Source organism: Cynocephalus volans, unplaced genomic scaffold (assembly GCF_027409185.1).
Source record: "Cynocephalus volans isolate mCynVol1 unplaced genomic scaffold, mCynVol1.pri scaffold_35, whole genome shotgun sequence".
NCBI lineage: Eukaryota > Metazoa > Chordata > Mammalia > Dermoptera > Cynocephalidae > Cynocephalus > Cynocephalus volans.
In genome coordinates, this window is record NW_026902463.1 from 1,864,409 (window position 1) to 2,008,587 (window position 144,179).

Consider the following 144,179-nt stretch of genomic DNA (forward strand, 5'->3'; position numbering starts at 1 on the left):
CTGACTGGCACTGCCAAGTCATGCACCCTGCTCTATCTGCAAGAGAGGATGCAAAAGCAAGTATCTAGCCTCTCTGCTTCTAGAATGAGAGGTGGAGCTGTGCCTCATCAGGTTGGAGAGAATGCTCAAGGAGAGATTAAGAAGGTACAGCAACAACTATCAGAGACCCCTGGGCAACCCAGATACCAAGGTCACAGGGTGCTCTAAGTGCATCTGCAGCTTTGTGACTCCAAAAGTCCAAATCCAGATGCTTTCTGGAACAGCTCTTCTAGAATAAAAGGGAGACTTAATCTTGATGTGAAGCGAAATGTCACATGGCTGAGCTGTCCACAGGGTCCTGAGAAAATTGTGTCTGGCATTTCTATTTAATACCTGGGTGTCTTGTGACCTCAATGCATGCTGCAACAATTTTTGCAAAAAGGAAAAAATACACAAACGCACAAGTACATTCATGCTCTGCATAACATCATTTCGGTCAACAATGAGCAGCATATACGACAGCGGTCCCATCAGATTATATTGACTATACCCTATAGCCTAAGTGTGTACTAGGCTATAACATCTAGGTTCATGTAGGTACTCTCTACGATGTTCACACAGTGATGACACCACCTAATGACACATTTCTTGGAACAGATCCTCAACGTTAAGTGACACATAACTGTATGGAGATATGAATAAGGATCTGAGCAAAGTCAGTTTCCAAGGATTCCTTTGACTATGTCATCGGTCAGCCCAGCACGGGAACACAGGCTAAATTAGTGAAAAAATCATGCCCCTCATCCACCCACTAGCGGGTGTATTGAGGACATGCTGTGCAGCTGCTCTGTGACACCCCCATTTCCTGTTCATCCAGCTGGATCACTACCTTGACTCTGGCCCTATCCATACCCTTCTCAACAGCATTTGCTAGAATGAATTAGAAAAACTTAGAAACTATTCAAATGCGTGGAATTTAAACAACACGCTCCAAACAACCAATGGGTTAATGAAGAAATTAAAAGGGAAATTAAAAAGCTTTATGACACACATGAGAATGGAAACACATCATAAAAAAACCTATGGGACACAGCAAAAGCAGTTCGGAGAGGAAAGTTTACAGCACTAAATTCCATTATAGAAAAAGAAAGTTATGTAATAAACAACCTAAAGGCACTAGAGAAAGAACAACAAATTAAACCCAAAATTGGCAGAAGGAAAGAAGTTATTAAGCTCAGAGTAGAAATAAATGAAATAGAAATTTAAACATTTGAAAGGTCAAGAAACGAAGAGTTGGTTTTTCCAAAAGATAAACAAACTTGGCCCAACTTTAGCCAGATTAACCAAGAAAAAAAGAGAAGATTCAAATAAATAAAATGAGAAATAAAAAATGACACATTATAGGTGATGCCACAAAAATTCAAAAGATCATAAGGGTCTATTATGAATAACTATACACCAACAAATATGATAACAGAGGAAATGGATAAATTCCTGAAGAAATACAATTATGAAGAAATAGAAAATCTGAACAGACCAAAAGCAAGTGAGGAAATGGAATCAGTTATATAAAATCGTCCATTAAAAGGAATTCCAGGACCTGATGGTTTCACTGCTGAATTCTACCAAGCTTTTGAAGAAGAGTTGATACCACTTATCTTCAGATTATTCTAGACATTGAGGAGGAATACTTCCGAACGCATTTTATGAGGCCAGCATTACTCTGATCGAAAACCAGACAAGGACACACACACAAAAGAAAATTGTGGATCCTCACTGATCCACCTGGTTGGCTGCCTTTGGTTTTGACCATCTTCTCTGGAGGATTTTCACAGCCAGGCATATCTGTGTTCTATACATATGTGTAACAGTTTGGTATATAAGTGAAAAAAAGGGGGGGAGGAAAAACCATTAAAAATGAATTAAGAACTAAACCACAGGCGAGAGAGATCAAAGATAATGATGATGTGACTCTTATAAGGGATGTCAAAGATTTTAGAACAGGGATCTATCTAGACTACTCAATATATTCTACCATCGGCATATAATCTATATTTGTTTACTGATATTTGTTTTAAAAGTGAATTTATCCAACAAATGGTGCTGGAACAAAGGGAAACCCATATGCAAAAGAATAACGATGGACCCATTCCTCACTTGTACACAAAAATTAACTCAAAATGGACCTAAATAGACTTTGTAGTGCATTGAATTATGTCCCCCCAAAATTCACTGAAGCTTGAAATTTGTCCCCCAAGCTTCATGTATTAGAATCTTGGTGCCCACTGTGACCGTTATGCAGTAGGAATTCCTATTATGGTAATTGGAAGGTGGGGACTTGAAGCGGCGATTAGATTGTAGGACCGTGCAGTAGTGAATGTATTAGTAATGGTGGTCAGAGGCGTGGTTCTGAGGGCTTTAAAAGGAGAGAGAATGAGGAAGTTGGTCTCTTGTTCTCTCTTCTCTGCTATTTCACAATGTGATACCCCACGTCACTGAAGTCACCACCATGATCCTCAGCAGATGTGTTCCCTGGACTTTGGATATCCCAGGCTCAGAAACTGTAAGCAATAAATTTCGTGTTCTTTATAAAGTGCCCAGTTCTGTGGATTTTGTTATAAGCAGCAGAAATGGACTAATGCAGACCGAATGGAAGTTTTTGAACCATAAGAAAACATAGGTATAAATCTTTGTGACCTTGGGTTAGGCAATGGTTTCTTAAATACGACCGCAAGAGCATAATAAACCAAAGAAAACCAATTTTAAATTGGACTTCATGAAAATGAAAAGCTCTTGTGCTTCAAAAGATACCACGAAGTAAGTGGAAAAACAACACACAGAATGGGAGAAAAACTTTGCAATTCGCATATCTAATAAGGTACTTTTATCTAGAATATAGAATGGACTCTTACAACTCCATAACAAAAAGACAAATAATCCAACATAAAAATGGGCAAAGGAGTTGAATAGACATTTCTACAAGAAGGTATGCAAATGGCCAGCAAGCACACAAAAGGATGATCAACGTTATTAGCCACTGCTGAAATCAAAAGCACAATGAGTTACCACCTCACCCACTCTAGGACAGCTAAAATTAAAACAAATGAACAGATAAGAAGTGTTAGAGAGGCTGGGGAGAAACTGGAAGTCTCATACACTGCTGGCAAAATGGTTCAGTCACTTTGGAAGGCAGTTTAGCAGTTTCTTACAAGATTATACCTAGAGTTACCATGTGGTTCAGCAACTCCACTCCCAGGTGTATACCCAGGATTATATGATGAAAACATGTTCACACAAACACTAGTATACAAATGTTCATTGAAGCATTATTCCTAATATTAAGCACAATGGAAACATCCTAAATGCTCATCAACTGATAAATGAAAAAACAGAATATAGCATATTCATACACCGGAAATTTATTCAGCAATAGAAAGGAATTGTCTTAGCCTATTTGGGCTGCTGTAACAAAATACCACAAACTGGGTGGCTCATCAACAACAGATGTTATATTTATCACAGTTCTGGAGGCTGGCGGTGCAAGATCAAGGTGCTGGCAGATTCAGTGTCTGTTGAGGGCCCCCTTCTGGATCACAGATGACACTTTCTGTCTCCTCACACAGTGGAAGGGACAAGACTACTCTCTGGGGTCTCGTTTATAAAAGCGCAAACCATATTCACAAGGACTCCACCTTCCTGACCTAATCACCTCCCCAAAAGCCCCACCTCCTAAGACCATTTCAACATACAAATTTGGGGGGACACAAATATTCAGACCATAGTAGGAATAAAGTACTGACACTTGCTACAACATGGATAAACCTTGAAAATATTATGCTGTTTAAAAAGCCACACACACAAGGTCACATATTTTATGATTCCATTTAAATGAAGTGTCCAGAACACGCAAATCCGTGGAGACAGAAAGTAGATTTGTGGTTGCCAGAGCCTGGAAGGATGGTAGAATGGTGAGTGACTGGTAACTGGCACAGCGATTCTTCTGGGGATGTTTAGAACATCATAAAATTAAATGATGGTGATGGTTGCATAACAGTGGGAATATACTAAAAACTGCTGGATTTTACCCTTTTTAACGTGTGAACTTTATAAAATTGTTGATAGAAAGCACGCAGGGGCTCCATCCAAAGGGGCCCTGATTCGAGCAGACCCTGAACTTGGTGGGGGACAAATGCTTCCTGGACTTGGAGCAAGAAGACCTGGTTGCTCGCCCTGCTCTTCTGCGTCCAGCTTGTCTGTCACACAAGTTCTCTTGTGTGTTGCTGTTTCCTCAACACACATTCACATCCCAGCTACAGTAACAGTGACACCTACGGAGAGACTACTACGTGCCAGGCACTGTCCATGTACATATTTCACGGCATTTACTTGCTCCTGCCAGTGGCCTTATGAGGTGGGTACCATTTAACAGCTGAGAACACAGAAGTCCAGAGAGGTTAAGCAATTTGCCAACAGTCACACAGCTACCTAGCAGTTGGGCAGGAGTTCAAAGCCACCAGTGCCCAACTTACTAGCCACAGTGTGATCCCCTCCAGACAGCCACCTGCAACTCCAGTGTCTCAATACCGTGTTTAGCATGAAGTGTCAATATATTCTCAGAAGAATGTTTTTCCTCTGACCTTTGGATACAATCAAAAATTGCTTATATTCGCACCAATCCTTTTTTAGTATTTCTTCAGTTCCAAATATTTAATTTCTTGAATTACTTATTTTCAAGGTTTTGAACACCTCAATATTTTGTATCTGCCTTTGGCATCTGACACAAATGAGCTGTCATAGATGTTTCTGGGTGGAGGCGCCAGATGACAGTTTGACTGAGGGCACCTGCCTTAACACTTTCAAATGCTCGGTGGTAGCTCCACCCTTCCCTCATGAGATGGAACTAGGGCAGAAATCCCAGCTCATTTTGGCAGCACATTCCTCAGTCCTTCCCATCTCCGTATCACCAGGTAGGCATCCGCTGCGTAGCAGAAGAGCCACTAGAAGCAGGCGCTGTACAGCAGCTGGATCCACATCTGCAACCAGGAAGAGCCCAGCATCAAAGCTCCCTCAGACAGGCAGGAGATGTCCAGCCCATCCGTGAGATGACAGGCAACACAGGAAGGCTCCTGGCACACATTTGGCGTAGGTCTGGAACTGAGGGCAGGCTCTGGCCTCTGTCCTCTGTCTGCTCAGCTGGACCTAACTGACAAACTCACTTTCTGGCACACTTGCAGGCACAGTAGACAAGACTCTAAGAAGTGCAGTTTTTAACTGCCATGAGGGTTCTAGGGGCTCGGAAGTAGAAGCTTTTTCTCTGGGAACGAATGAGTTCAGGCAGAAAAGACTCAGAAAGTCGTTCCAAGTAGAAGGGGATGGAAGGGGGCTCAGGGTGTTGGAAGATCAGTAAGCCTTGCCGTTGGGGGCTGAGACAGATGCTTCATCAGGAGGCCATGGAAGGGAAGGAAGGAAGCGGGCAATTCTGCTCCAGGACAGAGAATCAGCACCACCTGGGTAAGCTTTACATCACTCCCTTGAGCATCCACTTGGTGAACAGAGCATAACGTGTGCATGTGTATTATACATATTTATTTATTTCATGGTTTATAAACCATGAATATGTTTAGTATATGTTATTATTATATGTAACATAATATGTTTGAATATTAAATGTTTGTGTGATATAAGTAAAATATAAAATGTTTACATGTTACCATTATGCATATTTAAATATATTTCCTTAACTTAATTGACAAAGAGTCCAAAGCCTTGTATGGTGGGAAAAGCTAGGGTAGTGATGACCTCGCAAGGGAGTAGAGACTAGAAGGCGATCAAAGTGGATTTTGGAAAGCTTATAACCTTGTAGGTTGGGGTATGGGTGCTGGTTACATATGTCTAATAGTTTGAAAGTTACTTAAGCTGTATATTTAGGATTTGTGCATATTTTTGTATGTGATAGACTTTTATAAAAAATTACCTAAAAATATTAAGCTCTTTACAAAATATTCAGAATCTAAATAAAATATCACCAACAAATATCACAGCATTTCGATATACTTCCTTTTCTTTTGCATACTCCATATATATATATATATATTGTCTCACTCGAATCATACTGTAAATATATATTGAACAATTTTGTAGGTCATTTATACTTTTTAAAAGATTTTTAAATGCATGCATAATATTTCATTTTACAGATATCCACAGGTTATGTTATCTGTTTTCTATTGTGGGATATTTATATGGCTCCCAAGTTTTCACTATTTTGATAGAATGCTGTGTACACATGCTCCTCAACTCACAAAAGTGTTGCATTTGGATGAACGCATGGTAATTTGGAAATGTCACGTCAGAAATGCATTTAATACTTGTACACCTCACCTACCGAACATCATAGCTTAGCCTCGCCTACTAAACATGCTCAGAACAGACAGGCAAAATCATCAAACACAAAGCTTACTTGATAATATAGTATTGCTTACCTCATGTCACTTATTGAATACTGTACTGAACGCATATGGCTTTTGCACCATTGTAAAGTCAAAAAACTGTTGTGAGACCACTGCAAATCAGGAACTGTCTGTACACATTCACTGGCCAATATTTCTGTACACCTCTGAATAGTTCCTCATCACGGATATCAAGAAGAAACATCAGGTCAAAGGCTATGACCATTTGGGGGCTCCTGGTAGGTGCTGCCACAATGACCAAAACAGTTAGACTACGTTACACTGTGAAAGAAATGCAATGCCATTGTTTTTCTCCATTATCACCTTTACTCACATGTCTTTTAAAAATTGCTAATTTGATAGATGAAATCTTAAAATTTGTTAATTTGCATTTCTCACACCATGAATTCGGTTGACTTTTTCCGATGTTTTCTATCCATCAGTATTTCCTGTTCTATGAATTGTTATTTTGTGTGTGCCCCCTCTTCCCTTCCCCATTGGGGTTCCCCTCTTTTCTGTCTGATTAATATGAGATCTTGCTATCTAAGGGATAATAACCCTTTAAAATGTGTAATAGCAACAAATGCTTTTCACAGGTGGTGGTGTGATTTTGAATTCTGATGTCTTTCCCATACGGAGGGGTTGTTTGTTTTTATTTCATTCAAATTCATTAATATTCCTCGTGATTCCTTCAAATGCAGGTGCCCCAAATGGACGTCCGTCCTCGCCACGCACAGTGCAGTTCCCCCCACACCCCCATGGCCCCGTACCCTCAGCCCGCATGGGGGAGGTCCCACCGCTGGCCGCGTGCCCTAACCACGCAGGAAGAAGCTCGCCCAGATCGGACTACCAACTCACTCCGCAGGAGGAGGTGTCCCAAATCCATGGGCTGCGGCCCTCACCGGGACACTACTAAAGTCTGTAGCCATTCCCGGTAGGACCATGTCCCCTGCATTGGGACCAGAGCCCTGTTCCCGCACAGAGCAGGAACGCCCACGAGCCGGACGCCCTCCCACCCCACAGAGCAGATGCCCTGCCACGCAAGACGCGAGCCCGCACCTTTCACGGAGTAGTTGCCCACAGCAGGCCACCCGCCGCTACCAGCAGGAACAGATCGCCACCTCCCGACTCCCGCAGCCCGCGTGCCCTCACCCCTCAAGAGCATATCGCCCCCAGAGGACCGCGGTACCTCACCGGGACACTGGTAAAATCAGGATCGCGCATCCTGTAGGAGCAGATCCTTGTCACGTGGGCGGCGCGCTCTCAGTGATGCGGGGCAAGTCCCCACCCAGTCAACCGGACACCAACAAAGTCTGGAGTCCTCACGCTGTACAGAGCTGGTACCCACCGCAGGCCACGTGCCCTCCCAGCGCACTGAGCTGATCTCCTGCTCCCCAAGACCAGAGCTCTCCCTCTCCGCGGAGCAGGTGCCCACAGCTGGTCGCGTGACGTTACCCAACAGGAGCTGATCGCCACCTCCTCAGCCCCACCGCTGGCACGCTCTCAATCCCCAGAGCATATGCCCCCGTCGGACCGCACCCCCTCACCCCACAGGGAGCTGGAACCCCACAGGCCGCGTAACCTCCACCCTGATCGAGTATGTTCCCCTACGGCGGAATCATAGAGGGTCCTTAAACATGATATCATAGAGAGCCGAATCATAGCCGGGCATTATAGATAACATCAGCGAGCCAAACATAGCTGGGTATTACAGATAAAATCATAGAGAGGGAATCATAGAGGAGCACTATAGATAATATAGAGAGCCGAATTATGGACTGGCATTATAGATAATATAAGCAAGCTGAATCATAGCTGGGTACTATAGATATATTTATAGAGAGCCGAATCATAGACGACCCTTACACACAATATCTTAGAGAGCTGAATCATAGCGGGGCTTTATAGATAATATCTGGACGCCGAATCATTGAGGGGCATTATACGTAGCATCAGAGAAAGCGGAATCATAGAGTGGCATTACAGATAGTATCATAAAGAGCCGAATCACAAACGGGCCTTACACATAATGTCATAGAGAGTGGAATCATAGAGAGTCATTATAGATAATATCTGTGATCCGAATCATAGAGGGGCATTATAGAAAGTATGATAGAGAGCCGAATCATAGACGGGCCTTACACATATTATCATAGAGAGCCGAATCATAGAGGGGCATTATTGGAAACATCATAGAGAGCCAAATCATAGAGGGGCATTGTAGGTAACATCCTAGAGAGCCGAACCGTACAGAGCCTAATCATAGCCAGGCATTATAGATAGTATCATAGAGAGCTGAATCATAGAGGGGCATTACAGATAGTATCATAGAGAGCCTACTCATAGAGGGGCATTATAGATAATATCAGAGAGCGGACTCATAGACAGGCCTTACACATAATATCATGGAGAACAGAATCATAGAGGGGCATTATAGATAGTATCATAGAGAACCGATTCATAGAGGGGCATTATAAGTAACATCATAGAGAGCCGAATCATATCCAGGCATTACAGATAGCATCATAGAGAGCCAAATCATAGAGAGGCCTTATAAATAATCGAGAGGAATCATAGGGGAGCATTACTAGATAATATCACATCGGGGCATTACAAATAGTATCATAGAGAGCGAAATCATAGAGAGGCATTATAGATAACATCAGAGAGCCGAATCGCAGAGGTCCATTATAGATAAGATCATAGAAAGAGGAATCATAGAGGGCATTATAGATAATCTAGAGGGACGAATCATAGAGGGACATCATAGACAGTAGGGTCATAGAGAAGAGTCTCACAGAGGGACGTCTTAGCTACTATCATAAAGAGGGGTGTCATAGAGGGCATATCATAGATAATATACACATGGGTATCGTAGAAGGGATATCATAGATAATGGCATCATAGGGGAGGGTTTCATAGAGGGACTTATTAGGTGATGTCATAGAGTGGGAAATCATAGAGAGACATCATAGATATCATACAAGGGGTATCATAAAGGGACATTATTGATAATACCATAGAGAGGGGTGGTGTAGAGGGACATCATACATAATGTCATGAAAACGGGAATCAGGGAAATCGTAGATAAGAGCATCATGGAATGGGGTATCATAGACGGGCATCATAGATAACGGAGAGAGAGAGGAATCATAGAGGGGCATTATGGATAATAGCATCATAGAGAGGGGTGTCATAGAAGGACATCATAGACAGTAGGATCACACAGAAGGGTTTCATACACGGATATCTTAGGTCATATCATAGAGAGGGGTGACCTGATGGGACATTATGGGTAATAGCATCATAGAGAAGGAATCAGAGAGGGACATCATAGAAGCAATGAAAACATCTAGGTTTGGGGGGACACAGCCATCTGCTGAGACCCACTCCCACGCTCCAACTACCACAGGGAACTTCCCGACATAGTGCTCGTGACACGGGCACCTGGCTAGCCACCTTGGTCCTGTGTGGGAAGCGAGTTTGTGAGCATCTTAGCACATGCGTGGGAAAGGTCCAGACTGAAAATGCAGCCGGGTCCAAGTGTTCAGAAGGGAGCCTCCTCAGCCTTCACGAATGGAAAACCGTGTAACAGCACAGCCTGGGACAGAGGCTCGCCGGCCTACGACTTCGTGGCTTCCGATACAGGCTGGAATAAAAGCTGCAGGACACCGTACACTGCAGTGTGTGGAGCTGAAATGCCGGACTCAGTGATGCCGGGGACGAGAGAAACCGAGCGGGGAGAGGTGGCAGGGGATCTTGGAGTGCAATGGAGGGGAAGGCGGGAAAGGCACGTTCCCCTAGGCAGCTGGAGGAGTACAGGCGGCTGGGAGCACGGCGGTCAGGGGCCACCAGGTCACAGGGGACATTGGTCTCCCTGCCCGACGGCTGGTGCTCCTCCCTGGTCACAGCCTGGTATCACCAGGGACCTGTAAAGACTCCTGACGCCCAGCGCCTGCCCAGAAACTCCCATGTACCGGCCAGGGGCGCTGGGGTGGAAACGGTCCGGGAGCCTCTCCCGGGCAGCCCGGCTGCGATCCTGCGTCTCTGCACCTCGCGGGTCACTCCAGGGATCGTGACATTGAATTCTCACAACAGGAGCCAATCAAGCTCCCCAACCCTTTTACTGAGCCTAGGCTGTCACTAGCAAATTTCTCCCTCCGCAAAGCTATCCTTCTGCCTCTAAATCTCCCTCTGGGCATGTTCTCCTTTAAACGCCTCCATGCAGGCCAGCTGCTCTGCCTTCTTGTCTCTGTAAAGACTGGGGATCCTGCAGGCTGAAGCCAAGCCATCCTTCTACACACCAGAAACCCCAGACACGCGGCCCTGACTGGGAGGGATCAAAAGCAGGGCACAAGTACCCAAAAAGAAAAAAGTACCCCTGGCCAAGGACTAACTTCACCCCGTTGAGGCTGCGTTTTTTACTTCTTTGTCCTCCCAAATCCGCATGCTGCAGGAGATAAGTCGTGATAGTGTCATTCAGATGTGTCTCTGATCCCTTCTGTACTCCACACACACCTCGCTAGAGTCACTCTTGGATCATCAATATTCCCCAAACAGGCGTTGTCAGGTTGCTCTTCCCATTGTAATTCTGTAATTCCCAATTATGCCCAGTGTTAACCTGGTGAGACTTTCACAGAGACGTTCTATGAACGAAAGTGCTAGAAAACAAAGCCTAACTCTTCTGGACTTTCCGATATCATCGAAAGGGCCACAGATCATCAATTCCTGGTATCTCTTGGGAAATACCAGGTCCTCTCTAGCTCTCACTACCCCACATATCCCCACAGCCTCCCCTATCATGAATCCACCGATCAACATTGTCCTCGCCACTTTCTCTACCTTACAGATTTCATCCCGTCAGTTAAGCTTCAACCGTCACGTGTAGCTGCACTATAATTAAATAGGATTGTGACGGAGAATGTGCTTGTCCACGAATGCAGTTCTCCACTTCTTAGATTAAGAGTGTTTTCACTGGGTATGTGGCCACCTCATTTAAAGACCCCTCAGAGGCTAGGAGTGAATGAGTGGGGATATGGAGGTGATGGCAGGAGTTGGAGCAACTGTGTTGGGCCACGAGTTGGAAACCACAAGCTGAGGAAAGCAGAACAAGAGGAAGGGGCATGGATCCCTGCTCTGTGTGGAGCACCTTCAGACTGCCAACAGGGACACAAGAGACAAATAAGTTTCACACTATTTATGTTTTAATTTTGAACACTACAGAAGCATGTGGCATTTTTACCCTTGCGGATGGAGCCCTGGGTTTAAAAGTTTGGACAATCCCACTCTAGAACATATTCTCTTAGACATTCCAAGGAGGAGAAATATCATGAATGGAAGACCAAAGCAAATGCTGGGTATGCCTGGAAGGACTTAGAGCTCAAGGTGCAAAATTCTGCTGGCTAGTGAGGGTCAAAGGATGGACAGAAAGGCAAAGCTAGGGGAAAGATCACTTTAAATGTCTGGAAAACTCACAAGAAAGAGAAGGTACATGATAGTCTCTGGACTCAAAATGTACAAACCTTACAGGAAAAAAGAGGGGCACTGAATCACTCAAGGCTCAGGTCACTCAAGTTAACACCTCATACCAGCCAGCTCACTAGCAACCCTGGAGCCTCAGTCTGGGCCCCGCTTTTGCCAGTGGAAGCTGGGCAACCTGTAGGCAGAGGGACAAGAGCCAGAATCTCAGGGAGGCAGCTCCTGGGTCCCAATAGTAAAAGAGTGGCCAGAGTTGCCAGCCAGATGTACAGACTCACACAGTACGATTTATCTGGGGGTACTGGCAATTTCTAGCACGCTCGTATAATCAGTAATATTTGAAGTAACAAAGCTTTGGAGCACAGAAAAAGGTCACAAGTTTAATTGTTTATGGGCCCCCTGGGGTCGCATGTAAGGTCCAGGTAAGAGACTAGCCCTTTGCTCCTAGGCATCTGTTTACCAGTAGAATCAGGGCAGATTTGAAAACTCTAATATTTGATGTAAAACGCCACAAACATACTCAAGTGGCTTTTTAAAAATTTTAACTAGTTCAAGCATTGGAGTAATACAGGGAGTTAAGTCAACTCAATACTGAGGCTCTGACAGCAATTGTTGCAGTCACTTAACTTTATTACATTTTTATATCACAAAACAGAAAAACAGTATTTATACAAACACCTGAGGACTGTTCACTTGGATGCAGCATCTTCATACAAAGAACGTGAAACTAGACTAAGTTTAAGTAAGAATCTCGACTTCTAACATATAACGAATAACACAGATGAAAGCATCCTTGCAATAGTTATATTCTTGTCTAAAGTACATCTGGCTTTCCGAAAAGAAAATGAACATTCTTGCCCCAGGTGAACATTTTATTGGCATTTACAACAAATGGCTAATACTTTTATAACGGATTCTTATGACTTATAAATACTACACCAAAGTTACCCAAAGTAATAACAGAGAACATATAGCAAAATTTCCCCTTGAAAGTACTAAGTTATAAAATAAAGCCCCAAACAATAAGTCAGAACTAATGTATCTTTCCAAATGGAGCAGAATAAATGGCTCAGAACCAAGCACATTAATTAGAACACGGCATAGGACAGGGAATTCCCCATATGGAAACCAATCTGCAGTTCATTTCTAATCCCCTGAAGAGTAAGCTGAGAGGTACTGGGGAGAGCAAACGCACTACATTTCATGGAATAGAAACATCTAACCGTATACACAGTTCACCATTACTTCGGTGCAGTGCAAAGTGCCATATCAAATTCAAAGAGAAAATGGTTTACCTGTGTGCATACTTCACGTAGAGAATATATATGAACATCAAAGAGCACTCGTATGAGGAATAAACAAATACAATAAAGTATATATCTTCAAAAAACTTGGACATAGCGATAGTCATAGAGACATAAGAACAATTCATGCCTAGTTAAATGTCCAAATTTAGACAAATTATGTAAGTTTTAAAATAATACATATTTCTTTGTAAACAATACAGTCAGACTCCATCCAAACCACCCTTACATAATGGTATCTGTCACGTAAAAGTATACTATCTATCCTATAACTTATCCACAAAGTGGGAAGAACACTTCATGGAAGTTTATAAATTTGTTTTTGTTCCCTCTAAGTTTGAATACAACCGAGAAATAATAAACAAAAGGAAATTATTTTAAACGGCTATTCCCTTTCTGGAAGGTGGCAAAACATAAACAGGACACTGTAGCACCAGACAGATAAAATACATGAGAAAGAGATGATATCTACATGTGCACCATTAAAGTCTCTCCTGAGAAAAAATTCTCATAGATTTAAGCATAGAAGTTGTCATTCCCTGGTATTTCCTCTTTTAGCTGTTTTGGTTCCAGACATAAAGAGGAACCAAAGTCAAAGAATTTTCACATGAACTGTATTTGTAGATTATGCACCCAAAACAATAAACAGACATAAAGGATGAACTTCCAACTCAACTATGCAAACACTAACACGTTAACTGGATTTTTAAAAACTAGACTGAACTGTAACGTAGTTCTCCAGTTGTGGTATAATATATTTTTAGATGATACTTTCACAAAACAAAAACTAGTAAGGGCAGAAAAATGATTTCCCAGCAAGAAGACACTGGTTCCCCCAGAAATAAGCCCAACCTAAACTGACACATTTCCTTTGATTGTTGTAGAATTTTTCTTCTTTAAACTTTCAATGTAGTGGCATAGCTTCAGGGCTGTCCCCAGCTTCAGACCCATACAACTCATCATCCTGTCAGTGGTGAGTCGTAGCAGGGCCTTCCCATCAATTTCCTACAGAGAGAAGGAAATTATACTAATTAATGTTGCTTTCATCTTTCATCAGAAAGAGGGTACTTCTTTATATACAAGAACATGTAAAACACACTAGAGAGCAGCAAATTCCAGACGTCTGTTCTTGGAATAGGAATCTTCCTTATGAAAACGATTAAAAATATAATTTGGACAGTGACGCATCATTTCACAACTTATAAATTCACTTTAAATGTTAAGAAAAAGGAAATTTAAGCTAATAATTTAAAACATGAACTGTGTTAAAACTGCCTAATTTTAAAAACTGTGTGTTGAGTAGAATACTACATATCTCCAACAAAGAGGAAAAAGTAGAAATGGTAGAAATGAATTTCAGACACTCAACTTTCTGAGCAGGGCTGGCAATGAGAGTATATCCACATCACTGCAAACGGTGAGTGTGCTCTAAAGAGCTGTCTCGATATTGAGACCCAGTTAGTTGTCCGAGGCTAATGAGATACTGAAACTAATTACTGACTTTCCTATCATACTGAAAATGGTACACCAGACATGTGGCCAGTCATTTTATTCGTTAGGACACACTGTCAAAATATTACTTGATACTCACGAGGCATCCTCCTAAAAGTCCTTGTTATCCTAATGGACCAACCTCTGTTGCTGCAGCGTATCATGTGGTCGTCACAAGTGCCAGGTTAAAAATAAGCCTTTACTTAATCATGTATCACTGTCTGAAAAGACCTGAAATCCCTTATGACACCACCTGTGTGAGGCAACTTCTATATTCTTTCTACTAAGTAAAACTAGAATCACAAACACAACAACAGAACTTATAAGAATGTAGCCCGTGATGTTTCTCGGTAGGCAGGAGGGTATTGGCATCACAAACTGTGAATAACCATATAAGATTAACACAGCAAGATGGAATCAGTTGCTATATTCACTGGGTATCATAAAAAGAAAGCCACCCTGTTACAGCTTGTGGTCACCCCCTCCTCCACATGGACCTGGGGCTGAGCTGGGAGCAGGTGTGTGTGTGGACGAGGAACCCTTGTTATCTGTCATGGCAAAAGGGCGGTACACCTGAGGGTGGCGAAACTGAATCGTCACCTCTTGAGAACTTGAAACCCTATAGTATAGTAGGCACTTGCACACCCAATGAAAGAACAGATCACTAACCTACCATTTAAGGATCTAACCTTTCTCACATATGGAAAAATCGGTTGATAGGGAGCCCCTACCATTAACACGACTCAGTATCCAACTGAAAGTCCTGCACAGAGGTCATTCAAAGGCATTACGGTAGGCAAACTGGAGAAAAAGATACATTACATCACGCCTGAAGAGGTTGCCGAGGGGGCCTAATGTCTGAGGGTCTGTATGCTGCAAAAACAGGATCACTTCATCGACGGACCAGGCTGAAGGGTCCTCAGAGACACAGGGCTCAGGATCCTCTGGTGAACTTGTAGCTTCAATGGGGAGAAGGAAAGACAAGTCATACTTGACCCAATCATCATGCTGAAAGAAGAGATATTAGTAGGTAGGGAGTAACAGTCTCATTCCTCGAATCTTCTGTTAAGTACCCCAACAAGGACTCAGGACTCCAACTGCAAAATCTGGTGAAGGCCTGTATAAAGATGACGTAAGGATGCCTGACGTCCCATCTGACCTACCCCAAACAACAGAAGCAGCTTCACAGAGGTTACCTTGAATCCTCACGCATAAAAGGCACTCAACAAATGTTAGTTATCATTACGAACGTCACCTAAAAACATCCCTCCAAAGAAAACACACAGCTTCCACTATCTTACATCAAGGATGTGGATGAATATGGTTACATAGTGTGATTTGTAATATGTGTCACTTCAGACTCACCAAAACCAGAAGGGACGCACATAGATGTTGCAGTATGTTCATTCCTCAGGAAGACTGAGTGAGTCTTCATTCCAGGGGTATATACTGAACTGGACTCTTCCTGGGTCAGCAGGGCTGCAGGTCCTTCCCTGGGACCTGGGACATTTGGAACGATGCTGTTGTTCTTAACTGCCCCTGGGCTGGTATAGGAGGGCATTAAAGAAGTGCCCGGCAGAGGGTTATCAGGCGCGATAGAAGGCTGATATGGATTTGCAGACAAGAGTCCAGGACTCAGGCTGCAGAACATCTTCCGCTCCTTCTGCTCCTGCTCCATGAGCAGTGACTCCTGACCTGTTTTCTGCAAGTCCTCCGACCGATTTAATACCCCTTCAGGGATGCTCTGGTAATCATTCTCCCGCCTGCACAATGGGGAAGTTGGGCTATAGTTTTCGTGGCTGGAGAATGAACTGGGAGACCCCTTCTTCCTCATTTTCTCGAATTTACCTCTTCTAGACAGCTGGTACTTATAATTTCTCAAAGCAAATCCAAACGGCTTCTGAAATGACACACACCCAACATAAAACAACAGTGAGTAAAAATGGAAATAAAATTAGTACATACACATTAATATTTATTTTCCGTGCAACATTGCTTTGTATTAGTAAAAATAAAGGCTCTGTTTTGAATATATAATGAAGTTTTATGCCTCTCCAACTGTACACTGTAATTGTACTTCAGACATTATAGTTAGAAACATAAAAATGCTCACTGTCATACATTTCTCTGACCTAAACTTCAGCATTCTTCCAACAAAATCTTCGTTCGCCATCTGCTACTAAAGCAAGTATCGATCAGCCTTGCTAATCTCACAGAGTTACTAATTCTCTATCAATTGTAGCAGATTGGCAATTTTAGAAACCTGAGGTTTCTCAGAGTTGTGAGGATAATTTTGAGAACACTTACGCGACGTTGACTCAGTCCTTCCTCCGTGAGATGTTCGATTTTTGAAACCTTTCCAAGAATGACATCAAGTTTCTTGTCCAGGTTTCCAATTGCTTCATATACACCCTATTATAATACAAGGTATTAGTAGTTCCTATTTGAAAAGAAAAGTAACATATGTGAAAACACCATTAAGGCATGGCCGGTCTGCGGCTCACTGTGAGGGTGTGGTGATGATAACACCAAAGCCGTGGGTTCGGATCCCTATATACGGATGGCTGCTGCGCTCACTGGCTGAGCGTGGTGCAGGCCACACCGGGCCGGAAAAGTGACTATTCATTCTCTTAAAGGAGAACCTACGTTGAGTAAAAAGCACACAGACACACACACACACAAAACACCAAAAAGAAAAAAAAAAAAAAAAAACCAAACAAACTAATAGATCTGACCACATAAAAATGTAACATCAGTTTCTTTAAAGACAAACTAAAAATGAAACACCGAGATAAAGCATTGCAACAAAAATGGAAAAAAGATGAATAGTTTCTACTAGAAGAGCTCTTACACGTTAGTAAGAAAACACTAAGACCTTAGAAAAAATATCAGTACAGAACATGAACTGCTCATCAACCGAAAACATGCAAATGGCCAGAAAATATGTACCACCTCAGTAATAATCAAAGGGACATTAACATAATAAAGGTTTCCCAATCTGAGATTGCTTTTCATAATGTACTGATAATAATATGGGAGTGAAACAGACATTCTCAACTGCTGGTATAACACAAAATATTATCATCTTTCCAGAACCAGATGCATACAGCAACGAACCTTAAAAATGCTCATCCTCCCTGACTTGGTAATGCCATTTAATCGATGCTATGCACAAAATGAGAGATGCCATTGACGCTATGCGTAGAACTGGATATAATCTAAACATTCCACAGGGGACTGCTACAGAAATTACCCACACATCCAAAAGATAAGCCTACTGCCACTGAAAATGACGATTTAAGGAACCTTTAAGGAAACGGGAGAATGCTCACCATATAATTTAAATTTAAAAAGACACACATATTATACCAATTCGTGGTTATTAGAGATGATTTTTCTTCCTGATGCTTTTCTTTAACTTTCAGATGAGCCTGAAGTATTTTCCTGAGGTTAAACAAGCAGTGGGGGAGGGAGGAGAAAAACTAAGCTCACTTGTCCTTAATTTCCTGTTTTAAACGGAAAATATATTTCTGAAATATATATATATATATATATATATATATATATATATATATATATATCGCAGTGCAAACACATTGAGCTCGTTCTACTCATGAATGGTAAACCAAATTTAAAATGTACTCATAGTTGGGGCCCCAATTAAGTACTCATACGTTTCAATATATTTTCAACAAGAAATCTTTCATTTCCCAAACTACTCTACAGTAAGCAGTACACTTAATTTTTGCTATGTGGCGTCAATGTCTTTCTTCATCCAAACGTGAGTATTAGAAAACCACTTAAGTCAGGAATCTGTAAACCAGATTTATAAAACAAGCCTAATGTTACAAAAAGTTGTTCATTATCTAAATGTCACCCACTCCCTATCTTAATGTCAGGTCAATAAGTTATTTGAATAGGCTCCTTTCAGGTTAAAGAGTTACACAGGAATTCACCAATACAATCTACATATCATACTATTTGTAAAACCCCAGCCCTGGATAAATTTAAATGTTACAGGTTACACTTGTAAAAGCTATGACACAAAAATGCCTTCACAGGATACCTTGAGCGCATCCAGTATACCCCGATCCTTAAACGTCTGGTACAGCGATTGGCGCCGTTCATCCCGAGTCAACACATCAAAGTCGGGGGACATGGTGGACTGACTGCAAGAGAAAATGGATACCGGTGACCAGAGGGGACGCGAATTCCTTAACACAGACCAGTGGGCTCCGGGGAAGCCCTAAGAAGTCTAGCGGGGAAAGGGGCTTTAACGAACACAAACAAGTCTTCATGTCTGCCTGTCCGAGAGGAGCGGCGGGTGTTACGTACCTGAGCCGTCGCCACCAGGGATCAGCTTCCTCCCGAGACCGCCCTGCCCGTCCCACCCTGGACTAGCCTGGCCTCTGTCCCGGCGGTTCGGGAGGAACAGGGGGGTTAAACGCTCTCTCACGCACCCCGAACCAGGAACTCTTCCAGAGGCGTGCACTTCCTTTCTCCGCGGTTCTGAAGGGAGGACTGGGCCGTGACCCAGGCGCGACTCTCAAAGGCGGAAGGTAGCGGAAGATGGCGGAAGGTTAAGCGAGAGCGCAGAACAGAAAGTCTCACAGCCGGTTTCCCATCTCGCCCCCCACGAGGCAAGCCAAAGAAAACCGCCCTCCTGAGGGGCACTAAGGCGCGTGCGCACGGCTGCGCAGCGTGGACCGGTAGCCTTCCCAGTAATCGCGAGAGCGCTAGGGTCAGGGGTGCGAGATTTGTGCCGTTAGTTCCAGCTGCGGCTGCGGAGCGCCGGGTGTCAGCGAGGTGGCTAAGGGGGTGGTTTTGTGTTCGGCGTGTCGCTGCACGTAGCGAATGGAGAGAGTTGGGCACGGGTGCTCCAGCTCCTCGGGGGATGCCCCAGCCCGTGCGTGAGGAGGATATCGGCCGTGTATCTCCACCCCACCCCGACTTGGGATAGCTGAGCCAGATCCGGCCAGCCCGCGGCCGCCTGACTCAGGCACAGCCCAGCGGGTCAGTCCACACCGCGTTTGGACCTGCAAACGCCCACCCTCTCGGGGGCTTTGCTGCCCTTGCCTTTCTTTCACTACGTCATTCAGCTAACCCAGGGTTTCTTCACCGCAGCATGATTGTCATTTGGAGCTGGAAAACTCTTTGTGGTAGGAGGCCGCCCTGTGCAGGGTAGGATTTTTAGCAGTGTCCGGGTCTCTACCTGGTAAATGCCGGTAGGACCCCGCCCTCAAGTGTGATAGGCAAAAATGTCTCCAGAAAGGTTGCCGGGTGTCCTCTGGGAGGCAAGATCGCCTCTGGTTGACATCTACGGAGCTGAACTTTTTACGGTACCCATCGTTGTGTGCTGAGGAAGATAAAGAAGGTGAGCCTGGTCCCCAAGATGCTTAAATGCAATTCGAAAGAAAAGGCATCGGTCTCACAGAAGCAGTGATAAAATCATTACAGCCAGAGAACTGGACAAGAACTAAGACGCATTATAGACTGGGTCAATAGTTTAGAAGAAGGAAAGGGGGTTGAAGCTGGACGTGATCAAGGACATCTCTATGGAAAAAGTGTAACTTTATCAGGGCCTTGCTGGGTAGGATTTAGGTGTTGTGCAAACAGGAAAGCATCGCAGGAAGGGGGAAAATGAGCGAGGGAAAGAAATGTCAGGACCCTCTTGGGGGCAGTGAGGGATCTGTCCTGACTCCAAAGTTGTGTGCTGGGGATGTATGGTGTGTAAGTCCTATGAAGAGAAAATTGGGGTAGTGTGAGCCTTGTGCACAGAGCTGAAGGACAAGTACGATGAGTTTGATCCTTGGCTGTGAAAAGCTTGAAGTATTTACGAGGAAGCAAGATTGACAGGACTTCATACATGGTGGAGAACCCGTAGAGTTTTTTTTTTTTTTTTTTTTTTTAATTTAATTTTATTTTGTCAATGTACAACGTGGTTGATTATTGCAGCCCATTACCGAAACCTCCCTCCCTCCTGCATCTCCCTCTCTTCCCTCCCTGCCAACAACCTCATATCTGTTCGCTTGTCGTGTTGACTTCAATGAATTGTAGTTGTTGTGTCTTCTTCCTTCCCCTCCCCAGTTTATTTGTGTAGTCATTTATTTATTTTTAGCTCCCACAAAATAGTGAGAACATGTGATATTTCTCTTTCTGTGCCTTACTCGTTTCGCTTAATATAGTTCTGTCTAGGTCCATCCATGTTGTTGTAAATGGCAGTATTTCATTCTTTCTATAGCAGTGTAGTATTCCATTGTTTAGAGAGACCACATTTTCCGTATCCACTCATCTGATGATGGACGTTTGGGCTACTTCCAACTCTTAGCTATTGTAAATAGTGCTGGTGTGAACACTGGAGAACAGGTATTTCTGTGACTTGATGATTTCTATTCTTCTGGATATATTCCCAGCAGTGGGATTGCTGGGTCATATGATAGATCTATCTGCAATTCGGAGAAGGGACAGGAGCCATGACGGCCCACTTCAGGGTCTGACTTTGGAACCTGGGCACTCCTCATCCCAGACGCTGACCCCAGCCGAACTGGCACAATTGCCTAGGGGGACCCTGGGCAATCAGTACAGACCTCGGCCTCCAGGACGCTTAGGTAAAGCTAAGGCAGGCCAGGGAGCGCCCCACTCAAAGTCAGAGCCCTCTGCCTCCTACCGCCTGCCTCTGCACACGTTCCCCACAAGAAAACAGTTTTATGTGAATATTCAGAGTCTAATATACACTCATTAGTGACACATCCATATTCTTTCCAGTCAGGTTTTCATCCTTGTTAAGGAATATGGATTAATAAACCAAAAGGAAAGAGGAAAAAGAGAATTGAGGGCAAAGTTCAGGGCTTCTATTTTGTTTTCAAGAAGTGCCAAAGGCCTATTCGTGATATCAAAGGACCTTTGCCCATTGCAGCTACTACAGCAATATGAAAAGATGTACTTGCAGGGCAGGGCTGTGTTCTCATTAAGCCGACTACACTGCACAACCCACGACACCACTTTCCATCCAGCTTGAGCTCTTATGTACTTCCGGTGAATAAGGCTAGTCTTCCATTCTCCTAGAACTAGAACTGACTTAAAAAGCAAATATTGCTAACCATTAAAAAAGAACCAAATGCTACAGGGCTTTTGATTTTCAAAAAATCCAACAGTGACACACCGTGGACTAGATACGAACCACTTGACCACCTATCTTTCTTTCTTTGAAAAATGTTTTTCAGATTTTCATTTTTTATTATTAGCATATTCATTCATACAAATTGTGATATGTCATTATGCCCTTTACCCAGCCTCTAAATCACCCTGAAATATTTTTATGGGAGAAGGGAAGGTATAAGTAACTAAACAGCTAATAACTATTATATTTCAATATAATAACTCTTTATTCAAAGGATGAATTATGGACTGCAAGAATAATGTTAATATAATCATACCGAGTCGATATCAATGTCTTTGTTTGAAAATACATGAAAAAATAAATTCCTGAATTAGACCTATATTATGGACATATTAGGAATCAAAATTATATGAAATTGTAATATAGTTTAATATTTATAAACACAATATTACTATTTTACCCTCGTAGAGTGCTTCATGCTTTCCAAAGTGCTTTCACATAATTATGGCAGAAACCATGACACTTGATGAGCAAGTAACATCCCCAAAGCTGAAACTAGTGGGACTGGGTTTATAGATGGCACCTTGCCCTCTCATGGTGGAAGGGGTGAGGGAGCTCACTGGGGCCTCTACTATAAGGACACTAATCCAACTCATGAAGACTCCACCCCCATGACCTCCCAAAGGCCCCACCTCCCAACACCATCATCATGAGGGTGAGGATTTCAGTATATGAATCTGGAGGGGGAGGGGCACAAACTTTCAGACCGTAGTGCTGTTTAATCTAAAAGCATCAGGATCGTGTTCAAACAGTTCTTTCCTGCTGCCTCCCTGTGTTCAATCCCCTCACCCCACACTCCCTCAGGCATGCACTCCCCACCCCATCAAAGACAGCTCATTCCCCCTCCTCATTTGTTTGTTATAATAACAATAGTTCACATGTATTGAGCACTTACTGTGTGCCAGGCATGCTTCGACGTTCTTCACAGTTGAAACTATTCCTACCAATCCCTGAGAAGTAGAAACGGCTCCATCCCTCATTTACAGATGAGAAACCCAAGGTGTGCAGAAGTCCAGACTCACCCAGGTCACACTGGGAGGTCATAGAGCTGGCCTTCAGAAAGGGCCATCTGGCTCTGCAGTCTTTTTTATTCGTTTGTTTGTTTAAATTGACAAATAAAAATTGTATATCCTTACCTTGTACAACATGACATACACATCACCTCACATACTTTTTTTGTGGGAGAGGTCTACTCTCAGTGATTTTCAAAATTTAACGCAATTTTATTAACTGTGGCCACAATGATGTACAGTAGAAATTTTGTATTCTGTGACCATCATCTCCCCAATACTCCCCCTCCGCCCAGCCCCTGGTAACCACCATTCTCCTTTCTGCTTCTATAAGATCAACTTTTAAAAATTCCACACGTGAGCAAGATTCATGCAGCATTTGTCTTTTGGTGCCTGGCTGATGTTGGTTAACTTAATGTCCTCCAGGTTCATTCATAGTGTCACAGGGAGCAGGCTTTCCTTCGTCTTTAAGGCTGAGTAGTGTTCCATGTATATATGCCACGTTTTCTTTACCCATTTGTCTGATGACGGCCACTTGAGGTTGTTTCCATATCTGGGCTACTGTGAATACTGCTGCAATAAACAGGAAGTGTAGGTGTCTCCTTCACGTACTGCTATCATTTCCTTTGGATATATGCACAGTAGTAGGATTGCTGGATCACATGGTAATTTAACTTTTCATGTTTTTGAGGAACCTCAAAAAAATGACTGTTTTCAATAATGGTTGTACTAAATTATGTTCCCACCAACAATGTACAACGGTCTTTTCTCACCAAAAACTTCATCTTTGTGATAATAATTTTCTGACAGGTGTGAGGTGATATCTCATTGCACTTTTGATATGCATTTCTCTAATGATTAGTGATGCTGAGCATTTTTTCACATACCTCTTGAATCTTCTTCTTTTAAATGATTTCCCTTGATTCTATTCATGTGGTGAATTTATTTCTTTATTTTCTAACATTAAGCCCTGTGTTCCTGGAACAAACCTCACTGGGCCAGGACATTCTGTCCTCTCCATAGCTGAACTCAGTTTGTTAATACTTGGATATATTCACATTTATCTTACTGAGAAAAACTGGGCTCTGATGTCTCTTTTTGAATATCCGTGTCAGGTTTGGATCTTAGATTTATGCTGGCTGGCCTTATACAAAAGGTTGGGGCTTTGGAAACTGTTTTCTTAAGGACCTCTTAGTCCCATCTCCTAGTCCATATCTTCCCGTGACCAGTATTTAGGGAACTGTAAACTGCCAGATAGTAAATATTGCAGTCCCTGTTGTAACCATGCATTTGTCTTCTAACACAAAAACAGCCACTGAAAATAAACAAATATGACTAGCTGTGTTCCAATAAAACTTTATTGACAAGAACAGGCAAAGGGCTGGATTAGTCCCGCAAGCTGTAGTTTACTAACCCCTGCCCCATACAATCTGAGAATTTCTTCCCCCTTCAGGTGCCAGTGTGTGTCTAGTGAGGATTCTTTCCTGCCTTCCCCTTGAAGACTTCCGTGGTCCTCCTGCTCTCTGATCTTGTATTTCCCAAACGCACTTCTTTCCTCTTCATCTGAATTTTTGCCGTATTTGCATATGCCTGGAGAATTTTATTAATATGTATTAGTATTCTTAAACTGATGCAGTTACTTCTTCTTAAATGTACCAGTAGATATTAGTATAACTAGTTCTGTTTAGTTCTGTTCTGTTTGCATAACACACATTAGTTCTTTGCACCTTAAAATAAACTACTAAAATTTCAGACGTTTGTTCCCGTGCTGCCTAACATCATTTTGAGTACTACCGGGGATATGGATGCCATGAAAGAGTCCTTCTTGGTGTCCAAGAATACAGCAGTTGTCCCAATTTTCAGTTCCACACAACTCTTGCTGGGTTGTCCCATGGATGGTGGCACTGCCCTGGGTACTAGGGTCAGAAGGACGGGTGAAAAGAGGACGTCTCGTTGTTTTCTCCCCACCTACAGAGGATCATGGATACCAAAGCAGTCAGCTCTTGCACAGGCTCATAAATGTAATATTAGAAGTGCCTGCCACATGTGCACGGAGGGGCCCAGGGGTCCGGGAAAAGGCACACAGAGGAGATGGCATCTGAGCTGGGTCTTGAGCTAGAATTTTTCAGGCAAAGGAGGAAGAAGAGCTTTCCCAGGACCGTTAGGAGCCTGAGGGAAGGCCCTGAGGCACAGCTAAGCCAGCTTGTGTAGGGAAGAAACCACCTTGGTGAAGGAACCCTTGGATACATGGTGGGAGGGAAGAGGAGGAGGCTCTGGAAACTGGGTCTGGCAGCAGGTGAACACCAGCTCAGATGTTGGACCCCGTCCAGTGAGAAGCCATTGATTCATTTTTTAAGCTAAACCTGGAGGTAGTCTGAGTAAAAAATGACCCAGTTAATAACCTAAATGGTGGCTGCCAAGACCAATGAGCACCTGGGGGAAATGCTTATATCATGTTAGGTAAAAAAGAACAGGGATGCAGTATTCTATGATCATGAGGGTTATACATAAAAATTAGTATACCTAGAGTAACGGGGCTATAGAGAATTCCCCAGTGTCAGGATAGGAGTTGAGCTGATTGTATAAAAATGTGAGTTATTTCCTCTGTCTTCCAAATTGCTTTCTCAGTATTTTCAAAGTCATGTTTTTCTAATTGTGATGTTTAACAGTGCTGTCCACAGTAAATATCCAGATTGGCATCCATGCTCTTATTTCCTGATTTGCAGACGTTGAATCCCAAATGCACAAGGGTTCAAAACTGCTGGGGACCCCCCTGTGGTGCTGTGGACGAGACTGTTTGAGCCTTGCCTTGCCGAGCCCCTGACTAGAAGTAGGGCTGGGTTTCCCCTCCTCTGCATCCACTGGGCTTCCCATGGGCGTTTGCAGGAAAGCAGCCTCCCCCACCAGCCCCGGGCCCCTTCACAGGGACCCCTCACCCACGGCCCAGCATTGACCGGGGAAGAAGTAGCAGTCTAGTTTATGACCTGAGTACGCTTTCCCCTCCTGCATGTTTCCCATGCTTAGAGGATATTAAAATTGTCTTGGCAGGGGCTCCCGGCCACAATAGTCAGCCACCCGAGCTATAGTCAGCTGCCACCCTTGGGGTCCAGGCCACATGTTAGAAGTGAAACCCTGTTTTAATGAGATCCTTCTGGTATTGCCTTTGGACACCCTCTAAGGCAGTTCCATTTTACACTAAATTCCATGGTATGGTGGGTCATCTCGAACAGGTCTGCACACATGAAAACATTACCACTGCACTCTGTACTCTAGTAAAATGTGGACAGAATGAGGGTAGGAGTCAGGCCCTGGGCCATGAGGATTTTTTACAAATATATACACACATTGAAATGTAAAGCAGATAGGAACATGTCGAGTGATTTAGACTGCAAAATCAAACAGAATTCTCAGCATGTTTTCATACATTTTGCTGTTGATGAAGCTGGGGTTTGCATATGCTAAGGATCGCTTCTCGGGCAGCAAATGCAGTTGTCTGGTGAGACCAATCCATCTCTGTAGAACAAAAGTGATGGTAGTAAATTAGCTCCAAGGGGAGGATGCAAATTCGAATTCTTGCACCTTTTCTGTTTATTCTTTCTGACTCTGAGAGAGAGTGTGAGCGTGTATTTCCGTGTGTGTTTTCTCCTTGGCTATCTGGCCCAGCTCCCACTATATCTCCACAGCCCTCTCCCGTCTTTATTTTGATCAGTACCCTCCACCACCTTGAGTCACCTTGGCCCCAACCTTGAGAACAGAGCAGGCACCGTTCCAGGCAACTGCAGTTCTGCTGGAAAACCTTTGAGGGCAGTCTAGTATTTCATGGTTCATGACTTCCTGCCACCTCCTGCAAGAACAGAAACTCAGAGCAAAGTGTTATGACCTGTTTACTTCCTCTTTGGGGCTTCTAAGTGGTGGTAAGCGCCCGGGCGTTTAGGAGACACTAGACCCTATGTTACAAATGGTTTCCTTCCTCTTTTAAGAGGATGCCATCTTGAGTCATCAAAGGTTTAAAAGCACATTTCAGTAGTGTATGGTGTGTGGGTTAAGAGCATGGATTCAAGGGTCAGTTGGATGTTTGCTAGCTGCGTACCCTCAAGGAATCACATAACCACTACATGACTCAGTTTCCTCATCTGCAACATGAATTTAACTGGACCAATTCGTAAGTTGTCAGATCTCTCTGACTTAATTCATGAAAAGGGCTGATGCACATAGTAAGCACCCACTGTCATTAGCTTTACTGTTGCTGTTTATAAATATTTCCAAATAATTAATTGTTTTTTGATTCAGGTATAGATTTATGGCTGAAAGTTTTCTGACTGGCACCCTTGTCTAAAAACTCAGTTTCCTAACTGTTGTGCAGTTGTGCCTAAATACTCAAGTCTTGCCTGTCTCCTTGAAAGTCCTTTGTTATGACAATAGTGACAGTCACTTCCTGTCACACTGGGGTGTAGAAAGGACTCCAAGATGTGGCCATAATTACCCAGAAGGAAAAGGTGTCCACAGGGGTGAGAGCAGGGTTTCTAAACCTTGGCACTCTTGAAATGTTGTTCCGGATCATTCTTTGTTGAGGTGGACTGTCTTGTGAGTGGGAGATGTTTAGCAGCATCCCTGGTCTGTACCTTCCAGATGCCTACAGCATACGAACACACACACCCCCATTATGACAACCAAAGATGCTTCCAGGTACAAGTTGAGCATCCCTAATTCAAAAGTTTGAAATCCACTATGCTCCAAAATCCAAATCTTTTGAGCACTGACATGATATCAAAAGAGGAAAATCCCACACCTGACCTTATATGACAGGTCATGGATTTCATGCACAAAATTATTAAACATATTGTATAAATTGCCTTCAGACTGTCTGTGTAAGGTATATAAGAAAGATAAATGAATTTCTTGTTTAGACTTGGGTTGCGTCCCGAAGATATCTCATTATATATATGCAAATATTTCAAAATGTGAAATCCCAAATCTGTAGCATTTCCAATATGGGATACTCAACATGTATTGCCAAGTGTCTTCTTCTGGGGAACACAACTGCCCTCCTTTGAGAAACTGCTGACCTAGACTGAGAGACCAGAATGAGCCAAGTCATCCTGCCGGAAAGGAGGCATGTGCTTGGAGCAAGGCACGGGAGAGATGACAGCGGAGGTTTGGAAGACCATGCTGAGGCTGGGGGTTTGCCCAGGCAGGAAGGAGCGCAGTAGGCTGCTTGCGGTGAAACAGCAAAGTTGCTGTGATGGTTTTGTGTTGCATCACGTTATTATCAGGACTGTTAGAAACAGAGGAATGAAAGAGGGGTTGGGAGAGAGTAAGGATCCAGGATCAGAGTAGTGGCAAAGAGAAGAGAAAAGTCTGGTGGCTAGCATGGATACGGAGAGAAGAGTGGATCTGGGAGGCTTAGTGATACCATGGATATATGTGCGTGTATATAACTGGGTTAGCATACTCTTCATGTAAGGCAGCAGATAGTAAATATCTTCAGCCTCGGTGTGGGCAGTATGGTCTCTTTTGCAACTACTCAGCTCTGCCCTTGTATCATGAAAACAGCCATAGACAATACACCAAGTCATGGGTGTGACCATGTCCCAATAAAACTTTGTTTATACATACAGTCAGTGGGCCAGATATGGCCTGCGGGCCTCACTTTGTCAAGCGCCAGTGTAGACCATTTTGAAATAAACAGACTGTGCCCACTGGATAGCTGTCAGTATGTAAGTCTGTTAAATACTCAATACAGGTTTTGTTTTTAATGCCACAATATGGTGCCCTTGGTATTTGTTTCAGCTGAAGATGCAAAACTAACCTCAGAGCTGCCTGAGTATTAAATGTCTGCTTTTCTCTGTCAAATAAGCAGTATTTTGGGCCGAGCCCATGGCGCACTCGGGAGAGTGTGGTGCTGGGAGCGAGGCAACACTACCGCCGCGAGTTCGGATCCTATATAGGAATGGCCGGTGCACTCACTGGCTGAGTGCCGGTCACGAAAAAGCCACAAAAAAAAAAAAAAAAAAAAAAAAAAAAGCAGTATTTCTAAGGGCTGGAGGGTGATAATTTAGCAAAGTTTGCTGATAAATCAGGTCTGCATTAACTGGGCATAATGGGTCAGTGTACAACTGAAATGGTTTGTGAAGCCATTTGTGAAAGACGTAGAGGTAGGCAGTATTCTAATTTTAAGAAACAAAGTGTGTACTTGGTTTGTTTTGGGTGTGTTTTTATTCCCTAGTGAGGTGAGACAAACTCATGCACAGATGGTTTCCTCTCTTGTGAGACCAAGGCAATTTTCTCTTCAAATGGACAGGACTCTCCTTTTGAAGATCCGACCGTTCTTCATAGCATGTGGTCCTTATTTTAAGCCTTCCTCAGTTTATCTTGATTGTGTCTTTTTTTCCTTGGGAATAATTTTGCCTCACCTGGTGGTTGTCTGTTACTTCATATTCTCTAAAGTTTGTGATCAATTGCATGTAGACATGGACTTGCTTTTCATTGGCAACAATCCAGAAACAAGCAGAAAGACGAGTAGAATAGAGCTGTGGATAGTGGTCTTTTGGGGGGTCAATTCCTCTGTGTCATTGGTTTTCAACCACAGCAGTGTCGACTGGATAATGTTTGGAGACATTTTTGATTGTCCCAGTTGGAGTGGATGCTACTGGCATCTAGTGGAAAGAAGCTGGGGACGCTGCTCAACAGGCTGCAAAAGCACATGACAGCTCCCACAGCAAAGAATGATCCAGCCCAAAGGTCAGCCATGCTGCTGCTGTGGAGATGCATCAGGGATACAGTTGCTAAGTGCTGGCAAGACTGCTGGCTTCCGTAATGCCTTCTGGATAGCTGAGCAGCAGGCACCAAGGACACTGACTCGTTGCCCTCACATGGATCTTTCATGCATCCACCACCACGCTTTCTGTACTTCTCCCTTTTAACTACTCCTGCACCTGCTGCTGGGGCAGTCCTGAGTGTTGCATCTGCCAATGACATTCTGATCTTTGTGCCTACCTTTGTCTTGTTGGGTAGAAGAGATGTGTTGAATGTTGTGGGACAGCTGAGAGGTACAAGGTACAGAAGTCTCACCATGCCAGCAGACTGTGAGCGGATGTGCTCATGAGCCTTGGAGTCCCATTGGAGGGGAGGGACGCTGGCAGTGGTGGAGGTCGGCTCACCCTGGAAGAGAAGTGTCCTTCCTGGAAGTACACGTCTTCCAGGACAGCACCTTAAACAGCACCTGGCCGTGGCCACAATCTAGCAACTGTGGCCTAAGAGGAAGTAGTTGAGCAGGCCTCAATTACATAGTCCTTGGGCATTGTCTTAGTCTGTACAGGCTGCTATAACAAAATACGTTAGACTGGGTCATTTATAAACAACAGAAATTTATTGCTTACCGTTCTGGAGGCTGGAAGTCCAAGATCAAGGTGTGGCAGATGCCGTGTCTGGTGAGGACCTGCTTTATGGTTCACAGACAGTGTCTTCTCACTGTGTCCTCACATGGTGGAACAGGCGAGGGAGCTCTCTGGGGTCTCTTGTATAAGGACACAATCCCATTCATGAGCATGGAGAAGACGTGACTTAATCACTTCCCGGAGGCCCCACCTCTTAATACTGTCACAATGGGTATTAGTTCCCAACATGAAATTTGGGGAGACACCATCATTCAGACCATAGCAGACACCTCCCTGATGCAGAATGAATATCAGAACTGGAAAGAGTCCTAGCAGCCGTTTCATCCAACATCTTCATTGTACCAACAAAGAAATGCAAAAATTGATGTTTCCTCTAGCTCGTGGTCTTCTGTCCTGACCCATAAGTGTCTGGGGTCTAGCTGCTCTTGCATCTGGCTCTTCTGCCGGCTCCTTGAGGTCCCGTTTATTGCCACAGTACAGAAGAGGAAACAGAGGCCCAGGCACAGTGAGTGACATGGCTCAGATGCTCGATGACAGGGCACACATAGAAGCCAGCAATCGTGACTGTCCCCAATGTCTTCCCCATCGAGCCCCCCTCCGGTCTCGATGACATCAGACTGGCCAGGACTCAGCGAGAAAGTCTTACAAGTTAATGGACTGAAAAACCATTGATTTAGAGTTCGTATACAGATCCATCCAAAGAGATGCAACTAATATGAATTTAAGCAACTAGGAGAACTTCTTTGAATAGGGATGTGGAACGTACAGACTGCGAGTCTTTATGGAGGTGCCTAATTTCCAGTCATGATTACCCGCTGTCTCCAGTAGAAGACCCAGGCTAATCAAAAATGTTCAAGGTAATGGTACCCTGTAGATCTTTATCCTGCCTTTTCCTCGTCATTCGGCTGCCATGGGGAAACTCGTTCTAGCAGAGAGTTTTCAGCTCAGACTCCTAGACCCTCAGCCCAACTTACTGCTCCGTCCCTTTTCCAAGAAGACTCAACTCAGTACCGTCATCAATGCAGTCTAGAGTTGGAATCCCCACAAAAGAGCATCATCCCGTAAACGTAAGAAAGTGATGCAGTCAAACCATATACTCAACACTTAAAACCCCAGAGCAAGAGAGAAATAAGGGGCGTACTCAGGTCTGTGGTTAGAAATAGAAATGGGCTCTGCATCCGTTTCCATGTTATCTGGCCCTGCAATGATGCTGCAGCTCTGAGCTGCCAGCCGTGCAGCCGGGCAGCAGGTGGGAGTGCCATCTGCGTCAGCCTAGAGGGCGCAGGAATTCTGCTTCCTGTGCCTGCGGGTCTTACAATGTAGGGTAAAAGGATGAATCTTGGAATCACGTGGTCTAGGGTTCAAATTCTAGATCAGCCTCTCATCACAGGTGTGAACCTTGGGCAAGTTACCTAATTTCTCCAATATTTTTCCTTCTTATGTGTAAAACAAAGACAGTACCGGCTCTGAACAGCTGATGTAAAGATCTAGGTAATGAGTACAAAGCTCCCAGATTTGGCTAAAGGTAGCAATGCAGTCAGGATCAGCTGTGCTTCTCGGAGCATGCATCCTTAAACATTAGTTCTGTGGCCCGGTGTTGCTTGAGAGAACGTTTGAATGAATGAGTGAGTGAATGAGTGAAATACAGACAGTCCCTGGCTTGCTATGGTTCAATTTATGACTTTTTGACTTTACGGTGGTGCAAATGTGATTCAGTAGAAATCGTACTTTGAGTTCTCATACAGCCATTCTGATTTTTCTTTAAATATGATTTTCAGTAAATGACGTGAGATGTTCAACACTGTATTATAAAACAAGCTTTTCATGAGGTGATTTTGCCCACCTGTAGGCTAAAGTAGTTGTCCTGAGCACATTTAAGGCAGGCGAGGCTAAGCTGTGATGTTTGGTGGTTTAGGTGTATTAAACGCACTTTGGGCTTTCAGTATTTTAACACGCGATGTTTTATCAGGATATGACATCATTGTAAGTCGAGGAGCATCTGCACACCAGAAGCCGGACTTCTCTTGCACAATTGCTCCAGCAGTTACTGAGATTTGTTTGTCAGGAGCCCTCATCAGCAGTAAATGCTGTGCTCTGAAGCATTTAGTAGATGTTTCTCAACAGTGTTTTACAGTGACTAAGCACTGTGTCCCATTGCCGGGGTGTGGAGCTCAGCCCAACCCCTACCAGCTCAGCGATGTGTGCCCATCAGTCACCCTTGATAGATCTCGGGGACTTATTCTGTGAATGGGGAAGCAGAGGAATAAGGGAAAGATGGCAGAGGGAACGACTGCCAGGAGGCTTGAGTGAATTCGAATAAAGCCCCAGAAGCAGTGCCAGGCGGAGAGTGGGTACCCTGTGAAGGCTGGCTGTCATTATTATTATGACTGCAGTGTCATAGCCCTGCATGAGGTCTTTTCAGGATACCAGGAGGGTGAGACATAGCCCTCCATCCATTGATCAGCATTGCTGGAAACCTGGACGAGGAAAGCCTGGAGCTATAACGCTGCAGAGCATGGTGGAGATACAGGGGAGTCACTGGTTGAACGCAGGAGTGGCTTGTTTTGTTTTGCTAGGAGTGGGTCAGTGAAAGGAAGGTGGGTAAAGAGAAAGAAAACAGGGGAGAAGGGAAAGGTAATGTCTACTGTAAAGGGCCTGTGCTTGTATCCTCTAAAAACGCAGAAGAGAGGAAGCCTTGCAACCTAATTTATGTATGGTTTTGTAAAGAATTACAGGGCTGTATGCAACTGAGTGCAGAATTAATGACATCTACCACGTTTGTTCCGTCCCGTCAATATAAACTACCTATTTTACACATCCGTTATTACCGGGAGATGAGGGAGGGACGGGGTGGGTTGGGGAGGAGCGAGTGGATAGGGAAGTGAGAAGGGAACGGGGCAGGAGAGCACAGACACAGACTCCTCCTTGCATGGAGTTGTGCTCCCATCTAGTGAGACTTTGGTTTATTGCAAAGTCAGTTCGATTTGTGTAACGGGAAGCAGCAGGGCTGATGATATTGCATCTGATGAGAGCCAAGCCCTCACGCTCCTGATCCCGCTGCCTCTGTTCGGGTGACTGAGGGAGGGTGGAAGGGAAGCAATCGCCAGGCCAGGTGGAAAGGCTCCCACCTGCTCGGGTAACCAGGGACTAAGCCTGCAAACCGACAACGTCGCCATAAACAGTGGGCAGAACCAAGTCAGGAGGAGTGGTCACTTTGAGAACCCTTGCTGCCCGATCAGCAGACAATAGAAACGGAGTGAGAGGCCCTGCCCCACCTCTGGCCGGGGAGCCGAGCATGGAGGTCCAGGTTACTCGGATGCCCCTACAGCATTCACCTCCCTGGGTTTACGAGACCTCGAGCACCCCAGGGCCGCCTGTGGTCCACACGGGGCGATCAAGCCCCACCAGACTGGGCTGCCTGTTTTACCTGCAGCTGCAGAGATCCCCCCACCGACAGCAGGGGGCCACTTTCCTTTCCTTGAGGAGGGGGTGTTGCAGCTTCCCCACTGCCCTCAGACCCCTACGTGGACCCCCAGCACCTCCTTCCATGCCTCATGCCACTGCCTTCTTTTCGCAACGCGGCTGTCATCCACAAGCAGTAGCCGTCCTGGCTCTCCTGAACTTTTCCTTAAAAACCTTCATCCAAAATTCCTTTGAGTTGCCAAGCAGCTTCCCACACAGGCAGTAACGGAGACACATTGGGGGAGGAAGGGGACACAGAGAGGCTGCGGCACTGAGCTCCCGCAAAGAATATGTGAACCGAGGGGTCGGGGGACTCCCAGAGTTGGAGTTCTGCAAGAGACAGCCATCCAGGGCACGTGGGGCAGCCTCCACTCTGTTCCCTTTTGCTTCTTAATAGCACTGAAAGGGTCCTCCCATGAAGGAACCTCATCCCTTCCCCAGTCTTCCTTGATCTCACACTCGTCTCTCTACCCCTGCCCTTTCCTGCCTGCCTGACCCCACATCGGAAGCCGCAGTCCTGCAGCAGTGGCCACCCCGTTAATGAAGCGTGGTTGAAATCCGCGCTGCCCCCTTCAGAGCTTGCTGGCTCTGCCCGCTCTTCCTGCTCTGGTCTCACCTGCCTGGCCTCCCTCTCGCGGCAGGTTTTTCCCACTCAGCCTTCACGTTTGGGATCGAGAGCCACATCAGCCAGTCCAACATCAATGGGACGCTGGTGCCGCCCGCCGCCCTCATCTCCATCCTGCAGAAGGGGCTGCAGTACGTGGAGGCTGAGATCAGCATCAACGAGGTACGTTATGTTTGCGGGGCTGGGCTTCCCAGCAGCGGGGTCTCGGGACCCCAGTCCAAAGCCCGCGTGTGCTTCCTGCAGGCGTCTGAGAGCAAGCTGGGGTTGTTTGTTTGGTTTTTGTTACACTTTGAGCATCCCAAATCCGAAGTCCTAAATGTTCCAAAATCTGAAGTTTTTGAGCATCAATGTGATCCTCAGAGGAAATGCTCACTTGAGCATTTCAGATTTTGGATTTTCAGATTTGGGGTGCATAACCAGTAAGTATAATGCAAGTATTCCAAACTCAGAAAAAATTTCACACTGTGAAACGCTTCTGGTTCCAAGCATTCCTGGGAGCCTGACAGAGGGCATAACCAGAGGGACAGTCAGGGACAGAGAGATGATGGCCCTGTGTTAAAGTGACTTCAGGTGCTGGTTTCACGACTGTGCTCTTTGTGGAGCTGATCCGGGGAAGGATGGAACAAAAACCATCAATTAAAATGATACAGATTCTCTTGTATCCCCTGCCACCTTCTAGATTGGGGCTGTGCCGATTTGATAGAAATTTTGAAAGTCAGTTATTTGGGATTTAAACAGATCCCTTCTCCTCCCTGGCCCCTTCATCTGTGCTCTCGGGATTCAGCTGAGTCCCACACGGATGAGTCCACGTGTCCCAGTTCTATCCTGCCTTCCTCAAGTTCAGAGCACACAAAAATGTGTTTCTCCGTCCACGAGGCAGAACCCGGAGCAATGAGGGTTTCATGTGATTCGAGTATTTAGAAAGCACGTCTTACTTTTAAGTGTGTACAGAAATTTTTTTGATAGTACCAGAGAATCGAAAGATGTTCAGACAAAAATGTGAATCAGAAGCCCAGACTGGAGCTCCCTCAGTACAGCGTGGTGTTGACAACACCAAGTCAAGGGTGATCCCCTTACCGGTCAGCTTTTAAAAAAAACAGAAAAATATGAATCAGAAGTAAACGAGGTCATTGTCGGTTGTATCGTGGCTGTATTCGGTCTAAACCCTGAACCCAGGGCATCGTTTCAAGTAGCTGCAAGTGCTTAATTTATTAGATCAGATGGGCACGTGCACCAGGAAGGAAATCCTGAATGTTGCAGGCATCTCTAAATCGGGGCCGATGCTTCCAAAGACTTACTCCTCCCACAAAAGTGGGTACTAAGAGATTCCACACTTGCCGTGGCACCAGACGGGGTTTCTCCTGCTCAGCATTATGTACATTTGTGGCTGGACCCTGCTCTGTAGTGGGGACTGTCCTGTGCGCTGGAGGATGTGGACCAGCATCCCTGGTCTCCACCCACCAGCTGCCAGTAGACCCTCTGCCAAGTGGTGACAATGAAAAATGTCTCCAGTCATTCCCTGATGTCCTCCAAGGAGACAAAATTACTCCCCCCATACACACACCCCTGCCCCTGTTGAGAATCCTTGCATCAGGGATATAGCACTTTTGTCTAGGAATAAAGGAGACACGTTCACATATCCTTAATGACCCAGTTCAGGTTGACACTTACCAAATATCAGGTCTCCCTCAGGACAGCCACCATACCTAGTTCTTCATCGACGATTCCCCTTGTCCACCTCCCGGTCCTTGGCCCACCATGGAGTCCCTCTGCCCTGCCCCTACAGTCCGGGCACCTGCTTGATGCCGCCGACCCCCGACCCCAGCCCCTGAGCTCCCAGGCGTCTCTGTTTCTGGGCCACCTTCCTGCACCTCTCCCACCTGGAAGGCAGAGTCTGGTCCTCGATGTCCTCTTTTGCGGTTGCTGACGGCTGCCCTTGGCTTACTTTCTCAGGATGGCACGGTGTTTGACAGCAGCCCCATAGAGTCCCTGTCCCTGATAGACGCTGTGATGCCCGACGTGGTGCAGACGCAGCAGCAGGCGTTCCGCGAGAAGCTCGCGCAGCAGCAGGCCAGTGCGGCGGCCGCAGCGGCAGCAGCAGCGGCTGCAGCAGCAGCCATGGCAGACACGGCAGCCCCGGCAGCAGTTTCCCAGCAAAATCCACCAAAGAACGGAGAGGCCACGGTCAACGGGGAGGAGAACGAGCACACGCAATAATTAAGTGTGGGGCTTCTGGCGCTTTATTGTGCTTGTAAAGCTGGGCGAATGCAACGACTTCTTAGAGATCTGCCTGCTGTCAACTTCTCACCAGTTGCTTTCCAGTGCTTGCTTACTGTACGGCCGGAAGACCTTCACATTCCCCGTTTGTCACCTAAATCCTTAGACCTGACCTTCTCGACACACATCCTGGATTTTATGAAATCCTGCTGCCCTGCTCCTGAGGGCTCGCGTGTAACAGGGACAAGTACCAGATGATCACTGTCCAACATAAGCAAGTATCTCTCTCAGCCTTCCATGCAGAGGGTTTTCAGCCAAATTATGGTCTAGTAGTCGAGCCCATGGTCAGTGCAAGGGCACCACGCCCCGAACACCAGGCATCATCTTACTTGGTCATTGCAAAACCCCGGGAGGTTAGACCTGTTAGCTAATCGCCCAAGAGTATGCAGCAGATGAGTCAGAGCTCGACAATCATATCACAAAACTTGCTCAGGCCCGGTGCACCTTCCACCAACTAACTCCCACATCAGAAAATCTATTTAAAACTAGAACAACAGAGACAAAAGAGGTGCCATGTCCTGGGACCCAAAGTCAGAATGCAAGGCATGCCTGTGCTCCATCAAGGACCTGAGCCATTCTGCCACCCCTCTGGTCTGAGGTCGGCTCCTTACCCGTTCCCCATCTCTGGTCGTTTCCTCTGGAGGCTGTTCCCTGCAGTGGCCGTGGGAGTGGGAGTTCTTCTACCCAGGCTGCGTCTGGGCACTGACCCCTGCCCCAGGGAGCCCAGCCTCCTTCTCTTGCTGGTGCACGTGGCTAACACACCCTCGCTCACTGCTCTTAATTTCTGCAGCAGCCAGCTCAACCCCCTTCTCAGCACCTCACGCCTGGTCTGCAGACCAGCCTGTTGGGGCTGCAGTATGCCATGGCCGCCTGTGGATAAGTGAGCAGGTGACAGCCTACTCTGCACGCCTCTACAGAGTCCCAGGCCCCCACTGCACGGCTGGCTAGGACGCCAGCTGTCCTCTCGCCATCTCCAGGGGATGGATCCACCAAACATGGAAGATCATTTTGCTTATCTTCATCTTCTCCCAGCCACATGGGAACTTGGGAAGCATAAAAGAAGTAGGGTTTTTTCACAGCCCCGCTGTTCCTGAGGGTAGGCTGTGAAGATTTTGTGTCAGGCTTCTCAATCCAAGCAGGGTCACCAGGAATTTTCATATTTTTATGTGTTGACCCAGAAGCAGTGGATCTTAGGTTACCTGCCACTGAGAAGTGAGTCCTTCTCTTCCTGGGGTTTTCCACCAAAATACCTGAACAAGAAGATGTAACAGCAGACTCAACTCTACACAGCATTACAAAACTGTCAGCTGCTGCTGACTCTGTGCTAGTTAGATCGGACCGCTGCCTTCTCTTTCCCATAAAGCAGGGGCTACTAAACTTTCCCTAAGGGGCCAGACAGTGGCTGTCACAGGCTTTCAGGGCCAGGCAGTCTCTGTCACAGTGACCCAACTCTGTCTTGAAATGCAGAAGCAGTTGTCCTCTTCTGCTCGGGCTGCTGTGACAGAGTACTGCAGATCTGCGGCAGAAACAGCAGACATTTCTCCCCGCAGGCCTGGAGGCTGCAAGTCTGAGCTCCAGGTGAGGCAAGCTGGTTCCTCCTGAGTCCTCTCTCCTTGGCTAGTAGACACCATCTTCTCACTGTGTCCTCACATGGTCGTCCGTCTGTGTGTGTCTCTGTCCTAATCTCCAATCCTTATAAGGACATCAGTTGTATTGGATTATAACCCACTCTAACAACCTCATTTTACCTTAATCACCTCTTTAAAGACCCAGTCCCCAAATACAGTCACCGTCTGAGGTACTGGGGTCACGGTTCAACCCATATCAGTCGCTGCAGGTAATGCATAAATATATGGGAGTCGGTAAATAACTTAAACGTTATTTATGAGGAGAGGCTGCAGCAGGATAGATTTTGGCCCATGGGTCATAGTTGACTGGCCCCAGTTTTATGGAATAAATTAGTGTATTCCTCACTCAAGTTTGTAGACTGGCAAAATACAAAGAGACATAAAATACCCAATCACACAAACCCATGATTTAGTTATAATCATCAGAGATGGTATCGCCTAGTACATAAAAACAAGGTGTTCCTAAAACAGAAGCCCCCTGAGAATGAGTTTCCTTTTTATTGATAAGCCATATGCCTTTTTGTGTTTCCTACAACAGATAATCACTCAAAACCCATGCAAATTGACTGGGACGTTGAGATTCCACACAACAAAGCCACAGTCCTTCGGGGCCATGAGTCCGAGGTGTGCATTTGTACCTGGAACCCTGTCAGCGATCTGCTGGCTTCTGGGTGAGGATGTCAGGGGCGGGACGCTCCATGGTCAGGGGAACCCCTGCTCGCTTCTGGCATTCTGCCTCAAGGGACACGTGCTGTTGTCTGACCTCGTGTGTCACGTCTTCCCGACATGAGCAGATCCCGAGCAGGTCCTGTTAACTCCACAGCTCTGTGTGTCTCGGATTGTGAAGTCGACATTCCTCGCCGTGTTCTCCATGGGATGGGGATCAAAGACATTTAAAACTGATAAATGCGGAGGTGGGGAGGAGAGGAGGGGGGATGGATGGGAGGGGGGGAAAGAGCTGTTCCCACCAAGAGCCGACGTGCGTGTGTTTTTATTCTGCAGGTCTGGAGACTCGACGGCCAGGATATGGAACCTTAATGAACACAGCAACGGGGACTCTACCCAGCTTGTACTGAGGCAATGTATACGGGAGGGGGGACACGATGTCCCCAGTAACAAAGATGTCACCTCACTGGACTGGAACGTAAGCATCTTCCACCCCCCAGGCCCCTTGAAATGTGTGGTGGCCCTGCCCTGTGCTGTGGGCTCACAGGTGCTCTCCATCTCCAAGAGATCCTGCTTAGGCCATGGCGGGCACAGAATGAGCTGGGTGTTGGGTGGCCGTGCCTTCCCATGGTCAGCACACATGAGCGAGTCAAGCCTGATGGCGCTGAGAGGGGGACCTCACAGCGTGAAGGTGGGACCCCCGGAAGGCTCAGCTGGGGAGCTGTGACAAGCAGCCAGGAAAGAAAACTTTCCACCTGGAGAGCTCAGGACCAGCAGCTAAGTGCATTTATACGTGGGACACATGCCGTTCAACTTCTTTTTGCTTTCTGCATAGTCTTAGGATGACTTTCTGTAGGTATTTTAAATTCTGTCCTTAATTAGACAGCACACATGTTGAGTGGGTCCAGTGTGGCTTTCTCACTTCCTGGTCCACATGTCTTGCATTTAATTTAACAGCAGTGTGTGCTGAAGTAGTCAGAGATGACCCGTTAGTCTCTTAATGTGGCATCAGTTATCGGCTTAGGAATATTCTAGACTTGGGATCCTGGCGATTTCTGTGTGCTTTTCTGGTGCCACCACTACTAAGCTGCTTCTGTGGGTTTGTGTCTCTTTCTGGCCCGCAGAGCAATGGGACGCTTCTGGCCACAGGTTCATATGACCGTTTTGCAAGGATATGGATGGAAGACGGTAGTCCTGTGTCTGTCGTGTTGAGGTTGGACAGGACCTTCTTCTGTATGTAACCGTGAAGTGAACAGACCATGACTTTGAAGTCAACATGTTTGTCTGTATTTGTTTTACATAACAGGTAATCTGGCCAGCAGCTTAGGCCAACATAGAGACCCCATCTTTGCCTTGAAATGGAACAAAAAGGGGAATTATATTTTGAGTGCTGGTGTAGACAAAGTGAGTATTAACTTAAAACAAATACTTTCGATCTATACATGTTTATTTTCATTCTCCAGATAACACGATGTTTTCTTTGAATTCTTAGGCTTTCTCCTTCCCCTTAAGAAATCAAAAGGACCTGTATAGGTTTTGTTTTTGTAATTTTGATCTTCGTGTTAATTTTACCATGTAATCTCTGTCAGTATATTCCACTGTTCTACAGACCTCTGTGCAAAGTGTCTCTTCTTTTGAGGTTCATAGTTTAATGATAAAGAGAGGAAAATCTCCAGACTGTGTTTATCAATGGCTGGACAGAGCAGGGGGTGTGGGTGTGCTCTGTGTAAACTTTCACCCCTAGACTGATGTTAGTGACACAGACTGTTCTCTTAGCAGACTTCTGCTCTCCTAATTTGATAAGCTCCTTTTTCCCACTGTAGACTGCACAATTCCTGAGCAGGAGTAAAACGGACCCAGGGACAGGGCACTGTCCCCTGACAGGCCACGGAGCCAAAGTGGGACTCCTTTACTCTGCACTTGGACAGGGCTGCCAGATAGATGTGATGGCTTTAGAGCCAGGTGCCTCTCGAAGCCATCATGGGGTGGAAGATCCCAGAACAAAGAGGAAGGAGACATAGAACCATTCCCCCACAGAAACTACACTGGTTTCATGATAGTTTGAAAACTTTACTCTGTTACTGCTTTCTGTTCATTCAAGGTGTAAAATTTAATATAAAATAATAAACGAACTCTAAACATCATCACACTCTTGGAGAAGTCATGGGTGCACTTGGCAGGGTACAGCCCACACAGGCGATAACTGGCCCATCACCTGTTCTTCTAAATAAAGTTTTATTGATACACAGCCACTCTCATTTGTTGAGAATTGTCGGTAGCCGCTTTCACGCCTTAGTGGCCGAGTTGAGGAGTTGCAATAGAAGACCATTGGACCTCAAAGTTTAAGGTATTTACCAGGGGCCCCATGACAGAAAGAGTGCCAGCACCTGTATGTGGATATAACAGTGTAGGTCAGTGAATCATTTGTTCCTTTTCTCTATATTTAAGCCAAGAAACTCTTCATTCAGACTTGGGAGCCTAATTTATTATAATATAAGAAAAGATAAGCTGCTGTGGTTGACACACTAAATGTGTCGTGTAACTACCATCTAATTTTTCCCAAGATGTTCTACTTCAATTAATACGCATACACAGCACTCTGTCATGCCTTCAGTAGGCCATGGGAAACTGCCACTTGAATTATGAAAATAATTCAAGAAAATGATCGCTAACATTTACAGCAAGCAGGCATTAGTATGTTCAATTCCATTTTACAGAGGAAGAATTGGAGCGCCAGAGAGGTTTATTACCTTGTCTAGTGACACACAGCTGGTGCAGCGTGGAGGAGGATCAGTCCCTGGTTACCAGTAACTCTGCCCTCCGACTTGCCGAGCATTCTAAATCATTTCCTGGCCACCTGACCACCTGGCGGATCTTTATTGTACATTCATTTGTGTGTTTCTCACCTGTTATTTTTTTTGACTCTACCAGGTGACGGACTGTACGATCAGTAAAAAATGCGTATTTGGAATCATGTTAGTCTTTTGGGTCATGTATGTCCCTCTTTACTCCTTAGTCAATCATGGCAGGAATAATAACAGTGTCCTTGAACATAATACCCATGGAGAAAATGTAAATTATGATGATGCTGGTGTGACCTTCAGTGTATGCTTAACCCAAAGTGACAAAAATATATTTCACATTCTCAAAGCTTTTGTGAAATGTTTTCTTTGGTTCAATGTATATTTAACATAAACGTCAACTAAATGTTCCAGTGACTGATTGTAGTATGTGAAAATGTATCAGACATTTGTGAGTTTACTTACAGTTTGACCCTTGAACAGCCCAGGTCCACTTATACATGGTACTTTTTTGGTCTGGTAAATACTGCACAATGCTATAAATGTCTTTTTCTCTTTCTTATGATTTTCTTAATAACATTTTCTTTTCTCTAGCTTATTTTATTGTAAGAATACAGTATATAATATATATATATATAAAACACAGAAAACATGTTTTATTTGAACGTTAATGTTATTGGTAACAAGTCAGATCAATAGTCGGCTATTAGTAGTTCCGTTTTGGGGAAGGCAAGAGTTACACGTGGATTTTCAACTGTGTCCTGGTCGGTAACCTAACCCGCCCATTATTAAAGGACCGATTGTACTCACAATATATAATCCACATTTGTTTGTGCTTGAGAAATTAAGAAAACAGTTGCAGACAAACAGTGACAGGTGGTCTAGAGCTGACCCCAAATGTAGGAATACCATGTTTAAAAGACACTTGCTGCTCTGAGTGATCCCTCTGAATGTTTCTACAATCAACCGAAAACATAACCAGCTCTTAAAATGAAATCTTTATGAAGTCCCACTGACAGACAGGTGTAAAGTTTCCAATGTCGTTGAAAATTCCAGTTAATGAACACTTAATTCCAATGGTATTTATGGAGCTGCCCCTGGCTGCTGCTTTAAGTATGTTCCTAGCATCAGTAAGTTCATCAGAATTCATGATTTACTTTGTGTTCCGAGTTGCCGATCACCTTTTTCCTTACTGTAAATCAGAGCCTGACCCGGGCATAATCCGATGGCTTTTTCACATCGCGTGGTCCTGGTTCATGGATGGTCGGTGAGGGGAATTTCCAGAAATGTCTGTTTGTGCAGCTCTTCATTTGGAAAACTGCTGGAAAGACATTTAGATATGTTTTGGTACAGGTATTTTAGCGTTTTGGGATGAGGGGGCATCACCACTGATTTGGGTAGTTTTCTCAGTTATCAGTTAAGGCTGCTGTGTCCGCTGCAGTAGGCACCAGCTCATGTGGCTGTAGGTCATCACATGTGGCCGTCCAAACTGCTGTGTGTAAAACACGCTGTGATTCCAAGTCCTAGGATGGGGGGCAAGAAAGAATGTCAGATACCTCATTAATATTTTTCTATACTGATTACATGTTGAAACAATAGTATTTTGGCATTATTGGAGTGAAATAAAATACACTGTTAATGAATTGTACCAGTTTCTTTTTTTCTTTTTAATGTGGTGACTGTAAAATTAAAAATTAGTGTAGTGACTCACATGATACCTCTGTGGGACACTGCTAGGCAGTTAGCTTATTTGGGGAGAGCACGGTGTCACACCAAGGTCAAGGTTCAGATCCCCTTACCAGCCAGCCACTAAAAACCCCCAAACTACAGAGAAAAGAACACTCCCCTCTGCTTCCCCTTCTCCTACTAATATGACCTGTCCTCATCCTGAACTTCCTACAGCTTCCCGGAAAAATTAAAGGAATAGCTCTATTGGACTGTGGTGGTTTAGAAGGAATAAGGGCCCACTGTCTTTTCTTGTATGATGCACTTTTCATGAGAAAACTTTGCAAGAAGAATAATTACTAACTTTTTCCTTTGTTTGTGGCGTGCAGACAACAATCATTTGGGATGCCCACACAGGAGAAGCCAAACAACAGTTTCCTTTCCTTTCAGGTTAGTTTTGTTTTGATTTTGTAATTTAAAAGGAATGATTCAGAGTTCTGTGAAATGTCCCTTAAAGTAATTGTGAATGCACAGAGGGAGCAGCCTGTGGAACCTCGCTGGTGGGAAGGAGACCCATTTTATGTTAAGTGTTGTCGTTCAGGTTTGCAAGGTACAGACGCCTCAACACCCACCTGCTCCCGAGTCTGGAAACACCAGCCAAAGAGCCAGGGCAGGCTTCTCTGTCCTGCTGCTCCGGGAGGGCTGCTGTGTTGGGGTCCCTGACACCACTCCGTGTTTGGCAGTCTGCTGGGTGGACACACAGGACTCAGCATAGACACCTAAACTTCTTGTGGGAACGGATACAAAGCAACATCAGCAAAGGGAAGAGGCATGAGGGATGAAGTCCCAGGGAGAACAGACGTGAGCTCCCCGGGGAGTCGCACGGGATCTGCTTAATTCCCCCAGAAGTCAGCTGTCTTCCAGTGAAGCCCGTTAGAGACTTGGTGCTGAGGGTTTTCATTTGGGGCTGGTCACATGGAGGCACCCATTGCCGACCCCATGCCCGATTCTAGACTCCCAGAGTCAAGCAGGTGCTCAGCACAAACTGCACTGTTTGCACGGACAGCACAGGCAGGGGCCGTTCCCATCAGTGAAGGAATGGTGAGAGCTCGTATCATAAGAGGTTGGTCAGACCTTGATGGCTAAGCCTCAAAGCACTGAGCTCCTGGCCCTTGAAGACATTACCTGGTTACAATGGCCCGAAACGCTATGTAGGCAGCACCCTGTTCTCTGTGTGACGTGTGCTCTAGTGAGGCACTGTTCACAGCCCTCAGGCCATGAGCTTTCCCAGTCAGGGTTCTGTGAGCACAGGGCACAATTCCAGAGCTTCTCTTTCTCAGAAGCAGCCTGTGATGATCCTGAATAAAAGGGACTCGCTGAGATTCCTACGGGAAAGGGGCACATCACGTGAGCAGCTCCCTCTCCCCCTTGCTGTTCCTTCCCGAGCCCCCCGCCTCCGGCCGTCACCTCTCACTTGATGCGTAAATGCCTCTAGGGAGTGTTCCAGTGGGAGTGCCTCAGGGGAGCAGAGACTATACAGACATGAGCAGTGCATGGCCATGAGGTCCCCGGAGTGCCAAGTGATCACTTGAGCAAGTGGGTGCCTGAGAGGAGGTGGGAGCAGTCGCCCTCAGCCGCAGACCCGCTCCTTGTAAGTGGACAGGCACGAGGCTTGGAGGCCACAGGTACAACAGCCATGGGGACTAACACATCTGTACCCCTTCTCTGGCTGGTAGCTGTGCTGACGGCCTGAGATGGCTTGTCTCACTCCATGCTCAGCATCACCTGAGGGCTTATCAGAACATCCTTGTGTGCAGCTGAGACCCCAGGACCTGACTGATGGACAGAACAAGGATGGAGTCTGGCCGCTCTGCCTTCACCACCTGGTCTTTACGTGTTCTTCCAACATCTTGGGGCACTGGCTCTGAGGACAGAACGAGGGCTGGGCTTTTAACAATGGCCCTGGGCATTTCGGTGCATTGGAAATTGTCTGGATTTCCTGCTGCTGTCTCAGCAAGGAACCCAGAAAGTAGAGAATGAGAACGTAACTAAAGTGCAGCATTAGTTAACCTTTGTATTGTTCCCATCGTCGTTACTTCTGAGGTCCCTTCAGGGGCAGGGCTCACACTAGATCAAGGAGTTGGGAAAGCTTGGACATGGAGAGGTCTAGCGGGGAGTGACCAGAGGGCAGTCACCTCAAAACCCTCAGCAGAGCCGAGGGTCTCTTGGACTCAGGGAGGGTGTTCCTCACGAGTCCTGAACCTTTCACCCAATTTCATCCCTAATATGGGATTCTTGTTGACTCTAATTATCCCCGAATCCATGGGATGCATTAATGTGTTGCAGGATTTTTTTTTTTTTAATTGGGGTGTCTTGAGCAAAGGCTATGAAATCTTTTTCCTCTTCTTTTTCCTGCTCTCTCTGTGAAAGCAAGTCTAAAAGGCCCACCGTGGTGATACTGCTCAAGCAGGAAGGTGCGGCGGCAGGCAGCCAGCACACCTCACCTGCCCTTTCTCACCTGTGCCGTGGGAGCAAGAGATGCTGCATGTCGTGGGGCACAGAAAGGGCCACGGGGCCTCTCTCCAGAGGCATCTTGTCGTCCCTGCAAATGTGGGAGGAGAGGGTCTTTAAGGTCTTTAAACCAAAGAGTCAGTTCACGAGGGAATATGTTTTATCGTGTTACTAGATATGGCTTCTCCACCATGCTGTCAATTGTTCTAAGTCAGGTGAGCTCTGTGCACAGCTGATAAATGTCAACGTCCTCCCTGTCTTTCCTGCTCCACAGCCCCTGCTCTTGATGTGGACTGGCAGCACAACACTACCTTTGCCTCCTGTAACACAGACATGTGTATTCATGTATGCAGACTTGGCTGTGACCGCCCAGTCAAAACCTTCCAAGGACACACAGTAAGTGGGACTTCTGAGTTTCAGACTTGAGTTCATGAGAATGTGATGTGGGAGCCTTTTTATATATATATTTTTTTTACCTAGAATCAAAGGATGCCGTGACAGCAGACCAGTTCCTCTGCAGACCTTTGCTCTTGAACTGTTGCAGCTACCCTAGGCAGCTGGATTAAATCAGTGACGGGAAGGCAGTGAGAAAAAGTGACCCTGAGGTGATCTAGATGTTGGACTTTGTGGCAAAGGCTATGAAAAAAATGTACGAGGATATAAAGGAAAAGATGCTTGCAATAAGTGAATAGATGGGGAGTGTCAGCAGAGAATCGAAATACTATGTTTGGGGAGTAATAAGTGAATAGATGGGGAGTGTCAGCAGAGAATGGAAATACTATGTTTGGGGATCCCCTGTTAAAGCAGAGGGGTCTGATCAAAGCCCCTGGGGAGTTGCCATCATGCCCCCAATTTAAGGGAATTCAATTCCATTGTCCTCAGTGCCTTTGCCTTTCATTACTACCCGCCAGTCTCAGCTCCCAGCCCAATGCGTTCCTGCTTCCAAAAGAAGGTTCTTTGGAGCACAGGTATCCATTGCCCCATGAATATCTGGCTGTGGTTACAAAGGGACACTTGCGTTTTCTGGTCTAAACTTGTTTCACCACTAATCCTGGATGATCTGCGATCTTTTAATAGTGCTGCCCACAGTCTGTGTGTGCCGTAGGGTACAAGGTCACATAGCTATGTGATTTCCAGCTGCCGTGCCCGGGATTTTACCACCGTGCCACCACTTGGCTCTTTAAATGGCTCTCCTTGTGGCTAATCGTTGGAACAAGCCTCAAGCGAAATGTGGCTGAGCCTACTTCTTCCTGAGACTTTTGAGCCACTTCTCGATGCTTCCTAGTAATTGTGACTTGGGCTGAGAGTGGCGGGTGGGTGGAGGTGGCGCTCCATTCCCAGGAGGGTTCAGCTTGAGACAGTTCATGGTGACTGGCTCCAAATTCCTGGGCCCCAAGAAACCTACCCATCGATTCTCCTGTCAGCATCCGCAGCCAGAACCAGCTACCCTTGTGCACATTGACACACGCCCACACTCCCACACATGCATGCACTCACTAACACCTCCAGACTCGAGCACATGCACGCACACACATACATGCATACACACTCACACACACGCAGGCACACTCAAGCGTACTCGCACGCACACTCACATGCCTGGACACTCATGTATGTGTATGAAAACCCACACACAGCCACATGCTGACACACTTATGCAGACTTGTGCACATGCACACAAAATCATGCATGCTCATGCACACTCATGTACACTTGTGTGCACGTATGTGCATGCACACATCTTCACACTCACACGTGTACACATTATCCGCTCTCCAGTCTGACCTCTTCATCCTCGCCTGGCTCATAGGAGCCCACTCCTTGGACTCACATGCATGCCCACTCACACGCCTGGATACTCATGTACGTGTATGAACACCCCCACACGGCCACATTCTCACACACACGTGCAGACGTATGCGGACTCACACTTATGGATACTTGTTCACATGCACACAAAGTCATGCACACTCATGTTCACTTGCGCACACATGTGTGCACGCATACGTCTGCACGCTCACACACAGGTCCACACGTTATCCCCTCTCCAGTCTGACCCCTTCATCCTCCCCTGGCTCACAGGTGCCCACTCCTTGGACTCACATGCATGCCCACTCACACTCCTGGACACTCACATCTACATATGCACACCAGCATACATGGCCACTTGCTTAGACACATGTCCATGTATTCATACACATCCATGCACTTACACACGTCTGCACACTTACACACCCCTGGGCAATCACAGGCACCTCTGTGCACATGCCACTCTCCAATCTGACCCTTTCATCCTCCCCTTGCTCACACAGGAGCCCACTCCCTGGACTCCAGGCTTTCTTCCTCCCTTTTCCCAGGCCATCCGTGCCATGTGGAACACTGATGTGGCCCTGCCACTTCTTTGCTTCACACCCTTCACAACTCAGTTTCCTTAAAATGTAGTGTGACCATATAATTTATCCTCCAAACCAGAGTTCTTAGGTGTGTGAAATTATTTAGAAAATGAATTATGAGTGTGAAGTTAGTTAATTGTTGGGCTGGACAGCAGGCATAATATTGTGGGATTGTCCTGAGCAGATGGGGCCCTACAGTCACCCTAAGGAAAAGACCCTTGTGTGTGCACCTTCTCCTTGGTCTCCATGTGCGGCACAGTGTTCCTCTGCCACAGGCTGTTCCTTTGTAGAACCGTGTTCCCTGTGTGTCCCCCTCTCCCTTGCCTGCCGGGTACATTTGCCTTTGTCCCCCGGGGCTTAGCTTCGGGATCTCGGGGCCCTGGTGGCCCTCAGGAACAGTCCTGTTCCTTTGTGCACCCAGCATGCTGAGCTGCCTGGTAGAACTCCCCTGCCCTTTGTATTTCCAGGCTGTTTGCACTGGAGGGCAAGCCCCTTGGGTGGGTTTTGTTTCTCCTGTGTGTTCTTACAGAGCCACCCTCGGGGCTCTGGCATGTGCTCGTGCACTTGGGGCACACGGGCCTCCTGTTCCCCGTGGCACCGCACCGTGGCTGAGGGGTTTCATTTGTCTGCATTGACCCCCGGCCACTGCCACTTGCCAGAAAAAGGTAGCAGATTTAGATAGAAGCAGTAGCTGTAGCATTAAAAATGCACAGGGAAGTGATTTCCATGTCCAGTTTTAAAACAGCTGTGGTTTTGGTGTTTTTATTTGCTACCTATACTGTATGTGAATTCTTCATTTGCTTCCTTCCTAGTATGGAATTTTTTCCCTTCAAGAAATATTGATGAGGGTGGCTGCTCATTTGTGGTATATGGCTGTGCTTTTATATAAATGAACAAGGCAAAGTGATGAAAAAGGAAAACGCATGGCCTCCCAGGCTCTTTGCTTTGCTTTTGGGGAAAGTCCCAGGTGGCCGATCAGCAGGATGACAGAATCTTGCTTCCCCTGGAGGATGGCCAGCAGGATGACAGAACGCTACTGCCCTCAGCAGCAGTCTCTGGTGGACGGTAGGCAGGATGAGAGAGTGCTACTGCCCACTTGTGTACAGCTGCTGGGGTGACAGGGTGCTACTACCCCCTTGTGGACAGCCACTGGGATGACAGAGCACTATTGCCCCCTGGTGGATGGCAGGATGACAGAGCACTACTGGCCCCTGGTGAACCATAGTCAGGATGAGAGAGTGCTACTGCCACCTTGAGGACAGTCACTGGGATGACATCACACTACTGCCCCCTGGTGGACGGTAGGCAGGAAGAGAGTGTGCTACTGCCCCCTTGTGGACAGTCACTGGGATGACATCGCACTACTGCCCCCTGATGGACGGTAGGCAGGATGAGAGAGTGCTACTCCTCCCTTGAGGATAGGCAGGGTTGTTACAGAGCAACATAGCCCCTGGTGGATGGTCGGCCGGGTGACAGAGCACTGTTGCCCCCTGGTGGATGGCTGGGTGAGAGCGTGCTACTGCCCGCTGCTGGATGGCAGGGTGACAGAGTGCTACTGCCCCCTGGTGGACGGCCACCATGATGACAGAGCGCTTCTGATCCCTGGTGAACGGTAGGCAGGATGAGAGAATGCTACTGCCCCCTTGAGGACAGCCCCTGGGATGACAGAGCACTACTGCCCCCTGGTGGACAGCAGGCAGGATGAGAGAGTGCTACTGCTCCCATGAGGACAGCCAGAGTGGTTACAGAGCACTATTGCCCCTGGTGGACAGCGGCTGGGATGACAGAGCACTATTGCCCCCTGGTGGATGGTCGGCCAGATGACAGAGGGCTTCTGCCCCCTGCTGGACGGTAAGCAGGATGAGAAAGCACTGCTGCCCACTTGTGGACAGCTGCTGGGATAACAGAGCACTATTGCCCCTAGTTGATGGTCATCCGGATGACAGAGCACTGTTGCCTCCTGGTGGACGGCAGGGTGACAGAGTGCTACTGCCCCCTGGTGGACGGCCACCATGATGACAGAGCGCTACTGCGCCCTGCTGGATAGCCAGTGGATCTGTTCTCAGGCCTTGATATCCTTTCCAAACCCGTTCTATTTTTCAGAATGAGGTCAATGCTATTAAATGGGATCCTTCTTGAATGTTGCTAGCATCCTACTCTGATAACATGACATTAAAGGTAAAGTTGGCATCTGTAGGGATGAGCTCTTTTACCCTAAACAGCCCACAGTACTGAACGCAAGTCTCACATGTGGGGGTTATCTGTACTGAGTCCTCTTCCTTCCTCTATAATTTGTCCCATTACTGACTGTCAGATTAGCTCTCGCCCAGTGAACTCTGATGTACCAGTCAAGGGTCCTGCTAGGAGTCCCAGCCCTTCCTGGGCAATGACCTGCAGTTTTTTCCAGTGGGACATTCCAATGGCTTGTGTACGGTTCACAGCCAGCAGTCTCTTGGCTCACTGGAGGGACATAGCTTACTCATATTGTTACCACTGTGTTCTCTAGATCTGGAGCATGAAGCAGGACACGTGTGTGCACGACCTGCAAGCTCACAGCAAAGAGATATACACCATCAAGTGGAGTCCCACCAGGCAGGCCACCAGCAACCCCAACTCCAACATCATGCTGGCGAGGTAAGGACAGGACGCCTGCACAGCCCAGCCTCGGCTCCTGAACTCAGCCTGGCCCGCTGTCACTGAGGCAGCAGCACAGCAGCAGAACTTCCTCATACGCAGAGAGAACAGGACGTTTTGCTGGAGCATTGAACGTCGTAGCTCCCTTTTGAAGGGGCCGAGATAGAACTTTTAAGTGAGACTTGGAGAAGGCACTTTTAAGTGAGACTGGGAGAAGGCACGTGTTGAGATGGCTTCAGGCACTTGGCTTTGCTGAAGGTTTTCCTGACAGCAGAGAAAGGAAAGGGAAAGAGTTCACCTTGGAACTTGGGCTTGGTTTATTCCTTCAACTCAGGGCTTACATGGGCAGGAATTTCAAGCAGGGATAAAGGTTCCCCCAGCCACAGCCAGACTTGACCTGACATTGTATATAGTGAGTCCCCTAAGACACCAGCTTCGGAGGTAGTGGAGTGGCCAGCCAGTCACCGCCAGAATTGGGAAGAGGGGTTATAAGTGACAAAGGTGGCCTCCCACAAACCACGTGGCTTTAGGCTTCATTCAAGAGCATTATTTTGCCAGAAGCTCGCCAGACCCAGTTAAGAGTAGAATGTTCCACTCCCGTTATTTCAGGAAGAACTCTTAGAAGAAGAAGCTAAAGAGATTCTGAGAACGAATGCTGTGTTTGCAGTGACCTGACTTGATGTTAACACTCTGAAGATTGAGGCCTTGGTTAGGAATATAGTTGTCCTCAAGCAGAAGGTACTTATTCAGAGACACTCAGGACAGTAGCTGGGTGTATATATCCTACCATCACTGCACAGTAGTAGACGGTGACGATGATGGTGATATCTTACTCTGTACTGGGGGAGATGAGTAGACTTAAAGCTTTTGATGGTGTGACAACTAAACTGGCTGATAAAATGGCCAGTAAATTAAAGTCAGATGGGAGCTGTCTCATGGTCACAGTTTCATCTTTACAGCCAGACTCCCCTCTGTCACAGCCTCATCCTCACAGACCAGCCCAGACTCCTGGCTATATGTCCCACTTCCTGCTCTCCCTGAAGAGAGAACGTCCCTCCTGCAGTTGTCCCTCCATCCCACTATCATCATCGTGTTCCCTCCACGGGATCATTCCCCTTAGCATCTCAACGTGCTCTAACGTCGGTCATCGTGAAAACAATAACAAAACAAGCCTCCTGTGACTTTACGGCCCCTGCAGCAACGAGGCTTCCACAGAAATGGCCCCAAGCCAATTATCTCATTTCTTCCTTTGCTTGCTCAATCATTGTCTCCTTGTTCCCTAGGTCGACTTTATACACGACGTCTCTGATGTGCATTTCTCCATGCCCAGTGAGTGTCGAGTTGCTGTGAGAAGGTGTCCGCTCACCCTCTTCCTCTCGCAGCTCACCCCAGTCAAAAGCATCATGCTCTGGGCGTACGCTGGTGATGCTCAGTGTCCTGTCTTGGAGGGGTCCCTTTCACTGCATAATCAGATAAGTCGGGATTCTGATTTGCAAGCTGCAGAAACTGACTGGCTAACGGAAACCAAAAATTATTGAGAGGGATTGCGGCAGCCTGAGAATCTCTGGGAACCAATATGGCAGCTACACAGAACTGCCAACATCAGGCTGCAAATCTTGGCCAAGAGGATGACAAAGAAAGCAGTGGATACTGCCCACACCCTGAAACTGGACCCTGGACCCTCCCCTCAAAGCACACTCAATGCACCTCCCAGCACAGACCTGCCTGCTGCCACTACTGCTGCCACTGCTCCTTCAGAACCGCTTCTCTGCCACCCATTCCGTTGGGCACTCACTTCTAACTCAGAGACTCGGGAGACATATCTGACTGGCACTGTCAAGTCATGCACCCTGCTCTAGCTGCAAGAGAGGATGTAAAAGCAAGTAGCTAGCCTCTCTGCTTCTAGAATGAGAGGTGGAGCTGTGCCTCATCAGGTTGGAGAGAATGCTCAAGGAGAGATTAAGAAGGTACAGCAACAACTATCAGAGACCCCTGGGCAACCCAGATACCAAGGTCACAGGGTTTTCTAAGTGCATCTGCAGCTTTGTGACTCCAAAAGTCCAAATCCAGATCCTTTCTGGAACAGCTCTTCTAGAATGAAAGGGATACTTAATCTTGATGTGAAAGGAAATGTCACATGGCTGAGCTGTCCACAGGGTCCTGAGAAAATCGTGTCTGTCTTTTCTATTTTATACCTGGGTGTCTTGTGACCTCAATGCATGCTGCAACAATTTTTGCAAAAAGGAAAAAATACACAAACACACACGTATATTCATGCTCTGCATAACAACATTTCAGCCAACAATGAGCAGCATACACGACAGCGGTCCCATCAGATTATAATGAGTATACCATATAGCCTAAGTGTGTACTAGGCTATACCATCTACGTTCGTGTAGGTACTCTCTATGATGTTCACGCAGTGATGACACCACCTAATGACACATTTCATGGAACAGATCCTCAACATTAAGTGACACATAACTGTGTGGAGATATGGATAAAGATCTGAGCAAAGTCAGGTTCCAAGGATTCCTTTGACTATGTCATCGGTTAGCCCAGCACGAGAACACAGGCTAAATTAGTGAAAAAACCATGCCCCTTATCCACCCACTAGCGGGCATATTGAGGACATGCTGTGCAGCTGCTCTGTGACACCCACATTTCCTGTTCATCCAGCTGGATCACTACCTTTCCTCTGGCCCTATCCATACCCTACTCAACAGCATTTGCTAGAATGAACAAGAAAAACTTAGAAACTATACAAATACTTTGAAATTTATCAATACCCTCCTAAACAACCATTGGTTTAATGAAGAAATTAAAAGGGAAATTAAAAAGTTTTATGACACACATGAGAATGGAAACATATCATACAAAAACCTATGGGACACAGCAAAAGCAGTTTGGAGAGGAAAGTTTACAGCACTAAATTCCTTTATAGAAAAAGAAAGTTTTCTAATAAACAACCTAAAGGCACTAGAGAAAGAACAACAAATTAAACCCGAAATTGGCAGAAGGAAAGAAGTTAGTAAGCTCAGAGTAGAAATAAATGAAATAGAAATTTAAACAATTGAAAAGGTCAATTAAACGAAGAGTTGTTTTTTCCAAATATAAACAAACTTGGCCCAACTTTAGCCAGATTAACCAAGAAAAAAAGAGAAGATTCAAATAAATAAAATGAGAAATAAAAAATGACACATTATAGGTGATGCCACAAAAATTCAAAAGATCATAAGGGTCTATTATGAATAACTATACACCAACAAATATGATAACAGAGGAAATGAATAAATTCCTGAAGAAATACAATTATGAAGAAATAGAAAATCTGAACAGACCAAAAGCAAGTGAGGAAATGGAATCAGTTATATAAAATCGTCCATTAAAAGGAAGTCCAGGACCTGATGGTTTCACTGCTGAATTCTACCAAGCTTTTGAAGAAGAGTTGATACCACTTATCTTCAGATTATTCTAGACATTGAGGAGGAATACTTCCGAACGCATTTTATGAGGCCAGCATTACTCTGATCGAAAACCAGACAAGGACACACACACAAAAGAAAATTGTGGATCCTCACTGATCCACCTGGTTGGCTGCCTTTGGTTTTGACCATCTTCTCTGGAGGATTTTCACAGCCAGGCATATCTGTGTTCTATACAGATGTGTAAGTATTTGGTATATAAGTTAAAAAAAAAAAGGAAGGAAAAACCATAGATAATGAAGTAAGCACTAAAAGAAAGGCGAGAGAGATCAAAGATAATGATCATGTGACACATATAAGTGACGTCAATGATTTTAGAACAGGGATCTAGCTAGACTACTCAATATATTCTACAATCTGCATATAATCTCTATTTGTTTACTGATGTTTGTTTTAAAAGTGAATTTATCCAAAAAATGGTGCTGGAACAAAGGGAAACCCATATGCAATAGAATAACGATGTACCCATTCCTCACTTGTACACAAAAATTAACTTAAAATGGACCTAAATAGACTTTGTAATGCCTTGAATTATGTCCCCCCAAAATTCACTGAAGCTTGAAATGTGTCCCCCACGTTTCATGTATTAGAAACTTGGCGCCCACTGTGACCGTTATGCAGTAGGAAATCCTATTATGGTAATTGGAAGGTGGGGACTTGAAGAGGTGATTAGATTGTAGGACCGTGCAGTAGTGAATGCATTAGTAATGGTGGTCAGAGGCGTGGTTCTGAGGGCTTTAAAAGGAGAGAGAATGAGGAAGTTGGTCTCTGTCTCTTGTTTTCTCTGCTCTGCTATTCCACAAGGTGATACCCCACGTCACTGAAGTCACCACCATGATCCTCACCAGATGTGTTCCCTGGACTTTGGATGTCCCAGGCTCAGAAACTGTAAGCAATAAATTTCGTGTTCTTTATAAATTGCCCAGTTCTGTGGATTTTGTTATAAGCAGCAGAAATAGACTAATGCAGACCGAATGGAAGTGTTTGAACCATAAGAAAACATAGGTATAACTCTTTGTGACCTTGGGTTAGGCAATGGTTTCTTAAATACGACCGCAAGAGCATAATAAACTTAAGAAAAACAATTTTAAATTGGACTTCATGAAAATGAAAAGCTCTTGTGCTTCAAACGATACCATGAAGTAAGTGGAAAAACAACACACAGAATGGGAGAAAAACTTTGCAAATCACACATCTAATAAGGTACTTGTATCTAGAATATATAATGGACCCTTACAACTCCATAATAAAAAGACAAATAATCCAATTTAAAAATGGGCAAAACAGTTGAATAGACATTTCTACAAGAAGGTATGCAAATGGCCAGCAAGCACACAAAAAGATGATCAACATTATTAGGAACTGCTGAAATCAAAAGCACAATGAGTTACCACCTCACCCACCCTAGGACAGCTAAAATTAAAACAAATGAACAGATAAGAAGTGTTAGCGAGGCTGGGGAGAAACTGGATCTCATACACTGCGGGCAAAATGGCGCAGTCACGTTGGAGGGCAGTTTAGCAGTTTCTTACAAGTTTATACCTAGAGTTACCATGTGGTTCAGCAACTCCACTCCCAGGTGTATATCCAGGAGTATATGATGAAAACATGTTCACACAAACACTAGTATACAAATGTTCATTGAAGCAGTATTCCTAATACTAAGCACAATGGAAACACCCTAAATGCTCATCAACTGATAAATGAAAAAAACAAAATATAGCATATTCATACACCGGAATGCTATTCAGCAATAAAAAGGAATTGCCTTAGCCTATTTGGGCTGCTGTAACAAAATACCAAAAACTGGGTGGCTTATCAACAACAGATGTTATATTTATCACAGTTCTGGAGGCTGGAGGTGCAAAATCAAGGTGCTGGCAGATTCAGTGTCTGCTGAGGGACCATTCTGGATCACAGATGACACTTTCTGTCTCCTCACACAGTGGAAGGGACAAGACTACTCTCTGGGGTCTCGTTTATAAAAGCACTAACCACATTCACAAGGACTCCACCTTCCTGATCTAATCACCTCCCAAAAAGCCCCACCTCCTAAGACCATTTCAACATACAAATTTGGGGGGACACAAATATTCACACCATAGTAGGTATAAAGTACTGACACTTGCTACAACATGGATAAACCTTGAAAATATTATGCAGTTTAAAAAGCCACACACACAAGGTCACATATTTTATGATTCTATTTAAATGAAATGTCCAGAACATGCAAATCCATGGAGACAGATAGTAGATTTGTGGTTGCCAGAGCCTGGAAGGATGGTAGAATGGTGAATGACTGGTAACTGGCACAGTGATTCTTCTTGGGATGTTTAGAACATCATAAAATTAAATGATGGTGATGGTTGCATAACAGTGGGAATATACTAAAAACTGCTGGATTTTACCCTTTTTAACGTGTGAACTTTGTAAAATTGTTGATAGAAAGCACGCAGGGGCTCCATCCAAAGGGGCCCTGATTCGAGCAGACCCTGAACTTGGTGGGGAACAAATGCTTCCTGGACTTGGAGCCAGAAGACCTGGATGCTCGCCCTGCCCTTCTGCGTCCAGCATGTCTGTCACACAAGTTCTCTTGTGTGTTGCTGTTTCCTCAACACACATTCACATCCCAGCTACAGTAGCAGCGACTCCTACGGACAGCCTACTATGTGCCAGGCACTGTCCATGTACATATTTCACTGCATTTACTTGCTCCTGCCAGTGGCCTTATGAGGTGGGTACCATTTAACAGCTGAGAAAACAGAGGTCTAGAGAGGTTAAGCAATTTGCCAACAGTCACACAGCTACCGAGCACTTGGGCAGGAGTTCAAAGCCACCAGTGCCCAACTTATTAGCCACTGTGTGATCCCCTCCTGACAGCCACCTGAAACTCCAGTGTCTCAATTCTGTGTTTAGCATAAAGTGTCAATATATTATCAGAAGAATGTTTTTCCTCCGACCTTTATATACAATCAAAAATTGCTTATATTTGCACTAATCGTTTCTTAGTATTTCTTCAGTACCAAATATTTAATTTCTTGAATTATTTATTTTCAAGGTTTTGAACTCCTCAATATTTTGAATCTGCCTTTGGCCTCTGACACAAATGAGCTATCCTAGATATTTCTGGGTGGAGGCGCCAGATGACAGTTTGACTGAGGGCACCTGCCTTAACACTTTCAAATGCTCGGTGGTAGCTCCACCCTTCCCTCATGAGATGGAACTAGGGCAGAAATCCCAGCTCATTCTGGCAGCACATTCCTCAGTCCTGCCCATCTCCATATCACCAGGTAGGCATCCACTGCGTAGCAGAACAGCCACCAGAAGCAGGCGCTGTACAGCAGCTGGATCCACATCTGCAACCAGGAAGAGCCCAGCATCAAAGCTCCCTCAGACAGGCAGGAGATGTCCAGCCCAGCCGTGAGATGACAGGCAACACAGGACGGCTCCTGGCACACATTTGGCGTAGGTCTGGAACTGAGGGCAGGCTGTGGCCTCTATCCTCTGTCTGCTCAGCTGGACCTGACTGACAAACCCACTTTCTGGCACACTTGCAGGCACAGTAGACAAGGCTCTAAGAAGTGCAGTTTAAACTGCCATGAGGGTTCTAGGGGCTAGGAAGTAGAAGCTTTTTCTCTGGGAACGAATGAGTTCAGGCAGAAAAGACTCAGAAAGTCGTTCCAAGTAGAAGGGGATGGAAGGGGGCTCAGGGTGTTGGAAGATCAGTAAGCCTTGCCGTTGGGGGCTGAGACAGATGCTTCATCAGGAGGCCATGGAAGGGAAGGAAGGAAGCGGGCAATTCTGCTCCAGGACAGAGAATCAGCACCACCTGGGTAAGCTTTACATCACTCCCTTGAGCATCCACTTGGTGAACAGAGCATAACGTCTGCATGTGTATTATACATATTTATTTATTTCATGGTTTATAAACCATGAATATGTTTAGTATATGTTATTATTATATGTAACATAATATGTTTGAATATTAAATGTTTGTGTGATATAAGTTAAATATAAAATATTTATATGTTACCATTATGTATATTTAAATATATTTCCTTAACGTAATTGATAATATTGTTGTGTGCTTGTGGCTCCGTTTAGGGTAAGTATGGTAAGGGCACACACTTGTGCTTCCAGGGCTGCGGGTGGAGAAGCCACACTTGCGTGTGCATTAGCATCCTCTGGAGGGTTTATTAAAACATAGACCTGGCAGGGCTCGTGTCAGAGTTCCTGATCAGTAGGTCTGGGGCATGGCCTGAGACTTTGCATTTCTAGCATATGCCCAGGGGCTGCTGGGGCTGCACTTCGAGGACAGCAGTGTGACAAGAACGCAAGTAGGGTGGAGAGGGGGACAAAGGTGGGCGCACCTACCGCACTCCCCATGCAGAGAGAGGCAGGCCAGATGTCTGTTCCGTTCACATCGGAGATGTTCTCAACGAAATCTGGGAGTCCGAACAACACCGAAGAACGTATTATGATACCTACGTGAGAATTAAATGATGCTTGGTGTCTGATTCTAATTCAAATCTAAAGCTGACTTTAGTTGCTTTGTATAGATAACAGATAGATAGATGGACAGATATAGATATAGACAGACAGACCGACAGACAGATAGATTAACAGACAGACAGACAGACAGACAACAGATATGATAGTAAGGAAGCTAGGAAGATATGATAGATAGTAGATAAGCATGACAGATAGAGATAGATGATAGAAAGGAAGGGAGGAAGAGAGGGGAAGGGGAGGGGAGAGGATGGAAGGGAAGAGAAGGGAATTGAAGGAAGTTAGAAAAATCTACACATATTGGAGTGTGCAGAGAGAGAGAAAGAAAATATACTGCATTACTCAGGAAATAACTCTTATGATAGCAAGGCAATCCCATGCACTTTGATTTCAAATTGAACCATCTTTGGCTACAGTCTCATCTATATATATATTTTTTATATTGTTTGCTTGGCATTGCAACGTGATGTTGTGAAGAGCAATCTGTATTTCTCAGCTGCAATTTTAATGTCCATGTTAATTATACCTCATTTGAAAATGAATTATTCATAAAGCACAGTTTGGAAGTTTGAATATATAAATCCTTCATTCTTTTTAAAAAAATACATTTAAGATTTTCACAAATTAGCTCTCAATAATTTGCTTTTTACATTTGTTATTTGTGAGTTTCCCTTGTTATTAGACCCAAATATCTAATGCTACTTAAAACAGCGCACACACTTACGGTACATATTATGTTTTTTTCATTAGGTAATACAATACCCTTTGTTTAAACATACACTATGTAATACACTACTAAAGGAGAACTGGGGACACTAAGACATACTATTTCTCATTATCAAGCCACTGCTAATAAAAATAATGCCTTTCTTCTGTACATAATTTTTGGCACATAGCACTCCTTTGAGCTCAATAAAAGCCCAATGAGGTAGGCATCGTATTTCTTATCTTTCTGTAAGGGGACAGGTCACCAGCTTTCTTCTGACTTCTGCTTTCTCCTCATTTCCTCACAACACTATCCACCACCCTTTCTAAGGCTAAAGGATGTACGCATAATAATTCACTAACCCTCAAAAGATGTCTGGGTACACATTTACTTCCAGATATTCAAGTTATAGAAACTAAGTTACTATTAAGATGCTTTTCCAAAACGACTTAGTAGAATCAGGAAGAAAAGCAGTTTTGATTGAATTAGCCTGCACGCAAGTGATTTTACGCCAAATAAAAAGGAAATATTGCTTCCCTGTATTAATCCTCAAGTCTGATAAAGTAACTTGAGGTTGCAATGCATTTATTTGAAGTCAAGTTTCTTGAGCGCCTTCAGTCACGTTTTTGGCAATGTGGGTAAGGGGACAGAATAGCTGGGCCCTAGACACACAGCTCTGTGCCCAGAAACTTGCACAAGGTGGGGTATGGAGGGCAGTTAGCAAATACCTAACAGCCTTCAAGGACAAACATTCTGCAGATACATGATTCCAAAATGGTCAGCCCCTATCACCCAATTGCCAGTGTGGACAGTATTTTGACCCGATTCAAAGAAATCTATTGTACAAAACAAAAACAAAAAACAACAAAAACACTTACGATACAACTAAACATATACTGATGACATTAAAGAATTGGTTTTAATCATTTTAAAGTGATAATGATATTAAGGTTATATATGTTTAAGAGTCTTTGTCTTCTAGAGCTGTACACTGGAATCCGTAGGGATGAAATGATAAAAGTTCTGGAATTTGCTTAAAATTAATCCAGTGAGGAGGATGAGGGGGTGTGTAGATGAGCTGAATGAAGGGTAAGAGGAATTTATTTTATTCATTTATATATCATTTACTACATTCACATATGCTGGAAATTTTCCAACATAAAAAGTTAAACAAAATGGCAAAATCTAGCTTAGATGTCTGTAAAAAGTGTCATCCTATAATTTAAAGCAGATGTTGGCAAACTTGTTCTGTAAAGGGCCAGATAGTAAATATTTCTGGCTTTGTCTGTCCAGAACTTAACTTTGCATTTGCAGGGCAAAGGCAGCCCTAGACAACACACAAACGCACAGCATAGCTGCGTTCCCATCAACTTTACTCATGGGCACTGACAATTAAACGTCATGTGACAGTCACATGGCAACATATACTATTCCTCTTTCGATTTAAAAAAAAAAAAGCATTTAAAGATGTACACCCACTCTTAGCTCATGGGCCATAGGAAATGAGCAGCAAGCTGGATTCCGACGTGGAGAGCAGCTTGCGCACCTGTGGTGTAAAATCCAAACCTGAAAAACCGGGGCAGGGGAAGGATTTCAGGTTTCAGATTTAAAAACACGCGAGACAAAATATATGGTGCAAAACAGAAAAGAATACACACACCACCTGGTGGGTTACGAAGAGATCCAATACATTTTTTTGCACTTTGCTTAACTGCAGTGAAGTTTTCCGAGTAAGCAAACGCCAGACACCATAAACTGAATTTTTAAAACCAACGTCCCTCGGACACGAATTTTACCGACCATAGTATTTGCAGAATACCCTAGGAAAGCACTCCTGGATGACCCCCTTTATCTGTGCTCAGATATCCCGCCCAACCAGCGACTGAGAGCCCTAACCGGGACACCAGTACAGTCTGGAGCATTCAGCCCACACAAAGCACGGCCCCCAGCGGGGTGCGCGCCCTCACTATGCACCAAGCAGGACCTCTGCGAGGCGTACGCCCACACCCTGACACGGATAAGGTCTGGAGTTCTCGCCCCACACGGAGCAGGTCACCCTGACTTGGCAAACACGCTCTTATCCCACACAAAGCAGGAACTCCCGAAGGCCGCGCACCCTCCAACCAAAAGAAGCTGATGCCGTGCCCGGCGACACGCAAGCCACGCTCTTCATGGAGCACGTACCCACAGTGGGCCTCTCACCATCACACGGCAGGGGAACATCACCACCTCCCCACTCTCGCAGAACGCGGGCCCACACCCCTCAAGAGCAGGTCACCGACAGCGGACCACAGGCCCCCACCCCACAGGGAGCAGGACCCACGCGGGCCGTGTGCTCTGAACCCGAATGGAGTATGATCCCACACCGCGGGACGTGCGACCTCAGTCTAAACTGAGCAGTTCCCTTCTGTGGAATGCGCACTTCAAGCAGACACCAATAAAATCTGTAGTCTTCAAAAGCACGAAGCATGTCTCCCAACCAGCTGCATGTCCTCACCCTGGACGCACGGAGCATGTCCCCGCGAGGATCACGTGATGTCACCAACGCGGGTCCCACGCCTTTAGCCCTGACGCAGCAGGTCCCAGAAGCCAGTGGAATGCCCTCACCCAACACGGCGCAGCAGTTCCTCGCGCTGGCCTTATACCGTTATAGCGCACTGAGAACGTCTCACCAAGGGCCGTGAACCCTCACACCGTACGCTTGGCCCACGTTCCCGCGAGTGTCACATCATCTCACTTCACAGGGAACAAGACTCCCGCGGGTCGTATGACCTCCTTCCGAATGGAGTATGCTTGTCTACCGCGGGAAGCACGCCCTGCCTCTGCACTGAGCAGGTCCCTACGCGGTAGGGACTCACGCCTCACCTGGACACCTACCTGTAAGGCCTAGAGACCTCACTCCGAAAGGCACAGCTCCGCACCGTTGGCCAGGCGCCCTCTCCCGGACATGTATAAGATTTGCAGCCCTCCCACTTCAAGGACCAGGTCCGTCCCCTCGGGCCGAGCGCCTTCACCCTTCAAGAACATGTCCTCTCCACAGACCGTGGGACCTCACCCACAGGTAGCAGGACACCAGCGGGATGCGTGCCCCACTCCTGAAGAACATGTCGCCTCCAGCCGTCCGTGGGACCTCAGCCCACAGGATGCTGGACACCCTTTGCGCGTTTTCACCTCTGAAGATCTGGTCGCCCCAAGCTGACCGCAGGACCTCATGCCAAAGGGAGCAGGACCCCAGGGGGGCACGCGACCCGCGCTTGAAGAGCATGTCGCCCTTAGGGGACAGCGAGACTTCACCCCACAGAAAGCAGGAACCCGTGGGTCCCGCTCCATAACCCCTGAAGAGGAGGTCGCCCAGAGCGGAACGTTGGACCTCACCCTACAGGGAGCAGGAACCCCGCGGGACAGGCGCCCTCACCACTAGAGTATGTGGTCCCCAGCAAACCGCCGAATCTCATCCCGCAGGGAGCAGAACACCCGGGGGTCGAGCGCCCTCACCCCTCAGGAGCAGGTCGCCCCCAGCGGACCGCGGGATATCACCCCACAGGGAGCAGGACACACGCGGGACGCGGGCCCTGCAGCCGAATGGTGCATGACACCCCACTGCGGGACGTGCAACCTCATTCTACCATTAACGGGTCCCTAGGGTGGGACGCATGCCTCAAGGGGACACCGATGAAGTCTCTAGTCCCCCAACGCAGTAAGCAGGTTTCCAAATCAGCCACGCACACTCACCCCGCACGCAGGGAACATGTCCGCGCCAGGGTCACGTGATGTCACCAAAGCGGGTCCCGTGCCTTTAGCCCTGACGGAGCAGGTCCCAGAAGCCAGTGGAATGCCCTCACCCAACACGGTGCAGCAGTTCCCCGCGCTGGCCTTATACCGTGACGCACTGAGAACGTCACGACAAGGGCCGAGAGCCCTCACACCATACGCTTGGCCCACGTTCCCGCGAGTGTCACATCATCTCACTTCACAGGGAACAAGACTCCCGCGGGCCGTATGCCCTCCCTCCGAATGGAGTGTGCTCGTCTACCGCGGGAAGCACGCCCTGCCTCTGCACTGAGCAGGTCCCTACGCGGTAGAGACGCACGCTTCACCTGGACACCTACCTGTAAGGCCTAGAGACCTCACTTCGAAAGGCGCAGGTCCGCACCGTGGGCCGCGCGCCCTCACCAGGACACGTATAAGATTTGGAGCCCTCAAACTTCACGGACGAGGTCCGTCCCCGAAGGCCGAGCACCTTCACCCTTTAAGTACATGTCTTCCCCATCAGAGCGAAGGACATCACCCGTCAGGTAGCAGGATGCCCGCGGGCCATGAGGCCTGCACCCTAATGGAGCATGATCTCCAACTGCGGTTCACGTGACCTCCCTCTACTCACAGGAATACGTCCCCCGCCTAAATCTCTGACAACCACTAACTGTTTTTCCATCTCCCCTACGGAGGGACGCACGCCTTAAGGTCACACCGATAAAGTTTGTATTCCTCAAAAGCACTAAGCAGGTCTCCAAAATATCGGGCGCCCTCACGCCGCACGCACAAAGCATGTCCCCGCGAGGGTCAGGTGACCTCACCACGCTTAAGCAGATACCCTCTGCCGCACACACACTGGCACCCAGACACCTACAAGGCCATCTTGTAACCACAATTAAATCCTGAGTTGCACAAAAAGCCTTCCCCAGAGAATCAGCAGCAAAGCAGCAATTTAGCTCAACCACAGAGCTCGAGTGCTGGTCCTCACAGGAAGTTCCCCCATTTCAGAAGTAAGCAAAGGACAACAAACTAGTTCCAGTGCAGAGTTTAAGTGGTAGGAACAGTGAATACTCTAACACAGAAGTGACAAAGTTCTGATATTAACCAGTAAAGGTCTAATGCCACCAAAGAATACCTAGAAGGACTGGAAGAGTATGAGCCTGTCTGCAGCGAGGCTGTGCCAGTACGAGACACATGATGGCACTGCTGCCTTAGGCTCAATGGGACTGAAATGGATGTTTAAAACAAGGAAAGCTCAGGCAGTTGCAAAGAGTGGCTGGACCCGAGGGTTCTTCCCGAGGGCATGCCTTTAAGCACCGTCGCGTGAGTAATGGTCTTGAGACACATCTCTGCAGCGTGGGCTGTGGTTGAGGAAGTGTGAGCTACATTAAGTCTCATTTTCTGTTACCACTGGGGAGGGGTTTGCAAAGCAACTTTGTGTTTAGGGAAACGTCGAGGTTACAAAGAGTCCCGATGCACCAGGGGCTGGAAGGAGGAGGCGTCCGTTCCCTCATGTCAGCATCTAGGGATGCAAGTGGACAGCTCTGCTGCCGCGGTGACTCGGGCCCAGGCTGTGTCCTCCTGGCTTCTCATTTTCCTCCTTGGTGGAGGGCCAATAGCAGGGCAGGTGGGTGGTGGTGTGGAGTGACCACGAGGCACAGCGTCCTTCGTTCCTCCTCACACCAGGCCAGCTCGGATACACCTCACCTCCACCCACTTCCCACTGGAAACTTGGGACATTGCGCCCAAGCTGCAGGGCAGGGCGGGTGGGAGACGTTGTTTGGACACAATCTCAGGACAAAGGAAAGCACACTGTGGCGGGCAGCCAGGTGGCTCCAGCACTGCGGGGTGAGCAGGGCTCTGGCCACGGTGATGCCTGGGCTGCAGGTCAGTGCAGACCAGACCCCGAAGCAGAGTGGCTGTGGGAATCCTGTTAGAGGGGTGTGTGGCAGCTTCCAGCCTGACGCTAACAGTGGAGGTGATCACGCCAAACTGCAGTTCTGCATCAAGTGTGGGAGTGGGTGCCCTGGAGAAGATTGCAGGAATAAACTTGCCTTCAGAGAGTGTGTATAGCTGTGTTCAACACGGATGCAGTCGTGTTATGCACAAAATTTCTCCTATTGCTTCCTCTATTTGTCTGCATATTACACACCCTTGTCTATCCTGTTGAATAATCCAGCTAAGTCCATGCAGATGGCTGTGGGCCACCGTGCTGGGCCCTGCTGTAGCAAGTGGCTGGTCCGCACTCAGTCGGGTCTAGGCCCCCAGGGATGTTGCCATTCTCTTGGTGTGTCAGAGCGCTTGTGGTACGTCGCTGCTTTGTAGAGAGCGCTCGGGTGAATGTGCTTGCAATGTAAACATTTTCAGGGTTTACGAGGGAGGGTGGCACTTTATCTGCAGCCCAGCCTCCCAGGGAGCCTGTGAGTGGGACAGCCGTACTTACAGAAAGCCGGCCTTGTTTAACAGCACAAATCAGCAAATTCACTCTAATTGCAGACACTTGGTAGAGAATGGCCAATAGCATGTCTGACATCAACCGGCATAGTTAAAACTCCCAGGCGCCGTAAGTCTCTGTTACACGGAAAATATCCACCACTATCATTTGAGAGGCATTAATTGCTCTTAGCTCCCCAGGCAGCATTAAGGTCTCACCTTGTGTTCACGGGGCAGCTTCAGGCTGGGGCCACATGTGTGACACAGTCTTTTACAAAAGGGCACCGTGTATGCAGAAGGCCAGCTAGAGGTGCCTGGTATCTCTGATGAGATCTGCAGAACTGATTCTGTTTCACTGTCCCTAGGGAGGTCACTGAGGCCCAAAGATGCCAGCAGACCCCAGGCACCACTTCATGGCCTGACAGGTAGATTCCCGGTCAGGGCCCTACACAGAGCATACGTCTGAGCAGATAGTGGCCGCCTTGGGCAGAGAACACACTAATCTTTGGAGCCCAAGGGACACACCTGGAAGTCCCAAGTGGGGACCACTACTGGATCCATGAGGCCCAAAGTGAGTTTGGCATCATGGTTGAAATTAGGAGCACGGATACAACTGTCCAGAAGGGCACAGCTGGGCCTGAGCACACTCAGGTGAGGACACCTGGAGTCCCATGCCTGTGTGGTGAATTGGGCGCGGGACCAGGCCAAGGCTGAGGCATGGGCACAATGGTTTCTACCCTGGTTCTCCACATGTCAGATGTTCTATGAGCCCAGCGTCCCTCCCCAATGAACCAGCTGCCCCTGGAGAACAGCAGCATCCCTGCTCCAAGGCTGAAATCCCTTCATCTTGTGGGAGATGTCGCTGGGCAGTGCAGGGAGCATGGAGCTGGAGGCAGAGTTGTGTGGAGGATCCAGTTTCACCATTGACAGCGTGCACCCTGGGACAGCGGCCCCCTGCTACATGCGCACCCAGGGCAGCCCCTCCCTGCTCAGCGGCACAGCCGCGAGGGGGTTAGAAAAAACGAGGGTTAGAAAAGTCCCAGTCTAAGTATGGCTGTGACACTCAGTGCAGTCAATTATGCACAGTCTCAAGTAGTCGAGAGCACTCACACATCGAGCACATGTCGCAGCCAGGCCAGACAGACTGTGACAGAGGGAGTATGAGGCTGCTTCCTGAAGGTTATGTACATCAAGGCACAGCCCTCTGCTCAGGACGCCCCCGGGTCCCTGGGGACCCTGTAAAGTTACAGGGGACATACAAGGGGGGTGCGTGGGCTCCTTGAGTCTGGGATCTGATTTTACTCTGTGTGAGCCTGCCAGGGCCACCATAACAATATCCTACAGCCTGGGCAGCTTAAACGACAGACATGTATCACTTCCAGTCCTGGAGGCTTGAAGTCTGAGATCAAGATGTGGCAGGGCCGGTTCTTCCTGAGGCCTCTGTCCTTGTAGACCCTGTCATCTCCCTGTGTCCTCACATGGTCATCCCTCTATGTGTGTCTGTGTCCTAATCTTCTCTTCTTATAAGGACATCAATCCTATTGGATTAGGGCCCACCCTTGTGACCTCATTTTATCTTAATCACCTCTTTAAAGACCCCATCTCCAAACACAGTTGCATTCTGAGTCACATTCTGGGGTCAGGACTCCAACACATAAGCTTTGGGGAGACTTGGTGTAGCCCATGCACCCTTCTTAGGGCTAAGATGTGTGCTAGTCCCTCTCACCTCAAGTCCCATGGGGTGATGTGGTGGCTTGGGGGACACTCCATGTGCAGGGATTGGAGTTCCAGCTGGGAAATCCACTGACACTACTAATCCCATGGTGAGGGGGCCAGTCCCCTCCTGAGTTGAGCAGTTCTGGGGTGTCTTCCATCAGGCTGTGTCACCTTGACCTACTGGGGTGCCCATGTGACCCGCCCAGGAGTGCTTGGCGTCAGGAAGCTAAGGGGAAGCCTGAGGAGGACCTCAGGGCTGTGTGACGTCCCCCCCAAGAGACGCTCAGCAAACATGGGGACCCTCAGGAGCTGGGAGTTGGGGTGCCCTAGTCTGACATTTGATCCGGGAAGCCTCATGGGCCTGGGTATGCGATGCTGGGGGTGAGGAGTGTGTTGGGCAGTGACACAGGTGGGGGCTTGATGGGGCTGTGGCTTCAGGTGATGTGAGTGGTGGGATTAGATTCTGGAGGAGGAACCGTCAGGAGCACTAACGTGCAGAGCTGGGGCATGAAGGGGAGTGGGGGGTGGGGGACAGTCCCTATGTCTGGCTCAGAGTGACGCCCCGGGATAGGCACAGCAGACCCCATCTCTGTTGTCTGGACACCCCTTAGCCCCCAGGGGAGGTGGCCACTTGGTGGCTGCATAGATACACCTGGCACTGGGGAGAGGAGCCCAGGCTGGAGGCGGCAGTGCTTGTGTCATCAGCATAGCGATGACAAGGAAGGGACGAGGGGACGTCTGTCACCAGCAGACCCCGAGGGTGGTCAGGGGCCATCCTGGCTGAGGCCGGTTCTGAGCTACACACGGCAGCGGCCTCGGTGGCTCGAGCCTCTCAGTTCAGACGCGTCACGCCTCTAAATCCAGCTGCTGTGAAGTTGCCATGGCGCAGGCTGGTGGCTCAGAGGGCTGCTCTGCTGTGCATCGCTGGGGTGGGGGGCAGCAGAGGCGCTCTGCCCTAGGGAGGGTCTAGCGGTGTCAGCACTGCCTCCTGGCTGTGGGACTTTCCGCACGTGCTGCGGTTTCCACGGTTCCCACTCTGCATGGCACTGTGTATCGAGGAGGCCGCCCCCTACCTCCAAGGTGTCCACGGCCTGTTTGGATGACAGAAGCAGGGCAGAGAAGCTGCTGCTTGAGCTATCCAGGGGAGCAGCTGGATCCCAGCCCTCTTCTCAGCCCCTGAGCCCACAACGGTGCTGCCGCAAACGGCCTGTTTATCTGACTCTCCAAAAACTAAATAGCAGGTTTTCACCTGTTCCCAGCTGCAACAGGATTTCAGCAAGGCTTGGGGGAAATCCTGATCTCCAGGGACAGGAGAACTGGGATAGATTCTCTCCCCCTCCTCCATTTCCCAGACACCTGCAGAATAAAAGAGTCATATATTTTTTTTTTTTTTTTTTTTCCTGGAGGACCTCTTGGGAGAACTTAGGGGAAAAACATCAGGAAAATCATACTTTCAAAAAAAAAAAAAATGAAAGAATTAGTTCATGACTCCAGCACCTTAAATATCATGAAGGAACTTCTGGGAACCAGCAGTGAGTGCTTGATGAGGACACGTGATTTCATCCCAGAGAGACGGTGAATCTTCGCAGCAGACTCAGAACCTACTTACAGCACGCCTGTGGCATCGCCAGGGCTAGACTGGGCTCTAGGTGTTTAGGAGTGTAAAGGGCAGTCTGCACATGAGTTTCCAGGGGCTGCCACAACAGAGGACCACGGGCCGGGCAGCTCGAACAGCTGAAGCTTGAACAGCAAGGTGTCCTCTCTCACCGTTCTGGGGCACAAGCACAAGGTCGAGTGTCAGCAGGACTGGCTCCATCTGAGGCTGTGGGGAAGAACCTGCCCCATGCTTCTCTCCCAGCTTCCAGAGGCTGCAGCGGCCTTGGCTTGTAGATGGCCGGCTTCCCCCGTGCACGTCTTTCCTATACCCAAACTTCCTCTTTCCGTAAAGACACCAGTCGTATTGGATTATAGGCCCATGATAATGACATCATCTTACCCTGATCGTCTGTAAAGACCCTATCTCCAAACAAGGTCATATTCACAGGTACTGGGGATTATGACTTTTGGGGGAAACACAATTCATGCCATACCAGTCTGCCTTTCAAAGATATACAAGCAATCACAGATATACATAATAATATCAATAGCTAACTTTTACTGAGTACTTACCATGTGCCAGACATGGTGCTAAGCACGTTACACTCATTCATTAACCCTGCAACAGCTCTGTGAGGTAGTACTATGGGCTGAATTGTGCTCCCCCACCCCAGTTCATAAGTTGAAACCCTAACCCCCAGTAGCTCAGAATGTGACTGTATGTGGTCTCACAGTGATAAAATGAGGTTGTGTGTTAGGGCTGGCCCTAATTAAATGTCCTGTTCTTATAAGAAGAGGGAATTTGAGAACAAAGAAGGGATGCTTGTGCATAGTGAAAAGACCACGCGAGGACACAGGGAGAAGAGGGCCTCACGAGAAACTGGCCCTGCCACACCTCGATCTTGGCCTGCCAGCCTCCAGGACTGTGAGAGGATAGAGCTCTGCTGCTGAAGCCCTGTTCTTGGTATTTTGTTATGGCAGCCCTGACAAACTCGTACAGGCAGGAACATATACTCTCCCTGTTCTTCTGACAAAGAAACTGAGGCACAGAGTGTTACCAACCGGCCAGGCTTGCCCTGCCCTCTCGCATTAAACAAATGACCTCGAAGTCCAAAAGCTGATGCAAGGATTGGAAGGTTTATTCAGATTACACGTATTCAACTAAATTTCTAACCAAGCAAACAAACAAAGAGAAAAGAGGAGCAGTGGGGTCCAGTTCAGCCTAGTCCCAATCTGCGGGGCCAACCTACTCCATTAACAAGAATTGATAAAAGCAGTTCTCCCCTTTGTTTTCAGCATAAAGAAGAAAAGTACCAACTAGATTTAAATCAGAAAAACAAAGCATAGCCAGGAGCCCTCCACGGTGCACCTGTACAGACGTGGATACAATCCAGCAAACAGAAGAGGGCCGGGAAAGTCAGAGAAACGTAAAGAGAATAAAGCATTGACTTGTCAGAACTTAGGCCAGGGACTCCAGGAGAGATCTGCCAGCAGCAGAGACATGGGAGCAAAATAGTCCCAGTGGCCACTTGCCTCTTGCAGCTGGAGTCCTCTCCAATGCCCTTCCAATTTTTGCCAGTGATTAAATTAGGCTCTCAGATTCCAAAGTCATAGAAATGAACAATGTACCCAGCAGTAAAGCAAGCAGCGCTTTATTAAAAAAGGAGATGGACTTATGCATGAGGGGTGTAGCAACAGTAAAGCTAGCCCCCCCAGGGGAGCTGCTCAGGGTCTTTTTATAGGAAAGGAGTTAAGGGGTGGCAGGCAGCATCACTGGAGGTGGTCCGTTCTGTTCTTCCTGGTTGTGTCATGGGTGCATGCTCAGTAGGAAGTGCTGTTCATCATTGTCACCCCAGGAGGGTCATTGTAGCAGTCACCTTGATACTTTGTGCACAGGTGGGAATTCCTAAAGCGGTCTTAGGTTAAACTGTAACTTTTACAATTATAGTAAACAAGCCACTCAGGAAATATCTGTTTCCTGTCTTATGTCAGTCTGTTTTGTCAGGGCAGCCAATGGGGTAATCATTTGCATGGAGGGGTCTCATGACTGAGGAGTGGAAAAGTAACAAAGTGTCTTCTGCAGGGAAAATGGAGTCAGTTTGGTTCACAGGCTTAGCCTTACTGTTTCAAGAGAGGTTTAGTGACTTGGGTCATGTGGTCAGGACCCGACAGGAACAAGGCCTCTCTCTGCAGCACACACACTCTGGGGTGCTGTGCTGCACTTCCTTAGACTCCCTGGAAAAATGTGATTCCTCAGTGCACCCTCAGTGTGCAGGAGCGTGAGTGTGGAGGTAAAGCCCGTTTCAACCATTTTAAGCAAATGGGCACGAGGCGGAGGAGTATGGGATATGTTGTGGAATGAATGAAGGGCCAAGCCCAAGAGCGAGAGGCAGAGCTGGCCGCAGAGATAGCTGGGTGCGGAGTGGATGCACTAGGCTTTGTCTCCTGTTCCCCCTACTCCCTCGGAGGAAGACCTGGCTCTTCTCCCATCACAGATCATGTGCCACACCTCACAGTCTGTGATGAGGTAGATTGATTTAGCTAATGCCATTTTTACTGTTCGAAAAGTGTCCTTGTTTGAACCCACCCCCCAACACCTATGGTGAAAATTGAAGCTTAAAAATTGCCCTGTTCTTACAAAAATTTTAAATTCTGCCTGCCTTTGCTGTTTCCTGCCTATGCTGTCCCTGACTAATAAAACCAAGGGCTGTTTCTGGATGTATCTAGACAACCTGAGGAGGAAACCGCCCTGTGGAAGTTTTTGCTGTCCCTAAGTGATTAACTGGCTTGTCTTGGCTTCTGTAACCAGCTGGCAGGAGGCCTCGCGAAACCCTCTCCCTCCTCACACTAGGAGGAAACGTGTGTGACTATATGATTTTCTTGCCTGTGTGACTATGTGCCTTTAATAGACCCTTTCAATTTAAACTCAGGGCTCTTCTCTTACCAGAATATCTGGAGAGACAGTTGCCGGTAAAGACCCCCTTTTAAAATTCTCATTTGGGCGTTCTGTTTCCTTTTCCGTGCGACAGCCTCACCACAAGTCCAGCTGCGGAGAGACTGGGATCCAGGGTGATCAGATTCCCACGGGGCAGATTTCCACTGGCTGCTGCCAGCCCAGCACTGTGGGAGTTGGTGTTTAGTGGGTGCAGAGTCTCAGTCTGGGAGATGAGAGAATTCTGGAGAGAGACAGTGGTGATGTTTGCACAGCAGTGTGAACGTGCTCAATACCCCTGACCTGGACACTTAGATGGTCAAGATGGTCAGTTCTATGTTACGAATGTTTCACCACAATAAAGATTATTCCTTAGAGAGAGATACTGACGGGTGCACTGAGAGATGGGCTTAGATGGGCCCCACTTGGGTTGGGCCCCAACCTTAAGCCATGCAGCTTGCGAGGCGCCGTGGCTGGGCGCTCGCAGGGGTCAGTGGCATGGCCAGGGAGGTCAGTCCCCAGCCCAGGATGGCGCAGGCAGCAGAAAGGCGTCCTGGCGAGGGATCATCCCGGGGCTGTCCAGGGCCAGGGGACCCTCGGGCTGCAGCAGCGAGTAGGACTAATGGTCCCAGAGGGAGCGCGGCTGTGAGGGCGTCGTGTCCATCCATACTCGGGTGGCCACACGGCAGAGAGCAGGTGTCCGCGAGAGCCCTCCTGACCGACGGGCGGAGCAGCGGACCTTGGGTCGCGGTGCGTGCGGCCCGTCTCTGGACCCTGCGGGCCGGGTCCACACAGCTGTGGGGCGGCGAATCCTGGAGCCCGGGAGCCAGGGGCTCGCAGCCGCACCGCAGCGTGAGCCCCGGGGACGTGCGCCAGGCGAGGTCCGGGGCGGGAATAAGGACGGGGAGGGAGCCAAGTAGCGAAAGGGGCAACCGGGGTGCCGCCCAGGGCCAGGCTCTGCCAGAGGCTGCGCGACGGCCGCCGTGAGCGTCCCAGCGCCCGGGCACCGCCGCGCGCCCCAGGCCACCTGCTCGCCGGGGCCCAACAGCCGCGCCGCTCCCCCCGTCCAGCGCCCCGCTCTCTGCCGGCGCCACCCGGCCCACCAGCCACACCCGCCTCACCCGCTACACCCGTCACCGCTCGGCTTCACTCGGCTCCATCCGGCCCACCCGCCACCGCTCGGCTCTACCCGCCACCGCTCGACTTTACTCGCCACCGTCCGGCTCCGCTCGGTCCCATCCGCCAGCATTCGGCTCAGATGGCAGCCTGAGGGTGGGGTGCAGGTGTAGGTCCTGCAGAGCGACAGCTGAGGGGCAGATGTAGGTGCCGCAGAGTGACAGCTGGGGTGCAGGTGTAGGAAGTGGGCATCTGGCAGACAGGAGGTTTGCCCCTACTTTAGCTGGTTCCCGAGTGTCCCCCTTGTGACCGCATCCTTCACCCTCTCCGCGAGCCAGATGGAGCCTGTCAGCAGGTGGGAAGCCGAGCGTGCAGGGCGTCAGCAGTCCAGGGGATCTGCCATCACCGGACAGGGGCTACCTGAGCAGAGCTTGAGCCACGACGCCAGGTGTAGCGGATTGAATCGTGCCCCCCCAAAACTCATTGCAGCTTGAATTGTGTCCCCCAAGTTTTATGTATTAGAAACTTGGCCCCCACTGTGACTGTTAAGAGGGTGAGAAATCCTATTAGGATAATTGAAAGGAGGAGCCTTAAAGAGGTGATTGGATTCTAGGACCGTGCAGTAGTGAATGGATTAATAATGGTGGTCAGGCGTGTGGTTCTGAGGGCTTTAAAAGAAGAGAGAAAGAGTCTGTCTGTCTGTCTGTCTGTCTATCTCTCTGTCTGTCTCTCTCTCTCTCTCTCTCTCTCTCTCTCGCTTCTCACCATGTGATCTGCTTGTACCCACCGGCTGCCTGCCACTTTCCTCCTTGAGTAGAAGCAGCATGAGGCCCGCGTCAGATGCAGCTGTCCCAGAATCCTGAGCCAAATAAACCTCTGTTCTTTATAAATTACCCAGTCTCAGGTATTTCTGTTATAGCAACACAAAAATGGGCTAATACACCAGGGTCTGTGACTAAATTTTGCCACATATTGGCTGAGTTCTTGGGTAATTTGCCAAGAAATGGAGATTTTTATAATAGTGTGCTTATGTACAAATATATCACTCTGTATCTCTCACTGGATAATTCTCTCATTATATGAATATCTTACTATATAAATATCTCAGCACATATAGCTCACTGTATGTATCTCTCACCATATGAATATCTCACTATAACTATGTCACTATATATTTCTCTCACTATATATATCTCTCACTATATATCCCTCACTATATGAATTCCTCACTATATATATATATCTCACTTTATATCTATCACTGTATATCTCACACAATCAAATTCTGCTCTCTTGTTCTTTTCCATCTATCACAGTATTATCGATGTCACTGGCTGCTTCTGAGTTTATGTGGGTTGACACACATGGAGTTTAGGACAAGGTCAGGCAGATGTGCTCAGTGTCAGCTCTCCGAAAGTCATCAGCTGGGGGACACTGGGGTGAATTCTGAGATGTGTGATGGTTCCTGCCCACCTCCGGGCACCATGGGTACATTGCTGAGGGTCAGATTGGACAACGGGTAGATTGTGGTGACAAGATCCACCCAGGGGAATGTGGGTGCCCAGACACCTCAATCCCAACACCCGGCATGGTCCTGTGACTGCCATCCCTGGCTTCACTTCAGGCGCTCTGGGGATGCTTCTTTTTTCATTCTGGCAAGTTGATTTGAAATTCTTATGTGGTCTTCATAGGGTTCAGGGCTACCTGTGATCCATGTGCAGGCCCCTTCTCAGTCTGGCTTCCACTCTTGTCTACTGAAAGGAAATAGGCAATGTAGACAGGGTTGTGATTCCCGGTTGGAAAGCAAGATACAGGAGTTTTGAGAAATGGTTTCAGCTCCAGAGCTGTGTGGCCCCGAGCCCCACCCCAAGACCCCAGGGGGTGGGTTCTGTTGATGGGAACTGCAGGGACAGGGAGGCCAGTATTGCAGGGGTTAGTGTTAGGATTACGCTTCGAGGTTTAGGGCTGGATATCATGGTTGTGGTTAGGGTTGCTTCTCAGGTTACCTCAAACACTTCCTTACCCTGAAAGGGCCCAGGCAAGCGCTTCCTCTACTCAGTCGCATTTTTCTAGGATCCGAATTGGCTCCAGCATTTTGTTTAAGATTCCCCATATGACCTTGTGATGTATCCAATGCAGTCAGTCTCCAGCATGTTGTTTAAATCCTGTAACCCTGAACCAGCAAGTGGATGTTTCGGCAACCTTTGATTTCCTTCCTCAGCATTCTGAGCACAGCAGGACAGCCATGACACTTCTGCAGGGATGACTTTTGGCACTTTTCTTAGAGGACTTAAATGCTGTTTTTGCGACTCTGGGTTTCATCACAACTTCATTGCTTGTGATGCACTTGCCAACTCCAGGTCTGCCTGGCTTTTTCTGTGAACTCACCACCTCTCTGTCTCTCTCTCAACAGCAGAGTCTGATCAGAAATTGGCTCCCACGTTGAATGCTGTATGACAGTCACAGCCCTAAGGGGCACAGGACTTCAAGTCTGGGCCTGTGTCCTGCCCACCTAGCTCCCTTGAGTTGTGCCTAGACAGGGCCTTGAGTCACGTGGGGCACCCAGGCCAGGCAGTGCCCCTGAAGCTCAGAGCCCACCTGGCACAGGATCATCAGCTTTCTCCCCTGTGCCCGCCGGCCTCCCGCTGAAGACACACTCAGTCTGTGCAGTGACCTGGTTTTCTTCTCTGTGTGAGGGCTCACTCCCAAGAGGGGACAGGGACAGGAGGAGAAGCAGGGGGTGTAGTGCCATCCCCATCTCCCCCCAGCTCTTCTGTGGAACCCTGGCCCTGGATACCAGCCTTTTATACCCCGTCCTGTGTTCCCCAGCTTCAGACAGGTCACAGTGGAGTCCCGAAAATGTTACTCCCATGACTCCATCCATCTACGACCTCCTAGAGCATTCTCCTCCTGAGTCTCCGCCCAGGCAGACTTGTCCCATGACTCCTTCCCTTTTCTAGGCCCCGCCTCCCTCTCCCCCATTTCAGAGACTTAATTTTACAGGTGGAAATTTTGGGACTGGGGGAGAGGACCTACGCAGGAGCATACCCTGATTATATGTAGGGCAGCCTCAAACCCAGATCCCAGCAGTCTCCCACCGCCCCCCCTTGCACTGTTTCCCGGAGCTGGAGGAGGAGGGACCAAGAGCCCACAGCTGGTGAGGGCTCTGTCATTAAAGGGTTTGGGACCACCCCACCACTGAAGCCCTGCTCTGTAAACGTGCCCCAGATCCTGGGGCTGCAATTGCCCCCTCTGCTATGATACCTGATACCCAACCTGATGACTGGACCCATAGAGAAGAAGTTGGGGCCTTGGCCAACTGGTTTCCTGACTCCTTTTCCTTTTCTCTTGAGTTCCCACTCGTGTCTGTGCCTGGCTTTCGCCTCTGAGGCTACAGAGATGGGGGTAACGGGAGAGACCATGGGGTGCTGGTGGGGGTGGTCCCCTCCCGACCCATCCCTGTCTCCATCTCCTCCCCTGGTTCTCTCCCTAGGCCCAGGAGGTGATTTAAGTGGGACTTGGTTCCCGTGAGACCCGGCTGAGAGTCTGAGTTCCCGTGGCCTCCCGGACTCTCTCACCTTCGGAACTGGGGACGAGGTACACAGCCCGTGCTGCAGGTTTGTGTGGGAACAACGTTTATTGGAAAAGGAGGCCAGAAGAACATAGAGGGGAGCCATGTGGGACATGGAGGGGATCTGTACCTGTCCATAGCCCGTGAGCCCTAAAGGAATCCCGGCCCCCACACATTTTCTGCCTCGTCTCTGGTCATGAAAGTGGAGGGTGTGTTTGATTGCTTACATCTTTTTTGACACTACTGGGGAAGGCAAGAGGTCAAAAGACGTTCTCTGAAGCCCCCTCAGAGCTGGGGCGTGGAGGTGTGTGGTGGCCACCTCTCTCTCTGTTGAGATGTGGTTTTATTGCTGGGGTTCTCCCTTGTGTGTGTCCTCTGGTGTAGGATGAGGCCTGACTTGTTACTAAAGCCTCTCCCACACTCTCCACACTTGACTTTTGCAATTCTTGAGATTCCTAACCCCACAAATAATTTGCCTGTGTCCTCTGGATGCACTTTCTGGCCTGTTCTGGAATCTTCTTGAGAACTCCCCATTAGTCCTTTGGGTGGGCTGGAAAATGTGTTTGAAATTCTCCTCTGCTTTGTCCTTTTATATAAGGGGTTGGACCCTTCTTTGACCCCTTGACCTTCAGCCTTGTCATTCCAGCTGTGTGGATCAGAACGTTGCTGCTCCTGATTCTGACCAACTGGATGGAGATTCCCTGGCTGGAGAAGTTCTCTTGCAGATGTCCCTGGGAAGGTCTGAGAGGAGTGATTGTGTTCCACATGTTGCCTGAGGAATTTCTGACTGGAGAAGGCCAGAGGGCTTAAAGAACATGGGTGGATCTCTGGCTTTTGTTCTGCTGAAAGAGGAAGTTTTTGGTTAGGCGAGATGTAGACAACACTGTCTGGGACATCTGCTTTGTTGTATGGTAAGGCCTGCTCCCCTAATCATTCCTCATGTGGTAACGCCTGCTGTCTCCCACCGAGTGTTCCTTTATAGTCTTTTTTCATTCCATTTTTGTTCTCTACATCTTCCTCAGAAACCCAGAAATCCTAGGTCAAGGGCCTTGTCTATGTATCAGCCAAACCAGGGACCTTCAGTAGCATCAGAGGCAGCTTCAGTCTTTATACAGAAGGAACTGCAGTGACTTTGCCACACACACTACAAGTATCTTCTGGGTCATATCATATCGTCTTCTCCCCCTAATCTCTGGGTACTTTTCCTGATAGAGCATCTGCAGCTATTTTATTCTACTGAGAAATAATAACTGACTTTGGATTACGTAGATGGTGATAGATTTTGGATGTGTTGAACCCTCATAACTCATGTGAAATTCTGATCCCCAATATGGCAGTGTTGGGAGCTGTTTGAGTCATGGGGGGAAGATCCCTCATGAATGAATTAATGTTCTCCCTGGAAGGTGGCAGTAGTGAGTGAGTTCTCACTCTATTAGTTCCCACGAGAGCTGGTTGTTTAAAAGACCCTACCACCTCCCCCATCTCTCTTTCTCATGCTTCCTCTTGCCGCTTGTACCTGCCAGCTGCCTGCCACTTTCCACCATGAGTAGAAGCAGCCTGAGGCTCATGCCAGATGCAGCTGTCCCAGTATCATAAGCCAAATAAACCTCTGTTCTTTATAAACTATCCAGTCGCAGGTATTGTGTTATAGCAACACGAAAAGGGGCTGTTATGGATGGACTCATCCTTAGTGACTTTTCTTATGAGGGGAAAGGGATCTATAAAGTCAGGAACCACTTCGTCTGGAGATGCACAAATGTAGAAGGCAGTGTAGAGTAGTGGTTACAGAACACTGAATTTGAGTTTCCCCCGTCAAAGACATTTAATTGAGTACTCTTGTGTACCTGGTTCTCCATCAGGAAGTGGGATTCAGAGTGGTCCAGTCCCCCTTGAGTAAACGACACTGGTTCCTGCTGCCTAAACTAGATTGTGAATTGCTTCTCTCTCTGTCCACAAATCATAAAATGAAAATATGTCCTTCCTTGGGTGACACGCCAAATATTCCTACTTGAGTTATTTCATTCAGTCTTAGGCCATTTCAAATTTAATAGAAAGTTCTGTTTTAATTATATCCCTAATCAGACTTCTTATCTCCTGACTCCCACCTTTATCCAACCCACCATCCTCTCTTACCTGGAGTCTAAAGTGGCCTCTGATGTGATTACCCACTGCAGTTTATTTTCTGAAAATTAACCAAAACTCCACAATTGTTTCCATCTTAGGAAAATCCCCAGTTTCTGGGCAGGAATCATGGGCACTACATGTCCAGGCTTCTGTGTATCTCTATGACCTCTGCTCTCTTCTCTGCTTCCTTCACCTGGGTGGTCTCAGCCATTTCTCAAACACCCTCACGCTCTCCTGCCTCAGGGCTGTTGCACGAGCTGCTCCCTCTGCCTGGAGTCCTTTGCCCACAACTCTGCACCTCTCAAATGTTATGTCCTGAGAAGAACCCTCCCTGACCGTCCCTTGTCACACCCTCCCTCCCCTCATGATAATCTCTAGGCTCTTTTCTGGATTAGTTTTCTTGAAAGCACGAATCACTGTCTGATATGCACATGCCTGTGCGTGTCTGCGTGTTTCCTTAATTCACGTGTCAGCTGCTCAAGAGCACATATTCTGATCATCCTGTTCTGTGTGTATTTCCTGTTCCTGGAACATCGTCTGGCACAGAGTAGGAATTCACGTGACAACTAATTGAAATAATGAATGAATGAAAAACAACATATGCATGTTATTTAGAAATATGGAAGAAATTAAGAAACAATTAAAAGAGCCAGATGAAACTGCCTTGATAAAAGAGCTGGTAGGTGCTTGAGACTTGTTCTTTGTCTCTAAGCCCGTTCGGACTATATGTTGTTATATATTTTTCATATAAAGAAGTTAAAAAAATAAAATGAGAACAGAAATTTCAAAATATAAATTGTCCCTAAGAGTCAAAGGCAAATGAAATGAATCCTTAATTTCAGAAGCACCTGATTTGAAATTTTTCCATCTTTCGACTGCATTTTACTCTACTTAAGAGTTGTACCATGAAAATTCCCAAGGAGAATTCTTTCTCTTCTGTTCTATTTAAAGAATAATAGTGGTGCCCACCTCTCCCTGCTGTGAGCTCTTTCTTCCACTTGCTGTCCCGCTTGATACCCAGCTCCTGGCCATATTCATCCCCGTACCAGACCAGCAGTTCACAGCCCGGCCTGATGACCTGGCAAGTTCGATAGAAGATCTGCCCGTGGTATTGAAAGGCCACCAGGTTCTGCTCCTCATCATCCCGGGCACAGTTCACATACCTGGGGTTGAGGCAGACAAAGGGACAGAAAATAACAGGCAGTGAGTCTCCACTACCTGCCAGGGCCATGTTGGGCTTGTCACCAGATGGTCAAGGCCCCCATGCTGTGACGGGCCATGCCGTTACCCTCCTCCAGGAACCTGCTGTTCATACCTAAGCCTCTTTCTCCAAGTCCTGCTTATGGTGCTCATCCTGCCTGGAATGCTTTTCCCCCCCTTGCCTACTTATCCATTCTTCAAAGCCCAATTACAGACTTACCTCCACCTTGATTGGCCATAAAACACTGACTTCTCACTTCTCTAAACTCTCAATCGATTTCTGCTGATAGCACAGAATTTGGTGTTTGATCAATCATGTACTCCGCTTCTGGATTAGCACACATCATTCTTTACTCACCCCAAGTCTATCTTCTTTTAAGAGACCTTTCTCTAATCTCCCATAGATTACCTAGGTGCCATTCACCTGCCTCCCTGGGTTCCCATAGAAACTTAGAGGTCCCTTTGTCCTAGCATGGAAATACAGAATAATAACAGCATGTCCATATTCTTATCTTCTAATAAAATGAGAGTCCCTCATGGAAAGGGGCTGGTCCATGCAGCACAGAGGCCCGTGACCACCCTGCAGCTCACTTCTCAGGCTTCAGGTTTTAATTTCATTGAAGCTGGCAAGATTTCCTGCCCTCACAGATTAAAGGTCCCTTGTTTTAGGTTGTCTTGGCCTTGTGTACTTCTCCTATAATCAAATGTTTCACATCTCCGCGCAATAGTCCTCCACGAGGGCATGGGTTGTGTGATCTGTTCATGTGATGTACTCCATTTTCTAAACAAGAATATAGTAAGTGCTTAATAAATGCTGATTAGATAAATTAAAGTGCGAATCCAGCGTCCCCAATGAATCTAGGCTCCTCAGGGTTTACCCTGGTGCCCCGATTTCGGCTATCATAGAGATTTAGTTTTTTCACTAAAAAAATGGTAATATTTATATTTTATCTCTTTTTTCCTAGATGTTCATAATATGAAAGAACATTGTAAGGAGAACAGAGAGTGTAAAAATCATCGAGGGAGGCATGCTGAGGAGGAAAGAAGCCGAGCTTGAGAGAGATGAGTGTCCCTGCTGGAACCCGAAACCTATTGGCCTTACCTCATCCAGTTGGCCCGAGATTTGTCCTTTCCATCCACATACTCATAGCAGTTTCTCCCCTTGGTGATCTGAGTTTCAGAAAAATAAGTTAGTCATTTTGGGGTTGAGGGGCAGGTAATAATCAGAATTATTTTATTGTACTGTCATCGATGCATTTTGAGCCTGCATGGATTCAGCCACCAATGGTGGCACATGCTGTGTACTCCTCAGCATCATCTACACATCTGAGTTGATTTGTCCAGTCAGAGCTGAGGCCCCATAGGGAGAATGCACTTTTTCTGTCTCTGTGCCACTTTTCTCCGGCTCACCCTCTGACCTTTAAATAGGAGTTCCAGGTTCATGCAAAGACCACTAAGTACACAGAGCTAACCATGTTGCCAGTATCCATATTCTAGCATGTAGAAGGTGATGTCCCACCAAAGGCACAGAAGGGATATAGGAAGCCAGAAGATGGGGTAAGATAGGCCCTTCTCACCATCCAGGAGTAGCCACTGTTGGCTGCCTCTTCATCTTCTGTGATCGGGCCCTCAAAGTGGCCAAAGTGCAGACCCAGTGGAAGATCGGATGCCTCATTCCATACTCCAAGCCCGGCCTCAGGGATGCCCGACGGCCCAATTCTCAGCCCAGGGGGCAAAGTGAGGGCTGAGCGGTTGGGATGCCCCTTGTCCACTGCACTGTCCTTTACAAATGTAGGGGGTCCATGAGCCACACAGCTGTCGATGAAGAAGTCCTGGCATTTCTCACAATCTGGAGGCGAGAGCAGCAGGGATTTGGAAAAGTATAGTGCATGTTCCTGGATATAAAGAGCTTCAGAAAGAGCCCAGCAGTTACATAATTTAGCCTCAATCCTGTATCCCAAGCCACCAGAGTAAAGGAATGATTTGGGGTCAAACAACAAGATAAAATTATTCTACCGGGATATAGCCTTCTCCATGAGTGGGCCAAAAGGGTCACTTACACAGGTAGTCATCATCCTGAGGCTCATCGACCTCTTTGTATGACCGACCCTTTCTTTCTCGCAGGCTGTACACCTTCACTTCAATCTCCTTTCTCTCGAGTTCTACATTGGAGAAGAGTAAGTGAGTGAAGTTAGGAGTCTGGAGTGTTTGTTTCTGTTTTTTCAGAAGATGTGAAATCTCTTACCATCAAATTATTATCTATCCTTCTACATACTCTGGCTCCCCACCCCTTCAGTACCTCTTAACTATTATTTCAGAGAGACTAAGACTCCACACTGACTACAGATGCATAAGTCAATTTTAGTTTCTGGATGCCCATGATCAGATTGAACCTCCCAAACTTTCTACTTACAAAACAGTTCATTCATGCATTTATTTATCCACAAAATATTTGTTGAGGGTGCATTACATATTAGGCATGGAACAAAGGCATGGATGTACAATAAGAAAAAGTGGTCTCTATTATCACAGTTGTATGTATCAGTTCTTTTATATTTAATTTAATGCTTTTAAAACATATATGAGCTATATGTGTTTATCTTCATTTTACAGATTAGCTTTAAGGAGTGCAGAGAATTTATAATGTCTGCCCAAGGCCCTAATGATTCTGCGTGGATTAAAACAAGCGTGTGACTTCAGAGTTGGTGTTCCCACATGCTATTCAGTACAGTACCTAACTTCTGGTCTCAGCATAGTCCAGCTTAAGTGCAGGCCTATTGAAAGTCTACGCCACATATCTAGACCATACTCACCAACTTTTCTAAAGGACCTAGAGGGGATAAAGTCCCCAAATTATTTTCTCTTACCCAATTTTTGTCTAGAGTGCCGTCTGGAGGTACTTGCTTCTGCAGGAGGGGACACTCGTTTCTGGGCCTTCTCTGAGTCACTTGTGTTCAGGATATCTGTTGTTCCGGGCAATTTCTTCAAACTAGATTCATTACTTAACAGTGCCCTGGACATTCCCTTTAATGTGAGAGTCACATATTAAAAACCAACATACATTTATTTAGTTTCTTAGGGCTTGCAACATGTTTTCACATGTAGGAGTTTTGTTCCACAGTCCCTTGAAAAACCTGGAGTGTCTGAATACCAGAGAGAAAAGGAAAGGCCTGATTGGGTAGTGACTCCAGGACTAGAACCCATGTCTTAAGGCTCTTTTCTTTCAACTTTCTCTATATACGTGAGAGTGAGGGAGGGAGAATATTTTGGAATACTAGCAGGAGACTCAACCAGGTCTGTGAAAGAAGGAGGTAGGGGCTTATAGAGAAAAAGAGGGGATCTTCTATGAACTAGTAGACTTTTGATGGAAAGAGAAATGTAGAAAAGCACAGAGGGTACAACACACATCTAGAAAATGAACAGTGAGGTTGGGAGGAGAAGAAACAGTTGGTATAAATGTATGCAGACAACTAAGAAAGTGATGCTAAGAGTTGCAAACTGCCATAACCAGGAAGGAATATTTAACTTTGGAATTGAATGAACTGGTTCCTGTACCAATTCTACTTAAGGAAGGGTGTACTATTAGTTAATTCTACTCAGCTTTCTGATCCACAAATTGGCATGCATTCTCATTCTTAATGGTATAGTGAACATGAAATGCAATAATGTTCACCAAAGTGTTTTGCGAGTTGTTAAATACAGTGCAAACATGAGATTACTAATTTCTCTTATAGTCCTGACATCGATTTACCTCCTCAACCATCTCTACAGTTGAAATCTAATTCAAAGATATTATCTTCAGCATTACTTGACCCTGTTACACGTATTTTAATTTGCAAAACTTGGAATCATTCAGAAAACATTCAGGGGGCCCTCAGGGGCTCTAAGCCTCGCCTGGGACTCCTGAGAAAAATCGGGTATGGACCATGCTCTCAAAGAGCTCACAATACAGAAGCAGCAGGCTAAATAAATGATTCGAAACAGCATGACATTTGCCTAATTTGGGCCCAGAGAAAGGAGTAATTACTTCTTCCTACAGGGAGGAGAGTTTAAAATCAGTACCAGGATGCATTTCTACTGGATAGTGTAAAGTACATGAAGTGCTAAGTCATTTTCCTATCTGTTGTTTCTCAGTCAAACCTCAAACTTCTCAGGGCCTGGAGCAACTTTCTCACATCTGAATGCATCCCTTGTGAGAGAGTAGGAACTTTCTCCGTCTTCCTCTGGGACCGTGCGCAGTGCAAATTGACTGTATATTTGCAAGTTTCCCTCAGAGTGTCTTAGCGTATCTCTCACTTAGCACAGCAGACAAGAATTAGGTTGAAATAATCAGTCCGATGAATAATGTAAAGGTGTCCGGGTAAGGCAACATGAACTTTACAAAACACGAAAGTTTTAATGAGCTTGTAAGTACTTTAGAGAATGAAGGAGTATTGGATTAGACTGAACCACTACTGACTGTGATCTCAAACATTTCTGTAGCTCAGTTTTTTCATCCACAAAATGGTTATAGTTATAGTTGTAAGGTTTGAGTGAGTTTATTCATGTAAAATGCTTAAAATAAAGTCTGAAATATTGCAAAAATAAAACGAGTGGTAGTGATTATTGTTGCTCTTCTTATTAACTCTTAAAATGATGATGTCAGACATTGTGCTGAAGAGATCAGAAAAGAAAGGCAGCAGTCCTAGGATACTCGGCACATTCTCCTTCCCTTCCATGTGTTTGGATCTTCCATGAGGAAGATTGACTTGTCGATAGGATTTTTCAGTTACTCACCTTCTGGTGTTTACTCTGTCCCACTCTGAAGGCCGCCCGAGGAGGTTTGACTAAAAGGTGATGAGAAATCAGTGTTTCGGTCGGTAAATATTTCCCAGCTCAGAAGATTCTCATTAGGGACAGAGAATTCTGAACTAGAGTGACAATTCCAAGTATTATCCACGGGTGATTTGAAAACGGTTTCTGAAGTAACATTAAGACCTTTGCTTCTATTGGAGGCATTGCTAATTTTCTTAAAATGTTTTTTTTTTTTTTAAATTGAACCCTGTATCTTGGTGTTAACACCACACTCTCACCAACTGAGGTAAATGGTCACCCACGACAAAGCAAAGAAAACAACACCAAACCTCATCTCTGCTTCTTCTTGTGTTCACAAGGTTTCCATTACATTTATCTTTTAAAAAATGAATTGGCTTAACTTTCATGGAAAAACGCTAAACAAAACCACACAATGGAGGAAAGGACAGTCTCTTCAAGAGACGGTATGGCGAAAAGTGGATCGCCATATGCAAAAGAATGGAGATTGACCCTTATCTTACACTACATACAAGAATAACATCAAAATAGATTAAAGACCTTAATCTAACACCCAAAAGTATAAAACTCCAAGAAGAAGACATAGGAGAAAGCTTCAAGAAATCGAATTTGGCCATGATTCCTTGGAAATGACACCAAAAGCATCAGTGACAAAAGCAAAAATAGACAAAGAGACTATGTAAAGCCTGAAAACTTCTGAGCACTGAAAGAAAAAATCAGTGGAGTGAAAAGGCGACCTACAGAATGAGAGAAAATATTTACAAACCATATGTCTGAAAAAGTGTTAATACCTAGAATATCTAAAGAACTCCTACAACTCAACAACAAAAAAAACTCAGTTAAAAAATGGGTGCTATGACTGGATTTTGCTCCTCCAAAATTCATATGTTGAAATTCTAATTCCTGGTGTGATAACATTGGGAGATGGAGCTTTGGGGAAGTAATTAGGGTTAGATGAGTTCATGAGGGTGGGGCCCTCATGATGGGAATAGTGCTTTTACAAGAAGAGGAAGAGAGAGATTCCCCCCAAGAGGTGGAAGCAACCTAAATATCCATCAACAAGTGAATAGATATAGAAAATGTGGTATATAAATACAATGGGCTATTATTCAGCCTTAGAACATAAAGAAACCCTGCCAGTGCTATGACGTGGACAAACCTTGAAGACATTTTGATAAGTTAAAGAAGCCAGTCACAATAAGACAAATATGGCATGGTTCACTTATATGAGGTATCTAAAGTAATCAAATTCATAGAAACAAAGTAGAATTGTTGCCAAGAACTGGGGCAGGAGGAAATGGTGTGTTGTTGTTCAACGGGTGTAGCTTTAGTCATGCAAGATGAAAAAGTTCTAGCAGTTTCTTGCACATCAGTGTGTATATAGTTAATCATATCAAACACTCAAAAATTGTTAGGAAGGGTAAGTTGCCGTTGTGTGATTTCTCATAAGAAATCTCAAAAGGAAAAAAAAAATTCTTGTAGAAATCCCACAAGATTTCTCGATAAGAGACGATAAAGTGACTAAGGTGGGGATCAACTGAGTGCAGATAACGATGTATGACAAACCATGGGGTTAGTCATGTCTTCTTCTAAGACCGTTGATCCAGTGACTGACCTATTAAGACATTAGGGTTAGAAAGCTTTTTGGTGGATTTACAGTTCAATGAAAGTTTAGTTAATTTCCCGCTGATTAATTAACAATGTCTAGCAAAACCAGTCTTTCTTTTATTACTTTAAAGAATGATAAACTTTAAACATATAGAACAGTGTGGAGAATAATGCTGGAAAACCTATAAATCCATCACCATCCAGTCCTATTTCAACATTCGGACACAGCTGATGGAAATGTTTTCATTTCGACTTTTTATTTCAAAATTCAAAAATAGACATAAAACAGACAAAAGAGCTAACTATGACGCAGTGAAGCCACCTGCCAGCCCTTCCTCCTTCTCTTGTGATAATAACTTCTGAGTTTGGTATTTCTTACTCACATTCAGATTTTTATACGTTTAGCACTTATTACTGTATCTGTAAATAAAATATGTAATTAATTTACAGGTTTAAAACCTTTATATGAATAGCCTCTTACTGAATATAATGTATTGCACCTTGCTTGTTTGTTGAACATTTACGCTTTTGAGAGAACATGGTCTCCTTTGTTAACTCCTGAGATAAAGCCGAGACATCAACCCAGGATGGTTTCAGGAGGTCACCTCTAATTCCTCCTGGCCCCTCACCTTTCTGTCGAGGTGTCCATTCTTCATCAGAATCCTCAGTGTCATCCACATGGTGCTTGGTCTGCCTTTGGTGACACAGGAAAGCTGGTTGAGAGGCTCCGACACCTGGAAAGAAGCCAAATCTTTGTCCTAAAAGGGAAGTGGTGAGAGGAGGAACAAAGGGTGGTGGCAATGGAAAGCACCACAAAGCCAGTGTGGCTCAGCGCGTGCTGGGAGAGTCTTGAACAAGGTCAAGATGTGAGCTCTGCATGACTAGTGCCGATACTCGGCTGTGCACTGACAAAAAAAAAAAAAAAAAAAAAGATGAGGAAGAACAAAATTTCCCCTCCAGATTTCTCTCCATACAGAAGGGAACTGTGGGCCCATGCAGCTGCCTAAGAGAGAGCCAAAATAACACGGGGACAGAAGACCTGTTTTATATTTCGCAGGCCGGTCTGCAACCAGCACTTGAAGTTACCTAAATTAATCAGCACATTATCGTTCCTTCTCACATTCCTATAGTGAATTTTCTCCAGTTCTCCCATCTCTGCCCATTCTTCCTTGGAGAAGTATATGGGAATGTCTTTGGAAGCATCTTTAGCCTAGAGAAAATAACATAGTTCATCAGTGATTTACTGCACACATCACAAGATCGAGTGGGGCCTTTCCTTCTGCCTTGTAATCTTAACAATCAGAACATAGGCTGGGGTCTTGGGGTGGTCTCTGTGAAACAAGGATAAAGATGTTCATTACCTCCCTCCCCAGATTGTGTTCTGTTTGAGAGAACACAGCATTTTCCTAGCTCTCCCCAACACAGAGAGTTTGATTCTTGTCTCCTTTTCTCCCTCATGTCCCAGACAGGACCAATTGTCCCCATTGCATGCACATGCACAGCCAGGGTCACACAGAGTTGCAGGCCACAAGTCTGTGGCCCTCCAGACACCAGCTGCTTGTCACTAGTACCCCCTCTCCATCCTTCGTACAAATCCTGCTTGGAGCTTCGCTCGACTTCCCCCACCTCTCACCATGGGCTTCCACCCTGTTCTCCCTGCATCTCCCTCAGGGTTCTCCTCCGGGGAGCTGTTGGAGCTCATGGTGCCGGGACAGGATGGCAGGCCCTGCTCCACCTCCAAGGTAGAGAAGGTCCCGTGAGTCTCCCAGCTGCAAGGCCAAAGCTCCTGTGGAAAGAGAGGTTGTTGAGAGGGGGCCACAGCCCAGACCACTGCCCAGAGCCAGGCTCTGTCTTCTCCACTTGGCCAGGGTGTCCAGACCAGGAAGATGTGGGGACCCTGCAAGGACTGGAGGGCGTTGGGGAGGTCTGGGGGCTATTGACGGGATGGGGGGGTCTCTGCTGGCCATCACAGACCACCTAATGTAAGCTGTTTTGTTTCAGTTCCCCTGCATCTTGATGCATCTGAGGAAGCGTGGCAAAGGTGACTGAGGGTCAAGGCTACGGGTCTTCAAGGGGATTCCTGAGGTGTGAGGGCTAGGGGAGTCCCATGGAGACCTTGAGGGCCCCTGACTGGTGGGACTCAGGTTACCCTGACCAGCGGGGCTCTCCTCCAGCGAGAGGAAATGAACATTTCTCATAGGAAGTCTTCCGGGATCTCCACCAGGAGATTCTGGAAAAGTCTGGGAGTAAAGCAGCCTGGATCTCTAAGGAGCAGCAATCCCTCAGGCTGAGGAGATTGGGGGTCTCCAAGGCCAATGAGATTTGGGGTCTCTCAGGCTGAGGTTCTGGGAGTTTCTCAGGTCGAGGGGATTTGGGGTCTCTCAGGCTGATATTATTTGGGGTTTTTCAGGACAAGATTTTGGGTCTTTCGTGCTGAAGAGATTTGGGATGCTCAGGTTGAGAGGCTTTGGGATTCATCAGGTAAAGTGAATTTGGGGTCTCTCAGGATGAGAGGATGTGGCATTTTTGAGGCTGAGGAAACTCGGGGTCTCTCAGGCTAAGGAGATTTGGGGTCTCTCATTAGGGGGCATTAGGCTCTCTGACACTGACGTTATTTGAGGGTCTTTGAAGCTGAAGGACGTTTCCAGGCTGAGCAGGATCTCTAAGGTTGGGGAAAATTGGTCTCTCTGTGGCTGCGGTATTTAGGGTTTCCCAGGCTGAGGGGGTTGGGGTGCCTTAGGCTGAGGGGAATTGTGATTCCTCAGGCTTAGGGTGTTTGGGCTCTAAGCATTAGAGGATTTGGCGTTCCTGTGGGTGAACGGTAGATTTGAAGGTGTCTGAAGCTCAGGTGCGTCGGTGTCTCAGGCCGAGGGGGTTTGAGGTCAGTCCAGGTTAGCGGATTCGAGGTCTCTTGGGGATCAGGGGATCTGGGGTTTCCCAGGCTGAAATTTGAAGGTCTTGGGCTGAAGGTTTACAAGGGTTTCTTACTGCACGGCAAAGACTTCCCGAGTTCCTGTCAGTCTCCCTGGCTTTCTCCTGCCGCGCGGCCCACCCTGGCCTGGCGCCTGCTCGGATCCTCTCAGGAGAGAGACGACCGTTGAAATGGCCACGCAGCCGCCGGTACCACCAAACCGCCAATCCGAGCTCCCGCCAATAAGCGATCAGGAGGGGATAAAGGGGCAGGGAGTAGGGCGGAACCTAAACCTGTCAGTAATAGGAACCACTTCTTTCCCGCCTGGTGGACGATCCTGACCAAAACCTCAGGCATTCGCCACTCTGGGTACTGCGCATGCGTCAGTCAAGAAGCCTCGAGTCCTGAAGAGCAGTCTCTCAGGTCGTGACCAGCCTTACAGGCTTGTCATGAGGCACATATCTGGCTCTCAGCACTAGCGTAGCCTTGCCCCGCGGTCCTGTCCACAGGGGATCTCAAAGGGGTTAGGGTTAGGAGTTATGTTTTGGGTGAGGGTTAGGGTGAGGGTGAGGGTTACGTTTAGGGTGAGGGATAGTGTGAGGGTTAGTTAGGGTTAGGTTAATGGTTAGGGTTAGGGTGAGGGTTAGGGTTAGGGTGGCTCCAGAGGAGGATCCTACCTGCCACTTCCAGCTCCTTCTCAATTATGTTTCTGCAATGGGGAAAAGAGATAAATCTCCTGAAAACAGTGACTGATGTAGCTCCAACCTCTCAAAGAGGTGGACCCTTCCCACAAGTGTGGGCTGTGTTTAGTGACGTCTTCCAAGAAGGACATCATTGGGGAGAGAGTCACTGAACAGGGACACACCTGACAAACACTCTGCAGCCAGGTGGCCAGGATTGGCGTCCCCAATGGAGGGTCAGGTTGGCAGCAAGTGCCTTTGACATGAGGTGCTGAGGGGGACACCCTGCTCTGTGGTCTACCCCCAAAACCCTTAACCCCGTGTCAACCTGAGAAAATCTCCAGACAGAGGACATCCTACAACCATTGGAGCAGAAGAACTACACGCAGTCATAGCCAAGGAGCCTGAGACGTGAGGACTTTACGTATTTGTTTCTTCTGGGCATTGGGGCAGGAGGCCTTCAGGGAAAGCTAGTGAAATCAAACGAGGTGAGGAGTGACAAGCATGTAACAGTGTCGGCCCTCCAATGGGACAGGTGCCTACACTCACATCACGGGTGGACTGTGGGAAAAGGTGGCCAAGGGCCAGGGGCTACCCACTCCAACATCTGCAAGTTTTCTGAAAGTCTTAAAGTTTTCCAAAGTGAAAAGATTTTTTAAAAGCTTAAGTAACATCCAAACAAACCCCAAAACCTAGACATGAAGACCCTAATCTGTAAGTGGCACCTGTTTCTGGTGGCAGGATTACACGTGGCTTTTATTTTCCTCTCTTCTGTGTTTTCCAGACTTTGCATAAGGAACCTATGTACAGATACTTTTAAAATGAAGAAAAGCATCCTTTAAAACATGAAATCATTTAATTTTTTTTTTAAAGATTTTTCAGAAGGATTAAACAGCTGGAAGCTTTGAATGAGGTGTCAGTGGATGGGTGGTCACACCCGGCACTCACCTTGTCCATGGATCTGGAGGGGCAGAGCCGGTACCTGTGGCCCCGGAGACCAGTCAGGCACCGAGTGGTGGTCCCCGTGTCACACAAGCAGTGGCCTAAGCGAGTCACGGCGGGTAGTGGGTGGGATCCGGACGCAGGGGCGATGGGTGGCCTCAGCAGCCCCCGTCCTCAGGTGCCCGTCTGAGACTGCACGCGGGGCAGCTCCTGCCCCCACCAGCCTGCAGTGACCGTGCAGGCCATCCACGGGTGTGGGGTTGGGGTCGGACTCACCTCAGCTCTGACGTGTGGCCCGTCCTGCAGGATCTGATTGTCCATGTGAGGGATGTGAGCCACCCCGAGACGGAGCTGCAGAAAGCCAGCGTGCTGTCTGCCCTGCAGGGCCTAGGCCTGCTCGCCCCGCTCCTGGACTCCATGGTGGAAGTGCACAACAAGGTGGACCTGGTGCCTGGGTGAGCCAAGGACCCAGTGCCGGCTGAGCATCCCGTTCCCCAGGTGTGGCCAGCAGGCGGGCAGGGGTGATCTCAGGACAGTTCCTCGTTCCCAGCCTGGGGTTTGCCTCCGCCTCTGCCACCTCTTTTCACTCTTCCATGTCCTAACCATCCGGTGGGGCTGGTGTCTTCACCTTGCACCAATTGAAGTGTCACAAGCCGGCTGTGGGTGGGTGACAAGGGGACCCTCTTCTCGACAGGTCATCCCTGAGGCTGAGCCGGGTCTGTGTCCTCTCTGGGTCTGTGTCCTACCCTGGCAGGTACAGCCCCACAGAACCAAACGTCCTGGCTGTGTCCACCCTCCTGGGGCATGGGCTGGAGGAACTGAGAACTGAGCTGGAAGAGGCGGTTTTGAGAGCCACCAGGAGATGGGTCCTCACCCTCCGTGTCCGCCTGGCAGGGGCCCAGCTCAGGTGAGCGGCCTTGGCGGGCGGGAAAGGGTGATGACCTGGGTCCCAGCGCCAGGCCCAGAACTGGGCCTTTGGGTGTTTGGGGAGAGCCACAAAACAGGCAGAGCACCCCCAGCTTTAGATGTGCAGGCATCAGCTGGGATTATTTTTTTTTAATTGATTATGCATATTCATGGAGCACAGAGCTATCCCCTCCTGTGCCCAAGATGTGATGATCAGATCAATACTCTCAGTGTGCCCCTCACCACAAATTGCAGTTATTCCCTGTGTCCCCACCCAACCTCTCCCCAGCGTCCCTCCCCCTGCCCCCCTCCACCCTGGCAACCCTAGGTCTGTTTTCTGACTCTGCAAGTAGCTGGGATGTTTCTGAAAGGACCTGAGCTGTGTTAATGACTCAGCCTGCGTACACCAGGTGCCTAATCTGTGCTCATGGAAATTCTTGGGCTACATGCTGTACCTCCCTGAGCAACACAAGGAGGTCTGAGCAGGGGCTTGGGGGTGACTAGGCTGTCCTCCAGGGTATTTATGCTGAAACTGACCAAATGGGTGGAGGGTCCTCACGGTCTTCATGGAACGTGCTTCTCCGTCCCCAGCTGGCTGTAGAAGGAGGCAACTGTGCAGCAGGTGGACGTGATACCTGAGGACGGGGCAGCCGATGTTACAGTCACCATCAGCAACGCCACCTATGGCAAATTCTGGAAGCTCTTTCTGGAATGAAAAGACACCCTCGGCCAGCGAATCGCATTTTTCCAGCATCAGAGCAGAGCAGGCCACCTCCGCCTGTGTGTGCCTTGGCGTCTGCTGCCAATGACGACACCACGGTGGGGCTGGTGTCACCTCGGAGTGGGCGGCTGGAGTGTCAGCTCTGAAACATCCAGGCCAGCCATCAGTGCGTGGCAAGAACTGGTTTCCCTCTGGGATGTTTCAGTGACGAGGTATTAAAAGCTTTGTTCTGAGGTGCCTCAACTGGCATTTCTAGTTCTTTCAGCGCGTGCTGGGCACCGGGTGTTCACGGACTCAGAGACTGCCCTGCTGTCCCCTTGCTGGTGTCGAGACACAGCCCAGAAAGCTCCCCACAAAGGTAAAAGAGAAAGAAAACAGTTTTATTATTGGAAAAGCAACAAACCAGGAACACCGCTAAGAGATCGCAGAGAAAGAGAGAATCTCACCTTCCTAAATGCAGGTGGATACAGCCCATCACATACACATCCATTGTCTTTACCCAAAAGAAAAGTGAAACTACTTGCATCTTTTCAAGGAGTGGGAAATTACCTCTTAGAGCAAAACTCCAACGAAGGCAGGGAGACAGGGCCCCACTTAATGCTCACGTTGCACAGGAGGCTTCTCAGCTCCTGGAAAGACATTCATGGGATGCACAGCTGGCCCCAGGCTCATTCAGATTTTAAAGTGATCTGCAGAGTCGGAGACACTGAGGGAGCCCTGCGATGGCACGTTTTCCTAAGGAAATGCCTGAGAGAAGTCGGGTAGTGTCCTTTTTCCCTTTTGGCACTAAGGAAAAATCGTATTTTTTTCTTAGGTTTACATTCAACTTATAGTGGTCAGTGTTTTTGAGTTCCAGAATTCAGCATTCAGGGATAAGTTAAAAAAAAAAAAAAAAAAAAAACAAATAGAAATCTGTACCCCTCTCCTGAGTGTGTGAATGGGGTGCGTGTGAATTTCTCCAAAGGCGGGCCAGGTGGCCCTGCTGTACACACAGCCCTGCCAGACACACGGCCCCTCCTGTTCCTTCCCACTCCCCCCAGCTCAGTACCTGTCCTTCCCACACCTCTCACAGGTGAGGAGAGTAAGCTCCAGGGCTGGGGCCGTGTCCTGGGACCCACAGGTGAGGACAGAGCTTGCACGTGGTCCCAGCTGCACCCTCTGTCTAGCCCTTTGCCCCCAGCCTCACAGGGTGGATGACACGTGCAGGTCGCCCAGGCTTTACTAAGTGGAGCAGAACAGCCCCCTCGTCTGGGACAGGGACCAGTAGGTGAGGAGACCACTGAAGGCCTCAGGACTCGGTGGCTGGAGACGGGTGCTTCCCCCAGCCCATCTGGTTCACTGGGCTCTGCTGTGGAGGAGTCACTTCACCGCAACTTTGGAGACTCTCCTGTGGGCTGTGAAGCATCGTGCTTGGGCAGTGCCTCCTGGGGGCTCGTGGGGTACAGCCCACCGCTTGCCAGCCTGTGGCCATCCAGGGGCTGTGCCCACTGTGCTCCTAGGAGCTCTCCCAGACACCCCCTCCTGGGACTTGCAGGGCCAGATGGATCCCGAGACCTCTCCCCATCTGCAAGGCCAGCTTGTCCTCCCAGGTCTGGCTCCAGACTGTGTCTGGTCCTGTCCAAGTCTTCCCTGTCTGGGTGACACAGGAATGGCCGCACGGGGTCTGGTCTCCTGGCTGTCCTCCAGCACCCACCTGGCCACTCTCGTGGTCTCCACCCTGACTCAGACACTGAGGGAGAGCGTGGCCCCCACTGCTTCCTCAGGCACAGCCCAGTGAGAGACCCCCTGCAAAGAGCTCGGCAACACAGGGGCCTTCATGTGGGAAGCGAGAGGGTCTCAGGGAGCCCAGAGGGGAGGGTGGGGGCCTCAGGGAACCCAGGGGACAGGGTTGGGTGTCTCAGGGAGCCCAGAGGGGAGAGGGGGGTCTCAGGGAGCCCAGAGGAGAGGGTGGGGGTCTCACTCAGCCCAGAGGAGATGGTGGGCGTCTCAGGGAGCCCAGAACAGTGGGTGGTGGGCTTCGTGTGGGATAGGCACAGGTGTAGCACCCCATCCTTCCCAGCTCCCAGTGTCTCCAGTCTCCTTGCTTTGCTGCTGGGCCTGTCCCTTCCCAGTTCCTCAATCTGGCTGTACCAGAGCACTGGGGTCCTGAGAACAAACCCCGTTGGGTGGGAGGAAAGCAGGACTCAGAGGAGGGGGTCTGCGTTGGGCTGATCCCCATGGGGGCCCCTCTCCCGGATCTGTCACGTGACGGGTTGCGAGAGAGCCCGAGGTGCACCCGTGCCACATAGATCCCCTTGAAAACGTTATCGGGTAGTGACACAGAAGCTGCACTGTCTGCTATGAAGGCGGGAAGGTGGGCCAGACTCAGCCCTGCACGGGGCTGGCGTTCTGTGCACAGAGCAATGGAGTCCCTCCCCGCCGGAAAGCTCTTTCTGACAGAGCATGTCTCTTTGAACTCAAAAGCTTCAGAAGTTCGTCTTTAAAATTCAATACACAATCTTTACTTAATGTCCCCATGGCGGAGCTTAAATCATGCAAAACTCAAAACTTTGACCCAATCCTTGAGTTTCTATGACAAAAGTAACCTGAGGAGGAGAGAGGCAAGATTTTATTGTTTTCTTTTAACTCTGTGATCTGAAAAAAGTGTTCAATCAAGGTAACATTTTCTAGATTCTTCCCATGGATTATTCTGAAATCTACCAAAATTGTCTTGGCTGTTTCCATGGTCACAAAAACCCATAAAGACATTTGACTTTAATTTCTTTTAATCTCTGGAATTAAACGAGTCATGCTGAATAGCACAGACGACGGAATCATGATACGGGTTTAGTGGAAACACTGGCCAGTGTCACAGACTTATCCTTAAACGTGTTCCTTCATCTCCATCGTGCTCTTCCTGAGCATCAAGCTTTGGGCTGCTGGATCCAGGAAAATCATGGGTCTGAGGTAGCCAGTGGGTGGTGGCCCATGAGTTTGTCCTTCTGGATTTCAGGTACCTTCATAGAATCATCGCAACTGGATACCAAAAGTATAAGCAGATTTTCCTCTGGAGAACGACTAATTGGATTCCAAACAACACACGTCAACGTAGTTTAAAGAATTATTTTTAAGACTATCCTAAGAAAACCTGTCTTGTTCCAGAACATGGACAAACAAGAATCCCTAGCTGGGTACCCTCTTACGAGGGAACTGGAAGACAACTTATGTCTGGTATCCATTATGTGGCTGAGAATTTAAACCACCAGCTCTGAAAAACTAGATGTACAGAAGGAGGTATTTCTGTGATTTTGGGGTTTGTGAAACCTGGACCCCTCAGTATTGGGAAGTGAAGCAAAAACCCACTTGGAAAATGTCACATCACCCAAGGACGGCAGGCCACAGTGGGGGAGTCTCATTTGTACCCGTTGGCCTTTAAGTTTGGAGGTGACCAACTGCCAACACAGGCCAATGCCACTGAAAGAAGAAATTACTACATTAATCAAGAGGATGGGCCCGTCACCGCACACGGGGCTGTGGGGAAAGCCCCGGTGTGTGTCAGGAGGCAGGAAGGGGCGACGGAGAGCCTGGGTCACAGCCTTTGCTGGAGCTTCCACAGGAGGGGAAGGCAGGCTGCGTGGACAGCTCGGGGCTGGTGAGTTTGTAAAACCACAGTGGGCTTCTTGCTGGGGGTCCTCTGCTGGCCTGATACCCAGCCCTGAGGTGACTGAGGGCAGGGAGATACTGGCTGGGTGTGTGACAATTAGGAAAAGGGGCTGCACAGGAGCAGGGTGCTCCTGAGCGGGTCGCTGGCTACCTTCAGGAGTTTGCTGGCCCTGGGAAGGGCAGTCTCTTTTCTCATCTGTAAGGCCCCCAAATGCCAGAGCATCCAGAATTTGAAATAGGAAAATGTAGTTAATAGAGCCGGCCCTGTGATGAAAGGTGCCAAACAGACAAAAATGTAATCTAAGAAAACACAGAACAGGCAGAAACGTTGGAAAACTGACAAACCCACCGTGGCCTTGGAGGAAAGGGAAGAGTTACTGGCAGGCAGAGAGGGTGGGACTGCAGGAAGGACAGGTGGGCTTGCATCTCAGCCGGCAACTGGGGACACCTGGCGGAGGCAGCGCAGCCTCTCACCTGGAGGGAGAGATGGGTGGACAGAGGAGGCCCAGGAAGGTTACTGGAAGTGGCAGGTGAGAGAGAAGACGTGAGAAACAGCTGTGACAGCGAGGTCACAGCATGGCTGTGGCACGGGGGCCCAAAATACCTGTGCTGTGCCGCTCACACCTGTGTTCTTACTCCTGCACATAAGAACAGCACAGGGAGGCCCGGGGGACACGTGAGGAGCGTGTGTTCGACACCGATCTCGTACACGGCCCGTCATCCCCATCTGTGTAAGTCCTCAAACATCTCATTAAATTTGTTCCTATGAACAGCTGGAAAAGCCAAAGCAAAACCAGCGAGCACCCAAGAATCCTCTTGGCCTAGGGGAACAGTCTGTGATTTCATCAGAATTAAAAATAGGTAACCCTCGTTCTCTTTTAAAAAAATTTGTTTCTCGGTATGATTTCAACCCCCTTAGTCCTACTCCGCCAGCATCACAATCGTGAGCACTTTAAGGAGCGCCTTGTCACTATTCAAACGTCACTGCACTGTGGTGCTCTCGAAAGTGGTCAGGTGAAGGACACACTTGAGGGTTGTCATTAGCACCCACGCCACGGCCGCGGTGGTGGGAGAAGCCCACGTTTACAGGTGAGTCGCGTCTTCCTTTGAAGGTGCTGCCGCGTAGTCATCTTTAGCCATCAGCATGTACGTTGACTCCATCCCGCGTCGAAACTGGAGGGTAACGAGGGCAGGTGGCAGGAGGCCATGCTGGCCTCGCCCCAAACTCCCAGACCCCTGCTCTCAGTGGTACTTGGCTGAAACAAGAGCACGATACTTGAAGGATTATGGTTGAATCTTGGAGCCGCCCCGTACTGAGCTTCGTCAGCACCAAAGCAGCTTCTCGTTGAGTCTGATGACGTCACTGACGAAACTGTCCGCGCCGATGAAGTCACCCGCGATGACGTTGGTGCACCGTGAGCCCGGCCCCGGGCACTGCGCTCGGACCCAGGTGCTCAGGTATGGCACTTCGGGCACCGTCATCTTCTGCAGGGACTCACACGGATGCACCAGGATGTATTCCAGGTTCTCCGTAAGGTTGATGCCAGCCACAAACAACCCGCCTGAAATAAGGAAGTGGCAGAGCAATTATGCGACACACGCACGCTGCTGCATATGTCCCGTCTCACACTGCCACCGTCACCCGCCTGTCTTCCCCATTACCCATTTCAGAAGTTAGAGTTCTGACGGCACAATGCTCAGCAGAGGCCTCATATTATGCAGAGACTTTCCTTCAGAAATACTCTATATTGTCAGTTGGGTTGAACGTTTTAATTTTGGATCTGGGTGAGTGGTAGTGCAGCTTTCAGGTAACTACTTCAACTGTATTCAATCAGAGTTGTCAGTGGATGTCTTTGTCACCTAGGTGGAGGGTCATTCAGCAGTGTCTGGCTGAGGTGGGTTTCTTGTTGGGATTCATGATCTGCTGTCAGTCAGTGCATAGATGTATACTTTTGTAGCAGTTCCTGGTAGGTCTGTAGAGGGCCACAGGCTCAGCTGAGCCGGAACTATGCCTATGTGAATGATTCCTCCAGCACCTGTCTGGAGGAATGCTGTAAAAACAGAAAGCTGCTATTCAATAACTGTTGAGACCAATGTGAGCCAACAAGCTTTCACCTGAGCCTAGCAGAACTATCGAGGCCTGACTTGGGGAGTGAGTGCTGCCTATGTTCAGATGTTGTGTCTCAGTCCTTCCATCTGTCCTAGTCTCCAGACAGCCTGCACCTTGGTCCCACCTGCATCTGAATGAACATTGCAGAATGCAGTCAGTGCCTTTAGGCAAAGGGACTCAGATTCTCTGGGTCCAGCATAGGAGTCTAGGCTCCAGTTAGCTGGGATTTGGGCCCTACCAGCACCTATGCTACCATGTGTCGTGTTGCAGGGGAGGCAGGAATTCTGTCATGTTAACTGTGGGCTGTGCAGGCACCCATGGGCTCAGCCTGCATGGGCCACGCCAGGCAGACAATGATTGTGGGGATCTGCTACACTCCAGAGGATTTTCTGCTCAGCCAGTCTGCCTTCTTGCCTGGGGAGAAGGGTGTTGAGTGAGTTCAGAGGCTGGGGTTTAGGTTACTCTGTCTGTCCTAGGCTCCAAGCTGCCTGTGTCCTGGCCTTGCTGGTGCCTATGTGAGCACTGTAGAATGCAGGAAGCTCCTCCAGACGAAGGGATCCAAACTTGCCCCTTATAGTTCAGGGGTCTAGGCTCCAAATGGCTGGGATTCCAGTAGCCATGTAAGTATGTGGATGGCCCTGGAGGGAAGTGAGGTGTCCCCCATGGATTTGTCACCCTACTTCCCCTGGATGCAAAGGATTACTCAAAGCCCATCTCTTCTGACCCGTGAGAGACCACAAAGTGGTTAATCTTCCCAGGACGCTCAAGCGAGAGGCATCCCTTCCTTGGGAAATTAACCCCGAATTGGGGTTCTCTTCCTGCATTTATTTTCCAGGCCAGGAAGTTACAGGAAGAGAACATAGGTGGGGTTATAGTTTAACAATATAGGTAGGCTGGTAACTTTCAGTGAAACAAATCCGATGACATCCCAGTAAGGCAAATAAGTGGCCCTATCAACAAAAGCTTGATCTTAGCAAACATACCTTCTTACAGCAATTTCTCAGTATCTTTACATAACAATCAGTAACTGATCTGTCCTTGAGCCAGCAACCTTGCTGTGCCACAAATCTTTATCTTACAATGGAGACTTCGTAGCCTGAGGAAAATTTCCAGTCCTCTTCAAGGTCAATATTGGAAACTGCAAGGCTTTGAAAAACCAGGACCTGTGAAGTACATTTGCTTTAAGAATCCTCTACAGTGGGCTTTTGCTAAGTTATCCATTGGCCATGTGGGCACCCATGGCCTGAGTCCCCATGGGTCACACAAGGCAGACTGTGAATGTGGGGACCTGCTGAATTCCAGCAGACTTTCTGCTCAGTCAGTCTGCCTGCTCACCTTGGGTGGAGGAGTACTGAGTGATTTCAGTCTCTAGGGTCTCAGTTTTTCTGTCTGCCCTAGGCTCCATGCAGCTTATGCCTTGGTCCTGCTAACACCTGAGAACTATAGAATGTAAACAGTGTCTCCAGACAAAGAGACTCAGGCACACTCAACCCAGCACAGGGGTCCAGCTACCATGTACCTAGGATCACGGACCTGCTGGTGTCACTCATGTGACCATGTGGAGGGTCATAGTGAGAGCCATGGCTGCTACTAGTTCAGCTATGGGCCATGGGTCACTTCTTGATTCAGCTGCTGCAGGCTTTGCAAGGCTGGCCACAAATGTGCAGAACCACTCCACTTTAGTGCATTTCCCACTCAGCATGTCTGTCTGCCCACCTGGGAAGTAGAGAGCAAGTGCTGAATGAGTTCAGATCCAAAACTATTTGGAGACTACCCCAAGTAGGCGATCACTGGCATTTGTGGTTGTCATGGGAATTGTTGATGTCTTTTCCAGCTTACCTTCTCTCTACCTGGTTCAAGGCCAGAATACTGCAGTGTGGCTGAGGCTGGATGCCCTGTTCTTCTTTCTGTGGTTCCATTTCTTCCTTCCACATTTCACAAGGATCTCTTCACTCTTTGTGAAATTTATGCTAAGTGAAATAATCCAGGCACCAGAAAGAGAAATACCACATGTCCTCACTCATGAATGGGATCTACAAAACAAATAAATAAATAAGTAGTAAAAATACAACAATCACAATAAAGAACTTTCAAAAGGAGAGAACATAACTGTGGTTACTAGGGGTGGAAATGTGGGAGTGGGAGAAAGATTAGTGAGAAAGTGGAAAAGGGTCACAAAGAATGATGAATGTACTAGTTATCCTGATTTGATCATCACATAGGTACATAGGTACTGATATCAATCTGTTTCCCACAAATATGTGTAATCAGTTATATTTCAATAGCGAAAAAAATATGAACATAAACAACAAAAAATAAAATAAAGTTAAAAAGCCCAGGGTCTCTGACAGCTCAACTGCTGAAATTTACCAAAAATTTAAAAACGTAAAATGCCAGTTCTTCTCACTTTTTTTTTTTCAAATTGAGAAGGAAGAAGTACTTTAAAATCATTCTATAATGCTAGAATTATTCTAATAACAAAGCCATAGAAGGACAAAACAACAACAAAAACAACTAAAATTACACACTAATTACCTAACCTAGTGAATGTAGAGGCAAAAACTATCAACAAGATGTTAGCATGTTAGCAAATTAGATTCAACAGAACATTAAAAAGATTATTTAATGTGATCAACTGGAATTTATCCCAGGGATGCAAAGATGATTAAACACATGCAAATCAATAAACATGATTCATCACATTATCAGAATTAAAACACAAAACTATAATTATTTTGATAGGTGCCAAAAAAATCTTGTGATAAAATTAAACAATTTTTATGATTAAAAACTACAAACAAATTAGATGTAGGAGAAATGTGCTTTCGTATAATTAAAGCCATATATGACAAAATCACAAATAATATCACTCTGAGTAAAGAAAAGTTACAGTTACTTTACTTAGATTTAAAGCAAGACAAAAATGCTATTCAACATTTTCCTGGATAGCCAGAACAATTAGCAAAGAGGAAGAAATTAAAGGCATCCGAACTTAAAAAAAAAAAAAAAAGTTAAACTTTTTCTCATTCCAGATAATACTGTCTTACATATAAAAATCTTAAATACTGCACCCCTGAACTGTGAGATATAATAAATAAAGTTAGTAAAATTGGAGCACACAAAACTAACATACACGACATAGTAACATCTTTATACTCTAGTTAACTATCTGGAAAAACAAGGACAAGAACACAACTATATTTATAGTGGTACAAAAAGGCTAGGAAGATATAACCAAAGAGCTAATAGATCTATACAATAAAAAAACATAAAACATTGATGAAGAAAATTTAGAAAGACTCAAAAATCAAAAGATAGTTTGTGTCTGTGGATTGTAAAACTAAATATTGTTCAAAAATCCACACTGCCCAAAGCAATGTAGACATAAATGCAATGTCTATCAAAATATCAAAGAAATTTCTCAGAAAAACAGAAAAAAAAAGTCCTAAAATTTGTATAATCCCCCCAATAAAACCGAAAAAGAAAAGCAATCTTTAACAAAAAGAACAAAGTGGAGGGGTTACCTCACCTTACTTTAAAATATACTACAAAGCTATAGTAACCAAAACAGAAATGGACTAGTATTAAAACAAAACAAGGAAACAAAACATGAGACAGTATGGAGAGACTCAAAATAAACTTATTCATAGCCATATGATTTTTGACAAAGGTGCCAAGGACACACAATGGGAAAGAAGTACTGACAAATGTGTTGGATATCTACCTGCAGAAAAAAATTAGACCCCTGTTTGTGACCTTCTATGAAAACTGACTCAAAGTAGATAAAAACTTAAGTGTAAGACTATGAACTATAAAAATATTACAAGACAATGCAGGGCTGTGCCATAAAGTCTTGAAGAAAATTCATGACATCAGGCTGAGTAATGATTTCAGGGATGCGTCTAAAAGCAGAGGCAACAAAAATTATAATAAACAATTGGGATTACATCAAACTAAACTAGCAAAGGAAATCAGAAGAGTAAAGAGCCAATCTACAGAATATAGAAATAAAATTTCAAACTATAAATCTTATAAAGGTTAACACCCAAAATATGTGTATATAACAACCTTAAACAACTCAATAGTAATAAAACAAACACCGAATTAAAAATAGTTATAAGAGTTAAATGGACGTTTCTCAAAAGGAGACATACAAAAGAAAAACAGGTATATGAAAATAATGTTGAGCTTCACTACTCATCAGGAAAATGCACATCAAACCCAAAATGATATATCATCTTGCTCCTGCTGGGGTGGCTATTATCAAAATGGCCAATAAGTGTTGATGAGAATGTGGAGAAAAGAAAACGCTCACACACAGTTTCAGTGGAAATAAAATTTAAGTACAACTATTATATAAAATAGTATGAAATTTACTTGAACTATTAAAAGTAGTAGAACAAAATGGTCAAGGAACAGACTAATTTGAATATATTTAAAGAAAATGTAATTAGTATTTTGAAAAGATATCTGCAATCTCATGTTTGTTGCATCACCATTTACGATAGCCAAGACGTTAAATCAAGGTAAGTTTTCAGGAATGGATAGATGAATAATAAAATATGGCACATATTCACAATGGAATACTATTCAGCCATTAAAAACAATAACCTGTCATATGCAACAACATGGATAACATTGCAGGAAATTATGAGTAAAATTTCAGAAACAGAAATACAAATGCCACGCTATTTCAGTCATCTATGGAATCTAAATAAGAAGTTGCACTTCATAAAAATAGTATATAGAATGGTGGGATACATTGTGCTGGGACTGCAAAATGGTGCAGCCTCTATGGAAAATGGTATGGAGGTTCCTCAAACAATTGCAGATAGATCTGCCATGTGGCCCAGCTATCCCACTGCTGGGAATATACCCAGAGGGATGGAAATCATCAAGTCGAAGGTACACCTGTTCCCCAATGTTCATCGCAGCACTCTTTACAATAGCCAAGAGTTGGAACCAGCCCAAATGTCCATCATCGGATGAGTGGATACAGAAAATGTGGTACAACTACACAATGGAATACTACTCAGCTATAAAAACGAATGAAATAGTGCCATTTGCAACAACATGGATGGACCTTGAGAGGATTATATTAAGTGAAACGAGTCAGGCACAGAAAGAGAAATACCACATGTTCTCACTTATTGATGGGAGCTAAAAATAAATAAATAAATAAACTGGTGGAGGAGGGAAAACGACACAAAAATTGCAATACCTTGAAGTTGACATGACAAGTGAACAGACATGAGGCTGTTGGGAGGGAGGCGGTAGAGGTAGGAGGGAGGGAGGTTTCAGTAATGAGCCACAAGAATTATCCATATTCTATATTTACAAAAGAAAAGAAAAGAAAAGAAAAGAAAGCACTCAGGCTCTGAAGAGCAGGGGAAAGCCTTAGCCGTCTGTCTAAACCAAGGTCATCTCCCGGCAGGGACAAGTGACGGCACCGTTAAACTCTGCCCGGCCCTAAAATGAAGCGTGCAAGTGGAGGGCTATGACGTGCACTGCACAGGGAAGTCTGAGGGAGCCGTCTCTAGACTCATGTGCCAACGTTTCGTCCCGGGTGCCATCCCAGAGAACACGACTACGCTGAGTGTCTTCTCGGAGCACAGATCTACACATAGGGGGAACCCATTCTCACTAGGGATCTTTCCAGGGCCAAATGATAGGGGGTTATCCCAAGTGAGGTTCCATGGGTTTGATTTGCCCCTGCTGTCCTCTCTTCAATGCCAGTTCCAATGGGCCCTAGCCCGTCACAATCCAGGGGTAATGACCTGATCAATTTGTGAGTTTTCTGGCTCACTCCCTCTGTAACAATTCCTTTCCTCGTGTCCTCTTCGATGAGGTGTTTCTTGTTACTCTTTTACAGTGCACCGTGCACGTGAGGATGTCCCCGTACTCGTCCATTCATATCCTCAGTCTCTGCTTCTCTCTCTCTCTCTCTCTCTCTCTCTCTCTCTCTCTCTCTCTCTCAGTGTCTGTGTCAGTGAGACGGTGTCACCTGATCTCCCTAGGTGTATTGTTCGATGAGTCTCGCGTCTTCTATGCCTGCATGTCAAAATTTTCAGTTCAAGATGTCCATAGCACTCTGTGTCACATGCCCTTACTGCTCTTTCTCTCATCTTGGTCACCATTATTCTGCAGCCCGTCTGAGGGTGACTTGGAGATCTCACCTTGTTTCACTGAGATAAAGGGAAACTCTTTCATACCTCAATGAACCAAGATGTTTCTGGTAGGTGGTTGATTGATTTCACGTGTTTAGGCTTCACCGATTGCTTTTGGTGGTGTAATGTCCAGATAAGACATACACTTTAGGAAAAAAAAGTAGTGACTCTTACAAAGAAATCAAAGAGGGCGTTCACATTCCACCCAGACCAGGAGGCATACTAAGAAATGTTCGCTCCTGGAAAAGAGACCAGTAATGACAATCCCAAGAGCACGGACACTTCCCGGGACAGCCACTCTCATGCGGTGTCCATGAGTGTGCAATGCAAAGTCTCTATCGGTCAGGAGGGGAGGATGCCTTCTCTTTTCCTCACTTTCAGATGACCTAATGCTTCGACAAGCTTGCATGACTCTACTTCCCTCAAAATCCCCTTCCTGATATTTACCTAGACAGTTTACATTTCTGCATGTCAGGAGCAAAGGAGAACATCTCAGAGCTCGTTGGCTCCCAGGGGCCTCCTCTACGTTTGTTAGAGAAAATAAAAGCCACTGAAGACATGGGCTCACACAGCAGCTGGTGTGAGGACACTCCCAGGGAAGTTCAGGGAAAACCATGGGAACATGTGAGCATCATGAAGAAAAAGTTGGACTCAGAGGCTGATTGACCAGAGAGTGCCTGAGGCTCAAGCATGGTGTCTGGGGACAGGCAGCATCGAGAAAGAAGGATGTGGTGGTACAGGTGTACTAATTGGTGCTAATCTGTCATCATCAAAAGGGTCGAAGGACAGGTAGGACTTCACACAACTTGGTCCCAGGCAGTTTTTACTGTGTACTTCATGTGCTCTTTGCCCTGGTCCCTTTCACCTTGCCTCTTTTGCAAGAGGTAGCCCGGGAGTCTACTTGTGCAAGTGAAAGTGCAAAACCAGGTTACCAGAATAAAGAAGGAAGGGCAGAAAACACAGTTGTGAAGCAAGGGGGTGCCCGTGTACAATTCCATAGAGACACTAGAAAACAAGACAGTGACATCAGTCACTCAACACAGCCCATGGGGAACCACGATCGGTACCCTCTACCCAACAGGGAGGGGAGTAAAGAGAAAGATCACGAGGAAGAAGGGTGTAGGAGATCTGGACGACACCCTTGACCTACCGACCCACTATACATACCGAAGAGAGGAACCTACATACCTGCGCACGACTTCCTTTCTTCCAAAGCACAAACGGCCGGTGGCCATCTGCCATTGGTAGAAAGGAGGCCACGGCTTGCTCTCTCAGTTTCTGGGAAGGCACTGCATAAATGTGTGCATGCAGGCGGAAGGACATTCTGCTGAATCACCTCCATTGTGCCAGGCACTGAGGAGGAGTGGGTCTGATACTTGCAGAGACAATCGTGCACTATTTCTGAGACCCCTAATTTTCCTAATCCTGAGGGAGGGCTTGCAGTACTGCTCTCTGCCTCTAGACCCGATGAAATCCAGCGCAGCATCATATAGAGCAACACATGGGCCCGACCCTCAGAGAACCTCATTCTGTCTGTGGGCTGGAACTGAAATACCCAGTACTGTCCAATGCGCCCACTTCGTGTCCTTAAGTACTTTATGTTGTCTGGGTTTGGTGCCACACAAGACGCAGGCATGGACTTTGGACTGGAACACTCATTGGACTTTACAAAGTGCAAACCGGCTGTGTGTGTGCACTGCACCGGGCAAGCTTGGAGGGCTTCCTAGAGACAACGGCCAGGGCTCGCAGGCGGGGCAGTTGTGCCCCAGATGCCTGAGTACGGGAGGCGGGGCCATCCTGCGTGACAGCCACTACCTCTTCATCCATTGGCCGTGGACCCACAGTAGAGGTCTGGGCGTGGCTGGGTGCCTTGGCGCCATGAAGCCGGCAGAGCGGGCCAAAGTCCTGCGCATGCGCAGAATGCCGTGACCGACCGCGAGGCTCCCGGAAGTTCTCAGAGCCGGAAGCTGCCTGCGGCTCGGCTTCTCTAGCTGCTGCTGGGGGTGTGCAGCTCAAGGCTTTCGACCTTGCCTACCCGGTGCAGCTGAGCCTGCTGAGGACCAGGGCAGCATGGCGAGTGAGGCGGGCTCCCGGGAGGAAGGGGCTTCCGCCGAACCCTGGATAAAGGTAGGTGTGGGAAAGGGCCCTGGGGAGGGAGGGGCCGGTAGGCCTCTTGGGGAGCAGCCGCCAGAGGCCAGTAATGGCGTGGGGTGTGCGACCCTGGCAGAGTTGGGTGGGACGCCCGAGGAGGCCTCCGGGACCGGGGTTGAAGCTGTGCAGGAAAGCGAGGCCTTGGCAGAGAGGGAGGCGGCGGCGACCGGGCAGGAGGTGGCGCCAGTTTTGTTTGAGGCAGTGGAGGTGGTGGAGGTCGCTGTGGAGGAGGAAAGAGGAGAAACCGGAAGAGGCTTGTGAGGAAGGAAAAGTCGACGACCAGGAGGATAAAGAGCAGGAAGACGTGGTGCTGTGCTTGTGGATGTAATGGCGGTGGCGGAGGTCGTTGAGTGGCAGGAGGAGCAGGAAGAGAAGGGGAAATCCGAAGAGGGACAAGGGGAGAGAGAAGTCGAGGAGCAGGAGGATGTGGTGCTTGTGTTGGTGGATGTTATTCAGGAGGTGGAGGAAGTTGAGCAGGACGAGGAGAAGGAGGAGCAGGAGCAGTGGAAGGGGGAGTGGGCGCAGCACGTGATGGACGGTGAGAGGGTGGTGTAGGAGCCTGACAGGGAAGAGGAGGAGGAGGAATTTGAGGAATAAGTTCAGGAAGAAGACGTGGGGGAGGAAACTCTGATGCAACTTGTAGAGCCTGAGGAGAAGCTTGAATAGAAGACCCCGACACAGACTCTGTGGAGCCCCATGTTGTCCTTATTCCCCCTGTAGTCACTGGAGGTCCTTCAGTTAGAGTTGGAGCCCGTGAACAACCAAGCCAGGAGGGCCTTTGCTCGTTTGAGGCAGAACCTGGTGCAGAGACGCAGGACTCATCTCGGTCACCGAAGGGCCATCATCCAGGGCATCCCTGGCTTCTGGGCCAAAGCCGTATCCTTTTGAATCTCGCTTTGTACTGACCAGTAGGAGCATGGGCAAGGGTAATAGCAATCGATCCACGGGACAGCTCAACATGAGAATATACAGGCTTTTCTGGCCGGTTGCTCAGTTGTTTAGAGAATGGAACTGATAGCACCAAGGACCAGAGTTCCATTCCTGTACTGGAAAACATCTACTTGGGGGTTGTGGGGGAAGGTACAGACTGAGGGAAGACGGAGCTGCAGCCACACTCGTGCAAATACAAATACTTATGGCACAGAGACACTAACTGGGGCGGAGAATTAGAAGTCATTCTGGATCAGTGTCGTGAATAGCACAAAGGAGTTCTCATGTAGAAAAGGTGTTTGAAGGACAGGCTTTGCTGACAATAATGCTGTAGGAAAGTGTATGAATTCCCACCCTAGTCAGTAAGAGCTGATAAAGTGCATACTTAGATACAAGCAGATTCACTTTTGCCCCTAGTACATCAGGGACACATAGAGCTCAGCATCCCTCAGAAAGGAGCCCCTCCCTGTGTCAACGTGGACAGTCTCCCATTTAAGGCCATGGAAGGCACCCATTGCCTTGAGTGTGTCTCATGAAAGGCAGGGAGGGCACGGTGCATAAGGTGTGGGAGACACAATGTGTGAGGTGTGGGAGACCCCTGCGCAACACACTCTCCTAGCTGTTTATACATGCTCAGTTGCTTCTAGCGCCTACTTCCGTAGCATGGAAAGGCTCCTTGACCTGAGGCAGATTGTGAACCACCCCGAGATGTTGGCCATGATCAGCGATGAAGATGAAGACTTGCTTAGCTACATGATCGACTTGGAGGTCAGAACTAGTGAGACTGAGGCTGGAAGGTTGAGCGGGGAAGGATAAGAGAAGCAATACTTTCAGGCAAACAGAAAAGGGTAGGTGACCTGAAGAGAAATTTTAACCTTCTCCACTTTGTCATGACAGGTGGAGGAAATCAGGCATCCCATTCACTGCTGCAAGATCATGTTGTTCTTTCGGAACAACCCGTACTTCCGGAATAAAGTGATTATTAAGGAATATCTCATTAATGTCACCGGTAGGAGGTGGATCCCAGGATGGGTAGTGAAGGTGTTGGGTTTATCATCGTCAGCATGCTCCAACCCCTTCCTGTATACTTTTCTTCCCTGCAGGATACAGGGCATCTCATTCCACTCCAGTTCAGTGGTATCAGGATTATGAACATGAGGCTTATAGCCGCAGGCACCACAACAGCAGTGTTAACTTCTTCAACTGGTTTTCTGACCACAACTTTGCAGGATCTAACAGGATCGCTGAGGTAGGGCCTCACTGCGAAAATTCAGAAATGACCAGGGAGGGTTCCCAGCCTTCTTGGGAATGGTGTCTGAACCCTGAGCGGTCCTGTCCTGGTTCCCCTAACAGATCATCTGTAAAGACCTATGGCTCAATCCCCTGCGGTACCACATGAGGATGCAGGTGCCTGGACAGGGAACCGAGAGGGCAGGTGAGCAGCTCAGGAAGTAGGGGCTGAAATGCATGTTTTTAGGTACCTGGACACTCATTTCACAAGTGTAGAAATTGAAAGACAGGGAATGACACAAACCAGGTCACCCAGGGCATCAAGATGAAACAGGAACGTTGGAGAAACTGCACTGCAAAACAAGTTATAGCTGGGGAAGCTTAAGCCCACTGCACTATAGTCAGTGTCCGGAGTCGTTTGGACAGAAGCAAAGCTCAATCCTTTACTTCTCTGAACTTAATTCCATGACAGCCAACCCCACCCTCAGTCATTTCTCCACCCCCTTAAATTTTGGCTCATCAAATGTTCCTCCTTTCACCCTTTCCACAAAAGGCTATGAATATTTGTACAGTCTCATTCCTTTCTCTCATCAATTTTCCATTTTGGTAATCAGTGTCTTTTAATTTTCTTTTAATTATCGCCTTAGCTTATTCTACTCATACAGAGAACACTGGCAGTGGGGCAGATGTTACGGAGAGCAATTTCTAACACATGGTAAGGGGAAATTGAAGAGGTCACAAACGGGGAAGGGCTAGTTTTTCCTGGGCAGGACTTTGCATAATTAAAGCAATTTTTAACATTTTTCAGAGAAAATGAGTTTTTATGTGTGTTTGTGTGTTTTAGAGTATTCCAAGTTTTTGAGTTGAATATCTCGGAGCATCAGACTTTACCTAAAAAAGCAGAACTTCTAAAAAGTGACTTCAGATACAGTGTTCTCATGCTCAGGATTGAAAGAAAAGCCGGTCAGGTGATGAAAAATGCAGACAGCAAGACACTTGGATAAAATCGGATTGGTGTGAAGGAGAAATAAATACCATCAAACATATGTGTCTCTGTGTGTGTGCTTGTGTACCGGATTGGGGTGAGATTCTACATAGGTCAAATCCATGTGGGATTTTTAATTCTTTGTCCTGGAACTGTCAGTCTGTGGAGGATCTGGGCTTATAAAGTTGTAGAGAGCAGATACACCAAGGTTTGGGATTCCGTCTGAGGACTTTTTTTATTCCTTCCCCACAGAGCAGGGGGTTGTGGAGAAAGAAGAAAGGAAAGAGAAACAGTTTAGTTTGACACTTCTTGTTTTTCCCAGGAATGTGAGGGTAGTTCAAGGAAAGGACCTAGTGATTACAGAAGTAAGATAATCAGGGTGAAATTTTCTTGCACAGGGCTCCTCCAAATATCCTCTCTTGTGCGTTAAGAGAATTCAAGGTGGAAATATTAAAGTTCGTTTCTCTTCTGAACCAAATGTCATCCTTAGGTAGATGAATGCACAGTGCTTTGCTGGGACAATCAACCTGTCAGGGCCAGGCTTCCCAGCAACATTTTAAGAAATGGGAATATATGGTATATGAAGGGACTGTGGGAAAGGACACAAAGGGATGAGGGAAGGCAGTGAAGGTGTGGCTTTGTTTCTGGCAAAGGTGACTAAGTGAAAAGATAAACTTTTGGGAAAAAGCGGGTCTCCTTGTAGTTGTATGTGAGTCCCGTTGTTTTTCCAGGTGACTGAGTTTGGGCAAAAAATATAAACAGAGCAGGGAGGTGGAGTGGTTAAATATACAACTGCTAGACTTTCACCCATGTGCTGTCTGTCCCTAGATGATCCTAGATGTAGACATTATTCTTAATATTCCTATTTTCAGATGGTCTAAGCTTTTACCGAAGACCCTGTGTATTAGGTGAAGATCCCAAAATGTAAATAGGTAAGCCATTATGAGTACATTCCTTTCTTGGTATACTCCAGTGAGAATGTTGTCTTAGTAAATGATACCCCACACTGTATTAGGAACCCAGAGACCTTTCATTTTCTGTGGTGTTTTCAGCATGTTGTGCATAAGGTTAACATAAAAGGAAAGAACGGGACAGGCTTTCTAAGCAACTTGGTCCATCTTGATCCAAACAGCAGGAAACTTTTCCGGTGCCATGTGCTGCTACCTATCTTCCATTGTGCTTGTAAAAGAGAGCAGTTCCAGAAGCCCTGCATGAGAGCAGGTCAGCAGATTTCTGTGTGCCCTTTTCTGAGTATTTAGCTGCAAGTTTAGGGGTCTTACTTAGTGTTTAATGAATGGAGAAAAGGTTAGGAAAGGGTTCTCGAAATACTTATCTCCCGCTAGCCCTTGGTTGCCAGTTTTAACTGTAGCTGCTCTTGGAGTGAAATGTGAGGAGAACTTCCATGGAGGGTCTAGCAAAACCGTAGCTGTCTACTGTTGACTAAACTGCTATTGCCTAGTGGCTTGGTCATGTCCACCCAAGAGAATGCAGCTTCCTGAGTTTCGTCCTTGACTCATAGGTGTAATTCAGTCATATTACTGCTTTCACATGGTCCCGCTGTTTTGGGGTTACCAAAAGAAGTGTGAAATTGTACATTTTCCCTAATGCTTCCTTCCATGGAGTATCAGTGCATGTGGGCCTCATAATCACATGATTAATTTGTGAGCATTCTGACTTGATATCTCTGAACCACATTTGTTTTTCCTGATGTCAGTGTCTTGGTATTCTCTGTTTAAAATTCAAATTGAGTGTCTGCATTTCACCAGGTGTCTTTGTCATTCTGTGTGTTAGTGTGTGTCTCTTCCTCTGACTCTGCCTATACTTTTATCATCTGATATCATTTATCCTTGCTGATGTAAACTGAACACTCACATCTCTACAGTGGTTTCAATATTTTCATCTCTTTGCTTTGCTGTCTGCCACTGTTACCGTTTGTTCATTCATTCATATATAGTTTGTGTCTGAGTCTGTCTCCAAGTGAATTTGGCTGTTTTCTCCATTTCTCTGATTCTGCCTATACTTTTATCATCTGATATCATTTATCCTTGCTGATGTAAACTGAACACTCACATCTCTACAGTGGTTTCAATATTTTCATCTCTTTGCTTTGCTATCTGCCACTGTTACCGTTTGTTCATTCATTCATATATAGTTTGTGTCTGAGCCTGTCTCCAAGTGAATTTGGCTGTTTTCTCCATTTCTGCATCAAATCCGTCTATCTCTTCTAACTGAGATTATCTGTGAGTTATTTTTGTGAGTCACGGAAATGCTTTACTTATAGGCATAACTAACCTTGTTACATATTTAGAAACAGGGATAGCTTGTGCACTCACTGAAGTTAACGAGGAGCATAAATCCCACTTGGATCACATAAGAGAGGCTTTCGGAAAAGTCAGTAACAACTACGCCTCCTAGTTCTGCCCCCTTTACCCCTCGCCCCCAGAAGAGAATGAACGCTTTGAAGGGAATGTGTCAGGTCGTTTTCAAGGGCGGGGGCGAATCTTGGGTTTACTTGTCAGGTTTACTTGTAAGTGTTCTGTAAACACAGTGCAGTGGTGAATGGAGTTGATGGTCACAGCCCCTCCAGTTTTTAACTGGATTATTCCTTTAAAAACCTTAATCTATGCACAATTTCTTTATGATTTGTTTGTTCTAAGCTATTTATGTATGGGTTTGTCATTGCATGAGAAGTTGTCAAAAAATCTCTATTCTCGTTGACCTCCTGCAGAGAAGTGAGAGGGGGACATAAACTAAACAGGGCATTCAGAAAGGGCAGGTAACAGTGTGAGCCTATTCTGCCTACAGGGTCTGGGTGTTGAAGAAATGTGAGGGCTTCAGGAAGAGATAATTTGGTCTAAAGGCTTCTAAGCCAAAGAACATTCTATCTGAACTTTCATGTCTTCTCAAGAATTTTGGGAGTTCGAGCAATTATTCTTCGAAATGTGTTTTTTTTTTTTTTTTTTTGTTTGTTTGTTTGTTTTCCTGCCCTTTTCTCTTTAGCCTCTCTTCTGGGACTGTCATTCTGGGCTTCGACTGTTCCTCAAAACTCACTGGGGCTTGACCTCCATTGTAACAGTGTTAAGAGAGTGGGAAGTACTATTATAATATTTGCAAGATAGGGTCTTTGAGGAGGGATTGGATTGTTAGTACTATGCCCTTGTCCGTGAAGTAATGAGTTATCATGGGTGTGGTTCTGACAACTTTAGAAGGAAAGCAAGTGAGCAGGTTAGCTCTCTTGCTCACCCATTCTCTCCCTGTGACAGCCTGCATTGCTCTGGAGTCACCACCAAGAAGAAGGCCTTCACCGGATATGTTTCCTGGACCTTGGACTTCCCAGCCTCCAAAACTGTAAGAAACATGTTTTGTTTCTTTATAAATCACTCAGTTTCAGGTTTTCTGTTATCGGCAACAGAAGTGGATTAATACAATTGGCTTGCTTTATGGGGATCACACAGTCTCCTAGGCTGTGTTTAATTTTTTCTTTCTTTTCTCTTTCTGCTCGTCATACAGGATCATTTCAAGTGAACTAACTAAGTTTTCTGATTTTTTCTTCTGCATGCTCAAACCTTCATTTGAAACCTCTAGTGAAGGTGTCAATTCACATGTTATGGTTTTCGAGCTGTTGATTTCTATCTCCTTATTGAGAATCTCTATTTGGTTAGACATTGTACCCTTGGTTTCTTTTATTTCTTTGTGCATCATTCCCTTTACCTCTTGGACATATGTATGACAGTTGATTTGGGTGATTTAAAGACTGTCTAATAAGTTCATTGACTGGGAGTCCCCACCCACCATTTTTTAAATTATCATCATCATCATCATCATCATCATCATCATCATCATCATCATCATTACTATTTTCCCGTGAATGGGAAGTGCTTTCATGTTTCTTTGCATGCTTTGAAAAGTTTTCCCGTTTGTTAGGTTTTTGTTTTGTTTTGTTTTTGAAACCTGGAATTTATGATTATTGCAATGTAGTAATTTTGGAGAACACGTTATTCTCCCTCACCATGGTTTATTTCTGATCATTATAGTCGATTTTTTAAACTTACTTTTCAAAACTGTTTTGAGTAGACCATACTTGTCGTGTGCAATCACTGATGTCTCTGTTCCATTAAGCAGTAATTTGGGAGACATTTCTTTATGTGCCCAGAACAAAATGTAAGACAGGACAAATAAAAAAAATGCTGTCTTGTTCTTTTCAGATTGGCTCAGAATTTTGGTACACCGTCAAAACTATACGAGCAGTTTACATCTGTTCAAGTCTTCTCTTGTGGATTACCTGAAGCCTAAAGATGAGCCTGAGAGAAAAGCTTGCTGTATTAGTCTGTTTTTGTTGCGTATAAAAAAATACCTGAACTGGGTGATTTATAAAGAAAATGAAATTTATTGCGAAAGTTTCTGAGGCTGGGAAGTCCAAAGTCCATCTTGTGGTGGCAACAGTGACCCAGGGGTCTCACGCTGCAAGATGGTGGAAGCTGAGAGAGAGAGAGAGCAGAGAGACAGACTCTCCTCTTCTTTTAAAGTCCTCAGAACCACGTCACTCACCACCATTTTTAAACCATTCACTACTGCATGGTGCTATAATCCAATCACCCCTTCAGGGATCCACCCAGAGCGGCCAGTCCCTGAGGTTTGGGGTGGATTGTCCCCAAGGCGGGAAAGACCAGGTCCCGCCTTACCACCCGAGCCTAGGACTGAGGGGAGCCTGTGACTGACAGGCTTGGCTCCTCCCTACTCTCCGCCCCTTTATGTCCTTCTGATCGCTCATTGGCGGGAGCGTTTGGGTCACAACTCTGATAGGTGGTTTGGTGGTACCGGTGGCTGCGTGGCCGTTTCAACCAGAGAGGATCCCAGCGGGCGCCAGTCAGGGTGGGCAGCGGGGCAGGAGAAAGCCAGAGAGACTGACAGGAACTCGGGAAGTCTTTGCCGTGCAGTAAGAAACCCTTGTAAACCTTTAGCCCGAGACCTTCAAATTTCAGCCTGGGAAACCCCAGATCCCCTGATCCCCAAGAGACCTCGAATCCGCTAACCTGGACCGACCTCAAACCCCCTCGGCCTGAGACCCCGACGCACCTCAGCTTCAGCCACCTCAAATCTACCGTTCACCCACAGGAACGCCAAATCCTCTAATGCTTAGAGCCCAAACACCCTAAGCCTGAGGAATCACAATTCCCCTCAGCCTGGGAAACGCTAAATACCGCAGCCACAGAGAGACTGAATTTCCCCAAGCTCAGAGATCCTACTCAGCCTGGAAACGTCCTTCTGCTTCAAAGACCCCCAAATAACGTCAGTGTCAGAGAGCCTAATGCCCCCTAATGAGAGACCCCAAATCTCCTTAGCCTGAGAGACCCCGAGTTTCCTCAGCCTCAAAAATGCAAAATCCTCTCATCCTCAGCGACCCCAAACTCCATTTACCTGATGAATCCCAAAGCCTCTCGACCTGAGTATCCCAAATCTCTTCAGCACGAAAGACCCAAAATCTTGTCCTGAAAAACCCCAAATACTATCAGCCTGAGATACCCCAAATCCCCTCAACCCCAAAACCCCCAGAACCTCAGCCTGAGAGACCCCAAATCTCATTGGCCTTGGAGACCCGCAATCTCCTCAGCCTGTGGGATTGCTGCTCCTTAGAGATCCAGACTGCTTTACTCCCACAGTTTTCCAGAATCTCCAGTTGAAGATCCCAGAAGCTTCCTATGAGAAATGTTCATTTCCTCTCAGTGGAGCTGGTGAGTCTGACCCGAGTCCCATCAGTCAGGGGGCCTCAAAGTCTCCATGGGCCTCCCCCAGCCCTCACATCACAGGACTCCCCTCGAAGATACCTGAGCCTTGACCCTCAGGCACCTTTGCCACCCTTCCTCAGACGCGTCAAGATGCAGGGGAACTGAAACAGTACAGCTTATGTTAGGTGGTCTGTCATGGCCAGCAGAGACCCTCCCCCTATCCCATCGATAGCCCTCAGACCTCCCCAACATCCTCCAGTTCTTGCAAGGTCTCCACATCTTCCTGGTCTGGACAACATGGCCAAGTGGAGAAGACAGAGCCTGGCTGTGCATAATGGTCTGGGCTGTGGCCTCCTCTCAGCACCATCTCTTTCCACAGGAACGTTGGCCTTGTAGCTGGGAGACTCAAGGGTTGTTCCCAACCTTGGAGTTGGAGCAGGTAGTTGCCAGCCTGTCCCAGCACCGAGAGCCCCAACAGGTCCCGGGAGGAGACCCCTGAGGGAGATGCAGGGAGTACAGGGCAGAAGCCCAAGGTGAGAGGTGGGGGAAGTCAAGCTGGGCTCCAAGCAGGATCTGTAAGAAGGATGGAGAGGGGAATCCAGTGACAGGAGCTGGTGTCTGGGGGGCCACAGACCCATGGCCTGCAACTCTGTGTGACCCTGGCTGTGAATGTGCGTGGAGTGGGGACAATTTGTCCCGTCTGGGACATGGGAGAGAAGAGGACACTGGAATCAAACTCTCTGTGTTGGGGAGAGCTAGAAAAATGCTGTGTCCTCTCAAACAGGACACAATCTGGGGAGGGCGGGAACAAATATCTTTATCCTTGTTTCACAGAGACCACCCCAAGGCCCCAGGCTGTGTTCTGCTTGTTATGATTACAAGGTAGAAGAAAAGGCCCCACTCGGTGTTGTGATGTATACAGTAAATCACTGATGAACTATGTTATTTTCTCTAGGCTAAAGATGCTTTCAAAGGCATTTCGATATACTTCTCCAAGGAAGAAGGGGCAGAGATGGGAGAATCGAAGAAAATTTGCTATAGGAATGTGAAAAGGAACTATAATGAACTGATTAACATAGGTTACTCCAAGTGCTGGCTGCAGACCAGCCTGGGAAATAGAAAACAGGTCTTCTGTCCCTGTATTATTATGGCTCTCTCTTAGGTGGCTGCATCTGCCCACAGTTCCCTTCTGTATGGAGACAAATCTGGAGGGGAAATTTTGTTCTTTTTATTTGTCAGGGTATGGCTGAGTGTCGGCACTAGTCATGCAGAGCTCACATCTTGACCTTGTTCAAGACTCTCCCAGCCCATGCTGAGCCACACTGGCTTTGTGGTGCTTTCCATTGCCACCACCCTTTGTTCCTCCTCCCACCTCTTCCCTTTTAGGACAAAGATTTGGCTTCTTTCTAGAGCCCCTCGAACAGCTTTCATGTGTCACTGGAGGCAGGCCAAACTCCATGTGGATGACACTGAGGATTCCGATGAAGAATGGATACCTAGTCAGAAAGGTGCGGGGCCAGGAGGAATTAGAAGTGACCTCCTGAAACCAGCCTGGGTTGATGTCTCGGCTTTATCTTAGGAGTTAACAAAGGAGAACATGTTCTCTCAAAAACAAATGTTCAACAAACAAGCAAGATGCGAAAGAGTATATACAGTAAGAGGCTGTTCATATAAAGGTTTTAAACGTGTAAAATGATTACATATTTTATTTACAGATACAGTAATAAGTGCTAAAAGTATAAAAACCTGAATGTGAGTAAGAAATACCAAACTCAGAAGTTATCATCACAAGAGAAGGAGGAAGGGCTGGCAGGTGGCTTCACTATGTCATAGTTACCTTTTTTGTTTGTTTTATTTTTACTTTTGAATTTTGAAATAAAAAGTAGAAATAAAAACATCTCAAGCAGCTGTGGCAGAATGTTGAAATGGGACTGCATGGTGGTGGATTTATGTTTTCCAGCATTATTCTCTGTACTTTTCTATACGTTTAAAGTTTACCATTCTTTAAAGTCATAAAGAAAGACTGGTTTTGCTAAACATTGTTAATTAATTAGTGGGCAATTTAACTAAACCTTAATTGAACTGTAAATCCACCAAAGAGCTTTCTAACCCTAATCTCATAATAGTGCAGTCATTGGATCAAGTGTCTTAGAAGAAGAAATGACTAACCCCACGGTTTGTCACACATCATTATCTGGATTCAGTTAAATCCCCATCTTAGTCAATTTATTGTTTCTTATTGTGGTAAGAAATCACATAACATAAACTCACCCTCCTAACAGTTTTTGAGTGTTTCATATTATCAGCTATATACACACTGATGTGCAAGAAACTGCTAGAATTTTTTCATCTTGCATGACTATAAAACTATACCCATTGAACAACAACACCACATTTCCTCCTGCCCCAGCTCTTGGCAACAATTCTACTTTGTTTCTATGAATTTGATTACTTTAGATACCTCAAATAATGAACCATGCCATATTTGGCTTATTGTGACTGGCTTATTTAACTTAGTAAAATGTCTTCAGGATTTATCCATGTGGCAGCATATGGCAGGGTTTCTTTATTTTTTAAGGCTAAATAATATTGCATTGTATTTCTATACCACATTTTCCTTATCCATTCATTTTTTAATGGATATTTAGGTTACTTCCACCTCTTGGGGGGAATCTCTCTCTTCCTCTTCTTATAAAAAGCACTAATCCCATCATGAGGACCCCACCCTCATGAACTCATCTAGCCCTAGTTACTTCCTGAAAGCTCCATCTCCAAATATTATCACACCAGGAAGTAGGGTTTCAAAATATGAATTTTGGAGGAAAAAACCCAGTCATAGCACCCACTCTTTTAACTGAGTTTTTTTCTTGCTGAGTTGTAGGAATTCTTTATATATTCTAGATATTAACCCCTCATTAGATATATGGTTTGTAAATATTTTCTTCCAGTCTGTAGGTTGCCTTTTCACTCCTTGATTGTTTCCTTTGGTGCTCAGAAGTTTTAAAGTTTTACATAGTTCTCTTTGTCTATTTTTGCTTTTGTCACTTATGCTTTGGTGTCATTTCCAAGAAATCATGGCCAAACTCAATTTCTTGAAGCTTTCCCCCATGTCTCCTGCTTGAAGTTTTATACTTTTGGGTGTCACATGAAGGCCTTTAATCTATTTTGATGTAATTTTTGTATGTAGTGTAACATAGGGTCAATCTTCATTCTTTTGCATATGGTGATCGAGTTTTCCCAATACCATCTCTTGAAGAGACTGTCCTTTCCTCCATTGTGTGGTTTTGTTCAGCGTTTTTTCATGAAAGTCAAGTCTATATATATATATATATTTAAATAAATGTAATAGAAACCTTGTCAACACAAGATGAAGCACAGATGAGGTTTTTTTTTGTTTGTTTTTTGGTGGGTGACCAGTTACTTCAGTTGGTTAGAGTGTGGTGTTAACACCAAGATCCAGAGCTCTATTTTTAAAAAACATTTTAAGAAAATTAGCAGTGCCTCCAATAGAAGCAAAGGTCTTCATGGTACTTCAGAAACCATTTTCAAATCACCCTTGGATAATACTTGGAATTGTCACTCTCTAGTTCAGAATTCTCTGTCCCTAATGAGAATCTTCTGAGCTTGGAAATATTTACCAATCAAAACACTGATTTCTCATCACCTTTTGGTCCATCCTCCTTGGGTGGTCTTCAGAGTGGAACAGAGTAAACACCAGAAGGTGAATACCTGAAAAATCCTATTGACACAACAATCTTCCTCATGTAAGATCCAAACACAGGTAAGAGAAGGAGAATGTGCACAGTATCGTAGGACTGCTGCCTCCCTTTTCTGATCTCTTTAGCACAATGTCGGACATCATCCTTTTAAGAGTTAATAAGAAGAGCAATGATAATCACTACTGCTTGTTTTATTTTTGCAATATTTCAGACTTTATTTTAAGCATTGTACGTGAATAAACTCACGCAAACCTTACAACAACCCTATGAAGTTGGTACTATAAGCATAACCATTTTGTGGATGAGAAAACTGAAGTACAGAAATGTTAGATTATGCCTGACATTACAGTCAGTAGTGGTTCAGTCTAATCCAATACTCCTTCTTTCCCTAAAGTACTTAAGAGCTGATTAAAACTTTCTTCTTTTGTAAAGTTCATGCTGCCTTACTCATACACCTTTACATTATTCATCTGACTGATTATTTCAACCTGATTCTTCTCTGATGTGCTAAGTGAGAGATATGCTAAGACAGTCTGAGGGGAGCTTGGCAATATACAGTCAATTTACATTGTGCCTGGTCCCAGATGAAGACGGAGATAGTTCCTACTCTCTCATAAGGGACCCATTCGGATGTGAGAAGACTGCTCCTAGCCCTGAGAAGTTTGAAGTTTGATTGAGAAACAACAGATAGGAGAATGACTTAGCACTTCATGTATATTACACTATTCAGTAGAAATGTATCCTGGTACTGATTTGAAATGCTCATCCCTGTAGGAAGAAGTTAACTGCTCCTTCCTCTGGGCCCGAACTAGGCAAATCTCATGCTGTTTGTAATCATTTGTATAGCCTGCCACCTCTGTATTACGAGCTCTTTGAGAGCCTGGTCCATACCTGATTATTCTCAGGAGTCCCAGGCCCAACTCAGAGCCCTTGATGACCCCCTCAGTGTTTTCTGAATAATTCCAAATTTTTCAAATTAAAATAGAGGTAACAGGGTCAGAGAGTGCTGAAGATAATATCTTTGAATTAGATTTTGACTGTAGAGATGGTTGAGGAGGAAAATTGATGTTAGGACTATAAGAGAAATTATTAATCTCAAAACACTTTGGTGAGCGTTATTACATTTCATGTTCACTGTACCATTAAGAATTAGCATGTATGCCAATTTACGGATCGGGAAAGTGAATAGAATTAGCTGGTAGTACACCATTACTTAGGCAGAATTGGTACAGGAACTAGTTAATTCAATTTCAAAGTTAAATATCCCTTCCAGGATATGGCAGTTTGCAGCTCTTAGCATCACTCTCTTAGTTGTCTAGATAACCTTTATGCCAACTGTTTCTTCTCTTCCCAACCTCACTGTTCATTCTCCAGATGTGTTTTCTACCCTCTGTGCTTTCCTACCTTTCTCCTTCTGTCAAATGTCTCCTAGTTCATAGAAGATCCCCTCTTTTTCCCTATAAGCCCCTACCTCCTTCTTTCACAGACCTTGTTGAGTCTCCAGGTAGTCTTCCAGATTATTCTCCCTCCCTCGCTCTCATGTATATATAGAAAGTTGAAGCAAAAGAGCCTTAAGACTGTCCTGCCCACACAGGCCTTTCCCTTTCTCTCTGGTATTCAGTCACTCCAAGTTTTTCCAGGGATTGTTGAACCATTAACTAAAGTCATGCATGTGAAAACAGGTTGCAAGCCCTAAGGAACGAAAGAAATGTATGTTGTCTTTTAATATGTGATTCTCACATTAAAGGGAATATCCAGATCACTGTTAAATAATGAATCTATTTTGAAGAAATTGTCAGGAACAACAGATTTACTGAACACAAGGGACTCAGAGAAGGCCCGGAAACGAGTGTCCCCTCCTGCAGAAGCAAGTACCTCCGGACAGCATTCTAGAGAAAAATTGGGTAAGAGAAAATAATTTGGGGACTTTAGTCCCTCTAGGTCCTTTAGAAAGGTTGATGAGTATGGTCTAGATATGTGGCGTAGACTTTCGATAGACCTGTGCTTAAGCTGGACTAAGCTGAGACCAGAAGTTAGATGCTGTATTGAATAACATGTAAGAACAAACACTAACTCTGAAGTCACACACTTGTTATAATCCACGTAGAATCATTTGGACCTTGGGAAGACATTATAAATTCTCTGAGCTCATTAATGCTAATCTGTAAAATGAAGATAAAGACCAATGGCTCATATATTGTTTGAAAGCACTAAAATAAATATACATTCAAGGTGTCCAATAAATCCATCTGTGATAATAGAGACCACATTTTCTTATTGTATATCCCTGCCCTTGTTCAATGCCTAATATGTAATGCACCTTCAACAAATATTTTATGTATAAATAAATGCATGAATTAACGGTTTGTTACTAGAAAGTTTCGGAAGTTAATCCTGATCCTGGGAATCCAGAAACTAAAATTGAATTATGCATCTGTAGTCAGTGTGGGTGTAGAGTCTTAGTCTCTCTGAAATAATAGTTAAGAGGTAGTGAAGGGGTGGCGAGCCAGAGTATGTAGAAGGATAGACAATAATTTGATGGTAGGAGATTTCACATTTTCTGACGATACAGGGACAAACACTCCAGACTCCTAACTTCACTCACTTAATCTTCTCCAATGTAGAACTCAAGAGAAAGGAGATTGAAATGAAGATGTGTAGCCTGCGAGAAAGGGTCATGCATACAAAGAGGTCTGTGAACCTCAGGATGATGACTACCTGTGTAAGTGACCCTTTTGGCCCACTCATGGAGAAGGCTATTCCCGGTACAATAATTTTATCTTGTTGTTTGAACCCAAATCATTCCTTTACTCTGGTGGCTTGGAGTACAGGATTGAGGCTGAATTATGTAAATGCTGGGCTCTTTCTGAAGCTCTTTATATCCAGGAACACGCACTATACTTTTCCTAATCCCTGCTGCTCTTGCCTTCAGATTGTGAGCAATGCCAGGACTACTTCATCGACAGCTGACTGGCTTATAGACCCCCTACATTTGTAAAGGACAGTGCAGTGGACAAGGGGCATCCCAACCACTCAGCCCTCACTTTGCCCCCTGGGCTGAGAATTGGGCCGTCGGGCATCCCCGAGGCCGGGCTTGGAGTATGGAATGAGGCATCCGATCTGCCGTTGGGTCAGCACTTTGGCCCCTATGAGGGCCAGATCACAGAAGATGAAGAGGCAGTCAACAGTGGCTACTGCTGGATGGTGAGAAGGGCCTACCTTAACCCTGTTTTCTAGCTTCCTATATCCCTTCTGTGCCTTTGGTGGGACATCACCTTCTACATGCTAGAACATGGATAGTGACAACATGGTTAGATCTGTGTACTTAGTGGTCTTTGCATGAACCTGGAACTCCTATTTAAAGGTCAGTGGGTGAGTGGGAGAAAAGTGGCACAGAGACAGAAAAAGTGCATTCTCCCTATGGGGCCTCAGCTCTGACGGGACAAATCAACTCAGATGTGTAGATGATGCTGAGGAGTACACAGCATGTGTCACCATTGGCGGCTGAATCCATGCAGGCTCAAATGCATGGATGACAGTAGAATAAAATAATTATGATTATTACCTGCCCATCAAACCCAAAAATGACTAACTTATTTTTCTGAAACTCAGATCACCAAGGGGAGAAACTGCTATGAGTATGTGGATGGAAAGGACAAATCTCGGGCCAACTGGATGAGGTAAGGCCAATAGGTTTCGGGTTCCAGCAGGGACACTCATCTCTCTCAAGCTCGGCTTCTTTCCTCCTCAGCATGCCTCCCTCGATGGTTTTTACACTCTCTGCTCCCCTTACAATGTTCTTTCTTATTATGAACATCCAGGAAAAAAGAGGTAAAGTAAAAACATTACCATTTTTTAATCAAAAAACTAAATCTCTATGATAGACAAAATTGGGGCACCAGGATAAACCCTGAGGAGCCTAGATTCATTGGGGATGCTGGATTCACACTTTAATTTATCTAATCAGCATTTATTAAGCATTTGCCGTACTCTAGTTTAGAAAATGGAGTACATCTCATGAATAGATCACACAACCCATGCCCTTGTGAAGGACTAATGCAAGCATAAATGAAACATTTGATTATAGGAGAAGTACACAAGGCCAAGGCAATGTAAAAGAAGGGACCTTTAATCTGTGAGGACAGGAATTCTTCCCAGCTTCAGTGAAATTAAAACCTGAAGCCTGAGAAGTGAGCTGCAGGGTGGTCATGGACCTCTGTGCTGCATGGACCAGCCCCTTTCCATGAAGGTTCTTGTTTTATTAGAGGATAAGAATAGGGATATGCTGTTATTATTGTGTATTATCATGCTAGGCCAAAGGAACATCTAAGTTTCTATGGGAACCCAGGGAGGCAGGTGAATGGCACCTGGGTAAACTATGGGAGATTAGAAAAAGGTCTTTCAAAAGAAGATAGACTTGGGGTGATTATAGAATGATGTGAGCTAATCTAGAAGCAGAGTACATGATTGATTAAACACCAAATTCTGTGGTATAAGTAGAAATCGATTGAGAGTTTAGAGAAGTGAGAAGTCAGTGTTTTATGGCCAATCATGGTGGAGGTAAGTCTGTAATTGGGCTTTGAAGAATGGTTAAGTAGGCAAGGGGGGAAAAGCATTCCAGGCAGGATGAGCACCATAAGCAGGACTTGGAGAAAGAGGCTTAGGTATGAACAGAAGGTTCCTGGAGGAGGGTAACGGCATGGCCCATCACAGCATGGGGGCCTTGACCATCTGGTGACAAGCCCAACACGGCCCTGGCAGGTAGTGGAGACTCACTGCCTGTTATTTTCTGTCCCTTTGTCTGCCTCAACCCCAGGTATGTGAACTGTGCCCGGGATGATGAGGAGCAGAAGCTGGTGGCCTTTCAATACCACGGTCAGATCTTCTATTGAAATTGCCAGGTCATCAGGCCGGGCTGTGAACTGCTGGTCTGGTACGGGGATGAATATGGCCAGGAGCTGGGTATCAAGTGGGACAGCAAGTGGAAGAAAGAGCTCACGGCAGGGAGAGGTAGGCACCACATTATTCTTTAAAAAGGACAGAAAAGAAAGAATTCTCCTTGGGAATTTTCATGGTACAACTGTTAAGTAGAGTAAAATGCAGTCTGAAGTCAGAAAAATTTCAAATCAGGTGTTTCTGAAATTAAGGCTTTGTTTTATATGCATTTGACTTTTAGGGACAATTTATATTTTAAACTTTTTGTTCTCATTTTATTTTTTTAACTACTTTATATGCAAAATATATAACAACATATAGTCCTGACAGGCTTAGAGACAAAGAACAAGTTCTCAAGCACCTACCGGCTGTTTCAACAAGGCAGTTTCTTCTGGCTCTTTTAATTATTTCTTAATTTCTTCCGTATTTCTAAATAACATACATATGTTGTTTTTCATTCATTCATTATTTCAATTAGTTGTCATGTGAATTCTTACTCTGTGCCAGACAATGTTCGAGGAACAGGAAATATGGATAGAACAAGATGATCAGAATAAGTGCTATTGAGCAGCTGACATGTGAGTTAGGGAAACACGCAGACACACACCGGCATGTGCATGAAATGAGATAGTCATTCATGCTTTCAAGAAAACTAAGCCAGAAAAGTGCCTAGAGATCATCATGAGGGGAGGGAGGGTATGGCAGGGAGCATGAGTGAAGGTTCCTCTCAGGACATAACATTTGAGAGGTTCAGAGTTGTGCTCAAATGTCTCCAGGCAGAAGGAGCAGCTCGTGCAACAGCTCTGAGGCAGGAGAGAGTGAGGGTGTTTGAGGAATGGCTGAGACCACCCAGGTGAAGGAAGCAGAGAAGAGAGCAGAGGTCAGAGAGATACACAGAAGCCTGGACATGTAGTGCCCATGATTCCTGCCAAGACACTGGGGATTTTCCTGAGATGGAAACAATTGTGGACTTTGAGTTAATTTTCAGAAAATAATCTGCAGTGTGTAATCCCCTCAGAGGCCACATCAGTCTCCAGGTAAGAGAGGATGGTGGGTTGGATAAAGATGGGAGTCAGGAGGAAAGAAGTCTGATTAGGGATACAATTGAAACAGAACTTCCTATTAAATTTGAAATGTGTTAAGACTGAATGAAATACCTCAACTAGGAAGACTTGATGTGTCACCCAAGGAAGAACATATTTTTATTTTATGATTTGTGGACACTGAGATGGAAGCAATCCATAATCTAGTTTAGGCAGCAGGAACCAGAGTCCTTTACTCAAGGGGGCCTGGACCACTCTGAATCCCACTTCCTGATGGAGAACCAGGTACACAAGAGTCCTCAATTAGATGTCTTTGACTGGGGAGACTCAAACTCAGGTGTACTTACACATGCTCTTTAACTCTACACTGCCTTCTACATTTGTGCATCTCCAGACGAAGTGGTTCCTGACTTACTAGATCCTTTTCCCCTCATAAGAAAAGTCACTAAGGATGAGTCCATCCATAATAGCCCCTTTTCGTGTTGCTATAACACAATACCTGAGACTGGATAATTTATAAAGAACAGAGTTTTATTTAGCTTATGATTCTGGGACAGCTGCACCTGGCATGAGCCTCAGGCTGCTTCTACTCATGGTGGAAAGTGGTAGGCAGCTGGCGGGTACAAGCGGCAAGAGGAAGCAAGAGAAAGAGTTGGGGGAGGTGCTAGGGTCTTTTAAACAACCAGCCCTCATGGGAACTAATAGAGTGAGAACTCGCTCACTACTGCCACCTTCCAGGGAGAACAGTAATTCATTCATGAGGGATCTGCCCCCATGATTCAAACAGCTCCCAACACTGCCATATTGGGGATCAGATTTTCACATGAGTTTTGGGGGGACAACACATCCAAACTCTATCACCATCTATGTAATCCAGAGTTATTATTTCTCAGTAGAATAAAATAGCTGCAGATGCTCTATCAGGAAAAGTACCCAGAGATTAGGGAGAGAAGAGGATATGATATGACCTAGAAGATAATTGTAGTGTGTGTGGGGGGGAAGTCACTGCAGTTCCTTCTGTATAAAGACTGAAGCTGCCTCTGATGCTATTGAAGGTCCCTGGTTTGGCTGATCCATAGACAAGGCCCTTGATGTGGGCTTTCTAGATTTCTGTGGAAGATGTAGTAAACAAAAACAGAATGAAAAATAGACTGTAAAGGAATGCTCGGTGGGAGACAGCTTGTATTAACACATGAGGAATGATTAGTGGAGCAGGCCTTACCATACAACAAAGCAGATGGCCCAGTTGTCTACACCTCCCCTGACCAAAACCTTCTGCTTTCAGCGGAACCAAAGCCAGAGATCCACCCTTGTTCTTCATGCCCTCTGGCGTTCTCCAGTCAGAAATTCCTCAGGCAACATGTGGAACACAATCACTCCTCTCCAACCTTCCCAGAGACATCTGCAAGAGAACATCTCCAGCCAGGAGATCTCTGTGCAGTGGGTCAGAATCAGGAGCAGCAACATCCTGATCCACACAGCTGGAATGATGAGGCCGAAGGTCAAGAGGCCAAAGAAAGGTCCAACCCTTATATAAGAGGACAAGGCACAGGAGGATTTCAAGCACATTTTCCAGCCCGCCCAAAGGCCAAATGGGGAGTTCTAGGGAGAGTGAGATGGAAGGAGAGTCCAGAACAGGCCAGAAGGTGAATCCAGAGAACACAGGCAAGTTATCTGTGGGGGTAAGAATCTCAAGAATTGCAAAAGTCAAGTGTGGAGAGTGTGGGAGAGGCTTCAGTAACAAGTCAGGCCTCATCTGACACCAGAGGACACACACAGGGGAGAAGCCCTATGTTTGCAGGGAGTGTGGGAGAGGCTTTGGCTGTAAGTCACACCTCATGCGACACCAGAGGACACACACAGGGGAGAAGCCCTATGTTTGCAGGAAGGGCAAGTGAGTCAGCAGTAAAACCACATCTCAACAGAGAGTGTGTGGCCACCACACACCTCCACAACCCAGCACTGAGGGAACTTCAGAGAACTTCTCTTGACCTCTCATATTCCCCAGGAGTGTAGAGACAGATGTGACCGATCAAACACACCCTCCATTTTCATGACCAGAGATGAGGCAGAAAATGTGGGAGGCAGGGGTTCCTTAAGGGTTCATGGTCTGTGGACGGGTGCGGATCCCCTCCATGTCCCACTTGGCTCCCCTCCATGTCCTTCTGGCCTCCTGTTCCAATAAACATCATCCCCAGACAAAGCTACAGTGCAGGCTGTGTACCTTGTTCTCAGTCCCAAAGGTGGGAGAGTCCAGGAGGCCACGGAGAACTTGGACTCTCAGCTGGGTCTCATGGGAACCAAGCCCTGCTTAAATCACCTCCTGGGCCCAGGGAGAGAACCAGGGGAGGACATGGAGACTGAGATGGGCTAGGAGGGGCCCGCCTCCACCAGAACCCCTTTGGCCTTTCCTGTTTCCTCTGATCTCTGTAGCCTTAGAGGCAGAAGCCAGGCAGGGACGTGAGTGGGAACTCAAGAGACAAGGAAAAGGAGTCAGGAAACCAGTTCCCCGAGCCCCCAACCCCTTCTCTATGGGTCCAGTCTTAGGCTGGGTATCAGGCATCATAGCAGAGGGGGCAATTGCAGCCCCAGGATCTGGGGCATGTTTACAGAGCAGGGCTTCGGTGGTGGGGTGGGCCCAAACCCTGTAATCACAGAGCCCTCCCCAGCTGTGGGCTCTTGGTCCCTGATCCTCCAGCTCCTGGAAACAGCGTGAGGGGGGTGGGAGGAGACCACTGCGGTCTTGGTCAGAGGCTGCCCGACATATAATTTGCATATGCTCCTGGGTAGGTCATCTCCCCCAGACCCAAACGTTCCACCTGTAAAATGAAGTCTCTGGAATTGGGGAGAGGGAGGCGGGGCCTGGAGAAGGGAAGGAGTCATGGGACAAATCTGCCTGGGCAGGTACCCAGGAGGAGAATGCTCTAGGAGGTGGTAGATGGATGGAGTCATGGGAGTAACATTTTGGGGACTCCACTGTGACCTGTCTGAAGCTGGGGAGCTTGAGATGGGGTATAAAAGGCTGGTGTCCAGGGCCAGGGTTCCACAGAGGAGCAGGGGGGAGATGGGGATGGTGCCCCCTCCTCTGCTCCTCCTTCTGCCCCTGGTCCCTTCTGGGAGTGAATCCTCACACAGAGAAGAAAACCATGTCTCTGAACAGACTGAGTGTGTCTTCAGTGAGAGGCCGGTGGGCACTGGGGAGAAAGCTACTGATCCTGTGCCGGGTGGGCTCTGAGCATTGGGGGCACTGCCCAACATGGAGGCCCCATAGGTCTCAAGGCCCTGTCCAGGCACAGCTCCAGGGAGCTAGGTGGGCAGCCCACAGGTTCAGACTTGAAGACCTCTTTCCCTCAGGGCTGTGACTGGCATACAGCATTCGACGTGGGAGCCAATTTCTGATCAGATTCTGCTGTTGACAGAGAGAGAGGTGGTGAGTTCACAGAAAAACAACAGGCTGACCTGGAGTTGGCAAGTGCATCACAAGCAATGAAGTTGTGATGAAACCCAGAGTCTCGAAAACAGCATTTAAGTCCTCTAAGAAAAGTGCTAAAAGTAATCCCTGCAGATGTGTCGTGGCTGTCCTGATGTGCTCAGAATGCTGAGGAAGGAAATCAAAGGTTGACGAAACATCCACCTGCCTGTTGAGGGTTACAGGATTGAAACAACGTGCTGGAGACTGACTGCACTGGACATATTACAAGGTAATATGGGGAATTTTAAACAAGTGCTGGAGCAAATTGGGATCCTAGAAAAATGCAACTGAGTACAGGTAACACTGGCCTCAGCCCTTTCAAGTTAAGGAAGGGTTTGAGGTTACCTGAGAACCAACCCCGACCACAACCATGATATCCAGCCCTAAACCTCGAGGCATAATCCTAACATTAACCCGTGCAATACTGGTGTCTCTGTCCCTACAGTTCCCATCAACAGAACGAACCCACCCCCATGGGTTCACAGAGCCCTGGGGTGTTGGGGTGGGGATGGGGGGCCACACAGCTCTGGACCTGGAACCATTTCTCAAAACTTCTGTCTTCATCTTGCTGTCTACATTGCTTGTTTCCTTTCAGTAGATGAGAGTGGAAGCCAGACTGAGAAGGGGCCTCCACCTGGATCACAGGTAGCCCTGAACCCTATGACGACCACATAAGAATTTCAAATCAACTAGCCAGAATGAAAAAGAAGCATCCCGAGAGTGTCTGCAGTGCAGCCAGGGATGGCAGTCACTGGACCATGCCAGGTGTTGGGATTGAGGTGTCTGGGCACCCACATTGCCCTGGGTAGGTCTTGTCACCACAATCTACCCATTGTCCAGTCTGACCCTCAGCAATGTACCCGTGGTGCCTGGAGATGGGCAGGAATGGTCAGCACATCTCAGAAGTCACCCAAGTGTCCCCCAGCTGATGACCTGCAGAGAGCTGACACTGAGGACATCGGCCTGACCTTGTCCTAAACTCCATGTGTGTCGACCCAATTAAGGTCAGAAGCAGCCAGTGATTGCTGCTTCTTGGAGCCAGTGACATCGATAATATTGTGATAGATGGAAAAGAACATGAGAGAAGAGAGTTCGATTGTGTGTATAATGAGAGATATACAGTGAGAGATGTAAAGTGAGATATGCTGAGATATTTATATAGTGAGATATGTAATGAGATATTTTTATAGTGAGATGTTTATATAGTGAGATATTCGTATAATGAGAGTCTTATACAGTGAGAGATACATAATGAAATAAATAAATAGTAAGGTTTTTATATAATGAGAGATACACAGTGAGAGATATATAGTGAGATATTTATACGGTGAGAGAGATATATAGAGGTGTATATGTATTTGTACATAAGCACACTTACATAAAAGTCTCCATTTCTTGGCAAATTATCCAAGAACTCAGCCAGTCTGTGGCAAAATTTAGTCACAGACCCTGGTGTATTAGCCCATTTTTGTGTTGCTGTAACAGAATACCTGAGACTGGGTAATTTATAATGGAAAGAGTTTTATTTGGCTTAGGATTCTGGGACAGCTGCATCTGGCGCAGGCCTCCGGCTGCTTCTACTCATGGAGGAAAAGCAGCAGCAGCTGGCGGGTACCAGCAGATCACATGGTGGGAGGAAGCAAGACAGAGAGAGAGAGAGACAGTCAGGCTCTCCTCTTCTTTTAAAGCCCTCAGAAACACGCCCCTGAGCACCATTTTTAATCCATTCACTACTGCATGGTCCTACAATCCAGTCACCTCTTTAAGGTTCCAACTTTCAATTACCATAATAGGATTTCCCACCCTCTTAACAGTCACAGTGGGGGCTAAGTTTATTTATTTATTTATTTATTTTGTTAATTTTATTTTGTCAATATACAATGTTGTTTATAATTGTGGCCCATTACTGAAAACTCCCTCCCTCCTCTCTCTCCCCTCTCCCTCCCAACAATGTCCTTTCTGTTTGCTCATCGTATCAACTTCAAGGAATTATAGCTATTATATCTCCCCCCCATGCCGTTTTTTTTTTTTTTTGCGTGTGTGTGTGTGTGTGTGTGTGTGTGTGTGTGTGTGTGTGTGTGAATTTATTTATCTCTTTTTAGCTCCCACCAATAAGTGAGAACATGTTGTATTTCTCTTTCTGTGCCTGACTTGTTTCACTTAATATAATTATCTCAAGGTCCATCCATGTTGTTGCAAATGGCACTATTTCATTCCTTTTTATAGCAGAGTAGTATTCCATTGTGTGGATATACTGCATTTTCCGTATCCACTCATCCGATGATGGACATTTGGGCTGGTTCCAACTCTTGGCTATTGTAAATAGTGCTGCGATGAACATTGGGGAACAGGTATACCTTCGACTTGGTGATTTCCATCCCTCTGGGTATATTCCCAGCAGTGGGATAGCTGGGTCATATGGAAGATCTATTTGGAATTGTTTGAGGAACCTCCATACCATTTTCCATAGAGGCTGCACCATTTTGCAGTCCCACCAAAAATGTATGAGAGTTCCTTTTTCTCCGCAACCTTGCCAGCATTTATTGTTCAGAGTCTTTTGGATTTTAGCCATCCTAACTGGGGTGAGATGGTATCTCAGTGTAGTTTTGATTTGCATTTCCCGGATGCTGAGTGATGTTGAGCATTTTTTTATATGTCTGTTGGCCATTTGTATATCTTCCTTAGAGAAATGCCTACTTAGCTCTTTTGCCCATTTTTTAATTGGGTTGCTTGTTTTTTTCTTGTAAAGTTGTTTGAGTTCCTTGTATATTCTGGATATTAATCCTTTGTCAGATGTATATTTTGCAAATATTTTCTCCCACTCTGTTGGTTGTCTTTTAACTCTGTTAATTGTTTCTTTTGCTGTGCAGAAGCTCTTTAGTTTGATATAATCCCATTTGTTTATTTTTCCTTTGGTTGCCCGTGCTTTGGGGGTCGTATTCATGAAGTCTGTGTCCAGTCCTATTTCCTGAAGTGTCTCTCCTATGTTTTCTTTAAGAAGTTTTATTGTTTCAGGGTGTGTATTTAATTCTTTAATGAATTTTGAGTTGACTTTAGTGTATGGTGAAAGATGTGGGTCTAGTTTCATTCTCCTGCATATTGATATCGAGTTCTCCCAGCACCATTTGCTAAAGAGGCAGTCTCTTCCCCAGAGTATAGGCTCGATGCCTGTGTCAAAGGTCAGATAGCTGTAGGTGTGTGGGTTGATTTCTGGATTCTCTATTCTAATCCATTGATCAGTGTGTCTGTTTTTATGCCAGTGCCATACTGTTTTGGTTATTATAGCTTTGTAGTATAGTTTAAAGTCAGGTGGTGTTATGCCTCCAGCTTTATTTTTTTTGCTCAGCGTTGCTTTGGCTATGCGTGGTCTTTTGTTATTCCACATAAATTTCTGGATAGTTCTTTCCATTTCTGAGAAAAATGTCATTGGACTTTTGATGGGGATTGCATTAAATTTGTATATCATTTTGGGTAGTATGGACATTTTCACTATGTTGATTCTTCCAATCCAAGAGCATGGGATATCTTTCCATCTTCTTGTATCCTCTCTAATTTCTCTCAGCAGTGGTTTGTAGTTCTCATTATAGAGATTTTTCACATCCTTGGTTAACTCAATTCCTAAGTATTTTATTTTTTTTGGTGGCTGTTGTAAATGGGCAGGCTTTCTTGATTTCTCTTTCTGCATGTTCACTATTAGAGAATAGAAATGCTACTAATTTTTGTGTGTTGATTTTGTATCCTGCTACTGTGCTGAAGTCATTTATCACCTCCAAGAGTTTTTTTTTTTTTTTTTTTTTTTTTTTTTTTTTTTTTGTAGAGGCTTTAGGCTGTTCGATATATAGGGTCATGTCATCTGCAAACAGGGACAGTTTGACTTCACCTTTTCCAATCTGGATGCCCTTTATTTCCTTCTCTTCTCTGATTGCTCTGGCTTGTACTTCCAACACTATGTTGAATAGGAGTGGTGAGAGTGGGCAGCCTTGTCTAGTTCCTGTTCTTAAAGGAACAGCTTTCAGCTTTTCCCTATTCAGGATGATATTGGCAATGGGTTTATTATATATGGCTTTAATTATTTTGAGATGCTTTCCCTCTATACCTAACTTATAGAGGGTCTTTGTCATGAATGAGTGTTGAATTTTATCAAATGTTTTTTCAGCATCTACAGAGATGATCATATGGTCCTTGTGTTTGATTTTATTAATATGGTGTATCACATTTATTGATTTGCATAAGTTGAACCAACCTTTCATCCCTGGATGAATCCCACTTGATTGTAGTTAATAATTTTACGTATGTGTTGCTGTATTCTGTTTGCTAGTATTTTAGTGAGGATTTTTGCATCTATATTCATCAAGGATATCGGCCTGTTGTTTTCTTTTCTGGTTATGTCTTTACCTGGTTTTGATATCAGGATGATGTTTGCTTCATAGAAAGAGTTAGGGAGACTTGCGTCTGTTTCAATCTTTTGGAATAGTCTGTAAAGAATTGGTGTCAATTCCTCTTTGAATGTTTGGTAAAATTCTGCTGTGAATCCATCTGGTCCTGGGCTTTTCTTTGTTGGGAGCTTTCTGCTAACTGCTTCAATCTCCTTTATTGTTATTGGTCTGTTCAGATTTTCTGTATCTTCATGGCTCAGTTTTGGGAGCTGGTGTGTGTTCAGAAATTTATCCATTTCCTCCAGATTTTCAAACTTGTTGGTGTATAGTTGTTTATAGTAGTCTTGAATGATTCCTTGTATTCCAGATGAATCAGTTGTAATATCTCCTTTTTCATTTCTAATTTTTGTTATCTGAATCTTCTCTCTTCCTTTTTTTTTTTTTTTTTTTAGCCATGCTAATGGTTTGTCAATTTTATTTATCTTTTCAAAAAACCAACTTTTTGATTCATTGATCTTTTGTATTGTTTTTTGGGTTTCAATTTCTTTAAGTTCTGCTCTGATCTTAATGATTTCTTTCCGTCTGCTAACTTTAGGTTTGGATCGTTCTTGATTTTCTAGATCTTTAAGGTGAAGTGTTAGGTTGTTCACTTGCCATCTTTCCATTCTTCTGAGGTGAGCATTTAATGCAATAAATTTCCCCCTTAATACCGCTTTTGCAGTATCCCACAGGTTTTGGGATAATAATAATGATGTATCATTATTTTCATTAGTTTCAATAAATGTTTTGATTTCCTGCTTGATTTCTTCTTGGACCCATATGTCATTAAGTAGAATGCGGTTTAATTTCCATGTGTTTGTGTAGTTTCCAGAATTTTGTTTGTTATTGATTTCTAGTTTTAATCCATTATGGTCTGACAAGATACATGGGATAATTCCAATTTTTTTGAATTTGTTGAGACTTGATTTATGACCCAATATGTGATCTATCCTGGAGAATGATCCATGTGCTGATGAGAAGAATGAATATTCTGAGGTTGTTGGGTGGAATGTTCTGTAGATATCTGCCAAGTCCAACTGGTCTAGAGTATTTTTTAGATCTTGTGTTTCTCTGCTGATTCTTTGCCTAGATGATCTGTCCTATATTGACAGTGGGGTGTTCAGGTCCCCTGCTATTATGGTAGTAGTGTCTATTTCCTTCTTTAGTTCTAATAGAGTTTGTTTTATAAATCTGGCTGCTCCAACATTGGGTGCGTACATATTTATGATTGTTATGTCTTCTTGATGGATCAGTCCTTTTATCATTATATAGTTCCCTCGTCGTCTCTTTTTATGGTTTTTAGTTTAAAGTCTACTTTGTCAGATATAAGAATAGCTACTCCAGCTCGTTTTTCTTTTCTGTTTGCATGGTAAATCTTTTCCCATCCTTTCACTCTTAGTCTATGTGAGTCTTTATAGGTGAGGTGGGTGTCTTGAAGGCAGCGTATAGTTGGGACCTCCTTTTTAATCCAGTCAGCAAGTCTGTGTCTTTTGATTGGGGAATTTAAGCCTTTTACATTATGAGTTGTTATTGAATAGTGTTGGTTTATTCCTAGCATTTTGTTGATTGTTGTTTGGTTGGCTTCAGTGTCTTTTGTTCCTTGCTTTCTGATTTACTGTTTGTTTTCTGTGTTTGTTGGTTCCTTAGGTTGCAGATAGCCTTTTTGTTTGTTTGTTTTCTCTTCATGAATGCCATTTGTATTATACTAGTGGCTTTAGATTTTTCTTGGGTTTTTACGGCAGTGGTAGTTATTTTTCAGGAACCAAACCCAGTACTCCCTTGAGAATTTCTTGTAAGGGTGGTCGTGTGGTGGTGAACTCCCGCAGTTTATGTTTATCTGAGAAATATATTATGCCCTTTATTTCGGAAGGATAGCCTTGCAGGGTAGAGTATTCTTGGCTGGCAATCTCTCTTTTAGTGTTTTGAATATATCATCCCTTTCCTTTCTGGCTTTTAGGGTTTGTGATGAAAAGTCTGATGTTAGTCTGATTGGGGCTCCCTTATAGATGATTTGATGCTTCTCTCTTGCAGCTTTTAAGGTTCTCTCTATGTCTTTGAGTTTTGCCAATTTGACTATAACGTGTCTTGGAGAAGGCCTTTTTGAGTTGAATACATTTGGAGATCGTTGAGCTTCCTGGATCTGAAGATCTGTGATTTTTCCTATACCTGGGAAGATTTCTGCCACTATTTTGTTGAATATGTTTTCAATGCAATTTCCTTTTTCCTCCCCTTCTGGAATACCCATGAGTCGGATATTTGAGCGCTTAAGGTTATCTGATATCTCTCTCAGATTTTCTTCAATGCCTTTGATTCTTTTTTCTTTCTTTCTTTCTTTCTTTCTTTCTTTTTTTTTTTTTTTTGTCTGCTTGTGTTATTTCAAACAGCCCATCTTCAAGTTCAGAGGTTCTCTCTTCAAGTTCCACAAGCCTGTTGGTTAAGCTCTCCGTTGTGTTTTTTATTTCCCTGAATAACTTCTTCAGTTCGGCAAGTTCTGCTACATTTTTTTTCAGGGCATTGATTTATTGTACATTTCCTCTTTCAGGTCCTGTATACTTTTCCTCATTTCATCATGATGTCTACCTGAGTTTTCTTGTATCTCATTCAGTTTCCTCAGAATTATCACTTGAAATTCCTTGTCAGTCACTTCAAGGGCTTCTTGTTCTATAGGATCTAGAGCTTGAGATTTATTATCTTTTGGTGGTGTACTTTCTTGATTTTTTGTATTTCTATCTTTTCTTTGTTGTTTATTCATTGTGGCAGGGGGTTTCACAGTCCACAGGTTTGGCACTATTGACTGACTAAGATGTTGCTGTGGTTGCCAATTTGGTATCGCTACCTCAGTGACTCCCTGTTCCTGTGTGCTCTGTTCCGGGCTGCTGGGATGCACCGAGGCACCGCAGAGCGTGTGGTCTCTGCAGAGCTTCCCCTTCCCCTGCAGGATGTCTCCCTGCCCTGTGTGCGCTAGGCGGGGCTTGGGATGGAGCCGGGTGGCGGTGGTGAAGCCTACCTGCTGCTGGATTGTGCAGCAGCAGCGTGGACCCTGTGGAGTTCCCGCCTCCCCTGCCAGACGTCTCCCGGCTTTGTATGCACTGGGCTGAGCTGGGAATGAAGCTGGGTGGCAGCTGTGAAGCCTACCAGTTGGATCACGCAGTGGCGGCCCTGCAGGGCATGTGGTCTCCATGGAAATTCTGCCTCTCCCACTGGACGTCTCCCTTTCTCGGCCGCCAGTTGAATTGCTTCCAGCTCCAGGGACGGGCAGGTGGAGGCGGGGGGTGGGGGTCAGAAGCTGTGGTCACCGCTGCAGCCTGGGGTGACACACGCTGTTCAGGCCTCCATGTTTCCACTTCTGCGGCTGCGGCTGAGACGCGGGCTGCGGCGAACCGGGGGGTCCCTTGCTTGCGTTGGGGGAAGATTCCCGGTTCTCGGCAGGGTAAAGACACCCTTTCGAAGCCGTTCCTTTGCGCTGACTCTGCTACAGCTGCATCCGGCGCGGGCCTCAGGCTGCTTCTACTGGTGGCGGAAAAGCGGCAGGCACCTCTCCTCTTCCGCCATCTTGACCTCCCTAAGTCTCTAATTCATAAAACTTGGGGGACACAATTCAAGCTGCAATGAGTTGGCGGGGGGCATGATTCAATCCACTACACCTGGCGTCGTGGCTCAAGCTCTGCTGAGGTAGCCCCTGTCCGGTGATGGCAGATCCCCTGGACTGCTGACGCCCTGCACGCTCGGCTTCCCACCTGCTGAGAGGCTCCGTCTGGCTCGCGGAGAGGGTGAAGGATGCAGTCAGAAGGTGGACACTCGGGAACCAGCTAAAGTAGGGGCAAACCTCCCGTCTGCCAGGTGCCCACTTCCTACACCTGCAGCCCAGCTGTCACTCTGCTGCACCAACACCTGCCCCTCAGCTGTCGCTCTGCAGGACCTACACCTGCACCCCACCTTCAGGCTGCCATCTGAGCCGAATGCTGGCGGATGGGACCAAGCGGAGCCGGACGGTGGCGAGTGAAGTCGAGCGGTGGCGGGTGGAGCCAAGCGGTGGCGGATGGGACCGAGTGGAGCCGAGCGGTGACGGGTGTGGCGGGTGGGCGGGGTGGCGCCGGCAGAGAGCGGGGCGTTGGACTGGGGTAGCCGCGCGGCTGCTGGGCCCCGGGGAGCAGGTGGCCCGGGGCGCGCGGCGGTGCCCGGGCGCTGGGAGGCTCACGGCGGCCGTCGCGCAGTCTCTGGCAGAGTATGGCCCTGGGCGGCGCCCCGGTTGCCCCTGTCGCTCCTTGGCTCCCTCCCCGTCCTGACTCCCGCCCCCGACCGCGCCTGGCACACGTCCCCGGGGCTCACTATGCGGTGCGGCTGCGGCCCGGGGTCCCGGGCTCCCGGGCTCCAGGCTTCGCCACCCCACAGCTGTGTGGACCCGGCCCGCAGGGTCCAGAGACGGGCCGCACGCACCGCGACCCGGGGTCCGCCGCTCCGCCCGCGGGTCAAGAGGGCTCTCGCGGACACCTGCTCTCTGCCGTTTGGCCACCCGAGTATGGATGGACACGACGCCCTCACAGCCGCGCTCCTTCTGGGACCATTAGTCCTACTCGCTGCTGCAGCCCGAGGGTCCCCTGGCCCTGGACAGCCCCGGGATGATCCCTCGCCAGGACGCCTTTCTGCTGCCTGCGCCATCCTGGGCTGGGGACTGACCTCCCTGGCCATGCCACTGACGCCTGCGAGCGCCCAGCCACGGCGCCACGCAAGCTGCATGGCTTAAGGTTGGGGCCCAACCCAAGTGGGCCCCATCTAAGCCCATCTCTCAGTGCACCCGTCAGTATCTCTCTCTAAGGAATAATCTTTATTGTGGTGAAACATTCGTAACATAGAACTGACCATCTTGACCATCTAAGTGTCCAGGTCAGGGGTATTGAGCACGTTCACACTGCTGTGCAAACATCACCACTGTCCCTCTCCAGAACTCTCTCATCTCCCAGACTGAGACTCTGCACCCACTAAACACCAACTCCCGCAGTGCTGGGCTGGCGGCAGCCAGTGGACATCTGCCACTTGGGAATCTGACCACCCTGGATCCCAGTCTCTCCGCAGCTGGACTTGTGGTGAGGCTGTCGCACAGAAAAGGAACCAGAACGTCCAACTGAGAATTGTAAAAGGGGGTCTTTACCGGCAACTGTCTCTCCAGATATTCTGGTATGAGAAGAGCCCTGAGTTTAAATTGAAAGGGTCTTTTAAAGGCACATTGTCACACAGGCAAGAAAATCATATAGTCACACACTTAAAGTTATCATATAGTCACACACGTTTCCTCCTAGTTTGAGGAGGGAGGGGTTTTTTTGAGGCCTCCTGCAAGCTGGCTACAGAAGCCAAGACAAGCCAGTTAATCACTTAGGGACAGCAAAAACTTCCACAGAGCGGTTTCCTCCTCAGGTTGTCTAGATACATCCAGAAACAGCTCTTGGTTTTATTAGTCAGGGACAGCATAGGCGGGAAACAGCAAAGGCAGGCAGAATTTAAAATTTGTGTAAGAACAGGACAATTTTTAAACTTCAATTTTCACCATAGGTGTTCGGGGGTGGGTTCAAACAAGGACACTTTTTGAACAGTAAAAATGGCATTAGCTAAATCAATCTACCTCGTCACAGACTGTGAGGTGTGGCACATGCTCTGTGATGGGAGAAGAGCCAGTTCTTCCTCCGAGGGTGCAGCGGGGAGAGGAGACAAAGCCCAGTGCATCCAGTCCGCACCCAGCTATCTCTGCGGCCAGGTCTGTCTCTCGCTCCTGGGCTTGGTCCTTCATTCCTTCCCCAACATATCCAATACTCCTCCGCCTTGTGCCCATTTGCTTAAGATGGTTGAAACGGGTTTTATCTCCACACTCACGCTCCTGCACACTGAGGGTGCACTGAGGAATCACATTTTTCCAGGGAGTCTAAGGAAGCGCAGCACAGCACCCCAGAGTGTGTGTGCTGCAGAGAGAGGCCTCGTTTCTGTCGGGTCCTGACCACGTGAGCTAAGTCACTAAACCTCTCTTGAAACAGAGTAAGGCTAAGCCTACAACCAAACTGACTCCATTTTCCCTGCAGAAGACACTTCGTTACTTTTCCACTCCTCAGTCATGAGACCCCTCCGGGCAAATGATTACCCCATGGGCTGCCCTGACAAAACAGACTGACATAAGACAGGAAACAGATATTTCCTGAGTGGAAAAAACCCTTCCCAAGGCTCGTTTACTATAATTGTAAAAGTTACAGATTAACCTAAGACCGCTTTAGGAATTCCCACCTGTGCACAAAGTATCAAGGTGACTGCTACAATGACCCTCCTGGGGTGACAATGATGAACAGCACTGCCTACTGAGCATGCACTCATGACACAACCAGGAAGAACAGAACGGACCACCTCCAGTGATGCTGCCTGCCACCCCTTAACTCCTTTCCTATAAAAAGACCCTGAGCAGCTCCCCTGGGGGGGCTAAATTACTGTTGCTACCCCCCTCATGAATAAGTCCATCTCCTCTTTTCATAAAGCGCTGCTTGCTTTACTGCTGGGTACATTATTCATTTCTATGACTTTGGAATCCGAGAGCCTAATTTAATCACTGGCAAAAATTGGGAGGGCATCGGAGAGGACTCCAGCTGCAAGAGGCAAGTGGCCACTGGGACTATTTTGCTCCCATGTCTCTGCTGCTGGCAGATCTCTCCTGGAGTCCCTGTCCTAAGTTCTGACAAGGCAATGCTTTATTCTCTTTACCTTTCTCTGACTTTCCGAGACCTGTTCTGTTTGCTTGGATTGTATCCACGTCTGTGCAGGTGCACCGTGGAGGGCTCCTGGCTATGCTTTGTTTTTTTGATTTAAATCTAGTTGGTACTTTTCTTCTTTATGCTGAAAACAAGGGGGAGAACTGCTTTTATCAATTCTTGTTAATGGAGTAGGTTGGCCCCGCAGATTGGGACTAGGCTGAACTGGACCCCACTGCTCCTCTTTTCTCTTTGTTTGTTTGCTTGGTTAGAAATTTAGTTGAATACGTGTAATCTGAATAAACCTTCCAATCCTTGCATCAGCTTTTGGACTTCGAGGTCATTTGTTTAATGCGAGAGGGCAGGGCAAGCCTGGCCGGTTGGTAACACTCTGTGCCTCAGTTTCTTTGTCAGAAGAACAGGGAGAGTATATGTTCCTGCCTGTACGAGTTTGTCAGGGCTGCCATAACAAAATACCAAGAACAGGGCTTCAGCAGCAGAGCTCTATCCTCTCAGAGTCCTGGCCAAGATCGAGGTGTGGCAGGGCCAGTTTCTCGTGAGGCCCTCTTCTCCCTGTGTCCTCGCGTGGTCTTTTCACTGTGTACAAGCATCCTTTCTTTGTGCCCAAATTCCCTCTTCTTATAAGAACAGGACATTGAATTAGGGCCAGGCCTAACAACCTCATTTTATCACCGTGAGACCACATATAGTCACATTCTGAGCTACTGGGGGTTAGGGCTTCAACTTATGAATTGGGGTGGGGGAGCCCAATTCAGCCCATAGTGCTACCTCACAGAGCTGTTGCAGGGCTCATGAATGTGTATAACACACTTAGCACCATGTCTGGCACATGGTAAGTACTCAATAAAAGTTAGCTCTCCATATTATTATGTATGTCGTTGATTGCTTGTATATCTTTCAAAGGCAGACTGGTATGGCTTGAATTGTGTTTCCCCCAAAAGTTGTAATCCCCAGTACCTGTGAATAGGGTCTTTACAAACGATCAGGGTAAGATGAGGTCATTGTCGTGGGCCTATAAGCCAGGACGACTGGGGTCCTTTTTGAAAGAGGAAATCTGGGTATAGGAAAGACATGGATGGGGGAAGCTGGCTGTCTACGATAGGGGGGAAGCTGGCTGTCTACAAACCAAGGCCGCTGTGGCCGTTGGAAACTGGGAGAGAAGCATGGGGCAGGTTCTTCCCCACAGCCTCAGAAGGAGCCAGTCCTGCCGACACTCGATCTTGGGCTTGTGCCCCAGAACAGTGAGAGGGGACACCTTGCTGTTCAAGCTTCAGCTGTTCGAGCTGCCCAGCCTGTGGTCCTCTGTTGTGGCAGCCCCGGGAACCTAATGCACAGACTGCCCTTTTCACTCCTAAACACCCAGAGCCCAGTCTAGCCCTGGCGATGCCGCAAGCGTGCTGTAAGTAGGTTCTGAGTCTGCTATGATGTTTCACCGTCCCTCTGCCTTGAAATCATGTGTCCTCATCAAGCACTTACTGCTGGTTCACAAAAGTTCCTTCACGATATTTAAGGTGCTGGAATCATGAAATAATTCTTCCGTCTTTTTTGAAGGTATGATTTTTTGGACTTTTTTCCCCTAAGTTCCCCCAAGAGATCCTCCAAAAAAAACCCCAAATAAAACCCCGAAGTCTCTTTTATTCTGCAGGTGTCTGGGAGATGGAGAAGGAGTGGGAGAGAATCTGTCCCAGTGTTCCTGTCCCTGGGGGCCATGATTCCCCTCAAGCCTGTGGAAGTCCTGTTGCAGCTGGGAACAGGTAAAAACTTGCTATTTAGTTTTTGGACAGTCAGATGAACAGGCCATTTGCAGCAGCAACAGTTTGGGCTCAGGGCTGAGAAGAAGGCAGGGATCCAATTGCTTCCCTTGATAGCCGAAGCAGCAGCTTCTCCACCCCATGTCTGTCATCCAAACATGCCATGGACACCTTGGGGGTGGGCAGGGTGACTTACTCGATGCACAGTGCCATGCAGAGTGGGAACCATGGAAACCACAGCACAGGTGGAAAGTCCCATAGCCAGGAGGCAGTGCTGACAACGCTAGACCCTCCCCGGGGCAGAGGGTCTCTGCTGCCCGACACCCCAGTGATGCCCAGCAGGCAGCCCTGTGAGCCACCAGCCTGCGCCATGGCAACTTCACAGCAGCTGGATTTAGAGGTGTGACGCATCTGAACTGAGAGGCTCAAGCCATCGAGGCCGCTGCCTTGTGTGGCTCAGAACCTGCCTCAGCCAAGATGGCCCCTGACCACCATTGGGGTCTGCTGGTGACAAACGTCCCCTTGCCCCTTCCTTGTCATCGCTATGCTGATGACACCAGCAGTGCCGCCTCCAACTGGGCTCCTCTCCCCAGCTCCAGCTGCATCTATGCAGTCACCAAGTGACCACCTCCTCTGCGGTCTAAGAGGCATCCAGTCAGCAGAGATGGGGTTTGCTGTGCCCACCCCGGGGGTTTGCTCTGAGCCAGACACAGGGGCTGTCCACTATCCCCCACTCCCGTTCACGCCCTAGCTCTGCACCTTAGTGCTCCTAAAGGTTCCTCCTCCAGAACCTAATCCCACCACTCATGCCACCTGCAGCCACAGCCCCGTCAAGCCCCCACCTGCGTCACCACCTAATGCACTCCTCGCCCCCAGCATCACACACCCAGACCCATGAGGCTTCCGGAACCAAACGTCAGACCCGGGCACCCCCACTCCCAACTCCTGAAGGTCTCCATGTTTGCTGAGCATCTGTCAGGGGAGACATCACACAGCCCCGAAGTCCTCTCCAGGATGCCCCTTAGCTTCCTGACACCAAGCACACCTGGGTGGGTTGCATGGCTGCCCCAGAAGGTCGAGGTGACACAGCCTGATGGAAGACACCCCAGAACCGCTCAACTCAGGAGGGGATTGGCCCCCTCACCATGGGATTAAAAGTGCCAGTGGATTTCCCAGCTGGGACTCCAACCCCTGCTCATAGAGTGTCCCCCAAGCCACCACATCACCCCATGGGACTTGAGGCGAGAGGGACTAGAACACATTTTAGCCCTAAGTAGGGTGCATGGGCTACGCCAAGTCCCCTTAAAGCTCATGTGTTGGAGCCCTGACCCCAGGACCTCAGAATGTGACTGTGTTTGGAGACAGGGTCTTTAAAGAGGTGATTAAGATAAAATGAGGTCACTAGGGTGAGCCCTGATCCAAGAGGACTGGTGTACTTATAAGAAAAGAAGATTAGGACACAGACACACACAGAGGGATGTCCATGTGAGGACAGAGGAAGAAGATGGTGTCTACAAGGAGAGAGGCCTCAGGAAAAACCAGCCCTGCCACGTCCTGATCTCAGACTTCCAGCCTCCAGGACTGGGAGAAATAAATGTCTGTTGTTTAAGCCGCCCAGGCTGTAGGACTTTGTTATGGTGGCCCTGGTAGGCTCACACAGAGTAAAATCAGATCCCAGACTCAAGGAGCCCACGCACCCCCCTTGTATGTTCGCTGTAACTTTACAGGGTCCCCAGGGACCTGGGGGTGTCCTGAGGAGAGGGCTGTGCCTTGGTGTACATAACCTTCAGGAAGCAGCCTCTTGCTCCCTCTGTCAGTCTGGCTGGTCTGGCTGCGACGTGTGCTTGATGCGTGAGTGCTTTCGAGTATTCGACACTGTGCATAATTGACTATGCTGAGCATCACAGCCATGCTTAGACTGGGACTCTTCTAACCCTAACTGGCAGCCTCGAGGCTGCGATGCTGAGCAGTTAGGGGCTGCCCTGGGCGCATGGATAGCAGAGTCTGCTGTCCCAGGGTGCACGCTGTCAATGTTGAAACTCCATGCAACTCTGCCTCCAGCTCCATGCTCCCTGCACCTCCCAGCAACATCTCCCACGTGACGAAGGGATTTCAGCCTTGGAGCAGGGACGCTGCTGTTCTGCAGGGGCAGATGGTTCACTGGGGAGGGATGCTGGGCTCACAAAGTGTCTGATGTGAGGAGAACCAGGGTAGAAACCATTGTGCCCATGCCTCAGCCTTGACCTGGTCTCTCGCCCAACTCACCACACAAACATGGGACTCCAGGTGTCCTCACCTGAGTGTGCTCAGGCCACACCAGGCTCTTCTGGACAGTTGCATCTGTTCTACTAATTTTGACAATCATGCCAAACTCATTTGTGGCCTCCTGAATCCAGGAGTGGTCCCCACTTGGGACCTCTAGGTGTGTCCCTTGGATTCCAAATATTAGTGTGTTCTGTGGCCAAGGAGGCCACTGTCTGCTAAGATGG

At 46.7% G+C, this 144,179-nt stretch overlaps 3 pseudogenes; 2 read left to right on the forward strand and 1 right to left on the reverse strand.

Moving 5' to 3' along the window:
• The first annotated feature begins 19,270 nt into the window (after positions 1 to 19,270).
• On the forward strand, positions 19,271 to 50,954 carry LOC134369089 (F-box-like/WD repeat-containing protein TBL1X; annotated as a pseudogene).
• A 21,569-nt stretch (positions 50,955 to 72,523) lies between these two features.
• On the reverse strand, positions 72,524 to 88,213 carry LOC134369090 (histone-lysine N-methyltransferase PRDM7-like; annotated as a pseudogene).
• An 18,255-nt stretch (positions 88,214 to 106,468) lies between these two features.
• Positions 106,469 to 137,482, forward strand: LOC134369091 (histone-lysine N-methyltransferase PRDM7-like; annotated as a pseudogene).
• Positions 137,483 to 144,179: the final 6,697 nt, after the last annotated feature.